Source organism: Macrotis lagotis, chromosome 5 (assembly GCF_037893015.1).
Source record: "Macrotis lagotis isolate mMagLag1 chromosome 5, bilby.v1.9.chrom.fasta, whole genome shotgun sequence".
NCBI lineage: Eukaryota > Metazoa > Chordata > Mammalia > Peramelemorphia > Peramelidae > Macrotis > Macrotis lagotis.
Window position 1 is genome coordinate 213,506,597 of NC_133662.1, and position 144,179 is coordinate 213,650,775.

The following is a 144,179-nucleotide window of genomic DNA, read 5'->3' on the forward strand; positions in this document are numbered from 1 at the left end:
GGATCCAGAATAACATGATGAGGAGAATTTATTTTCTCTTTCTCATTTTAGTTCCATGTTATTAAAACTATATAATCACAACATATTAAATTTTGAGTGTATGGGTGCCTAGGGAAGAGATTTGAGAGTACAATGCTCCTAAGAGATAGAGATAACAAGCCCAAAATCTAAACACTAGATTTCATATTTAATATCTGAGCAATATTTTAATTCCTAGAGTAGCCTGGGACCTAAGAACCAGGAGAAAATGCCTCTTGCCACATGAAACTGCAAAACCTACCCAAAACTGCAAGCCCTCAATCCAGTGTCAATCCAGCCATGTACAGGAGGGGCTTGCCCAGAGGAGCAACTCATGCCACCTGGTGGCTACCTCAGCTATTACACTCTGAGCTATGTCAAGCCCCTTGACTGGATGTTTATGACAACACATGGAAGCCAATAGTCTGCAGGAGCACCAGGGACTCAAACCATTATATTGGAATTTTAATTTACATTCTAGTTAATTCCAAAATCAAACCACAAGGGACAAATCATATTTAGTCAAAATTAACCTTTCTCAAATTCCTTAAATTGCTTACTCAATCCGTGGTTTTTTCTCCCGCCCTTCTTCACTTTAAGAGGTTCAGGTGGGGCAGCTAGGTGGCACAGTGGGTGGGGGGCGGCTAGGTGGCACAGTCCTGTAGTCAGGAGTAGCTGAGTTCAAATCCGGCCTCAGACACTTAATAATTACCTAGATGTGCAGTCTTGGGCACTTAATCCCATTGCCTTGCAAAAACTATTAAAAAAAAAAGAGGTTCAGGAATTGGTGTTGGGGTAAGAGTAGAATCTCCTGTGCTATTTACATTACATTCTCTATCTCTCTGTCACTGAATCTGTCTGTCTGTCTCTCTTTCTGATTCTGTCTCTTGCCTTTTTCCCTCCTTCCTTCTATCTCTATTTCTGTTCTCTCATTTCAGTTCTTTATGTATTTTAAATGCATATATGACATACTTCTACTCAACCAGATTGCATGTATCTTTAGATACTTAAATTGTGTAGATTACACCCAAATAGTGGAGAGTTGCAAGGTCATGAAAAATGTAAGATTTTCATATTTTTATTTAGTGTTAGAAGGTACTGCTATCCTTTCAGTAATGAAGGTCCAGATGTTGGTAGCTCCAAATTCACCTTGGAGGTTCCTTTTCCCAGAACCAGGAGGCACTAAGGAGAAAATTTGAATTTTCTATTGTTCTTCAAGAGGTAGTACTCTCTCTTGACAGGTTCTGACCCCTTTTAGGTAGCAGTGTGCTTCATATTAATTTGTAGTTGTGGTTATTGTGGATGATTTCCAATTAAACTTTCTACCACTCACTGGAGAGCTCCACCAGCTTCCCTTTGCTACCATATTTCAATGAACTCCATTCATGTAGACCTGGCATAATTGGGTTGGATCATTTACAGTGTTCGACTCATTGCTGTAAATTGAAAGGTGAAAATTCAAATGCATCCTTGGGGAAACTGGGGTATTAATTACTTTACTGGTTTCTATGTTCTCCTCAAGAGCAGCCATCTGGATTCAGATGTAAATTCTCCTGCTATGCTTCTAGCCTTTCCTGGCTCACCACTGGCCTTCCCATTCTGTTCTTGCCCAGAGATGTAGTTTCTTTCTCTATTACATTACACCATGGGGGAAAAAAGATTCAAGACTAGAAATAGATTATCTCTCTGTTATTTCCATCTTGTCTTTTTTTAGCCTTCTCTTCTCCCAGTGCATAAGTATTAGATACACTCTGGGTCATTTCTCCTCTAACCTCTTAGTGCTTTTCATATTATAGCTAATACTTTTATAGTACCTACTATTGCCAGATACTTTATAAATATTAATGCATTTGATCCTCACAACAATCCTGGTATAATGGTGCTATTATTATATCAATTGTACAGATGAGGAAACTGAAGCAAATAGAGAGAAAATGACTTGACCAGGGTCACATAATGTGTGTAGTTTGTAGCTAGTGTCTGACACAAAATGATTAAGACACAAAAATAAACATGAATTAATATACTTATGTATGGTACTACCTCTTTCATAAGTGAACATTTTTGTTGCTGAAAGGGGCAAAAAGAGAACATTTGTATAAGAAAAAATATATAAAATTATTTGAAGAGATACATAGTCTATCAGATTGAGAAGAGACTGTTTGAAGACCATTCTGCAGGGGAGGATGAATATAGTGAGAAGCTATATTTGCAGACAGAACAACAACTAAAGTGATAAGGATGGATACAGAACATTTGATCATCAACTCATTTGCATATTATTATTTTCAGAGTCTTAAGGGTTGCAACTAAAAAATTATAGATCAAATTGTTGTCTGGGGTCTATGGGAAGATTACATATGGATTGTTGAGGTCATACCCCATGGAAAATTGGAATTACTGCATTTGACATGATAAGATGGGTCATTGCTTATGGGGAAGTCATTGATTTGCGGCAATAGAAACCAGAGAAGTTATTGGGAAAAGTCAGTAGAAGAAAAGTGGAAGAGCAGAAGAGGGGGATGCTGAAGACAAGACACAAGGGCAGAAGCCATGGGAGATGAGAAAAGTTGTTTATAAAAAAGACAGACTGAAACAATGTGTTAGGAGTTAAGTCAGTTAAGAAAACTAAAACCTAATAGACTCTGTACCTGTTGGAAACTCATTTTATGAGAGATGAAGGAAATCAAAATCGAAGCATCTACTATGTATAAGGCTACATATATTATCTCATTTGATTCTCCAAACAATCCTAAGAGGTAGGGGCTGTGGTTATCGCCATTTTATTTTACTTTATTTTAATTTAATTTTATTTTAGGTTTTTGCAAGACAAATGGGGTTAAGTGGCTTGCCCAAGGCCACACAGCTAGGTAATTATTAAGTGTCTGAGACCGGATTTGAACCCAGGTACTCCTGACTCCAGGGCCTGCACTTTATCCACTATGCCACCTAGCTGCCCCTGTTATCGCCATTTTAGAGGCAGACAGAAGTGAAACAACTTGACTAGGACCATATAGCTTGTAAGCATCAAAGGTCAAATTTGAACTCAGTTCTTCTGACTCCAGGTCTAGGGCTCTATCTACTTTGCCATCTACCTGCCTTTGTTGAAACCAATTACTATGTGGAGAGCTATTGCTTTCTAACCCTAGACCCTAAGAGAAAGGAAAATTTTCAGGAGTACCTCTATGTAATAGTATGCTGGCAAATGTTTAGCAACTACCTCTCTAGGGAAAAAAAAGTACACATGACAAACTTTTAATTTATCATTATCAATTATCATTGCATTATCAATATTTTCTCCTTCACTTTCTTAAGTCTAGATAATAAACAAAATATAACCAAAGTGTTTGCTTGTAGTGTTTGTAGTGTTTACTAATTTCCACAATATAAATGTTCACACTGAAAATTTAATAATAAGCTCTCCAGAACCTAGAGCCAGTAGAAGCTGACTCCAATAGACTCCTGCCTATATTACTCTCTATTGCCCTCTGGATTGAGGAGAAACAGAAGAAGATAGATTCGTTTTGCTAGGAGAAGAGATTTTGTTTTGCTGATTGGATTTAGGAAAACTTTTTTGATATTTGAGGAGCTGGCTGAAATAAAGAACTGAATTGTATTTGCTCTCTACAATTTGAGAAGGATCAACTCTTCAGAAGCCAAGAGCATATTGGAGAAGCCAGGCAGTTCTCCAGATTAAGGGAATGGCTTACTGCTAAAAGAGCATAACTTTTTCTTACTACCTAGCCAAGGGTGGTTGGATGTTAAAAGATTTTTGTCATTGCTTTCCCATTAGCAGAAAAGTAGTTTTGCCTAGCAAGTGGTATGGGCTACAAACTGTTATCTAAAGAGAATGTTTCCCCCTCCCCAATTTTAAACCTAAAACTAAAAAACCCCAGAATACCAAAGTCTGTCAGAGCTGTGAGATGCCCTAGATACATGGGTTTCCTCACTGATGTACCTCCCTGCTACCTTTTGGTAATGATGTATGTACTAGAGGGAGAATGTGGGCCAGGTTTATGGATGGACAAGGATATTTTGAGTATTTCTCCTCTTATTGTCTAATAAATGTTATTATTATTCTTGTTCTTGCCTTCTACTAAGTAAATGCTATGGTTATTTCCATTTTTGCTTTATTGTTAAGTAAATGTTTTATGTTTAAGAGTCAATGAGGGGCAGCTAGGTGGTGCAGTGGATAAAGCACTGGCCCTGGAGTCAGGAGTACCTGGGTTCAAATCTGGTCTCAGACACTTAATAATGACCTAGCTGTGTGGCCTTGGGCAAGCCACTTAACCCCATTTGCCTTGCAAAAACCTAAAAAAAAAAAAGAGTCAATGATAGGGGGGACAAGCTAGGTGGTGTAGTGGACAGAGCCCTGGCCCTTGAGTCAGGAGGGTCTGAGTTCAAATATGACCTTAGACATTTAATAATTGCCTAGCTGTGTGACCTTGGGCAAGTCTCTCAACCCCATTGCCTTTAAAAATAAAATAAATAATTAAAAGGTCTTTTTTTAAAAAAAAGAGTCAATGATTTTGGGGTAGCTAGGTGGCACAGTGGCAAATCCTACCTCAGACACTTAATAATTACCCAGTTGTATGACCTTGGGCAAGTCACTTAATCACCCTTAGCTTGCAAAAGAAAAAAGAGTCAATGATATCACAGTGACTAATTTTGTATAAATACCAATCATACTGGTAGGGATTCAGTTTTAATGGTGAATAAAAAGAGTGTATCCCCACACATACAAGGGTAACACCTAGAACAATGAGGTCAGATAATACTTAAATGGTTATGGTCAGCTCTCCACTTCAGGAAACACCCCATGCCCCTCCCCAAGGGTCAAGTTAGAGTAAAGGAGCTTAGGAGGAAGAAAAGGAGGACAGGTCCAGTGTCAGATGCCATACTTGTGGAGACTCTACTGCCTACTTGAGGGAGCTTGGTGCCATATCCAGATAACACCTAAAACATGAAACAGTGACTCATCACACTTATCTTGAAAATTTGTAGAAACTATTGAAAAGAAAGATGTTTCACTTTCACCATTGACCTTTGTTGTCTGCTGTCTATGTAGCTCACAAGTCTGGATACTCTGGAAAGTCAGGCTTGACCATCCCTAGTCCTTTCAGATGCAGCAACTTCCTGATGGTCATTCCCTATAGCCAGCACCCTATTAAAGGAAATCCCAGCTTCTCAAAATGAAGAGTACTAGCGTTGGAAACCTGGACTCATTGAAATCACAGAGCAGAAGATGCAGTCAGAGTCCCCAGATGTGGCCAGTATTAGAACATATTTTGTTTGCACATTTGTCAAAGGAGTTTTTGTTTTGTTTTATTTTTCTGCAGTGAAGAAGAGGTAAGAAAAAAGAGAAAAATAAGTGTAAAAAAAAAGCCTTGGAGGAATTTGAGGTCCAGGCTCAGATTTGCCAAGGCAAACTCATGTTCTCATTGCCATGTGCATGTTGTTGCTGTGGGGGTCAGGAGAAGGGAAGAGAAATTATATTTACTCCCTCTCCCCTCACACATTTTGCTGAAAATCCTAGGAAGAGCCGGCATTGGCTCTGTCCCAACCAAGAGGCCCCAGCCCTTGAGAGAGGACAGAAGCTGCCTCTTCTCATTGCTTATAGCAAGGATAATTTTTTTTTTCACACGTCTTGTTACAGCCTACAGTCACAGGGAAACAATAGAACCAAACAGTATGTGGTCTACCAGAAGGAATCAAAGTATATCCCCAGCCCCATCATTCCTGTTGCACTCTTTGATGATGATGTTTGTCCAGTCTCACTTTCTCTTCTGGAGCCATCTGGGTCTAATGGGTAGTTATGCAATCAGGATAACTGAAGATGACCCTGATGCAAAGCAGTCAGGGTTAAGTGACTTGTCCAGGGCCACAAGTGAAAGTCTCTGAAATCATATTTGAACTTGACTACAGGGCTGGAGCCTTATCCACTGCACCACGTGGCTGCTTCACACTGTAATTAGATAAATTCTCTTTATATGAGATCAATGTCTCTGACTCTTGGACCCAGGTGCCACTAATTCCATTTGGACTCAGCCTTCGTCTAAGGCCTTGGATCTCAGAGTCCACTGGGATTCTTCGACCTGGTCATGTCCTCATCCCCACAGCAGTTCTCAATCCTTCCACACTGGCTTTATCCAATGAAGGCAAAGGGGCTCAGCCTAATCAGATAGCTTTGCAGTGGAGAAGATGGAACAGAAGCCAGATAGGCCTCTCTGACTCACCCTAGAATCCTGCTGCTCCCTTACACCACTTCTGGGTAGGGATTGAGGTGTCTGATGGGGAGCTGGGACTGTAGAGCCAGCTGCCAGCCAGTAGACACTCTGGGTGTTGGGATGAAGTGAGAAAATTGAAACTGAAATGAGATTGGAGAGCCTGCAGCAGATGGTGCTCCCAGACAAGCCTGCTTCTCTCCGGGCTCCTCACGTTCCTTGTCTCCTTCCCTCCCTCTCTGCTCTCTGGGTCACCTTTCCTCCTTCTTTTTTGTTGTCTTTACTTCTCTCTCTCTCTCTCTCTCTCTCTCCCCACCCCCCTCCTTCCCTTCCTCTCCCTTCCCCTCTTCTTCTCCCTCTTCTTTCCCTCTGTCCCTCTTCCTCTCTCTCTCTCCCCCCTTCCCTTTCCTATCTTCTTCTCTCCCCTTCCCAGTCTCTATCATCTCTTCCTATCTTATCCTCTTCCTTTTCATATTGGCTGAAACTACAGGTCACCAGAGAAGGCTACAAAAATCTGGGTTTTGGTTGTTCCAATCATGGCTGAAGTTTTTACTGAAATAATTATTGTTGCTGTTGTGGAAACATAGCTTCCCTTTATCTCTTCTTCCTTCTTAGGGCATAGAACCCTAAATTTATAGTCTAACGCCTTCATTTGACAGATAAAGAAACTAAGGCCAAGATAAGGTGTCTTCTGCAAGTTTACCCAGGTAGTAAGTGGCAGAACCAAGATTCTCTGTCTCCGAATGCCATGTTATGTTACTGTATGTTTCCCATTTCTGTCTCTCCAGCTCTTTTCTCTTTGGTACCTAGACATGCCAATACAGAGGCAGTCATAGCACACACCCATAGGACCCAAACTCCCTTTAAAGACAGCTTTCAGTAAAAGAGTGCCATGCCCATCCAGACAGTCTGTGCACATGCACCATTCAGGCAGCAACAGTACCTGAGAAAAAAGCAAACTAGAAGCTCCCTTCTTATTGCTGCCGCAGTGGAGTCTGGCTGATGGGCCTCAGTCACGTGTACCCCCACCCCACCCCATCTGCCCAGTCGTCTGCATCCTCTCCTGTTTGGAAAGGCCTCAAAGTATAATTGGAAAAGGGACAAGGAGGAGCAGAGCTCCCAGGATGCCTCCTGTTGAGTCCCCAACCTCCCCTGGCAGCTTCTCCCATCATGAAGTGTTTGTTTTTATATTTTTTTTATTAAAGATTTTGAGTTTTACAATTTTTTTCCCCAATCTTACCCCGCCTCAGAAAGCAATCTGTCAGTCTTTACTTTAGTAGTTTTCATGTTGTACCTTGATCCAAACTGAGTGCATCATGAAGTTTTAAGTGGCTTCTTCCCTGCCCTTTGTAAGCCTCACCATTCTTCTGACTTCCTCCTCCTCCTCCCTAGGTGGCAATCAATCTCCAGCTAACCACCATTCAGGCCTGGTTGTAAACCAGTCATGGTTAATGGCAACTGGGGAAAGGGAGGGCCCATATTGATATTCTGCACAAATCTTAGCTTGGGATTATTTTGTCTTACTTTCTCTACCCCCTTCCCCTCAGTAGCGCTTTCCCAACCCCTCCTTGGCCCTCATTGCCTTTGAGAGGTCACAAGTTACCCTGTACAAGGGGGATTTGGTTATAGACCTCAAGACCCAGGAACAAAGCTGCTTTCAATCAGGGAAGGAGGAATTGAGAACAATTAAGCCGGGGGATCCTTCCCCACAGAGGCCCCAACCTATGCTCCTCCCTTCTCCTTTCTCTTTTCTTCCCTCCTTCCTTCCCACCAAGGGGCCTGACAGCAGGGATACTCTTGCTGCAAAGCTGCCTTGGTCTAGGCCAGAAAAGATTCCCTGGGCTCTGTAACTGGGGGGAGGAGGAGTACATGGAGATGGAATTCTCTGTTGGTCCTCAATCACCAAACTTTACCAAATCCTCCCTTTTGAAAAAAAAATGGAGAAATTGAGGCAGAGCAGGGAAGGTGTGTTCTCTGGTCCCCAAGTGGAGTGGGAGTAAGAGAGATGAGAAAGGATCAGGATAAACAATCCCCAGGACCATCTCTGACAACCTGTTTTCAAGAGATCAGAACAACAGGCAGGAAGGAAATACTTGGTCTTCCTAATTGAAAAGATCATTTTACAGATGAACAAACTAGCCATCTCCTATGCTTGAGATATGCTTCCTACTTCACCTCCTCTTTTTTTTTTTTTAGGTTTTTGCAAGGCAATGGGGTTAAGTGGCTTGCCCAAGGCCACACAACTAGGTAATTATTAAGTGTCTGAGACCGGATTTGAACCCAGGTATTCCTGACTCCAGGGCCGGTGCTTTAGCCACTGTGCCACCTAGCCGCCCCTCACCTCCTCTTGATGTTGAAGTTTGTCTTGTTCTTAAAGTCCATGACATCAGAGAGGTGAGGATAAGACATGCACATGAATTGGAGTTGAGGGAGGGGATGCTTTGCTAAGTTACCAGCCTCACCTTCTCCTCTGGTCCAGCCACCAGATCTGGATCAGTATGACTGGAGCTAGCCCTGGATATGAGGCAGTCAGCGTTAAGTGACATGCCCAAGGTCACACAGCTAGGAAGTAGCTAGTAGGACCGATTTGAACTCGGATACTGTTGACTCTGGGGCTGGTGCTCTATCCACTGAACCACCTCGCTGCTCCCTAGAGGAACCCCTGACCCCCTTCAAGACAGCCCAAGTGAACCTTCCCACAAGTGTCTTCTCCTGATTCCCACTGGTAGTTATGGTATACCTATGTACCTGCTGCTCCTCCCCTCAGCAAATACAAAGAATGAACTAATTAAATAAATCAATTGAATATTAAATTAAATTAAACTAAAATTAAATTACATTAAAATGAATTAAAATAAATTGAGTAAATGAAATAAAGCTCAAGGAGCTTTACCTTCTAATGAGAGAGACAAGTCCAGATAGATAGACAGATGATAGATAGATAGACAGACAAACACATCATCATCATCTCATTTCAACTGTTTTCAGTCCTGTCTGACTCTTTGTGGCCTGATTTGGGGTTTTCTTGCTAGTGATTTGCCATTTTCTTCTCTAGACCATTTTACAGATGAGGAAACTGAGGCAAACAACATTAAATGACTTGCCCAGGATCACACAGTCAGTAGGTATCTGAGAGTGGCTTTGAACTCAGGAAGAAAAGTCTTCCTAACTTCTGGTCCAGTACTTAAGTACCCCGCCACACACACACACACACACTCACATACATACAAAATAAATATTAAAAGAATAGACCAAAGTAGTTAAGTCCAAGGTAGTGAGGGAAGCAGAGCATCAGCATTTGGCAAGATTAAAGGAAAGGTTTCATGTTAAATGCAGTGTCTCTTTAGGATACAAAGGGGTCTATGAGACAGAGGTAAGGATGGAGTGCATGGGGGATGGCCAGGCCAATGTAAAAGCACCCAGATGGGAGATAAAGTATCAAGTGGTTTGCTTACATTTTCACAAGGAGAAAAGTGCTGCTAGTTTTCAGACCCAGATTCCAACTTCAAATCCCAAGTTCCTTTCACTGATCCTCCACAGCTTGTCCAAGTCTGACATAGACTGCATGTTCATCTTCATCAAAGTGAGTTCTTTTCCAACTGTTCCTTTTTCCTTCTTTGGCAAATTTCTGCTGGCCATCTGGGTCCCAGACCTCTCCCCATTTTCCACAGATAGAGGATGGGAATTTTACTTCCTTTTCCCCCCCATCTCCCCACAGGGCTCAGAAACCAAATTTGGATTCATTCCTAATGTTATTAACTCTTGCTGTTATTAACCTCTTTGTCTGATCTTTTTTTTCTGACCTTTTAATGTTAGTCCCCCCCCCCCCCCAGGTCTTGTCCTTGGCCCTCTGGTCTTCTCTGTGGATGTTCAATCTTTCCACCAAAAAATAAACTAAGATAAATAAGCATATAAGGACCCATTATATGCTAGTCAGTGAATTAGATGCTGGGCAAAAGTAAAAAAAAGCCCCTGTCCTCCAGGGGCTTACAATTGAATTATGGGAGAAAACTCTTCTTGGGATATGTTTAGGGTCTTTCTATAGATCTATATTGTAGGAGAATCACTTTAGAAGCTTCCTTGGAAAAAAGAAGAAATCTGAGGCAGTGAAATCAAATACAAAACTGTTGTAAAAATGCAGGGGAAAGGCAATGAAGCCCAGAGCCCCATTGAGTGAATGGAGAGGAGGAGAACAGGTTCAAGTGATCTCATGGTTGTTTACCACCATGGGGAGGAGGGAGGGAAAGGAGGGTGTAGAAAAATGTGGAACTCATAAACTTGCAAATGGATGAATGTTGAAAACTACTTTTTCATGTAATTGGAAAAATTAAATTAAATTTAAAAAGATTAGGAAAAAAAGATGTCCTAGGATAGAAAGCATAAGATTTAGTAAGGTATTTTGGATAAAATGTTATTCACTCCCCCCCTCATCTACCACCATCTCAACAAGTGATATGTAAACTCTATTTCAGACTTCCAGACTTTAATCTTCAGCTTCACTTTGCAATGCAGCTTAGGCGGTGCAGTGGAGAGAGCACTGGCCTTGAAGTCAGGAAGACAGGAGTTTGAATCCAGTCTCAGACATTTGACACTTACTAGCTGTGTGACCTTGGGCAAGTCACTTCACCCTGATTGCCTTGCATCCAGGGCCATCTCCAGTCATCCTGATTCATATCTGATCACTGGACTCAGATGGTTCCAGAGAAGAAAGTAAGACAGGTGACAACACAATACAACCTTATTCAAATCCAATTCATGAGCATGTCCTGGTATCTCCCTGATGTCATGATTGTCTTTGAGGATGAAGGACAAACATCAATCAATCTACACATTCAAACCAGTTGGGAGCAGGGGATTTTCTTAGCAAAGCCACTGGAGTAGTTTACCATTTCCTTTTCCAACTCATTTGACAGATGCAGAAACTGAGGCTAGCAGGGTTAAGTGACTTGCCCAGGATCCTACAGCTAGTGTCTGACCTCAGATTTGAACTCGGGAAGATGAGTCTTCCTGACTGCAGAATTCATACTGATGGCACCATCTAGCTGCCTTAGATATACCACAGACACCACAAACTCAACATGAAAGAGCAGCAGAGAATTATCATGGATAGATGTGGGTTTGAATTACAGCTCTGTATTGACTGTGTCATCTTAAATCACATCCCCTCTCTGGGCCTCAGTTTCTTCCTCTGTAAAATGAGGAGGTTGGATTAGATGACTTCTAAGGTCCTTTCCGGCTCTAAATCCTGTGGTTCTGTGAGCTGAGTTTCTTAATGGGAAAGAAGGGGATAAAAATGTCTGAAAGCCCCAAATCCCAGGGCGGTTTTGAGGAAGGCATCTTTGTAAGCTTCCCATAAATGTGAGAGCTATCCCAGTGACATTTAGCAAGTTCCCATTTTGGTTTTAAAATGCTCTGCACCAAGCTAGGAGGGTTATAAAGGAAACAGAAGGTACTTTACCTCCATCTGGCTGGGGGGATGGGAGACAGAAGCCAGACATGAGCCAGACACATGAAGCTGCCGAAGAACACACTGACTGAGCAGCAGCCTAAATGAGTGCCAGTCGGTGTGGGGTGTGAACTGAAGGCCAGAGGCACACTGGCAAGGGGGAGACTCAAGCCTGCACAGAAAGCGCTGGACTTAGTCCAGCCAAGGTCATGGACAAGTCATGTTCTCTCTGAAATGAAGGAGGGTGTTGGACCAGATCATAGGACCACAGACCTAAGGCTGGAAAGGATCTCAGGAGACTAGTCTGCCAACCCCTTCCTTTTACCCAGAAAGCCAAGCAGATTCAATGACTTAATTCAATGACTGTAAACATCAGAGACAGGATTTGAACCTGAAGCCACTGACCTTTCCACTTTTCTTAAAATCCCTTCTTGTTCTATAATCTATAGAGTCTGGAAAAGTTAAGATCAGGTGAAACTTATATTTAATTTTTTTGAGGCAATGGGGGTAAATGACTTGCCCAGGATCACATTAGCTAAATAATAAGGCTGGATTTGAACTCTAGTCCTCTTGATTCCAGGGTTGGTGTTTTATCTAAGATGTGATTTTAAAAGAGGGTTGCTGGGAGGAACATCTGAAGTTTCCCTTGGGTATTCCCTTATTTCTTGGGACAATGGGATGGATTGACATCTAGGGCTCCCACTGTCTTCCCTTAGTCCTCTCTTATACTATACTCTGAGCTGGAAGGGACCTCAGAAAGCCAGTCTGGACCTTTTATTTTACAAATGAGGAATCTGATAAATGTATTGCCCAAAAGTGTATAGGCAGTGATCATCAGCGACAAGATGTCAGCTCAACTCCTTGGGTTCTAGAGCCAGTGTGCTTTTCATCATTACCACACAGCATCTTCCTCCAGGAGTCATCTAAAAGGTCTCCCTTGATGTTTGTCCTTCATTCTCAAAGAAGACCATGCCATGAGGGAAATGATGCCATGACAAGCACATTAATTAAATTTTAGTGAGGGGTGGGGTGCTAAATCACCAGCCTCACTTTCTCCTCCACAGCTATCTGGATCCAATGACCAGATATGAATCGGAACAACTGGAGATCCCTTGGAGGAGAGGCCATCAGGGTTAAGTGACTTGCCACTTAAGGTCACACAGTTAATGATTATTTGGATTAGAGCTCCCATCCTCCTGACTCTAAGATCAGTGCTCTATCCACTGAGCCACGTAAGCTGTCTTAGAGGTCTCCCTTATCATAATTGCAAAGGAGCTGAAGCCTATCCTCAAGTAAGTTCTATTTCTAGGCCTTCTTCCTCCTTCCCAATGTCCTCCCCTTATCCTCTCCAACCAAACCTTTGATCCCCAAAGGATATCAGTGGACATTTATACTTTGCTGTGAGCTTAAGATGCTTTCTCACTTTCCTGGAGGGCATTTATTTATTTTTATGTTTCTCTAAGGCAATGGAAGACTGTTTTGGGTTAAAAGTATCAGTGAATAAATGGAGTTATATTTAATTCCTTGAATATTATTTAATTCAATAAGCATTTATTAAGCTCTTCCTTGGTCTAGGACTATGACTAGAGGCAAGAAATTATAATAGTAATTTGCACTTATGTGGCATTTCATAGTTATACTTAATACTTTATAGTTGTAATAGATGGGGTGTTCAAGAAGACTGGCACCTCTGGGGTGAGGCCTGATGTGTCCTTTTTAGGCTGCTCATCCATCTTGGATGTCCCGGTTTCATCTGACTCTCACCTATGACTCTAAGAAGCTGGAGCATTTGAAGAGACTACACCTAGGAAAACCATCTCTCTGGATGGGTTAAATCAGATTGAGGCTAACCCACAGACCTCAAACCCATCAGGGAATTAGGGCACTGTTTACCCTAAGCACGAGGAGACTTTCTTCAGGCAAATGAGAACAATTTGCCAATCCATGAAGGTAACTGAAGGTGGAACATTTAAAGCTTGGTCATCCATTGTATGCCTGGCCATAGCCACTTGTCCTGACTTTTGTCCTGCCACTGGACTTCAATGCCTGGAAGAAAGAGTGAAGCTGAAGACAACTCTGTCTCACTTAATACAATTCACCTTTGAGTCAAGACCACCTACTATGTCATTGCTCCTCTTAAAAAAATGAACAACTTTATAGTACAAAATTAGTACTATATACTAAATTATATTTATACATACATAGTATATATACATATATACTATTAGAAAGGAGTACTGCATAGTCAAGAGAACTGGGTCCTATGGCATGACTACCTAGAAGTCATTTATGAGTCTTAGTTTCTTTGCAAAATAAGGTAATTGTACTGCCTCTTAGTGATGTTGCTAAGAAAGCACTTTAGCAAAAGTGAAAGGGCTCTAGAAATGTGAGTTGCTTTTATTTTTTCCAGCAGGGTGAGGCAGGTAGGTAGCACAGCGTGTAGAGCACTGGTTTTGGAGTCAGGATGATCCAAGTTAAATTTGTTCTCAGAGGGGTCGGCTAGGTGGTGCAGTGGAAAAAGCACCGGCCCTGGAGTCAGGAGTACCTGCGTTCAAATCCAGTCTCAGACACTTAATAATTACCTAGCCCTGTGGCCTTGGGCAAGCCACTTAGCCCCATTTGCCTTGCAAAAACCTACAAAAAAACAAACAAAAAAAATTAATCACTTAACCTGTCCTTGCCTCAGTTTTCTCAGTGGTAAAATGGCGATAATAACGCTGAGATGATTGAACAAGATAATATTTCTAAAGTTCCTAGCACATGATAATTGCTATATAAATATTATTCCCTTCTGCATTAAAAACTTCAGTCTAGATCCCAGCTCTGTCAGAGAGGGGAGGGGAAGGGAAGGGAGGGACAGAAGGCTGGAATTGGGAATTGAAAGCTTTAAAAAAATGTTAAAAATTATTTTTAACATGTAATTGGGAAAAAATAAAATATAATTTACAGAAAGAATAATAATTCCCATCTCTGACATTTCAGAGCAGAATGACCCTAAGCAGATTTCTTCACCTCCCTGAGTTTCCTCATCTCTAAAATGAGGGAATTGAAACAGATGATCCCTAAAGACCTCTTCTAGCTCTCAGTGCTTCTATAATTTATTGAATGTGAGGCACTGTTATGATGATTATTTCATCTGATCCTTATGACAGTCCTGGAAAGGAGGTACTGAGAACATTCTTCTCTTCTTTGTACAGAACTGGAGCGTTGGAAAACATAAGAACTTTGTCCAAGGTCATGCTGCCCAGCTCAGGGGTCCAAGAGATTAGAATCCAAGTTTTCTGCCTCAGTCTTTGTATTGTGTCATGTGACTCCTCATTGTAACCTAAACATTTCAAAGTTCTCCATCTTCCTTTTGACAGAACATTGCCTAGCCTATTTGTAGCCAGAAGGAACCTTCAAGGATAAGGGATGCAGCTGAAGAAATTCTAGATTTGACGTCAGAGAAGAGAGAATCAGAAAGGCAGGAAACCAACAGAAGGGAGAGAGGAAGGAAGAAAAGGGAAAGGAAAATGCAGAATACGGGAGGAGAGCAAGCTGGCTAAAGAAAATCAACCTTCTCTGCTGCTTCTTAGAGAGTATGATTCATTGCTCAGAAGCAAGCTGAGGGCCATGGGGAATATAGTTATGGGGAGAGCTCGTCAAATGCCCATTCACAATCTGGTTTAAGACTTTCATGTGGGAAGACTAGCATTGATTCTGAAAGATCCTCTTATTTCCTTTCCTAGCCCCTTTCTTCTCTGTTTCCTTTCATTGCTCTCTCCCTCCTCTCCTCTGACTTTTCCTTTCCTTGTTTCTTCTTTCCTTTCTTTTCCTTTTCTTCACTCCTTTCCCTTTACTGCTCTTTCCCCTCGTTTTTTCTTTTCCCTCTCCTCTCCTCCTCCTCTCTCCTCCTCTGTCTTTGTCTTCCCTTCGCCTTCCCCTCCTTTTCTTTGCTTTTCCTGAGGGAGGAATGATCTGGCAATTTGCAGGAGTAGTAGCTATCAATAATTAGCAGCAGCAGGAACCCCCACCCAGTTGCAGTCCCTGGAGAGCCTCCCTTGAGGTCTCGTTAAAAGAAACTGCCACCACAGTGGAAAAGACAATAGAAACGATAAACTCAGGGAAGACCTTATTCCAGGTGAGAGAGAGATTTCCATCTGAGCCCTGAGGCAGCCAGCCATGAGCATCATCTATCTGTCCCTTCCCTGCCCTGACATCACTATCCCCTAGGAATCATCTTGAAGGAAATGCTCCTATCAGAAAGGAAGGAAACAACCCTAGCAGCTGAACTCTGGATCAGCATCGTGATGAGATCACTTGTCTTTGTGGCTGGAAACTCTTAATATTATTACTCTATGTATAAAGTATGTGTGGTGCTGTCAAAATGGTAAAATTGGTCTTGGATGGGGGCACCTCCTCCAGGGTGAATGATCTGTCAACAAAGGGAAATGGGTGGAGCTGGGGCAGGAGAGAAATTTTCACTGGATCCAGAGGGTATCTTCCTTAGAATCACAGACTTAATAGTTAGAAGGAATAGATCGTAGAATTAGAGATTTAATTAGAAGAGGCCTCAGAGGTAATTTACTACTACCCCTTCCTTTTACAGAAAGGGAAACTGAGGTCTGGCAGGGAAAATGACTTGCCCAATATCATAAATGGTAGTGGGGTAGCCAAACTTCGAACTCAGGACTTCTGAGTCTAAGTTCAGAACTCTTTCATAAACTTTCCATTTTATGTGTCAGGAATCATTCTGGAAACATGAAATTGGTAGAAGGCATGAGAAGCTTTGAAACCATCTCTAACTTCCAAGGGGCCCTGAACAGGGAGAGTCAAGATTTGTCTCTGAGTTTAAAAATCAGTCATTTATAATTACAGCGATAAAGCCTAGGTTGGATTGAGACCATAGAATGTTCCACCATTTTCTTCAAGTTTTCCTCTAGCAATCTGACCGACTGCATTCAGTTCCTTCAATCCCACTTCAGTCACACCATGACTAAAGGAAAAGTAGCCTGTTTTGCCCCAGGTGATGAAATGAGGCTTATTAAAAGGGTTATTAAAATGTTCCCCCCTCCCTGTGGTTCAAAGTCCAATATCTCTACACCTCATGGTCCTTCTCAAGCTTTCATCAACACCCCAACTCAACGTCCCATTCCCACATCTCCCTGCCTTGCCTTTCTTTTCAAACTTTATTGAATCACAAGACTTCAGGGGAATGATTTATTTCCCTACTCCTAAAGCAACTGTGCTCTTAGCTGAGCACAATCTTCTACTCGCCTAGATAAGACTTCCTAGTTACAGCTGTACACATTTTAGACCTTAGATCACTTCTTAGAATAACACCATATCCAATATCTCTAACTTTGAAATAATTCTCTGATCAAAAACTCCAAGTTGTACACTTCTCTCACATTAATAGCCTACTTCTTTGCCTTCATTATGAACTCGAGTCCTCCAATTCATCCTTTATTCCCTCTTTCTACCTTATTCTGGCTTTATTTGTCTTTTTACCCTGATTTAACTCCTAATTTTTTCATTTTTATATCTCATTCACTACTGCCCTAGAAGCTGATTCTTTGATCTTCTTCCATTCCCCAATTGTCAATTCTCATTCATAGGTAAACTTGCAAAATCTAATTCCCCTGCTTTAGCAGCAAGTTTGCTTAGCACTGTTGTGGAAAATCATGATTTTTGTCTACTACAAATTCATAAATTTGGAACTGGAAGGGATTTTAGATGTTTTTGAGTCCAAACTTCAACTGAGGTCCAGAGAAATGAAATGACTTGCCCAGGGTTAAACTCAGTAAATATCTGCAAGAGATTTTGAATTCAATACTTCCTAATAGCTAATCAAATACTCTCATCATTATACCACACTACTTCACAAATCATGTTAGGGGGGCAACTAGGTGGTGCAGTGGATAGAGCACTGGCCCTGGAGTCAGGAGTACCTGAGTTCAAATCTGGCCTCAGACACTTAATAATTACTTAGCTGTGTGGCCTTGGGCAAGCCACTTAACTCCATTGCCTTGCAAAAACTAAAAAACAAACAAAAGTCATGGTAGATAATCTCAGCTGGACCTTTTCTACTGCTCACGATTGACTCCTTCCCTTCAAATTGTTCAAATGTATGCAAACCCTTCCCCCAAATGCCTTTCCTCTGACCTTCTTATCTTATCCAATGATGATCCTATCTTCTTACTCCCATTGGCCACTAAATTTCTTGAAAAAGTTATTTGTACCCAGTGCCCCCCTTCCTCACTATTCATCCTCTCCTTAACTCCTGCCCCATAACTGATTTTCAGTTACCTTCTCAGATGTCACCAATGACCTAGTTCCCATATCTACCAGTCTTTTAAAATTCATCTTTCTTCTTGATGTTTCGGCAGCTCTTGGCACCATTCCCCTTTCCTGTCCCATTGAATTCTTTCTCCTACTTCAGAAAGACTATTGTTTTTTTCCTCCTCCCTAATCATTTCTTCTGCTTTCTTCACTGGTTCCTCATCCTTCCTATTCTTGACTCCCCAAAGAGAATGTTTCCTAAATATCTGTCCTTGTCCCTCTTCTCTCCTCTCTAGATACCCTCCACAACCTACTCACTTGGCCATTTCTTTAAGTCTTTTGACTTCAACAATAGCTTCTGCAAATCCATATGTCCAGGGCTGGCTTCTCCTGAGCTTCAGATCCACATCTTGAATTGTTTGTAGCACATCTGCAACTTCATGCCTCAGTGGCATCTCAAACATATATAGCTATATACATATGTATATATATATATATATATATATATATATACATATGTATATACACACACACACAGATATATACTTACAATGGGTCTCATTATATTTTTCCCCTAAAGCTGATCCTCCTTCTGACTTCAGCATTTTTGTCTATGGCATCACAAGTTATCCTGGCTCCCCTGTTTATTGAGGAGTTTATCTTTGAATCTTTTCTCTCCATCAGCTATCACATTTAGTCAGTTATCAAGCCCTGTCAGTTCTTCCCTTGGGGCATCTCTTCCCTCTCTTCCCTGTTTTCTGCTCTCTACCACTCTCTTAGAATAAGCCTTTGTTAGCACCAAACTGGACTATTCCAATAGCCTTTACTCCTTCCCCTTTCTAATGCATTCTTCATACTACTGCCAGAATAATCTTTTTATTTATAGATCTGGTCATCATTTCTTGGCTCATAATATCTTTAGTGGATCTTTATCACTTACCAAGTAGAGAGTCAGCTCCTTTTCCTGGCATTCAAGGCTCTCCACAATTTGCCTCCCTTCTACACCAGCCAAACAGGACTCCTTTCTTTTCCAGACACTCACTGCACTTTCACAACTTGGTGCATTTGTTCATATTTCCCCCTTTGACAGGAATGCCTTCCTTTCACCTCTTTATCTGTAGGACTCCTATCTATCCTTTAAAGTTTAACCCAAGTGTTCCCTCCTCCTCATCCTTCACTATCACTCCCTACACACACACACACACACACCCTCATAGCTCACATCACATTTTGTTTTGCAACCTCTAATCCATTTATTCATTATTGTAATGTAATAATATATGTACATGTATGTATATATGTACTATATATGTGCACATGTGTGTATCAGTTTCTTCAGTCATTTCTGTCTTTGTCACCACACTTGGGTTTTCTTGGCAGAGATACTGGAGTGCTTTACCATTTCCTTTTCCAGTTCTTTTTCCATTTGAGGAAATTCAGGCAAACAGGGTTAAGTTCCTTCCCCAGGGTCACACAGCTAGTAAGGCTGAATTTGAATGGAGGTCTTCTGACCCACCACTCTATCCGCTGTGCCACCTAGCTGCCTCTTATCCTCCTAGACTGCAGACTCCATGAGGCAGGTAACTTGTCTTTGCTTGGTAGTTCCCCTCAGCCTTTAGAAAAGTGCTTTGCAAGGGGGAAATACTAGATAAAAGTTTGTTCTGTAGAGCTGAGTTTCACCTAAATGAAGGTGAATGAAGAACTCATTTAATGTGTGTCTAGAGGCTTATGCCAAGCAGCTGACCCAGAGAGAGATGGATCAAGACAGAAAATATAACTGATGACAGGGTCAGGCAGGTTTACCTGAAGATGAGAATGTCTTTAAGTTGGACATTTCCAAGCCTCTGAACATTATTTTTTACTTATTTTACTTTTCCCCCTGGATAACCCTGTAAAATCGTCTTATTTGTGAGAACAGTGATTACAATACTCAGAAATATGATTGCAAATCACAGAGAAACTATTTTCTATAGAGAATCAACATTGCAGGGGGCTAGAAGGGCCATGGAAAGATGCTTGATGGGCATAAGTAAGCTATAACCAGGTGCCCACATTAACTTGCTGGGAATAAGTGCCATTAAAAACAATACCATCAGGAAATAAATGATTGGAAGGAGTTGAGCTGATCATGAGACCACAGAGAGGGATGGATGGCCTGAATGTTCCTGCATTCTGCATGCGGCAAAGAAATCCAGTTTGGAAAGAAGATCTTTGATTGAGGGTTTACTGAAGGTCAGCACATCTGGGCTGCTGTTATTTACATCATTGAGATTATACAAGATGTCCCCAAAGCCTTAATGATGTATTATGCTTTTGTTATTGTTCAGGCTTTTGATTGTGTCCACAGGATTTTCTTGGCAAAGATACTTGCTATTTCCTTCTCCAGTGACAAATAGGGAGTAAGTGACTCATTTAAGGTCAAACAGCTAGGAAATTTCTGAAGGAAGTTCAACTCAAGTCTTCCTGATTCTTCTATTCACTGCACCACCCAGTTGCATCTGTTTTATGCTATGTAAGCTTAAGTCTGCACTAAAAGCCTCTTGGGACACCCTAAATACATATGATTCTGCATAGTCAGTGGCAACTAAATGGTAGAATGAACAGAGCATTGGGACCTGGAGTCAGGAAGACCTGAGTTCAAATTCAACCCTAGAAACTTATTAGCTATATGACTCTGGATAACCTTATCTATAAAATGAGAATGATAATAACAACACCTACCTCCCAGGATTATTGTGAGAATCAAATGAAGTAACATTTGTAAAGTGCTTTGCAAACTTTAAAGGATTATATAAATGTAACTATTGTTAAAATATAATCTATTATTAAAATTATTATTACCCATCTCAGTGAGTTCAGAGACCTATTTAAGTATTGAATTATGTAAAACTTAGCAAAGGTGATCCTGTTTCCAATGAATTAAATAAAGAAGGGTGTCATTGAGATCTAATTCCTAGAATCAGGGGGAATATTTAAATTCTTGGGTATAGTAATAAATATAATTAGAAACACTTATTTAAGGTGCTCACTTACCTGAGTGGAGAGAGTTTCCTGATTGAATAGTTCACTTTATCAATGAAAGTGTGAGTCCAGCCCCTCTTTTTAATCCCTTTAAAGTCTGCAAGTTCCTTTACATGAATTATTTTGTTTGAATTTTGCAACAATCCTATGTAGTAAATAGGAATTATTTTCATTATGTACATGGGGAAACTGAGGTTCACAGAGAGTTAATGACTTGTCCATGGTCTCATGGACCATGGTCTCATACTGAGTAAACAACAGAGAAAGAATCTCAATACTGATTTTTGTTATGCTAAGTCCAGAATGCTTGACACTATGCTACCTAAATTGACAAGGAAAGAGGCAGAAGTTCCCTTTAGGAAGGGCCCTGATATGTTAGGCTCTTGATTCAGAAGCTGTTTCTGGCCTCCTAAGCACATTACTTGATAACCCTACCTGCAGTTTCTCCATCTGACCATCTCAATACAGACCTAGGGAAACTGAGGCAGATATCCAGAACATTAGCAACCACAGCCCTGACTCTCTAAATTTCTATTCAATACTCTTTGAAAAGGATTGGGATGATCCAATTTCTTGATTTAGATTTTTCATAATCATTTCCAGAGTTGGGAGGGGTTTATTGGAAGCTGTTTACACTGGCTCATGGTAGCTGATTGTAAATTTTCAGTAGGACCATTGGGAATCAGCAAATGCTACAAATCAAGACTTTATTTATTGTTTTGTTGATTGTCTGGGCTTAAGAAAGAAATGGATAAAAATGTCAATAATACAGAATAAATTTTAAAGTGTGCCATTCATTTTCTGAGAGTCAATTGTTAAACATTTATCAGCCTACCCTTGGCTGACTGTTATTTGATACAGGCTGAATTTTAAGCTTGTTAAAGTCTAAGATTGTTGGGATAGCCTGTCTATAACAAGTCTATGATAGAGATTCTTAACACTTTTTATGTCATGGATCCCTTTGATCATCTGATGAAGCCTCTGGACCCCTTCTCAAAAATGATATTTTCAAATACATAAAATTAATTGAAAGAAATAATTTCAGTCAGATGGGAATACAAAATAAAATTGTAGATTTTTTTTTCCCTGTCCAAGATTGTACAGATCAGGTCTCTTCTTAGGAATTGTGCTATAGATGTGAAACTACTATCAAATAAAGTCTACTATATGCCAAACTTTTACAATGCTTTACAAAGATCATACTTGATCCTCACAAAATCTCTAAGAGTTAGATGCCATTACCACCTCCATTTTATAGTTGAGGAAACAGTTAAACAGAGTTTAAATGACTTAGTCACACCACTAAGTGTATAATACCTGTGAAAAATCCTTCTTGGAGAAACTATAAAGTGTTACAGTAAATGCAAATTGTTCTTTTTAATTGGTTTTGTGGATAAAGAAGGGGACTGGCCTTAATTAGGTTATTTAGAAAAGCAAGTGTTTGCTGAGGTCTTCCCAGTCATTCTGTAGGATGGCTATCTCTCTGGGACCTTTGAAATGTGTATAGATCAAACATACCTAGCAAAGATGTCATGGCCAAGTGGATTTTCTTCCTTGTATTTCTCTTCCACGTGCAATCATTCTAGGCAGCTGTTCCAGACTATTCACTGCTAAATTCAAACATTAAATTGTGCCATACCCACCTCATACAAGAGGTTCCTTTTGTAGCTGGTAATTAAGATCGTGGGTCCAGAAGAACCAGGAGTACTCCTGGTTTAAGATCCAGTCACAGTTGGAACAAGAGAGAATCTTTGGGAAGCCAAGGTCTCTCATGCTGTTGGGATTCAAAAGGTTCTGTGGAACACATGTGCAGCCATAAACTTGTATAAAACTCTCTAATCCTGGAGACCTTAAGGAGTATTTATGTCCTCAAGGTAGAACTGACTTCAACCTGGTTTCCAAAGATGTCAGGATATATGACACACATTCACACACATGTATATGTATATTTTTATACATATATATGTGTGTGTATATGTTTATGTATATTTATATTTCAAAATCTATTCACAACTCTGAGCCTCAGTTTTAATCAAATGGGGATAATAATATTAATAATAATGCTATCTGCTGGATGGTATAGTGGATAGAGAGTAGGGCCTGGAGTCAGTCATCTTCCTAAGTTCAGATATGGCTTCAGACACTTACTAGCTGTGTGACCCTGGGTAAGTCATTTTATCCTGTTTGCCTCAGTTTCCTCATCTGTCAAAAGAGCTGGACAAGGAAATGGCATCTTAGTTTTAAAAAAGCCACAAAGAGTCAGATATGACCAAAACAAATGTTCTTCTCAGAGTTTCTGTGAGGTTCACACAAGATTATGGATATAAAGTGGAGAGAATGAAGGTGAGAGAGAGTCAGAGAAAGAGGGAGAGAGACCAAGAGAGAACAGAAAGCAGAGAACTGACTTTGGAGGCTTAAGTCCTATCTCTAATACTTACTACCTATCTGAGCCCTCTTTTAAATTATTCTAGTGGCTCTCCATTATCTCTAGGATCAAATAACAAATTCTCTGTTTGGTTTTTAAAGTTCTTCCTAATCTGGACCATTTCTACCTTTCCAGCCTCAGTCACCTCAATCTCTTCTTTGTCCTCTATAATTAGGTGACACTGGCCTTCTTGCTGCTCTCCTCCCAGTCTTCCAACTTTGTTTTTCTCTTGACTGTTCTTCACTCTTAGAATTTTCTCCCTTCTCATCATCCTTGTTTCTTGGCATCTCTGACTTTATTTAAACCTCAGCAAACATCCCATCTTCTGCCTTTCTGGTCCCCTTAAGTGCTGGTATGTGTTATCTCCAATCTATCTCATGGGCATATTGTCTTCCAGCATTAGACTATGAGCTCCTAGAGAACAAGGACCAAATTTTTCCCTTCCTTTTTATCCTCCACACATTGAACAGTGCCTTAGAGTAGGCACTTAATAAAATGTTTAATGATTCACTGACTCTCTTCCTGACTCTCTCTGCTTTGGTGATTGGCCTGGAGAGAGTCATCTAAATCTCTGAGCTTCAGTTTCCCCATCTGTAAAAGGGGGAAACAGTCTCTCTCTCTCTCTCTCTCTCTCTCTGTGTGTGTGTGTGTCTTGGGGCGGGGGGGGGGGGGGGGGGAGCAGGAGAGGGAGCCCATGGTTTGGGCTGTTTAGGGTGAAAACGAGACCCTGGTGTGGCCAGGTCTGCTATAAGACGAGTCTGAGAAAAGTCTCAACCCCTAAGTGCTGTCCGGTTCGGGATGCTCCCTGCCCGGTTCGGGATGCTCCCTGCCCGGTTCGGGATGCTCCCCTGCCCGGTTCGGGATGCTCCCTGCCCGGTTCGGGATGCTCCCCTGCCCGGTTCGGGATGCTCCCTGCCCGGTTCGGGATGCTCCCTGCCCGGTTCGGGATGCTCTGGCCCTCGGAAGAGGCCCGGCCGCCCATGCCGGCGTCTCTCGCCCTGGTCCTCACGTCCGCCTCTGCTTCCTCGGGAGGCGGCCGGGGGCTCCTCGGGGAGGGGGGCGGGGGGCCCAGACCCCCGCAGCAGCGGCTCGGAGCTGGCCAGGCCTGGGGGTCCCGGGAGCCCGGCCCCGGCTCGGGGGGAACCTGGCCCGGGCCCGGCCCTCGCCCCGGGCTGCCCAGGCTCGGGCTCCGCGCCCCCCGCTCCGGGCGGCTCCGGTTTCACGGCTCTCATGTGATTTTTCCAGGCTGTATTTTAAGCCTCGTTTGACGTCACTTTCTCGCCTGGTCCCTGGGGGCGTCTGCCTGGTACATTTCCAGGCCAGCGAGGCCAAAGCCGGCCCGCACCTTGGGGTCCCTCCTGCTTCCCGGACCCCCGCCTGTGGGGAGGAGTGCTGGGGAGGGGGAGGGAGGGGACTTGGGGAGCTTGCGGCTGGCCACAAGATGGGATGTGTGTGTTTGTGTAGTGGGGGGGAGGGTGTTTGTGTCTTTGTGTGTGTGTGTGTGTGAGTGTATGAATGTGTAAGTCTATGCGTGTCTTTGTGAGTGTGTGTGAATGTGCGTATGTGTGGGAGTGCTTATATAAGTGTTTCTGTGAGTGTGTATTTGCATGAGTGTGTTTGTATAAGTGTATGTATGTGTGTGAGTATATGTGAATGGAGTGGGAGTGTTTGTGTAAGAGTTTGTGTGTGTGTGAATGTGTGTGTATGAGTGTGTGAGTGTGTGTGTATGTGAGTGTATATGTGTGAGTGTGTGTCTGTGTGAGTATGTGTGAATGTATGAGTGTGAATATGTGTATGTGTGGAAGTGGGAGTGCTTATATAAGTGTTTCTGTGAATGTGTATTTGCATGAGTGTGTTTGTATAAGTGTGAGTATGTATGTGTGTTGTGAGTATATGTGAATGGAGTGGGAGTGTTTGTGTAAGAGTTTGTGTGTATGTGTATATGAATGTGTGAGTGTGTGTTTGTGTATGTGAATGTGAGTATATGTGTGAGTGTGTGTCTGTGTCTGTATGTGTGAATGTATGAGTGTGAATGTGTGTATGTGTGAAAGTGGAAGTACTTATATAAGTGTTTTTGTGAATATGTGTATTTGTGTATGTGAGTGTATTTGTGTGAATGTGAAAATGTGTGAGTGTGAATGTGTATATGTGAGAGTGGGAGTGCTTATATAAGTGTTTGAGTGTGTATTTGTATGTGAGTGCATTTGTGTGTGAGTGTATTTGTGAAAGTGTGAGTGTTTGTGGGAGTATATGTGTATGAGTGTGTGTGTTTGTGAGTGTGAATGTGTGAGTGGTAGTGGGAATTTTTGTGGGACTGGGTTTTGTGAGTGCATTTGTGTGTATAGTGTGAGTGTGTTTGTGTGAGGGTGAGTGTATAAATGTGAGTCTGTCTTTGTGTATGTGAGTGTGTGTGTGTGTGTGTGTGTGTATTTATGGATCACATTGGCAGGAAGCAGGAGAGGAAGAACATAGTTTGGGCTGGGAAACATTTATCTCCATTATGGCTATTCAAAATGTGCTAGACAATGTTGGAAGCAGTGTTGGGTACTTTCTCTGCCAGGTGACTTGATACATTGGGGAAACAGGAGAGAGAAATTGGTGGTGGTGGGGGACTTGAAAGAAAGGGAGGAGAGGAAGATAAGGGAAAGAAGAAGGAAAGGAAGAGAAAGGGGAGAGGAAAAGGGGGGGGAAGAGAAAAGAAATGAAGGGAAGAAAAGAAGACAAAAATAAGGGGAAAGAAGGAAAGAGAAGGGAAGGGAATAGTATAGGAAAAGGGAAGGGGAAGCAATTTGATCCAACAAATATTTATTAATGCTTCTTACAATTTAAATATCTATTAAAGCATCTAGACAGTCCTCTGATTCCTGAATATGTTCAGTGCTCTTCTGACTTCACATCTGTAATACTATGATTCTGTGACCTTCCTGTATTTGCACATGCTTTTCTGGGCCCATCATTTCCTCTATCTCCATCTTTACCTGTTGAATTCCTGCCCATTCTCTAAAACCCATTTCAAATGACCCTTCCTTCATGAAAACTTTTCTGGTCAGTACAAGGGGAAGAGTACTGGTTTCAGAATCAGCCAGTCTGGGTTCAAACCCTCTGTCACTTACTAGCTATAGGATTTGGGAATTTACTCAACTTTTGTGGGACTCAGTTCCTTTATTTGTAAAATAAAGGGGTGGGGCAGGTAGGTGGCTCAGTGGATAGAACACTGACCTTGGAGTCAGGAGAGTTGGAGTTTGAATCCAGCCTCAGACTCTTGACATTTACTGGCTGTGTGACCTTGGGCAAGTCACTTAACCCTGATTGCCTCCCACACCAGTGGTCCTGATTTATATCTGGCCACTGGAGCCAGATGACTCTGGAGGAGAAAGTGAGGCTAGTGATTTAGCACAGCCCCCTCACTCAAATCCAATTCATGTGATGTCATGGTATTCTTCAAGAAAGAAAGACTAAATAACAACCAAAAATAAATAAATGCTTTGAACCAGTGGCCTCTGTGGTCACTTTCAGTTCTGGATTTGTGATCTTGTGGTCTTCTACTGTGATTTCTCCTCACCCCTTTCCAGTAGTGTGCTGATAAATGTTTAACAGCCAGCTCTCATTCACACATATGAATATATCTATATGTGTGTATGTCTATGTATGTACACATATATACAGGACATATTTTTCAAGTTTAATCTGCAATATTAGCATGATGCTAGGCAACAAAACAATAAACCAAGGTTTAATTTGTAGCATTTGCCAGATTTCTGAGGTGTAAATACACCCATTGAAAATTTGACAATCAGCTCTCCAAGTCAGTAGAAGCTCCAGAATACCTCTGCCTCTTTTCCTATCTTGTATCCCATCTCACCTAACACATTGTTGCATTTCTGTCTAAGGCACTTACCCCATAATTTTGTGTATTATGGCTATCTGTGTTGATGCCTTATCCATCTGTAGGTAGACTCCATGAAGGCAGGGAACATATCTTAACAAAATTTTGAATCCTCCTCAGGACTTAGAAGAGTACTCTATCTATATGTTGACAAATATCTCTACCATGAATGAATGAACTCTGTGAATGGCATGACATTGTGTCGAGCCCAGGAAGAGGTGACAAGTTTCAAAGTTATCAACAGTCTCTTCCCCATTGATGCTTACCGTCTAGCTAGAGGAATAAGACAAAAACACGGACAATTATAGCACATAATAGTAAACTTCATTCTAGAAATGAAAAAGTGATATGTAAATTCAAGGGGAAAGGTCATTACTAGTTATGGGGTAGAAGATAGAGAAAGGCTTCTTGGAGTCAGCATTTAAGTGGGAATTTTTAAAGGATGGACAGGAATGCAAAAAAAAAAAGGAAGAATGTTCTACTCACAAGGGACAGTTTGAGTAAAGGTACAAAGGTGAGAAAATACAAGGTGTGTTTAGAAGTGGAGTAGTTCATTTTGGCTAGAGCTTAAGACTACATGACAAAAAAAAAAAATATACCAGTTCTGCTGAAATGTGAGGTACAGCTAGGTGGGGCAGGAAGGTGGCTCACTGGACAGAGTGCCAGACCTGAAATCAGGAAGACTCATCTTCCCTACTTCAAATTCTGGTTCAGGCCATGTGATCCTGGGCAAGTCACTTCACCCTGCTCTTCTCAGATCCTCTCATGTATAATGAGCTGGAGAAGGGCCAGTATCTCTACCAAGAAAACCTCTAAAGGGATCGTGAAGAGTTGGTCATGACTGAAATGACTGAATAGCAAGAATGCTTGATGAGTTGTAGAACGAGCTAAATTGGCCAAGCAATGGTGGCTCAGTGAGATGTATACAGACCTAATGGAAGAGAAGAATCTTAGGGAGTTGATCTGTTTAGTGCTTCAGGACAAGTTGAAAGGGACTTCAGAGACATATCTCAACAGGAATTCTCAGTAACACCTTGAAAAGTGATCATCGGGGCAGCTAGGTGGTGCCTGGACTCAGGAGGACCTGAGTTCAAATTCTGCCTCAGACACTTACTAATTACCTAGGTGAGAGACCTTGGGCAAGTCACTCAACCCCACTGACTTACAAAAAATAACCAAAAAACACCAGCGGGGGGGGGGGGAACAGAAAAGTGATCATCTATCTGTGCTTAAGAATATCCATTGAAAAGGAGCTTGATATCCTATATGCAACCCATAAACTGTGATTATTAGAAAGTTTTTGCTCATCCTCTGCCCTTTGAGGTCAAGCAGGGTAAGTCAGCAGTAGTCTGAAATACTTTGGAGATTTAAGGGGGAAAGTTATATTAAATACCATAGAATCTTAGCACCGGAAGGAACTTTAAAGGAAATAGGGGTCTATAGAATATTGTAAATTTAGGACTGTAAGGGACATGAGTAGTTATCTAGTCCAAGCTTTTCTTTTTACTGAAGAGGTGATGGGGGCTAGAGGCTGATATGGCATCCTTAAGGTGACCAAGATATTAAACAGGCAGAGTCAGTATTCATTTGAACCTTAGCCCAGCACACTTTCTACGATCCTAGGCTGGCTCTACTTCCCATGTAGTTAGTGACAAAGCCAGCACTTTCATCAAGGTCTCTTCCACCCAGTTCAGTGTTTTTTTTTTCCCATTAGCCATGTACAACTAAGGAACAAGGTATGAATATGCAAGTCTTAGATTACATTTATTTCTATTTCTGTAAATTTACATGAATGCATACTCAGCTTTCCCCAGGTATAAATCTTCTCTTTTGTCCTGGACAATCCTAAAGGATAGAAGGTAGACTTACAATTTTAGTGGCACAAAGGAACTTCCAGATGAGAAATCTTCCTGTACTAATTCAGATTAGCACCTATTCCAACGTCTAAAAAGTAGTGTAAAGTAATAACAGTGACATGTGCTGATTTACACAACCTATTTATCTCAGAGATAGGACTTGAACCCAGGTCTCGCTGGCTAAAGATCAGTTCTCCATCCACTGCTCCACACCATCTCTCTCTAATTCCTATTTTTGTGAGCCACAACCCAGACCACTTGCTTCTCAAACAGCTGTTCTTAGGACATTGGCAGCCAGGACAAAAGTGATTAATCTCCCCCTCACTTTGAACCAGCAGGTGTGGAGCTACAACTCTCACTCTTTCTCTTATCCCCTATAAGGGTCACTTGAATCAGAGGATGCCAACAATAGCAAGGTTTTTTTCGCACTTTTAAAATGAAGTGCCCTTTTTATCTTTCTCTTCTCCTAGTCAACAAACATTTATCTTCTTTCTCACCCACCTCTGCCCACATGGTTCAACAAAAGAAAATCTTCAAAACAAAAATGCATAGTCAGGAAAAGCCAATTCCCACATTGTCCATGCCCCAAAGCATATGTCCCATTCTGCATCTTGAATCTATTCCTTGTCTATCAGGAGTCAGGTAATGTACGTCATCATCAGTCCTCCAGAGTCAATAGTTAGTCACTGCTTTCCCAGAGTTTCTAAGTCTTTCAAAGTAATTTTTCTTTGCAATGTTATTGTATGTTATCCTCCCCATTCTGGCCAGATTCTTTCAAGGTTATCTAGCTCAACTACCTCATCTCTATTTTTTTTTTTTTTTTAGTTAACAAACATTTATTTTCTCTTCACACTTCCTCCCTCTTCCCATTCACTCCCTCATTTTACAGAAGAGGAAACAGGTCTGAGAAAGAAAGGGGTGTGCTGGTTCATGGAAGAGCTGAGACAAGAAGCAAGGTCTTCTCATTCCCCTTATGTTATGTTTTTCCTTGCCTAACATGCAATGAACACTTTTAGAAATGGCATCTTCATGGATAGAGAGGTGGGTAGGAATGTAAATCCTTTTCCTAGAGACTTAGTGGAACATTATAAATAGTCACTGAAAAATATTTGGAAATTTCTTAGCAGTAGTAGTAAGAATTTAATAAAAATTTGTTTTTTTCCTTCATTCCTTATTTAATAATGCCAGAAATAAGGATTTACAGTAAAACTGTGATCTCAGCTTACTTTTAGAGTTTGGGGGGAGGGGGTCTTGACCAGTTCAAGAAGTTCAACTGTTATCTGTGGCAAAATCACTTGAAACAGGAAATGTCCTTTTTGGTTTTTTCAATGTTCCCCTTCCCATCCATCTTACTTCAGAGTGCAGAACAGTGGTGGGGGAGAGGGAGATGGACTGAAAGAGAGTAGGAGGAAGAAAAATGCCCTTTACACAATTTTAAGCTTACTTTGCTGCCTCAAGAAAACTGATCTTGGGGCTCATTTGAGCTGGGCTATGCTAGACAAGACCCTCTCTAAGGCCTGGCTTTCTTATCTATAAAACTGGCAGGAGAGGCAAGAGGATGAGCTCTAAAGAGATGAGATGGATCTCTGCATGGAGCCTGTCAGATGAGTCTGGTTATTTTATAGTCACCCAATGCATAGACCCTGGAGTGTAAAAGCTTCCAAGTGGGGCCCAAGGGAAAGCCCTGGTTGGTTTTAGAGCACCTTGAGGGAACCATCATCTCCACTGAGTTCAGAATACAAAAGTCTCTCAGCCTCAGTAATTGACTTGTATGGCATCCAGTGCCTCCTGGCTTATAATTCACCCCACAGTGATGCATCATCTTTAACAAAAAAGATTCATCACCCAGGCAAAGGCAGCCGCGTGCTTGTCTGGAGTAGAAAAATGGAATAATTCCTCATCCCTGCCAGCAAGTTTGCCTCCCTTCCCTGGGCTCTGAAGCAAATTTCCTTGTGTTCTCCAGCTCTTTGTCTCAGGCCTAGGCTTGAAGCCAACTTTCAGAGTATTGGGAATTGTTGGTCTTTGGAGACCATAATGGTCCATGGGGTCCAGATTGTGGGGCTAGTCTTGGAACAGGCATCTAGAGACCAGGGCATCTAATGCTTTCTCTGATCCTAAACAGAGTAGTGACCTTGGGTGTCCCCTCATATTTCTATCCTTTCCTTTGTAAAATGATTGACTTGCCCTATCTGCCTCACAGGAGGTGACAATGATCAGTGAATAAATCCCCCCAAATAAACATTTATGGCCACTCATTACCATTGTGACCTTGGACAAACCATTTCCCCATTTTTTCAGCTTCTTCCTCTGTAAAATGTATTGTGTCAATAGTTCTTAAGGTCCCCTCCAGTTCTAAATCAATGAATCAGTTAAAGGCTCTCTACATAGGATGCAATGGGCAGCCAGTCGGTGCAGTGAATTGACCATCAAAACTGGATTCAGGAAGACTCATCTTCCTGAGTTCAAATCTGACCTCAGATACTTTTAACTGTGTGACCTTGGGCAAGTCTCTTATTCTGTTTGCCTCAGTTTCCTCAGCTGTCAAATGAGTGGAGAAGGAAATGACAAAATACTCCAATATCTTTGCCAAGAAAACCCCCAAATGGGGTTCCAAAGAGTTGAACATGACTAAACAATAGGATCACAGATCGAAAAATAGAAGGGAGCTTGGAGGGCATCTAGTCTAACTTAATTTACGGAAGACAAAATTGTGATGCAGAAAGGTTGCTGTTACTTGCCCAAGGTCACTTAGGTGGCAAATGGCAGATTGAAGAGTTGAAGATCTAAAAAGATTCTCATATTTCATTCTAGGCCAGTTTCAAGTGTTTGATTAAATTCCACAAATATTTATTAAATGCTTATTGTGTGGAAGATAGGGCAGTTGATCAAGAAATGAAGCTAAAGGGGCAGCTTGGTGGCGCAGTGGATGAAGCACGGACCCTGGAGTCAGGAGTACCTGGGTTCAAATCCGGTCTCAGACACTTAATAATTTGTCTCAGACACTTAATAATTACCTGGCTGTGTGGCCTTGGGCAAGCCACTTAACCCCATTTGCCTTGCAAAAACCTTAAAAAAAAAAGAAAAGAAAAAAAAGAAATGAATCTAAAGTAAAAAGATACTGGTTCAATTCTGGCCCAACACTAGCTAACTAGCTATGTGACTTTGGATAAGTCATTTTGCCATGCCTCAGGTAGCTCTCAGGATTTGTCTACAAAGTGATAAATCTGTCTTTTTTTTTTTGTGGAAGAAAGGATTTTCACACCAGAGTTCCCTAGCTGATGAAATTATGGATACTTATATATGTGAGAGATACAGAAGTAGTATAGAGACACTATTGAAATTCTTCTTTATAATGAGTTGAAACCCACTCTTTGTTTCCCTTCCTGACTATTTGCTCTAGTTCTAAGCTGGCTAGAGAATTAGACCTGGAGTCAGGGAGATCTGAGTTCGAGTCACACTTCCGTTCCTTGCTAGCTTTGGGTTTCTGGACAAGTTACTTAACTTTTCCAGCCTCAGTTTCTTCATTTGCTAATTGGGGCTGATAGGACCCAGTTTCTTGTTGCTGTTGTTGTTTTTGACTCATTTCAGTAATATTCAATTCTTGGCGATCCCATTAGAGGTTTCCTTGGCAAAAATACTGGCATGGTTTGCCATTTCCTTCTCCAGTTCAGTTTATAGATGAGAAAACTGAGGCAACTCCATCTTACAGATCAACTGAGATATTGTATGTAAAGAACTTTCCAAACCTTAATATACTCTTCTACATAGTAAAGGCTAGTTATCATTTTAGTTTCCCCCCCCTGAAATCATATAGGGTTGATCCATCCCATTTGGGAGGATCCTCAGAAGTCATCTAGTCCTACCCATATCTGAGTAAAAATCCTCTCTGCTTAAATAATTTCAACAAGAGGGAAGTCATTATTTCCTAAGGCTGGCCATTCCACTTAAGGGCAGTTTTATAAATGGCTTGTGAATACTTAATCCAGAATGATGGAATTCGTTTTTTTTTAATTAAAACATCTTAATAAAAGGCACACCTCTCTCAAAGAGAGAGAAGGGTGAGGAATCCCAGAAGTGTTAGGTCTTTTATACAGTTTGAAAGGCTTTGATCCTGCCCCTTCATGTATTTACATTGACTGAGGTCACAATCTAATCAATACATTGGTTCCCATACATTTCCCTGACTGTTCATGATACCAATGAACAAGAAAAACTACCTACTTGAACATGAGCAAAGGAGAAGTTGAAAGATCTAGAAATTTAGAACTAGGTGGGACAGACCTGGCCTAATCTCAGTTTTTGATCAGATTGAGTCTAAATCTTTTTGTTTTAGCTCTCATACCTGCCCATAGGCACAAATACAGGTAGACCCTAGTCTTTGTAATGTAAATTAACAATTCTTCCTTCACTTTCTGGTGGAACCCAAACACCCCCATACTCCTCACAGGCTGTGAGAACAGTTAGGATTTTTTTTTCTCACTTCAAACCTAAATCTTCCTCTTTGAAATGCTCACCCATTTATACTACATCTCTAGCTTCCTTGTCACAGCTCTCCAACTTGAGTAAATTAGGTCCTTCTTCTTTTCCCTTCTCTAAGACTCCTCCACTTGTCTACTTCAGGCTAAACATATCCAGTTCCTTTGTCCTCATGTATCAGAGTCTCCAAACCCTTCAATATCTTGGTTGTTTTGACTGCCATCTGTAAAATGAGGTGGTTGCATCACATGACTTCTAAGGTCCCTTACAGCTGTAAATCTATGGTCATTCCTCTGGACACATTCCATTTTATCATTACCTATTACAGCAGAAGATGGTTTTTGTTTGCCTTTTTTTTTTAATCCCCCAGTGCTTAGCATAGTAGGTCCTTAATAAATGCTTGTTGACTTATCCATTGTCAGGTTTTCTTTTTTAATGGATTGACTCTTGAAATATTAGAATACTATTATCATGTTCCCCCTCCCATCCCCTGGTTTTCTCCTCTCTGGGCCAAATATTCCTGGTTCCATTTTAGAGGGGTTTTTTTGCAAGGCAAATGGGGTTAAGTGGCTTGCCCAAGACCACACAGCTAGGTAATTATTAAATGTCTGAGACCGGACGCCTGACTCCAGGGCTGGTGCTTTATCCACTGCACCACCTAGCCACCCCGATTCCATTTTAAAGATAAAAAATTTAGAGCTGGTCAGGACCTTGGAGGTCATCTACTCTAATGCTTTAATTTTAGAGGTAAGAAAACTGAGGCCCAGAAAGAGGTAAAATGATCTATTTAAAGTCACATAAGGTAATAAGAGGCAAAGATGGAATTCAAAAACTGGCTCCACAGTCACCATTTTTTCCCCTAGTGTCATGCTACTTTCCAGCAGTGAGATAGTTCTCCTCCCCACTTTCCTGTTCTGGGGATTCTGTTACAAAGCATAGAGATGTCCCCCTTCTGCCATCTTTGATTAAAATCCCATAAGAAACCCAGCCTGGGTCTGACCTTCTACCTCCCTGAGCTCATCATCCCCACCTTCCTCAAAGGGAAGCACAGGAATGGGGAACACATTGGCTCAAGGTCAGAGGAAACATGGAATTCTGGAGACTAACAGGTCCCAGCTTTGTCAATTTGCCATAATCACAGGGTGAAGGATAATGAAGAAAGAATCAAACCACCTGGACTGGGAGTCAGGAAGACTAAGTTCTGGTCTGGACCTGAGTATTTGGGTCCTGGGTCCTGGGTCCTGATCCTAATAAACTGGATGACCTCACCTCACCCCTGATCCCCCTCCCAGCTGTAACAGTCCTTGATCCAAAGGCAACTCTCCTGTACTGCCTCTAGAATAAATATGTTGTTTCTTTAACAATCATAGAAGATCGATAAGGCTGTTAGCACATCTTTGCCTTAAGCCCAATTTTGCAACGAATGGAAACTTTTAGCCTGATTATTTTTTAAAAATTAATTTCTTTTCTCTCTTTCCTCCCCCTAGCCCATCTCTTCCCTCCCCAGGACAGCTCAGAGTCATCATGAATGAAGAGGGGAGGATCACATGGCCTCGTCACCATGACGACAGATCCTAGCAGAAGATGCAGGCATCAAAGTCACATGAGAGCCATGGAAAATTGGCTGAGATATTTATAGAATGGTAGGCTGCCGGAGTCTTTATGGAAATAGGTCTATATTTGTGGTACCAAAGCCTCCATTCTGTCTCCTTCCCTCAACCCCCACCCCAGGCACTGTCTAGTAGGGTGTGGCAAGGCACTCCATCTGAAATTCATCTTCCCAATTCCCCTGTTTGTAGGCAGAAAAAAAAAACCAAATCCTTTTTTATTCTCATCATCTTCCCTGGGGTCCTCCAGTGCACCCCCATCATCACTGCTGCAACTCTTACATAGATGGATACCCTCTCTGCTCTTGCAAACGGGAATCCAGTAAATGCCTTGCCAATAGTCAAGGGGGTGGAGTGGGAGCAAGACTTGTTTGTGATGAGAATGCTGGCAATTTGAGAGGGGTTTTCTTACACATGTCTCTAATGAAAACAAGCAGTCTGGCTTAGCTTCCAAGGGACCCCAGACTGTTCAAATTAACAAACAGTTATTAAGAGCTTTCTATTGAAAGCTGAGTAGTGGTCCAGGAGGAATTTGAGGAGTTGAAGATGAAATAAAATAGGTTTTGCCTTCAAGGGGCTTATAAATCAAAATGATGCCAAATCTTTGGAATCAAAGATTCCAATCCTACTTCTTATGCTTACAGCCTTGTGACCTTGAACAAGTCACTTAACTTCCCTGAGGCTCAGGTTGCCCATCTCTAACACGAGAAGGTTGGATAACATCCAGCATCTGACATCCCTTTCAGTCTTAGGTCTATGTTATTCTATGATTACCCCTTTTAATACTATAAATTCTTTTAGGGACCTTCAGATAATTAGTTGTTACTGTTTTTTTTCATCTTTGTATCTTTTCTTTGTAGCACCTGGCATATTGTCTTTTTTTTAAGGTTTTTTTTTTTTTTGCAAGGCAATGGGGTTAAGGGACTTACCCAAGGCCACACAGCTAGGTAACTAAGTGTCTGAGGTTGGATTTGAACTCAGGTCCTCCTGACTCCAGGGCCAGTGCTCTATCCACAGCACCACCTAGCCACCCCTCTAGCATATTGTCTTACCCTGAACAATAGCTAACATTTATATACTACTTTATGGTTTGTTAATCGCTTTACAAATTTTTTCTCACAACAATCTTAGGACGCAGGTGATATTATCTCCATTTTACAAATGAGAAATTGAGGCCAGCATTAGTAAAGGAACTTGCCTTGGATCACAAAGCTAATAAATGTCTGAGATTGGATTTGAATTGAGGTCTTCTTGCTTCCAGGTCTAGCCACTGAGCCACTTAGATGGCTCATGCATGTTTGTTGAATTTGTTGAGACAGTTGGCAAAGTCAGGTCTTGACCAAATTGGAAAGTTTCAAGAATGCAGATCTGAATTTGGTATCTTAGATTTCCTTAGGCTATCCGGCTGTCCTCCCTCTCTCTCTCTTAACACAATATAAAATGAAGAATATCAACCTCAGAGAATCTAACTAGGTGGTGCATTGGATAGAAAACTGGACCTGGAATCAGGAAGATGTGAGTTCAAAATCGACCATATGTTTATTAGCTGTGTGACCCTGTGCAAGCCACTTCACCTCAGATTGTCTCAGTTTTCTCCTATATATAATAATACGAACCTCCCAGGTTCATAAGGATCAAATGATTTAATGATTGTAAAGCTTTTAACAAAGCTCCTGGAACAACATAAGGACTGTATAAATGTTGGCTATTTATTAGTATTATATAGGGCAGCTAGGTGGTGTAGTGGGTGGAGTATCAGCCCTGAAGTCAGAAGGTTCTGATTTCAAATTCAATCTCACACAGTTGACATTTACTAGTTCTGTGACATTGGGCAAGTCACTTAATTCCGATAGCCTCACATTCAGGGCCATCTCCAATCATCCTGCTTCATATCTGGCCAGTGATCCAGATGACTCTGGAGGAGGAAGTGAGGTTGGTGACCTAGCACAGCACCCTCTCACTCAAATCCAACTCATTTGCTTGTCTTGGCATCACCACCATCAATAATGAAGGGCAAACAACAATAGCAATTATTATGACAATATGCTTATAGGGAGACCTCTCTTTACACAATAGACATTCTAGAAAAGTTGTTTGTATGTGAGGTGTTTGGTTAGGATTCTTAAGATTTATAGCTGGAAGGGACCTCAGTAAGGATCACCTAGCCTAATCCCTGTATTTTAAAGATGTGGAAACAAAGAGCTAGAGACTTGCCAAAATGCACATAGATGGTGGCAAAACTAGGATTTTGCATGCATGATGAAATCTGTCTAGTTAAAAGACTTTTTTGTAAAATAAAAAAAAATCTCTTCTTATAGTGTTGAATCATTATTTTCACTGGTATTTTTAATAAATCTGGGCTGGTACTTCATAAAATCATAGGATTTAGAGTTAGAAGACATCTTCAAAATTATCTTAAAATCTAATACCTTCATTTCACAGGTAAGGAAATCATGATCTGGACAGATTAGATTTGCTTCAGTTGAGATATATCTATACTGCATAGCAATATAGTAACAACTGGCATTTACATAGTATTTTAAGACTCACAAAATGCTTTAGCTCACCTTAGCTCAGATAATTCCCCAAAAACAGTCCTAGGAAGTTATGTACTATATTATGCATGTGTAAGAGGATATGATTCCTGATTGGCTGAGAGACCTCTGACTCGAGTCACTGCATAAGGTAGACATACTTGAAAAAGGGAGTTTAGGGGGCAGTTAGGTGGCTCAGTGGATAGAGCACCGGTCCTGGAGTCAGGAATACCTGAGTTCAAATCTGGCCTCAGACACTTAATAATTACCTAGCTGTGTGGCCTTGGGCAAGCCACTTAACCCCATTGAAAAGAAAAAAAGAAAAAAAAAGAAAAAGGGAGTTTAAGGAAGACATTGAGTAAGGCAAGCATCAATCTTTTAATGGGACCTTGGTGATCACCTCAAAACTATGCACATGGAAGGGAAGTCAGTTTCCTTCATTGTCCTTGATTCTTAGCACCTGAAAACCTAAAGCCTGCTAAGAACAGGTTTCATCCATTGTCTTAGGTTGGACTAAGATTTTTTATTTGCTCCCAGATCATTTACACTTGCGTATTCTACCATAATCTATCCTAAACTGTATAACTACTCTGATTTCTGTTTACTTTTTTTTTTTTTTTTTTTAGGTTTTTTGCAAGGCAAATGGGGTTAAGTGGCTTGCCCAAGGCCACACAGCTAGGTAATTATTGAGTGTCCAAAGTGGGATTTGAACCCAGGTACTCCTGACTCCAAAGCCGGTGCTTTATCCACTGTGCCACCTAGCCGCCCCTTACTTCTTATTTTAATAAAGAGATTTACTGTGGTTGCCTTTGATGTGACCAGGTTTTGTTAAAAGGAGGTAAATTAAATAATATGCTGTTAAGAGCAAACAGATATTGATTAAAGGAATTAGAGATCTTATGGCAAGAGAAGGGTTTGGGCTAGGAGACACAAAGAGTATGGTTATTAATGTTGTTCTTTAGCCATTTGGAATTTTCTTGGTGGAGATACTAGAATGATTTGCCTTTTACTTCTGGGGCTCATTTTATGCAGATGAGGAGACTCAAGCAAACAAGGGTTAAGTGACTCGCCCAGGGTCACCCATCTAGGAAGTATCTGAGGACAGATTTGAATTCAGGAAGAGGAGTCTTCCTGACTTCAGGATTGCCACTCTATCTTCTGCCTTTAAGAATATAATTGCTGGGGCAGCCAGGTGGTGCAGTGAATACAGCACCGGCCTTGGAGTCAGGAGTACCTGGGTTCAAATCCCACCTCGGACACTCAATAATTACCTAGCTGTGAGGCCTTGGGCAAGCCACTTAACCCCTTTGCCTTGCAAAAACCTAAAAAAAAAAAAGAATATAATTGCTCCCTTTAAATGTTAGAAGACCATCGGGACAAAGTTTTAGTTCAGAGGGAAGAACCAGAACAAATAAAAAAGTTATAGGAAGAAAGATTTCAACTTCAAATAATGTAAAACTAACAATTAGAGCTGTCAAAAGATGGAATTAATGAACTTTCTCAGTAAGCACAGAGCTCATCATCACTGAAAGCATTCCTAGAATTTAGTCATTCAATTCACTTTACAAATGATCAAACTGAAGCCCAGAGAGATTTGTCCAACACTACCCAGACACACATGGCAGGTAGATGATTACTAGGATGGCATAGAGGGGATTTCTGTTGAGATATAGTTTGGACTGAATGACCTCTCTGTGTTTGTGTCTTTGTGACCTGTCTTGCAGCATGACACATTTTCTGCCTACACAGTTCTCTCTCCACTCTTTCTTTAGTCATCTGGCAAGTCTGACCTCAGGTTTCCAATGGAGATGAAGAACACTGAAGTTGAATGACATGCCCTGAGTCACCCAGAGAGGCAGGATCAAGATTATAATTTTGTGTTCTTTACTTCTTCAGTAACTTCTGCCCCCTCCTCTGTCTTCTCCCCACCTCCTTTTTGTTGATTCCCTTAGCCTGGGTAAATCTACTTCTCATTCTACCTTGCCAACCAGTGGATTTTGGTTCAGGATTACAATCTAGTGTTGTTGAGTTGTTTTCATTTCTGTCTGATTCTTCATGACCTCATTTTGGAGTTTGCTTGACAGAGATACTGAGGCAATTTGCTATTTCCTTCCCCAGCTCATTTCATTGATGAGAAAACCGAGGCAAACAGGATTAAGTGACACACCTGGGGTCATACAGCTAGCAACTGTCTAAGGTCAGATTTGAAGTCTAGTAAAATGTGATAAGTGTTTTGTGATCAAACAAAGAGGGATAAAAAATTAGACCTTCAGAAGAATTTCTATGAAAAACATATTTCTTAAAATATTTACTAGAGACCAACATAATGTCAAAGGAAGGAGGGATAACTTGTACTTGGGTACCAAAGAAATCAGCTCCCTAAGTACATGATGGAAGAAGCATGAATTGATGTCAGTTGCACTGAAAGAGGTCTTAGGGCTTTAGGAGACCTTAAACTCATTAGGAGTCAGTGGCGTATGCAAAGAAGATAATTATTTCACTGCATTAAGAGAGATGTCCTTTCTCGGAATAGGTAGGGGATAGTCCCATTGCACTGTGCCCTCATTATTTAGAGTATTGTATTCAGTTCCAGGTATCCTGGTTTAAGAAAGACACAAACTCAAATGTAGATTTAACAATAAAATCTAAATATTGAGTGGATCAAAGAACAAATCAAATAAACAATTAACAATTGTGTGAAAGAAAATGATAATGATGAAGCAAGTACCAAAATTTCCAAGATGTAGCAAAAGCAGTCCTCAGGGGAAATATCATATCTCTATGAACATACTTATAACAAAACAGAAAAATGGAAAATTAATGACCAGTATATATCTATATTCTAAAAATTAGAAAACCAACAAATGAACAGACCTAAAATAAGCACAAAAGAGGAAATATTAAAAATCAGGGGGAATAAATAAGAAACAAATCCATAGAAATTATAAATAAAACTAAAAATTGATTCTTTGGAAAAACTAATAAAATTTATAAATCTTTAGCTAATCTGATTAAAAAGAAAAGAGCAGGGGTGGCTAGGTGGTGTAGTGGATAAAGCACTAGCCCTGGAGTCAGGAGTACCTGGGTTCAAATCCGGTCTCAGACACTTAATAATTACCTAGCTTTGAGGCCTTGGACAAGCCACTTAACCCCGTTTGCCTTGCAAAAACCTTTAAAAAAAAAAAAAAGAGCATGAAATAAAATCAAAATAGCAAAAGAGTAAGGTTAAATTACAAGAGAACCAGAAGAAATTTTTAGAAGAAATTTTTAAAAATCAGAATTTAATATATTCTAACAAAACTGAGAACACAAAAGAAATAGAAGAATTCTTTAAAAATGATCTTTAAGACTATAGAAGGCTAAATAGAGATTTTAACCCAATTTCAGAAATCGAAATAGAACTGGTTGTAAAAAAAAAAAGAAAAACTACCAAAAGAAAAAAGGATTCACAACAGAATTCTATAAAAATTAAAAAAAAACAATTAATGCTTATATTTCACAAAGTATTCTCAAAAATTGAGGGGAAAAGCACCTTATTAGAACCCTTTAGTGAGATAAACATAGTCCTAATAACCTAAATCAGGGAAAGATAAAACGGAGAAGGCAAACTATAGGTCAATATCATTAATATATATCGACTCACAATTTTTCAATACAATTCTGTCAGACTTCCCATCATGCATTATGTCCAAATGAGATTTATACAGGGATATTCAAGGATGGTTTAGCATTAGAAAAACAATCCCCATAATCATATTAAAAATAAATAAAACCCAAAAGAAACATATGTAAGTTTAGATTATACTCTCCAGTTGTTCACTTGGACTATTTGTGCCCAACCTGCAGCCTGCGGTAGAGTATTCCAAGCTTGTATTGGTCTGATCAGTCAGACACACTGAAATTTGTCTCAAACATAGTGATGTGATTTTGGTCTTCTTTGATAATGAAGGACAAGAACCATTAAAAAAAATCTAAACATACAAAGCCACAAGATCATCTCAATAGATGCTGAAAAAATCTTTGACCAAGTGCAACTTGACTTTGATTCCTGGAAATCCATAATAATAATAATAATAATAATAAGATACATCTTTCTTATATCCCTCAACTAGAATAAGAGCTTTACCTTTTTTTTTTGTTGGTTTTGTTGTTAGTCCTTCCTTTTGGAAGAGGACCAGTGACATCGAAGGTAATTTCTCGACTTGTTCATGTATTGGGTTTAATTGAGGCAGAGTTACACAAATTCGTCAACCTCATGCTCTTTTCCTGAGTTATCAAAGTCCAGTGTAAGACAAAAGTCACACACACACACACAAAGTGCTTGACACATAGAAAGCACCATTTAATAAATGCCTTTTCATTGCCTCTTTCCCCTTTCATTCTATCTTCTTTTTCCTCCCTCCTCTCTCTGAGGGAACACCAGAATGTTTTGTGAATAAAATTTTTTAAACTCAAAGACTGTATGAGAATATTCAAGTTTTAAGTTCATCTGTGTGCTTTCTGTTTTGTTATCAATGGAAATCATCTTCTCATTAGCCCTCATAAAAATTATGAGATAGTGAGATATTTCTACCTCCCCCATCTTCAATACTCTAAGATTTATGAGGTGGCAGATTTTCTGTGGAGGGAATCTTTGATCAGAATTACTGGGAAAAAACAGGTTTTTTTTAAAGACCTTGAGTTTGGAAAACCCTGGAACATAGCTTTTGCCTTGGGCATCCTCCCTTGCATCATCATTATATTGTGATAATGTGTTTGCAGGTATTGGCATCAATCTTGTGTTGTTTCTGAACCTTACCATATAGAATTTACCAGTTTGGAGATCAGATGATGGTGAAAGTGTAACATCAGATTTGTTGTTTGTTCTTCAAAGAAGATCATGACATTAGGAGGGTAATGTCTTCAGATTTAATATAGTGTTGATTGTCTGAATTGCTACAGTTGAGCTTGCTGCTTCAGTTTCTGGTCAAGAGAACAAAGATATTGGTGGGATTGAGCATTCCTACCTTGAGCAACCCAACACCAGAAGAACTACAGTCCCTGAAAAATCAAAGGGATTTCCATCAATTGGAGAATGGCTGAACAAGTTGTTGCACATGATAGTAATGGAATACTATTGTATTATAAGAAATGACAAGCAGGATGATTTCCAAAAAACATGGAAAGATTTACATGAACTGATAACAGAGTGAAGTGAGAAGAACCAGGAGAACATTTATGGTAACAGCAATATTGTACAATGATCAACTGTGAATGACAGCTATTCTCAACAATAAAATAATCCAAGGCAATTCAAAAGACTCAAGATAAAAAATGCTCCCGGGTAAGAACAGATGAAATCTGGATGCAGATTGAAACATACTATTTTTCACTTTATTTTTGGTGAGGTTTTTTGGTCTGTGTTCTTTTACAAAAGGATCAATATGATTGCACATGTTAATCTATATCAAATTATTTACTATCTCAATAAGGGGAAAGGGGGAGAAGGCAAAAGAGCATTTGAAACCCCAAATTTTTTAAAATCAATGCTAAAAATTGTTTTTACATGTAATTGGGGAAAAATGTTCACAAATATAAAAAAAATCCTACATTCCAGGGTACTGAAGTCATTTCCCTTTATTCTCAAGGTGATTACATTCTGCCAGGAGGGTACCATGTGTACAGAGTAAAGTGTATAGAATGTAATTTGAAGATCAAGAGGGCATTCATAACTTGGGGGAATCAGGGAAGGCTGAAAGAAATAAAAATTTTGAGATGTTGCATTGAGAAGGAAGTGCACTCCTAGAATGAGGAGAGGTTTGGACAAATATCAGCAGGCAGCAGATGGAATATTGAATTCTGGAAACAACTAATGGTCCAGTTTGGCTAGTACATAGAATTTGGGAAAGGAAGTAATGAGAAAAAAGACTGGAAAGAATAAAAAACATTCACAGATCATTCTACACATTAATTGGCAGTATCTGAGAAGTGGGAAACCAAGCAGACAGGTCTGAGCCCTATAACTATCAATCTACTTCTCATCTTCATTGCTGACCATCCAGATATGTCTGAATGAAACTCGGGAATGAGAAAAGCCTTATACAATATGGATATTAGTCAGGAAGGTTGTGTTCCACTGGATCCTTTTCCTTTTCCTGCTATAAGTGGTCATTTCCCCTGAAACCCAGAGATTCCAATTTCAAGTTTATCCTGTCTCTTCTGAGAACAAAGAATTTGCCTAGTTACACTGTGATCAATAGGCAGCTAGATGGTAAAGTGAATAGCTTGGAGTCAGTAAGATTTGATTTTTGAAACCAACTTCAGACACTTAGTACCAGGGTGCCCTGGGAAAGTCACTCTAACACTGTCTGCCTTGATTTCTTCATTTGTAAAAATGGACATAGTAATAGCATCTAGTCCTTAGGGTTTTCTTGAGGATAAAAAGATTCTGTAAAGTGCTGCACTTTATAAAGGTTTATAGAAATGCTGACTATAATTATTATAAGAGGATGCAATGAAGATATATACTGGTACATAATATGGCCACTTGAGTCTCCTCTGACTTGGAATTTGTCACATAACATCCACCCAGCTCTTCTCAGCTCTGTCATTTTAGCAGACTACCCTAATTCAGGGTCCCTGAAATATTGAATCTTACACTAATTATACTCAGGATAAAGAGAACTGGAGATCTTTATAAAAATACCAGGGAAGGATAAGTAGACCCTGGGAAAAAATTCTGGGGTTCTCAGTGGTTATACCTATGGATATGCTGACCAATCACCTTATCTATTTCTATATATCTTCCCTTAATCTTCCTCCCTCAATGCTCCCCTAACTTTACTGAGGGAAGGGCCTGATCTGACTAGATTATCTCATAGATTTATGTGCTTATTTTGGTTCCTAATCTGACAAAAATCATAGCATGATTAGAGTTTACTTCTAAGTCTAATCCAAATCTTTTATGCAACTGCCAAATTAATCTTTCTTATGCAGGAATCTGGTTCTGAAAATCCCCAGTTCCAACATATTCAGTGACTCCCTTTTTTATTTTTAATAAAGTTCAACTCTTTTGGCTGATATTTATTCTATCGTACCTTTTTAGTCTAATTTCATTTTTTTCTCTGTGTAATTTATGCTTCAGTAAAATTGAACTTGAAGTATTCTGATGGTTCAGTGGATAGAACACTGAGCTTCAAGTCAAGCAGTTCAAATCCTACCCCAGACACTTACCGGTTGTGTGTCCCTGCACAAGAAACTTTGCTTTGCTTTATCTTCATTTCTTTACCTATAAAATAAAAGAGTCAACTAGATGACCTTGAAGGTCCCTTTTAGCTTCAATGACCATTCTGTTCCTATCCTGGTTCTCAGTTTGATGTCAGTAGAATGTAAACTCCAAGAGAGAAAGACCTATTTCCTCTTTTGTCTTCGAAGTGCCTTATACTCGTTTATTCATTCATTAGAACATATTAAGTGACTGTTACATGTCAGACATTATGTTGGACATTGGTAATACTAATCAAAAATAAAACCATGCATGTTCTTGTATAGTAAATATTCAATAAATGTTTGTTGGATTTTTAGATTTTCTTGCTGTTTTCTCTGTCTGGGATTTCCCCCTTTCCCTAGTTTGCAGAATTCCTATCAATATCTTAAAGCTCAAGCGCTGCCCATTAATGGAACTTTCACATATCCCTCCTAATGGTAGCAACCTTCCTCCTCAGACCTCAATGGACACATGGTTTTTATCCTTCTTGAATAGTTTAAATAATAGTTCGTATTATACTTCCTTTGTACCTTATTTTCCTAGACTATAAACTCCATGAAGACCCAAACCTTTGCCTTATGTAGAGAAGTACTCTGCATACATCAGATGAAGTTTAATAAATGTGGCTTGCATATGAGGCCATTTATTCCTTGCTTTATAATTCTGTTTCACCAGCTATGAAATTGGGAAATTTAAAAAATTTATATGTTTTCCTGCACCAGATTGGTAATCTGACTCAAGTATTTGCTTCAAAGAACATCCTACTACCCTTACAGGCTGCTCATCATGAAAGTAAAACTCTTTCAGAGCTGGGATTGTATTTTCTTTCTGTTTGTTTTAGTATCCTTAGGCTTAATACAGTGCCTGCCATACAGTATGTCTAATCAGTGTTTCTTCCTTCTTCTTTTCTTTCCTTCCTTCCTTCCTTCCTTCCTTCCTTCCTTCCTTCCTTCCTTCCTTCCTTCCTTCCTTCCTTCCTTCCTTTTCTCTTCCCTCTTTCTCTCCTTCCATTCCTCCTTTCCTTCTTTCTTTTATTCCTCCTTCCCTCTCTTTTTCTTTCCCTTCTCCTTCCTTCCCTCCCTCCCTTTCTTCCTCTCTGCCTTCCTTCCTCTCTTTCTCCCTCCCTCCTTTCCTTCCTTCCTTCCTTCCTTCCTTCCTTCCTTCCTTCCTTCCTTCCTTCCTTCCTTCCTTCCTTCCTTCCTTCCTTCTTTTTCTTCCTTGGAGATACAAATATAGCAGATAAATTTAGACTTGATTTGTTTCAGTTTCCCCAGGCAGAAATCCATGCCCCAATTTTCTCAACAATTCTTCGCTTCTGCAAACAATTGGAACAAGTATTCTAGGTATCACTTGCGAAAGGAGATAAAAGCAGTTTCTGAGTTAGCACATACTAATGATGGTTTTGCCCGTCACTGATTAGACACAAAGATCCAGAGGAAAAGTAGAAAGCAGGGGAAAAGAGACTGGTCAAATATCCCACTTCTTCCAGGCATGAAACACTCAAGACCTGAGAAAAAATGGCAGAGGTATGCAAAACCAATGCAGAAAGAGTGGTTCAATCACCAACAAATATTTTTGGAATAGTGTACTAGGTGAGTTGCTAAGTGCTGAGGGAGATGCAAAGAAATATAAGATAATGGTCATCCCATAATAATTGACATTTAATGTTTGCAAAACTATTAATATGTAACCCCCAATTATGGGCTTACTTCTTCCCCTCAAACTGGAATGGGTTCCCCATGGGTGGCTGGTCCAAGAATTCAATCTTCAGGGAGGTTTCCTCAATGTATATAGAGTAATAAACTCAATAATAAATTCAGCTTTTTACCAAAGATATTTACTCAAATAGCCCATCAAAAAGAGTAATTACAAAGCATCTCCTCTCTCCCACTCCTTCAAATACCAGAGTCTAGAGGGGCAGACTTTTCTTGGACCTTTCAAGTTTAATAAGGGGTGTGGCATTGTCAATAGAATTGTTCTGTTGCTCAACTGAGCTGGTTCATTTCAGGATGCTATGGATTGGGGGGTAGAAATGGGATGCTGGTCAGGTTGAATGAAGCAGTCTGCTCAGCCAGGCTCTTGCTCTGCTGAAGCGGACCAGGCCACAGTCAGTGGCTGCTCTGACAGGGTAGGGACTCTCCAGTTTAGGCCTAGTAGGTTGCTCAATCACTGAGATCTTCCCAGTGGAAGGCATCTTTGACAGAATGGCTAAGAACTGCATTCTCCTCAGCTGGAGTATTAAAAAAACAAACAAACCTAGCTTCCAGAACGGTGGAAACCTCTTTTTCTCTTTTGGATTGCTTCAAAGGCTCATTCAGCTCTGAGGTTATTTGTCATCCACACAAAGGGAGTTGAGAAGATATAACTTTCCTTATACCAGTGATCCTAGCTACTTCAAAAATGCTTTCCTTTAGTAAGACAGTCCACCTTGCCCTAGGGTGTTTATTCTCAATTCAGTCAATTAAGCTTCCCTTATTTCTTTAAGGATTTTATGCAGATGAGTGACCCAGGATAAAAGTATGAATGAAGTCTGTGCCCTGGAGACACATTCATTGTCTTTCTCCTGTGGAGAAAGGCTATTTTGCTTTCTGCTTTATATTTCAATGTCTCTGTCCCTAAAGACTTCAGGCTTTGGTTAGACTCTCTAGGCCCTACCCTTTTAAGCCTCACTCCAGACCTGTGAGGGAGGTGACCCATTATCACCTCTATTTTAGAGATGAGGAAAACTGAGGTTCAGGGAGGTTGTGATTTTAGTCTTTGTCACCCACTTAGTAAGTGAAAGAGGCTGGATTTGCTAAGTCCTGAACTGTAGGAACCCAACTTCACCATCATCATAAGGCTAGACTTTAGTTGGAAAGAGAAGAAATGGATTCATGACAAGTTTCCCTCCTGAGAGTCAAAGGAATGCTTGTAGTTGTTCAGTCGTATCTGTTAGGATGCTGGCATCATTTCTGTAGGTGAAGAGAGTGAAGGAGAGAAGGGGGAGGTGAAAATGTACAAAGCACTTTAAGGGGATGGTGAATACTCCAGTCTGGCTAGAGTGGAAGGAATTTGTACAAATCTGCGAAGTCCAGGGCCAAGAAATAAGAGGCTGCCTCTCCTGATCCATGAGATGCAGCATTTGAACCGTGTCCCGCTCTCTCTGGAGGCCCAGGGAGCCTCAGATGTGGAGATAACCTTGTTGGCACCCGCTGGCTATGTTTACCCAGGCGGCGCTTGGCCATTGCTATCGGAGACAGCCCTCCGAGGGGTGTTGCAGAGAAAGGAAGCCCAGATCTCGGCCTCACCCCCACAGACGGCTCCGGCTCTCCCCTCCTCTCCTCCCACTCCTCAGCCCGCGGTCCCCATCCCAGCGCGGTCTGCCAGACGCGTGCCTCTCCCATTGACGCGTGCCCGCCAGTGAGTCAAGCCTGCGTCACAGCCCAGGGTGGCCTTCCGGCTGGCAGGGACATGCCACAGCGTCTCTGTCCCCGGTGCTGATCGGGGCGTCCGGCCGTGCCAGGGCGCAGGGCAGGGCCGAGCCGAGCCGCCAGACCGGGCATCCTCACGTCGGCGCTGGCCCGCAGCGGGCGACCCCCGGCCCCGCCGCCGCTTCTTCTGCCACCATTTTCAGGCTTTTTGGCGGCAGGACCACCCCAAGCCCCTGGGGCAGCGGCTCGGGCTAGCTCCGCTGGGCAGGATTGGCTCTCCCGAACCCTCCAGCCAAGTGAGGGGGGCGGAGAGGGGCGGGGGTGCTCGTGGCGTGCGCCGGCGCGCGCAGCTCCGCCTGGAAACGCAGCCCCGGGCTCTGACCAGTCTCCCCCGCGCCTCGCTGCACCCCGACTGTGGGGCGCCTGGACCCCGGGGTGAGAGAGCGGGGGCTCGGAGCTGGGGACCCAGGATCCAGCTAGGCTCTCAGCTGGCCCGGCTGCGCGGGCTGCTGGCCACCAGGGCGGAGGCTCCACCGCGTCCACAGGACAGGTGAGTTGATGGCCGCGGCACGGTGCTGCTCTTCCCTCCCCTGGCCTCCGAGCTGGAGCGGGCATTTCACTGGGCTCCGGATCCTTTGCAAGGGTCTCTCATGGCAACTTTCCCTCTGGGTCCTTGCACGGTCCCATTCATTGGGTTTTCCCCAGCCCATAACTCCACCTTCTCCCCCAGGAAAATCCAGGATGCATTCTCCCCCCTCCCCCCAATCCAGTCCTTTCTCCTTAACCTGCCCAGTCGGGTCTGGGAATGGAGATGCCGGAAGCCCTCTCCCCGATTTGGGGGCCAACCTCCGCGGACCGTGGTGACTCTCCAGTTGCTCCCACTTCTGTTGCCTGGTTACTGACCTGACCGCTCTCTAAAGGGGCAGAGCAAAGAAGCACTCTCTGGGGCGGGGTGGCAGGGTGGGGGGGAAGGTGTCGAGGACCCCTGAGTACCCAAGGAGCTGGAGATGGCAGCTAAAATTGCCCAGGCCCAAGGGCAGGACAGTAGGACCCAGGAGCCTACTGAGATCCGGGGGCCTCCTCAGCACAAAGAGGTTGCTTCTGAGGTTGCAACCTCCCTGGGATGGGAGGGACACTGACCACCCTGAAACACGAAGGCTGCCGGCCCCAAACCATAGGTACTCCAGATTCAGCCTCTCGGCCTCAGATGCATTTGACCTTGAATATCACATTGGCAAGGGGAGCTGAAAGCTCGCCACTATGATGAATATTTAATGCTTAGCCCTAGAGTTTAGCCCTTCATGAATTCAGAGCAGGGATCTACTCTCCTAGGGAATTTCTATTTAAGAAAGAGTTGTGATTGATGGGGTGAGGAGATAGTGGGGTGAGTGACTTTTATGCTATTTTAAAATGTAACTGCAATTGGATTCTTCCCGTAACTCCAAGAGTGCCTCAGAGGTTTGACTGATCTGGAAACCAAACCTGCTGTTTCTTTGTAGAAGGTTAAACTTATCGAGTCCAAGCTGCTTTATCTTGCATTGAACATCCTGAAATCCCAGTGGCAAGGACCTTCTTTGACTGTTTCACTGTCAGATGTTGTGTTGTGACGTGCTATGGTGTTTGTTTTTTTTTTTTAATTTGTTCCACATTTGCTCATGTGGTCCTGTCTCTTCTTTGATGGTTCTATCACCTAGGGCCTTTGTTTAGAGAACTATTACCAAAACTATTCAAATGTGGCATTCAGCCCTTGGGTTTGAAGTAGGTAAAGACAGTGGAAAGAAAGGAAAGTGGCAGGATCTGGGAGGGTACTGAAAAAGAGAATTTATTTTCAGACTTTCTATGTTGATAAGAACTTCCAATGCTTAAAAGATGTGTTCAGGTCACAGAAAAGACTTAAGAATGTGTAAATAGGTTCTTTCTTATCAGATACGAGAGTGAAGCAGTTTTGTTGTTCCTTAGACTAATTGGATTCTGTATGAATGAAAAAAAAAAGCTTTCAGGCTGTATGTTTGATTGACCTTAACAACTTCCCTTTCTGACTCTGACTCCTTGACTGGTTTGCATCTTTAATGGCCAAGTGCGTGGTTACATTTCACCAGATTCCTGAGGCTCAGCATAGAGGGTGACTCAGTGTAAGCCAAATGGTGCCCACCAGTTCTGATTAGAATGAGTTTGTTTCCCCTGAGTCACACTCAGGCACCTGATCAGCTTTTCTGTGTGTGCTGAATGTAACTATTTAGCAGAGATAACTTGTGAGGGGGGAAATGTGATCACTAAAGCCTAGAACTTCCAAATGAGACTTTGGGACTTGATGCAGGATACTTCCTTAGAGAATATTGGGAAGTCAAATTACCAGATCACCAAGCAGTTTCTAGAGACTAGAGTCACTGTCCAGAGTGTAGCTACTGAACAAATGTCTAGCTTGACCTTTGCGTGTGGTGTGTGGGGGGAGTTGGGTGTAATATGGGTTATAGCCTCAAAGAAATCATCTTATCTGGAGCTTTGCTAGCCATGCTATCTAAAGAATGCAATCCTAATGCTGTTTCAAGAGAGGCAGAAGTGAAAATTTGAGATTTCCTCTGGTTTGGAGAAAGGTCAAAAACTGCCCCAATGTGACCTATTTCTCCACCTTCAAGATAGATGCAGGTAACAGGGAAGGGTTGTGATGAGAAATGTTCTTTATGTATTGGGGACTGGAGAGGTATACAATGAAATCCACCTGGGAAGGTCTGGGTTCCCTCTAAAAAGCATTAGGGTAAGAGACCCAGCTTTGACCATGATCTCCTTGTTCAAATTTTTGGCCTAGTCCCTATGTCTCCCCTGCACCCCCCAACCTTCCCCTAGGATTCATTCAGTGTTCCCAAACACTTTGGCTGGAATTTCTTTCATCCTTTTCTTTACTATTCCATAATGAAACTAGGAGATCGGGTTAAAGGAGAGAGGGGGGTGTCTAAAATGTCAGGGTGGGAGGGTTCTAGGGAGGAAATTTCGAATATTGGCTTAATTTTTGTAATCATAATGTTGTTCTGGAAGGACCCAGGGTCTCCTCATTCTCTCCACACATTAACAATGTCTGGACTTGTTTATTAATTAATCTGCATGTCCTTAGGGTCAGGAATCATGCCTATTATCAGGAAAAGTCAATGTATGCCAAATTAAAGATACTGTGATGGGAAGGATGGGAGGTTATTTTTCCCTGGGGAAAACCTCTCCTCTTAATCCTTTAAGTTTGACCCTTGGAGAGGAATCCCCATCTTGGAAGACAGTAAGGAGGCATCAAGAAGAAGATTCACAGAAAACTGAACTCTCTTTTCCACCTTGTTCTCTCCCCTTTGTTTCCTATAGTCCTTCCTATCCAGTTTTGCCGCAGTAGGAAATTTCATCTCTAATCCTCTTTAATGTCACTGAGATAAGCAACAGAAAAATCTAAGGGGAGAAAGGATTTGGACTTCTCATAATCCTCTCTGGTTATCATTCACTTCCAGACCAGTTTGCAGGTGTTCTCAAATAATCAGATGTCCTGCAAACATCACAGGAAAATGATGGGATGGAGGAAGGACCTATCAGATAAGGCACCCTAAGTTCTTTCAAAACCACTCTTTCTTTTCTTTGGCATCCAAATTGGTTTAGGTCAATCTTGGCAAGATAGACTTTGGAAAGCAACTATTGAAATCTCTTTATTGAGTGAAACTTCCCTGAAGTTAGTCATTTAGTAGCTTGATGGGCTGGGCAGCTAGTTGGCCAAGTGGATAGAACACTGACCCTGGAGTCAGGAGGAGAGGAGTTTGAATCCAGTCTGGGACACTTGACACTTACTAGCTGTGTGACCTTGGACAAGTCACTTACCCCTGATTACCTCTCACCCAGGGCCATCTCCAGACATCCTAATCCTTATCTGACCACTGGACTCAAATGACTCTGGAGGAGAAAGTGAGACTGATGACTTTTCACAGTACCCCCTCACTCCAGTTCAGGTGTTTATCATGGCATCACACCTCTGATGTCTTCTTTGAGAATGAAGGACAAACATCATCACAATAACTTGATAGTTTCTGGGTGACTTGAAATTTGAATTCTTTTTGGAGAGGGAAAGGGAACTGAAACTTTGAGAACTTGGGTTAGTTTCCTAGACCAGCTTAGGTGAGCTCTTTGGGCCAGAGATTCTGGGGATTTTATGAGTGACTACTTTTTAAAAAGTGAATGATCCAATGAAAAGAAAAGTGGGAAATGAATATTTTAAAATTAATCAAGATATCAAGCAGGATTTAGGTGCTGGAAGTGGATAAGGATCTCCCTTCTTTACACAGAGAATAGACAAAACAAAAATACACAGCAATCTAGAACCAAGGGGATATTATTTTTGGATTCACATGTCTATGGGTTCAGACAAGACAAGTCAAAAAGCAATTTTCAAACATTGTGTGTTAAATCCTATGCTAAGAGCTTGATTAAATCCTGATGTTTGATACAGGATCTACCTTTGGTTGTTTTTTTTTCACCACTTCCCCTGTCCTTACCATTTTTGTTCTCTTAAACTTTGAATGAGTCAATAACAACCAAGAGCAGTAATGGAAGAATCAGAGGAGATTTGAGATTGATATGTAGTACAAGTGTTAGAACTTCTGTCATACTGTCTGTGTAAAATTGAGCAAGGCTTTCCACTAACTGAAGTTTCAGTTTCTTCATCTGTACAATGTGGGGGAATTTGGACTAGATAACCTTTAAGATATTGTTCAGCTCAATTCTATGATCTTATGGACCTGGATATTGTCCCTGAGAACTTCTGAGTCTGCATTATCAGGGCACAGCTTGCTCCTGGTGAGGGCCCCTAGTGTGTCAGATTTCTTTGTTGAAGGGGATATGTGCCAAGAATTTGCAGCAGTTTGTGCTAACGATTCAGAACCTAAAGTGCAACTGATGATACCCAAAAGGTGTTTATAAACTGGTGTTAATGTGTGTCACTGGGGGGGAAATAGCTTCCTCCATGTAATGCCCACTCAGAGGATGCCTAAAGAGAAGACACCCTTGCTCCTCCTTCCTCAACTCTATTCATTCTTAGGACTGAGTGATATGACATTCCCAGGAAGCTGGAAGTCTATATCTCTGAGAAACCACAAAGACCAGCAGCAATATAGGTCTTTGTTGTTATGGCCATGTTGTCGTCTCTGACCAACCTGAGAAAAATGAGGGTATTTTCCTATAAGTGATGTTGGATAATTACAAGAGTCATCATTGTTACCATCCCCCCATTAGGGTACAATTGGTCTCCCTCCCCAATTTCTGTCCAAATGAGGATACTGAAAACTTCCCAGAAATCTTTGCTTCACTTTGGAGTGGCCATTTTGTGGAGATGTACTCATTTTAGCACATCCTATCTTCTCATCAAATTTTTTTAGAAACATTTCAAAACAGAGGAAACTTAAGTCATTAAAAATGAATATTAAGTATTCATTAAATTCAGAAAAAAATCACTTTTGCAAGGACATACATGAGAAGAACGTGTATGTGAGCATATATTTGCATAATGCAGATAATATCTGTTCTTAGTTGCATGGGATTTGTCTAGGAAGACTTCTTGCAGTAGGTCAGTTTTTAAATAGAATGAGCAGATCCCCTAATAACTACTGAACCCTGGGGTCCCAAAGTGTTTATTCTGTAGGCTTTTTGTGTAGATTGAAGGCCAAAGTAGGGCCACTTAAAGGGAGAAATTGATACTCCAGCTCTCAAGGTCCCAGATGATTCTTATCAGATGTAGTTGTCACCACTAGGATGTCACTTGATCTTATAAAGTCCAATGCTGGAACTCATTTGAAAATAACAAGTCGCCTCTCCTACCACTTCATCATTTCTAATTACTGGTTTAATTGAGTTTCTGCTAAGTTCTGCGTTTCACTAATTTATAGCCTGGTGTGCTGCTTAAAAATAAATTTCTTATTGCTAGCATTTTCCCCTTTATTGTAATATTCCTTAAATCTTAAATTAAAAAAACCCAGACTTGCTGTACAAGGGATTAAGTGCTATAATATTAAAACTGTTTATCAAGGGAGTTGAAATCAATGTTTGCTGTTGTACTTCTAGGAGATGCTATTATATATATATATATATATATATATATATATATATATATATATATATCTCAAAGAAAGTGTTATCTTTTTTCTTTTTCTTCCTTTTGCTTCTTCCTTCTCCTTCCTTCTTGTTCTAATTCTTGCTATCCTCCTCCCCCTCCTTTTCTTCCTCCCCTTCTTTCTCCCCTTCCCCTCGTCCTCTTCCCCTTTTCCCCTCCCCCTCCTCCTCCTCCTCTTCCTTGTGATACTGCTGAAGGTGAATGGTGGTGTTATGGAGTCCTTTCTCTTTCTCTACTTGATGCTGTTTGAAGTCCTGAAACCATGCCTAGGATGTTCCATCAGCTATTGGAGTCCTGCCTTTTGAGTGGCTGGAAGTGGTTATCTTCTGACCGTTTTCAGGAAAATGGCAGGATCCAATGAGAGAACAATGACATGGGAATAAAAATATATGATTTCACCTATAACTTGGTGGATAATATTTGTCCTGTAAATTGTTCTCTCATCAATGTATTTCACTGCCTTCCCCCATCAAAAAGCCTTGATGAAAAATGATACATACAATCCTTTCTGTTCATCTGGAAAAAGACATCAAGCAAGGAATGTGATTAAGGATAGCTGATAAATATTCCTTCAAGTGTTCTTCACTGGTCCTTTGTATAACTCAGGTAATTGGACACCCATTGTTCTCTCTGCCATCTACTCGGAGTTGAGAGAAAACATTCATCTTAAGAAAATTCAAGTCAAAGGGTTTGGGGCAGATGCTAGGAGGGCCCATCTGTCGGGTATTATAATAATTGGACTTTGTGTTTTTCTTTTGCATTTGATTTTTTAAAAAATGTCCTTATTCCACATTGGAAGAATTATGTTGGTCTCCTGCCTGGAAACAGACACATGCTTCAAAGCAGTTTAATAGAAAAAAGTCATTATGGAAACTTAAAGGAAACCTAAGTTTGTCTAATATCTATACTTTCAAAACACCAAAGCTCTATATTCCCCAATATGAGGGATGATGAGGGTCAGGTTGAATATGCATGTGCTGATATCACCTATTCTTTTATCTCTTACCTTCACCCCCATCTATGGGCTCAGGTCCTTAAGTGCTACCCTGCTTTGGGGACCTGAATAAAGTGAAAGAATAGAGATGCTTTCTATAGGTGGGCTTTCCTTTCTTCTTGGACACTTCAGTTCACCCATGATCTCATTAATGTAGATACACCTGCTACCCCTCACCACTGGTGTAACCTGCAGCCTACCTTCATCTCTCCTTCCTGTGTCATTCTTCTCTATATCTTTCTGTAAAACTTCCAAAGAAGATCCATTCTGTTTGCCAAAGGTCTTCCTCTGGCTATTTTAAAATTCTCTGTAGTTACTAAGCTGTCCTTCTATTATCCTACACTCTCATGCATGACTTGACATGGCATGACAAGTCTTCTATCATATGGGATTGATAATGTCTTTTATGCCTTGATAGTTTCGATATGCTTCAGTCTGATGATTTCCTTCATGTTTCTTTCCTTTGTCATTGGAAGAATGTCAGTGTCAAAATAAATGGGTGTTTGTGGGAGCAATCTACTTGGGATCTCCTTAATTGTATCAAATGTATTTATGCTCAAACAAAAGAGGTAATATATGAGAGAAAATACTTCTTTTACAAGTGCAATCAGGGGGCACATATTTTTCTCACACAAAAGAGAAGAGATGAGTTGATTAGGTCAAGCACTTCTTTGTTTCTATTCTCATTCATTTTTTTCCAAGTCTATCTGCTCTCCCTTTCCTTGAATACTCTTTCTTTTCTGAGTTTTCTTCTTTTGTTGCTTTCCTCAGTCTCCTTTACTAGATCATCACATATATCATTCACCATCTATGGTTGTATCACTAATGCTCAGTCAGGGGCCTCTTTTCTTCTCTTTCTCTTCTTTCTTGTGGAGATTTCCTCAGTTTCCATTGGTTTCAGGCAGATGACTCCCAGATCTAGAAATTCAATTTTAGTCACTTGAGCTCCTGTCCTGCATCATCATTTGCTATTAAACATCTTGACCTGAATGTCTCATAAGCATTTTAACTCAACGTGTCCAAAACAGAACTCAATTTTCCACTTTTCCCAACTCATCCTCTTTTTAACTTCCTTATTTCTGTCAAAGGCACCACCAACTTTTAAAACTCTCAGATGTGCAACCTTGACATCATCTTCAATTCCTCACTCTTTCTTAGCCTACAAATCTAATCAGGTACCAAGTCTTGTCAGTTTTACTTCTCCATCCCTCATATCTATCCACTATCTTGGTTTATTGTCTTTCCCCTTGAAATCTTGTAATACACTTGTAATTGGTCTCCCTCCTTCTCTTCTTTCTAACCCATCCTTGACATGTTGCCAAAGTGATTTTCCCCAAAGCATGGGTCTCATAATGTCATTCTCATGTTCAATAAATATCAGTGACCACATGTTTCTCTAGGCACATTTCTCTAGGAGAAAGTACTAACCCTTCTGACTGGCATATAAAGGTCTTTACAATATAGTCTTATTATGACTTTCAAATTTCATTTTCTACCATGTTCCTTCACCCATTCAATGGTCTAGTCAAATTAGCCTTCTTGCTTTTCCTCATCTAAGCACACCCACTTCACATCTTTGTGTATATATATATTATATATGTAATAGATGATATATATGAAATAGATGATGCTTGAATCAACCTTTAAAGGAAATGAGAGATTTTAGAAGGAAGAGCTAAGTGCCCCCATGTAGTTCTCTAATATGCTGAATTGCAGATGAGCTGTGAATTTACAAGGGTGGAGAAATTTCCCTACACCATACTAGATTTATTATGCAATGATTTGCTCATTCATTCATCACTTTTCAATATGTAAATAGTAAGTAGTGATGAAGATACAAATGTAAATAAGGCATAAGTCATACCATCATGGAGTTTACAACCATGTGTGTATGTATGTAAATAAAAAAGTACACAAACAATTACAACACAATAAAACTTGCTAAGTGCATATGAGAAATATGAAACGAGCTGAAGAGGAAGAGATAATTTCTGATGAAGAAATCAGAGAAAGCTTTATGAAAAAGGTAGTAAGCAACAGTGATCGAATTGGGCTTCCTGGCTCCTAGAGAACAATTTTGCTAAGTGTGCAAAGGTGGTTAGGATCACAAAATGCTTTCAGAAGGAAGAATAGGATGCATGGTTGGGAGGTGAAGAATCAGGTACTGCAAAATCTATAGAGATAAAGAAGCAGTAGTTTCATCCATCCATTTGTATATTCAATATACATCTACACATACATACATGTAAATGTGTGTGTGTGTGTGTGTGTGTGTGTGTGTGTGTGTATGTTGGTAGCTAGGTGGCACAGTGGATAAAGTGTCAAACCTGGAGTCAGGAAGACCTGAGTTAAAATTTGACTTCTGACATTAACTAGCCATGTGACCCTGGACAAATCACTTAACCCTATTTACCTCAATTTCTTTACCTGTAAAATGAGCTGGAAAAGGAAATGGCAAATCATTCCAGTATCTTTGCCAAGTAAATACCAAAATGGGGTCGTGAAGAATAGAAAATGAGCAACAACTCTGAGTGTGTGTGTGTGTGTGTGTGTAAGAGAGAGAGAGAGAGAGAGAGAGAGAGAGAGAGAGAGAGAGAGAGCAAGGAAGACACAAAGAAAGGAAGAATTTGCTATGTTCAAAAGGGTTATGCTTCTGTACTATTTTAGAATCTAAAGTAGAATGAATGCCTAAGGTAGAGCAGGGGATAGTTAAAAATGAATTTGATCTGGGACATAGAGTTAAATAATATAGAGAAAACCTTCATCTTGGGGAGACCATGTTTAACTTTTTTTTCCAGAAGTCCATATAAATTTTATTTATTTATTTATTCTTATTTTTATACAAATGATTTTTTTTATACATTACTAAGATATTCTTGTTTAAGAGTAAACATGGAGCAGCTAGGTGGTGTAATGGATAGAGCACCAGCCCTAGAGTCAGGAGGACCTGAGTTCAAACTTGAGTTCAGACACTTAATAATTAACTAGCTGTGTGGCCTTGGGCAAGTCACTTAACCCCATTGCCTTGCAAAAACTAAACAAACAAACAAACAAAAAAAACCCTATTGAAGAGTAAACATAATGCTCCCTCCCCCCCAAAAAATATAGACCAGCATGAGCAATAAAGTAAAGGAAAGAAAAAAATTAAAATGAAAATTATTAATGATAAATAATAATAATAATAATAATAATAATAATAATAATAATAATAATAATAGGTGCAGACAGGCGGCGCAGTAGATGGAGCACTGGCCCTGGAGCCAGGAGCACCAGAGCCCAAATCCGGCCCCAGAACCCCAACAATCACCCAGCTGTGTGACCCTGGGCAAGCCATCCCAACCCCATTGCCCTGAAAAAACCAAAAAAACAAAGACCTAAAATAAAATAAAATAATAATGATCATAATAATGATAATGATGATGATGATGATGATGATGATGATGATGATGATGATGATGAATAATAATAATAATAATAATAATAATAATAATGATAATGGAGGCCAGGTGGTGCAGTGGACACAGCACCGGCCCTAGAGCCAGGAGCAGCCGGGTCCAAATCCGGCCTCAGACACCCAACAATCACCCAACTGTGCGGCCCCAGGCAAGCCACCCAGTCCCATTTGCCCTGCAAACCCCCTCCCCCAAATTAATAATAATAATAATAACAATAATAATATGTGCTTCAGTCTGTGTTCCAACACCTCCAGCTCTGTCATGGGTGGATCACATTCTTTGTGATAAGTCCATCACAAAAGCTACTTCCATATTTTTCCACCATTGCCATTGCTAATTGCAACTCCCTCCATTCATACTTCCCCACTACAATAAACTATATTTTCTCTCTACTTTCACTCTGTCCCTCTTCTTAAATGTGTTGTAGGGTAGCTGAGTGGTGCAGCATATAGTTAACTTTTAAAGGGCTTTCCTATCCATAAAATTCTCTGACACTTTCAACACAATGAAACCATTATTATCATATGAGGATCCATTTATATTGAGGAAAAATTTGATCTGTGAGGCATGAGAACTTCCTAAAGGCTTCTATAGAATCTAACTGTTCTTGTGTGTTTAAGTCCTCAATAGAGAGTTTTGCAGCCCTACCTCTTTGTTGCAAGGAGTATTGTGGGGAGGGAAAGTTATGATTCAAATTCCATGACAAGATTCAGGTCACTCTCCAAAAGTGGGAGTAGAAGGAACCAGGAATATATGTGAGTGACAAATGTCGCTAAGTCATCTAGAGATCTGTAAGAAGGAAAATATAATATGCCGGTGTTGGTCAGCAGTTTTGAGAAAACCAATGAAAATTGGAACTAGTTGAGTATAGTAATAATAGCTTTTTTGTTGTTCACTTGTTTCAGTCATGTTCAACTTTCATGACTCCCTTTATGATCCAACTCTTCAAGAAACCATTTGGGGTTTCCAGTAAATCATTGGAGTGATTTATCATTTATTTCTCCAGCTCATTTTACAGATGAGGAAACTGAGCCAGAGTTAAGTAACTTATTCAGAGTCATACAACTAATAACTATCTGAAGTCAGATTTGAACTCAGGGAGAGGAGTCTTCCTGAAGTCTATCCCAGTAGTGTCTGTATATTACACAGACTAACCTGCATGTATGATTATAGATATCAAACACAAATGTATATTGTGGATATACATATGTATTTATGCATATTTTACATGTGTGTAAATATTTGGGCACTTGATTATGACTGCATAGAACTATTATTTGATTCTCATAACAGTCCTATGGAAGGGGGAAAGGTATATAAATAAGTATTGGTGCTATACTTATTTTACAAATGAGACTACTGAGGCCCAGAGAGGTTGTGACTTGTTCAAGGTCAACCAATTATTAATTGAACCAAGGCTCAAGTCTCTTTTTCACTCATAAGGACATTGAAAACCCTGAGTTCATATCCCATATACTTCTTGTATAATATCAGGCAAATTTATTAATCTCTCTGGGCTTCATTTTCTCAATTGTAAAATGAGGGGATTGTATTGGATGATCTCAAAGCAACTTTCCAGCTCAAAAGCTATAATCTTATGACTTCAAGTTGAATGTTCTTTCCACAGCAAAATACTGTTCCCACCATGTTAGGTGATCCTGTGGATAGAGCATCAGCCTTGAAAGTTAGAAGGACCTGAGTTCAAATCTAGTCAGATACTTGATATTTACTAGTTGTGTGGTCTTGGGCAAGTCACTTAACCCTGATTGCCTTGCATCCAGGGCCACCTCCAGTCATCCTGATTCATATCTGGCCACTGGACTCCAGAGGGGAAAGTGAGGCTGGTGGCTTAGCACAGCATCCCCTCACTCAAATCCAATTCATGTGCTTGTCAAGGTATTACCTTCCTGATGTCATAGTCTTCTTCAAAAACAAGAGACAACTACCATCACATACTTTGGATTTATTAAAATTGGTTTGACTAATAGATCTTAAAATGGCAGTAAGATAGAGAAAAAGATCACTAGATTTAGCTTTGGGGACCTGCCTTTGAATGGTGGGTCTGCTGCTTACTTCAATATGGCAAATCATTGGATTTCTCTGGCCTCAGTTTCCTAAAACAAGAGGGATGTGTACCATATGATCTCTAATGTCCCTTCTAGTTCTAAATACATTTTCTTTTGTTATTTTTTGCAAGGTAATGGGATTAAGTGACTTGCCCAAGGTCACACAGCTAGTTAGGATAAAGTGACTAGGGCTACATTTGAACTCAGATCCTGACTCCAGGACCAGTACTCTATCCACTGCCACCTAGGTGTCCCTCTAAATCTATTTTCCCCTGTGAATCCTGTCTATAGATTGATCTAATTTAATTTCCTTTTACGTAATAGTTATTCTGGGATTGTTAGAAGGGCAGGTTTAAATTCCAACTCCATCAAAGGTATACTAAAACCAGCTCTACCTGACCTTGTGTGAGCCATTTGTATCTTGGAAATAAACAGACTACAAATCAGAGCTTGGTTTATTGTTTTATTGATTTCCAGACTTAAGAAAGTGATAGGGTGGCTAGGTGGCGCAGTGGATAAAGCACCGGCCTTGGAGTCAGGAGTACTTGGGTTCAAATCCAGTCTCAGACACTTAATAATTACCTAGCTGTGTGGCCTTGGACAAGCCACTTAACCCTGTTTGCCTTGCAAAAAGAAAAGAAAGAAAGTGATAGAAAATGTTAATAATGCCAATTAAACTTCAAAATTAATTTTAGATTAAATTAATCAAATCTAAAAATGTTTCATGCATGCATTTTCCCCACAGTTGTTAAATATTTACCAGGATCCTCCTGCCAATGTCACATTGAAAAGTTGTCAATTCACCTCCACAGTAAAGGTTCCAAGGTCTACACCTTTTCACTCTCCCCTGACAAATGTTCTTGAAATAATCTTCACTATTTGAAACTGTGTGATGGGCATTCTTTTGCTTATAGCCCCAATTCACAGGGAATTTTAAAAGCTTCCAGTTAACTAACATGATCACAATGGAAAGACTACTAGAATTTGGAGTCGGATAACCTGAATTGCAGCTATTACCTGTGTGACCTTGGACAAATCATATTCTTTCTGAACCTCATTTACACAGCTGTAAAACACTGGGGTTGCCCAGATGTTCTCCAAAGTCCCTTCCAGCTCTAATGCTGTGATGTCTCCTTGAAGGTCATAGTTTATAGAATTTAGACCTGGAAGATCATCTTGTGTAATCCCTCTGATTTTCAGAAAAGAAAACTGAGGATCATTGTCATACAAAGATTAAGTAGCTGAGGGTCAAACCCAGGGCTTCTGACTCCTGAATCCAGTCCTATTTCTATTTATGAATTTGAATCCTTTTTGTACCTATGTAATTTTCAATTGCTTCTAAAATCACTGAAACCCTCAGTAGAGGTCATTCACACTTGGTCTTTGTCAATGGCTTCAAGGACATAATGGAAAACAGAAGCAGTTCTGAATGATCAGAGTTGACTCAGAGAGAGTGACATTATTAGCTGTTATGGTCTTAGAGCAAGGGGAAGGAAGACATCACGGGATCTGTCTAGCTTCATTAAAGATGGTGGCTGTCGACACTTTCAGTTGATCTGCTTAATTAAAAAAAAATAGCAAGCATTCCTTCAACTCTCTGAATGCAGTGCAGTCCAGGCTGACAGGCTCACCAGCTTCCTAGTGAGTGCTTTGAGCTTTCCGGATATGATTCAGCTCCTGGGACCCACCTCCCTCCACCTCCCTGGGTTTACACAGTCAAGCAGAAGGTTCCTAAACAGAGCTGGAAAAAAAGGGCTTTGAGATCATCCATTCTCTGCTGTTTGAGTCAACCCTCTACGTAAAATGGCAAAGAAATGTGGCAAAGAGATTAGCCCTCTCTCCACCAAGAGATATTTTTACCTATTTGTGTTGCTATATTTTTCCTCTTTGAGAAAACTCACTCATCTCTTCTGTGAAATGTGCTATTTTGGGCTGTATCTTTGTTGCTAAGTGACAGATTTGGGCTTGCACAGTGTATGAGACAGTCCCTGAAGAGAGCCGAAAGTAATTGAGATATTCCTTTAAGTTAGCATCACAGAATCGAATCACCTGATGCATCCTTCCTGAAGGTGACTTTACAACCCAATGGAGCCACTCCAGGAGAATTCCTGTTATCAGAGATTCTCAATGAGAATGACATGATAGTAAAATGGAATGAGCCCTGAGATAAGAACTGGGAGAGCTGGTTATGATCTCATCTCAGCTGTTGATTAGATGTAAGACCTTGGGCAAGTCTTTTCATCTCTGTGCCTCAGTTTAAGGAATTATACAGGTTTTCTGTACTTCCATAGATACAGTTGGATAACTATTTTTTAAAACAAATTTTCTTTTATTTATTTGTGGCAATGGGGTTGAGTGATTTGCCCAAGGTCACACAGCTAGGCAATTATTAAGTGTCTGAGGACAGATTTGAACTCAGGTCCTCCTGACTCCAGGGCTATTGCTCTATCCACTGCACCACCTAGCTGCCCCCAGTTGGATAACTTTTGAGAGTGAAACTATACTGGCTGGAAATACACAGCTTTTGTGAGATTGAGGGGGTCAGTGGGCAGCCCCTCATACAGTCACCAGAACTTTGAGGTTCCCTTGTGGATAGAAGATCACAACCATGAGATTAGAAGATTCTGAAATGAGACCCTCTCTGCCTCCGGTAGAATGTATATAAGCTTCTTGATACCGTCTCAGTTCTGTCTTTGAATCCTCTAAACTTAGCACATTGCTGCTCGGTCATTTCAGTCATGTCTCTTATCCTATGAATGGAAATGTTAGTGAGCTAGTGACCTGGTGTTTAACCAGAGGCTCACAAAGCATCCCATATGAACGATAATGATGTGTAAGGCAGGAAACAATACCATTTCAGTCATGACTCTCCAGGATTCCATTTGGGGACTTCTTGTCAAAGACACTGAAGTGGTTTGCCATTTCCTTTTCTAGTTCATTTTATAGATGAAGAAACTGAGGCCATCAGGCCTAAGTGATTTCCCCAGAATGACACATCTAGTTAAGTGTCTGAGGCTGGATTTGAACTTAAGTCTTCTTGACTCTCTACCAAGTGTTCTCTCCATGATGCTACTACCTATCTGCCCCTTATACTTAGTACATGTTACATGCTTAATATATGTTTGAATTGAATTGAATGTAATAGAGTGATTTAAGTGGGGGAAAAAACCTTAGAAGTCACCTTATGGATTTGTAGGATGATAGGGACCTTAAAATTTATGTAGTTTATCCCCTTCTTATTTTATAGATGAGTTAATTGTCACAGGGAAACTAAGTGACCTGCCCAAAGTCACTCCGATAGTAAGGGACAGAACCAGGATTCTGTGACTAATGAACGTTTATTTCCATAGGAGGAACATAAGGTTCAGAAATATTAATGACTTCCTCAAGGTCACATAGCAAGTAAGGCCAGAGTCAGAAAGAGAATTGCAGGACTCTGAATTCCACGTTCTGTGGTTGTTTTTATTTTTATTTTTGATACAATCAGGGTTAAGCAACTTGTCCAGGGCCACACAGTTGGTAAGTATCTGAGGCTGGATTTGAACTCAGGATCTTCTGATTCCAGATGCTTTATCCACTGCAATACCTAACTTCCCCTTATGTTTTTTTAAACTTACTATGGTATCTCTTGGGAAGTCAGGGAAAGAGGGAGAGGGTTGTTTTGCCTCAAATCTTACTTACAAACAGTATTGTTTCCTGCCTTATATGTCATTGTCTCTCATATGGGATGCTTTGTGAACCTCTGGCTAAACACCAGATCACTAACTCATTATCATTCCCACTCATAGGATTGTAGATTTAGAGATGGTAGAGACTTCAGAGGCCAGTTGAAATCACCTTATTTTACAGACAGGGAGAGAGACTTAATCCCAGGGAGGCTAAATAATTTGCCAAATATCACTCAGAAGGTAAGTATCAGAATTAGAATCTGAATCGAAGACATCTGAAATCAGAGTCATGACTTTTTTTTTTTACCACTTACAAGCTGTTACCTCCTTGGTCTATTGTCTTCATTCTGAAAATGGAAGTGTAGATTCTCTTGGCTGGCATTAGGATTCTCAACTTTAGAAAAAAGAGGAAATCCAAGTTGGCAGTGCCTCTCTTTGTGACTGATTGTTGGCCCAGGGTGCCAACTGGACAAATCACCCTGAGTCTGAAAGTAAAAATGTGGGAGAGAGTCCAACTGAGGCAGAACAGGTGCAAAAACAAGGGGTTAGAGATTTGTGATGGCAAAACCACACATGGGCACCACACTGTAAGCAGAGAAACTTCAAAGCCTTCTTCCATGGTATTTGTACCAGATAGAAGTCTCTTTAAACCCTTCTGATCCAAGGGCTCTAGGCTCTAAAGCCTTTTTCACCCTTTCTTGTGATCTTGGAAATGAATGCAGTCTTTGGAGAAGAAGAAAATTATGACCAATGAAAATGGGCATTTATGGAATATGGGTATTCCAACTGACTACCCAGCCAAAACTTAATTTCCTTCCTAGAAAGTGAACTGAGAGGTAGCCCCACAAGGAACAGGTGGATATTTATGTGGCTAAGTGTAAATGGGAGTTTTCTAATAAAGCTTAGTTCAATTCAAATCAGTAAGGATTATTATTATTATTATTATTATTATTATGTAATAATATACCTATTTGAAAATTTTAAAACATTTTATGTAAGACAAGACAATGAAGAACATTTCAGGGAAAGATGGAGATCTTTTAAACACATTTTTGCATATTATGAATCCCTGAAGATGGTATATGGTGATCCTTGTAGTAAAAGGTGACTATTAAGTCTGGACCAGTGGGCATCTGGGAGGATGAGAAGAATGGGCAAATAGTAGTAGTAGTAGATTTGGAGTTGATTCTGAATTCAAATTCAATTTTTACTACTTGTTAATCTGTGACCTTAGGCAAGTCATTTAATATTTTGGGGACTCAATTTTCTCACCAATAAGATGAAAAGGTTGAACCAAATTTCTTCCAATGTCCCTTCCAGCTGTAAAATTATGTTTTTTTTTTAAAGAGCTGTGAGGGTCTTTTTATGAACTATAGTTTCATCAAGAAAATCAGAAGTTGATCCATGGTTAAGGGATTATAGAACTGGCTGGTCAGAAGAATCTTAAGAATAACAACAAATTGAGATAAGAAGGGAAAAAAAAAGAATTAGTGGAGAATGGAGCTGTGGGGAAAAGAACCTATATGCTATCTTTGGAGATGGGAAGCTTATTTTGGGGAAACTAAAGAGGCTTAAGTAGTACCCATAACCTAGAGAAAGGCCAACCTGAAATTTACATTGGATGAGTGTTGGGAGTGGAATAAGTGATAGGTAGAGAGATGGAGGAGATGTAGGATGAATTGGGGGCTGCCAGAATTACTGTTTGAGTCAAAGATCAAAGGAGATAGACTTGGACCTAGAGAGGATTAGAAAGAGATTTTTAGGGAATCAACAAAGCTTCAGTCTAACAAAAGGATCCATGACCCTAAGAACTGGAGCCTTAAAGAGATCCTCCCAGGTAGAAGGAGAAAATGGAAAAAGTACTTATAAAGGATTTAATTAGTAATTATTTTAGCTCCACAATTAAGGACAATGAATAATGTGAAATTCAACTTTTCTCTTCCCTGATCTACCTATGGCGAACTTCTCAATATATAACTCTTATAATGCTTCTCCAAGGTTCTAGAGTGTCCCTGTTACCTATAAAATAAAATAGAAATTCTTTATCTTTCTTTCTCTCTTTCTTTCTCTCTTTCTTTCTTTCTTTCTTTCTTTCCTTCTTTCTTTCTTTCTTCCTTCCTTCCTTCCTTCCTTCCTTTCTTTCTTTGCTTCTTTCTTTCTTTTTTCTTTCTTTCTCTCTTTCTCTCTTTTTCTCTTTCTCTCTCTCTCTTCCTTCCTTCCTTCCTTCCTTCCTTCCTTCCTTCCTTCCTTCCTTCCTTCCTTCCTTCCTTTCTTCTTTCTTTCTCTCTTTCTCTCTTTCTCTCTTTCTTTCTTTCTTTCTTTCTTTCTTTCTTTCTTTCTTTCTTTCTTTCTCACTTCCTTCCTCCCTTCTTCCCTCCCTCCTACCTTCCTTCCTTCCTTCCTTCCTTCCTTCCTTCCTTCCTTCCTATATGACCACTGAGGTCAGCTCAGGTAAGAGCCTACTGTGCATCAGACACTGTGCTAAATATTTTACAACCCTGGGAGGTAATTACTATTATGCTCCCCAATTTGCAATTGAGGAAACTGAGGCAAACAGAAGTTAAGCAACTTGCCCAAGGTCACCTAGCAGGTAAGGTTCTGGTCTTAAAAGACCAGGGCTCTATCCTCTATATCCCTTAACTACTTCAAATACTTACTATAGTAAGAAGACAGATCTAATTTCTTCTTAGAAATTCCCTCACACCATAACCAAATTTAGCTAGGGTATCATACCCTGGGAGAGAAAAGGAAGCACAGAAGAAGAGAAAAAGAGGAAGAGAAATGGTCAGAGAGGGAAATATGTCTTGTCTTTACCCTTGGAGGTGGTAGCCAAAGGTGAGTCAGAGACCAGGGATAGAACCCCAGCTGATGAAGTCTTCTGATTGGGGACTGTCCTTGGACTGGTGCACTGTTAAGTAGAATGATGGAAGCAGAGAACCAACGTCCTGAGAATTGATGTTCTGTATTAGGAGAACTTGGAAGAGGAAAGACAATTATAGATAGACTAGAAGTATAGGCATAGTAGAAAAAGCATCAGACTCAGCTGTTAATGACCTTGATTTCATTCTAGAATCATGGTTTTTGAGCTGACCTCAATGATCATGTGGGCCATCCCTCAGATTTAACAGATCAGGAAACTGAGGGCCACGTGACTCCAGAAGTGTGAAAGGAAAGACTCCAGATTAGTAAAAAGGAAGAAATAATTGCATATTAAATGTTTTCCATGTGCCAAGAACTTTACAAATATTATCTTATTTGAGCTTTACAACAATGTTGGGAGAAAGATACTATCATTCTTTCAATTTTACAGATGAGGAAACTGAGGCAGATGGAGGTTAACTGACTTAGCCACAGTCACATCACCAGTATTTGAACTCAAGTCTGATACTCTCTCCTATTGCCTCTGACTTCTTGTCTCCTCATTGTACCAAGTTGCTTCTAAGTCATTCCATATCCACGAACCTCAGTTTCCTCACCTTTAAATGCAATGCCTACCTAACAGAGTTGTTGAGAGGATCAAATCAATCACTTATCAAACTTCATTAAACATTTACTGTGTTCCAAGCACTATGCTAATTGATGGCACCATAGACATAAAAATGAAATAGATCTTTCCCTCAGAGACATAGTATCTGTAAATCCCTTTGCAGTCATAAAGACTTCAAGGCTCTTATGACTGCCTCTTTGGGGTGGGCATTCACTCCACCAATTCAGATTGCGACCTTTATTCTTGGGGAGCTGGCCTTTTGGTGTAACTGTGTCCAGAGGAAAATAAGTTAACTGGCAGTGGATTATCTGGCAAAGAACCTTTCCACTTTTAATTGGCCTGGTCCTTGGACACCTAACACACACATTGCTGTGGGGCTGGGGTCCGAGGTCCTTCCAGCTTTGTGGGACCCAGCAGAGCTCTCCCTTTCCTTCCCTCACCTCTGAAATTCAAGGTCATATTCCTGCTGCAGTGAGGCATTTCAATGGAAGTTTACGACCTTGTAATGCTCTTTAAATATGTAACTCTATCTGGAAGCTATATCACTGTAGGTTGTTATTCTTGGTGGTGGTGGTGGTAGCAAAGGGGCAAGGGAAGGCTCTTTTTATTCGTTCTGATTTTGACTTTAAAGATTCTGTGATGGGAGGGCCGGGGGGGGGGGGGTCATCTTTACAATGAGAGATGACCTTGATCATATTCAAGGTACAGGTGAAAGGCAGAAGCTTGCAGCTGCACCTGCACCATCTCAGCTCACCTGACTATACCTTTCCATGCTGGGTCCCCCCATCATTGGTACTGAATGTTGAAGGGCCCATGAGAGGACTGACAACTATCCTGCCACCTGGTGCTGCTTGGCTTATGCTCTAGCCTTAATTGGGAATATTCTGACCTGTCAGCTCCATAAAGGGTAAGATTTAATGAGATTCCTTCACATCTCAGTGACCAGACCAGGCCTATTAAAAGAAAAAAAAAACGAACCAAAGACCTCTAGCTCTAGTCAGTCAGCATCACCGCATTCAGACTTACTGGAATCCTGTTTGAGTTTTTCCAGTTGCAGCATAATGAATAGTAAATCATGTCTAATGTGCTTCAAGTTGTTCTGCCTGAATCACCCTGCAGATGAGGGATCTTGGAAAGCAATCCTGAAACCCTGGATGTCCTGGCGATTGCTATCTCCAGAGGGCATCCTGATCGTTCTAGTTCTGAAAGAAAGGTAGAGGCTTGAGCCTTGATGCGAGGTTGGGACTTGTTTCTCTTTCCTGATGAGTCTTTTTCAAGTCCGCACATGGGGGTCTCAAACATCTCCATCTTCATCAGCTGTTGTTCCTCCATGGGCAAAAGCTGTGCCATATTCCTTCCCCAATCACTGGGCAGTTGCTTCTGGATCTTCTGATTAGGAACTCATTTTGCTCATCAGAGAAAAATAGGGAGACTGTGAGGAGTGGGATATCCCAAAGGCAGCCTCCTTCCCTGATCAAGGTATGACTTTGAGTTGCCTTGATGAGAGGCTTGGGGTTTAAGGTAGAAAAAACCTGGACAGAGGCAAAGGAGAAAGGGATGCATAAAAGGGAAGAGGTACAAGATGAAAATGAAGAAATAAATGGGGAAGGGGAGAAGCAACAAACCTTATATGATAACTGCACTTTGTTGTTCAATAGTTTTTCAGTCATGTACAATTCTTTGTGACCCTACTGAGATTTTCTTGGCAAAGATATTGGAGTAGTTTGCTCTCCCCAGGACTGTAGAATAAAAACCGTGAGAACAGGTGGGGAATAGGATGATTCCAACATTATTTTTCCTTAATAAGATATAAATTCTCACCTGTTTCAGTCCATTGGCTATAATCACAGAAGGGGAGGCAGATAATAGAGGTAATAAGGTTTTAATGAAGTATAAAGATCTGTATATACAGATATTTGTTTATTCCTTTATGAAGCATCAAGAAGTTTTCCAGATAGAAATGAAAGGATAGCTTGACATTAACTGAATGAAGATTGGTCACCACTGGTGACCTTTGGAAAGTTAAGTGAACCAACCTTAGGGTCAAATAGGATGATAAAAACAAGGAAGGAGCTTTGTGGACTGAAACCTCAGAATTTCTACCAGAAAACAATAGCGTGTTGTTTTTACCTTTCTCCAATGATGATGGTGCTAATCACCCAACAGAAAACACTGCTTCTAGTATTGAGTGTGTGTCATTTTTATGTGTGTGTGTGTGTGTGTGTGTGTGTGTGTGTGTGTGTGTCTGTGTGTCTGTGTGTCTGTGTGTGTGTGAGACAGACAGAGAGAGACAAATAGATACAAGGGCAGAGAGCAACTGCAAGGAGCAAGTTCCCTGGCAGCAGAGAAGAAGAAGGATTACTAAGAATTCAAAAAGACAAAACTAGATCTGGCAGTCAAGAGTCAAGCCGCAGAAAAGGACAACTACAAGGAACCCATATAAGAAGCCTACCTTTATGGAACAGTGGTTAGAATGCTGGACCTGGAGTGAGGAAGACCTGAGTTCAAATCTTACCTCAAACCTTAGGAAAGTCACTTAACCTCTGCTTTCGTTTCCTCATCCATCAAATGGGAATAATAATAATAATAATAATAATAATAATAATAATAATAATAATAATAATACCTACCTCCTGGGGTTGTTGTGAGGATCAAATGAGGTAATAATTGTATGATCATTATTAGCCAGTAGAAATGTCACACTCAGGAGGAACAGCCTGAAGTCACCATAAGAAAAGAGAGAACATCAAGGCTCTGTCCTATTAGAGATTTGAATTGTCTTGGCCACAAATGTTTTCCCTAAAGGTGTATCTTGCTATTAGCCTATCCTAAGTTTGTACCCATTTTTCCACTGATGCTGTATATTTGTGAGTGTGCCCCAGGTTTATGGGGAGGCAGTCTGCAACGATTATTCTCACTATGCCATCTGTGCAGACACAGAGATTGTGTCTACTGTATAACTATTCAATCTAAGTATACTGTTTGGGGTTAGTGAGCTTTAATTTCAGTGGTTTTGAACCCTAGGAGCGGTCATCTTTCAGGCACTCAACCCAAAGGTACAAGCTCCCGGGGGGAGGGGGAGGGCATTGGCTCTAAAAGAGATTATGTAGCTGAATTATTACATCTCTGGAAATATGTTAATTTTCTGTATTTCTTTCTCTTAAAAATTTGCCTCTATCCTTACCTTAATGAGGAGACAGTTTGAAATGCAACAGAAGGCTGGGAGACTTCAAAGGTTTAGTTTCCCAAAAAAGAAAATAAAGGGTGAAAGACAAATGAGAGAGCAAGGGAGGGGGTGATTTTGCATCACTCATCAGTGTCCTGTAGACGTTATCTTCTGTAAATCCGTCACTGAAGGATGAAGTACCAGTTTCTTGGCCATTGCAGTCCTCTGATAATGTCAGCAGTGAGACATTGCCCTGGGATTTGTTGGCACAGAGCAGAGGCTGCCAAGCGGCTTCTGCTGCCTGGATCTTGCCTCTGCAATGGGTCAGCCTTCTCTTGAGACCAGGCAGCTGTCCAGGAGCAGTGAAGCTGCCATCCCAGCATCTTGAACAGAGGGCATGTCAAAGAACATCTATCCTTCCCTGGCTTGTCAATACTCTTTTCCTTTTGCATTACTTCGATTTTGTAGGTGTTGAGCATTTTTTTAACCTGTGTGCCGATTGGATTTTCAGAGAGAATATGAACTTTCTGAGAGCAAAAGTAGTTTTTTTTGTTGTTACAGCACTGTCCCACTCTCCTGCACACATAGTACATGAGGGAAGCACTGTATTTATTTTCTGTGCCTATACTATTTTCTCCCCAGGAGAATGCAATTTTCCTGAAGACGGGGACCGATTTTTGTCTCTATCCAGAATACCCAGCTCAATGCCTCATATCCAATAAATGTTTATTAGAAGCTTATGAAAGGATGAATGAATGAATCATGGAAATATTATATAATTATAATAATAATTGATGAAAAATGAATAATTGATAATCCTTTAATCTGGGCTCAGTCTTGTCTATCTTAGTGGAGAAAACCACTGTGATCTCATCAAGTAGATCTCTAATCAACTATGATTAATATTTTAGAAGAGAACAATAGCATGAATAATCCCAACTCATTTCTAAAATTTGAGTCTGGTTTGCATCACAGACTTTTCCTCCAGTAGATTCACTTTCCTGGTTCTGCTTTGTTCAGAGAGGCCATTAGCATAAGCCAAGCATACCCTAGATGATGAAGAGGACAGGTAGGGTAGCAGTACTTCTCTGCTGGGTAGTTAACCTCAGTTAGTCTGGGATTCAACCTTAGCCATGGACTATCTACCAAGTAAATATCGTGGTTGTATGAGGGAGGCACAATGGTAGAGAGCATTGACCCTGGAGTCAGGAGGTCCTCAATTCAAATTTGGCTTCAAATACTTGAAACTTTCTAGCTTTGTGACCCTGGGTAAGTCCCTTAGCCCTGATTGCCTTGTATCCTGATCCATCTCCAGTCATTCATATCTGGTTACTGGACCCAGATGGCTCTGGAGGAGAAAGTGAGGTTGGTAAATTAGCACAGCACCTCCTCACTCAAGTGCAATTCATGAGCATGTCCATAACATCACCTCCCTAATGGCATAGTCTTCTTCAAGAATGAAGGACAAAAAACAACCACATGGTATAAATCTTTTAGTTTCTCAGACTCTCCTTCAATGTCTATTCTATTCTAACTCATTTGCATCTGTCATTCCTTTGTTTTATAGGTTCCCTGGATGAGAAAAAGCTGAAGGCAGCACTCATCCCACCTTCTCTGTAAGCTTGGGGGTGGGACCCTTGGGGCCCTTGGGGTCACCAATGCCGAAGAACAGCAAAGTGACACAGCGGGAGCACAGCAATGAGCATGTCACCGAGTCTGTGGCCGATCTGCTGGCCCATGAGGAGCCAGTGGACTACAAGCACAGTGTCCTGAATATGGCTGGAGAGACCCAGGACAAACAGAAGGATGTGGAGGAGGACCTAGAGGCTGAGGATCGACCTGCCTGGAACAGTAAACTACAGTACATTCTGGCACAGATTGGCTTCTCTGTGGGCCTGGGCAATGTCTGGAGGTTTCCATACTTATGCCAGAAAAATGGTGGAGGTAAGAGGCAGCCTTGGGGATAAAGGAGAATGACCTTTAAATCCTTGCTGTTGTACAAAGGGCAAAACACTGCTCAAACTTGACATGTTTAATCTGGACATTAGCACCTTCTCCTTTAAACCTCTCCTCCTCCATATTTTCCTAGAGAGCACCCTTATCCTTCTACTCACTCAGATGACTTCAAAGTCATCCTTGGCTTTTCCCTTTTCCCCAGTTATTCAGTTATCAAGTCTCGACTTCCCTTGTATATCTAGTGTTTTTACTTCACTCACATGATCATCAACTCAGTCTGGTCTCAATTATCTTTTAAAACCTCCTTTTGGGGCAGCTAGGGGGCATAGTGGATAGAGCACCAACCCTGGAGTCAGAAGGACCTGAATTCAAATTTTGCCTCAGACACATAGTAATTGCCTAACTGGGTGACTGGTAAATCACTTAACCCCATTGCCTTGCAACAAACAAATAAACAAATAAATACACAAACAAACCCAAACCTCCCTTTAAGCTTCCTTATTGGTCTCCTTATGCTCAGATTCTCCCTGTTCATTTCACCTTCCATATTGCTGCCTAAATCATCTTTCTAAAGTCTAGGTATGACCTTTGTCACTACTCTGTCCTCAAATATCTAGTTATCTTTCCCTCTGCTTCCAATGCCTGTAGGAGAAAATAAAAACTCTATAACTTGACCTTTAAATCCTCTACAATTTGGTTCCCATCTATCTTTTCCACTATATTTCATATTAATTACCTATATTCAATCTGTTTCCCGACCTTGCCCCTATCTCCCACCTGTGTGCAGATGAACAGACTGTCTCTCATGTCTGAAGTATTCCTTCTTCATCTATATCTACCAGGATCTTTGTCATCAAGGCCCAAGTCCATCTTCCCCATAGAACCTTGTTTGATTTCTTCTTCTACCCTATTGGTCCATGTTCTTTCCCTGCTCAATTGACCTTGAATCATACTTAGCTATACACATATTGCCTCCCTCCCTCTACTAGGGTGTAAGATCCCCAAGGGCAGAAATGGCTTCATGTTAATTTTTTTATGCTTTTTTTCTTGGTGTGATGTCTCGTACATGTGTATGTTTAGTCGTTTTCGATTGTGTCCAACTCTGTGACCCCCCCCCTTTTTTTTAGCAAGAATATGCAAACTGGTTTGCCATTTTCTTCCCTAGCTTATTTTACAGATGAGGAAACTAAGGTGAAGTGACTTGTCCAAGGTCATACAGCTAGAAGTATCTCAAATTGAACTTGAATTTAGGTCTTCCGGCACTGTAACCACTAGACACCTAGTTCCCTCCTCTTGCACATTAAATACTGCTGATTGATTGAAATGAACTGCTTTAGACAAGGGTATTCTGGTTAAACTGACTCTCCGAGGGAAAACATATGGAGGCCACACTTTTTTAAGTCTAGAAAATCAGCCAAACAACAAATTAAGCCCCAATTTTCAGAGTTTGCAGATTTCCAAAGTGAAAATGCTCCCACTTAATATCGGGGGGTGGGTGGACTAATGGTAGTATTAAAAAGCAATGTGAAGAGCAGCTAATACTGAACAGTCCTTACTATGTGCCAAACATTGGGTTAGGTATAATTATTACTTTATTTAATGCTCACAGCCCTGCTTTTATTATTCTAATCTTACAAATGAGGAAACTGAGGTAAGCCGACTTGCTTAGGGTCACAATGATATCTTTCTGACTTAAAGCATATTGAGGAAGCATTTTGGTAGGAGTGTTGATACTCTGTGGTTTGAGGACATCATTATTCCAGTAAACCTTTGGTTAGCCAGAACCCATGGGATTTTTTCTGCCCCCCCATTTCAGATGATGATGATGAGGAGGAGGAGGATATTTGTCCTTCATTCTCTCTTTGCTTTTTTAGTTTTTTGCAAGGCAATAGGGTTAAGTGGCTTGCCCAAGGTCACACAGCTAGATAGTTATTAAGTGTCTGAGGCTAGATTTGAACTCCACTGTGCCACCTAGCCACCCCTGTCTTTCATTCTCAAAGAAGACCATGGGCACAGCTAGGTGGCGCAGTGTCTAGAGCACCGGCCCTGGGGTCAAGAGGACCTGAGTTCAAATATGACCTCATACACTTAATAATTACCTAGCTGTGTGACCTTAACCCCATTGCATAGCAAAAAACCCAAAAACAACAAGAAAGAAGACCACAACATCAGGGAAGCTGATGCCATGAGAAGCACACTAATTGGATCTGAGTGAGGGGGAGCTGTGCTAAGTTACCAACCTCATTTTTTCCTCAAGAGTCATCTAGGTCCAGTGGCCAGATATGAATCAAGATGACTGGAGATGGCTCTGGATGCAAAGTAATCAGGGTTAAGTGACTTGCCCAAAGTCACACAGCTAGTTAGATGTACTCTACTCCTGTCCTTCTGACTCCAAAGCTAGTGTTCTATCCACTGCACCACCTAGCTGGTCTTCTATGAGGAAGAGATAAATAGCGAAAGAACAAGTTGAAATCAAGGTTTTATTTCAAGAACAGCCAGGTATGTTCTAGACTTAGACCATAGTAATCACCCACAGAGGCATGACACTCAAAGGTTTACAAGATCTGAGGTTAATAGCACAAATATACTTTTACCTATTTTATAGGTAACACCATTGAGGTTCAGAAAGAGTTAAGTGACTTGTCCACAGTCACTCTTCATTATCAGAGTTGAGGCTTGAATTAAGGTCTTCTTATTTCAAGTCTACTACTTTTTCTACAAACCTACAATGCCTCTCTATTTTCCTAGAAAGTCTTTATCTTCTGCATTTATTTCTATGGTCCTATGGTTTCACTGAACAAATATTTATTGACTCTTGTTTTTAGTTTTTTGCAATTCAATGGGGTCAAGTGACTTGGCCAAGGCCAACAGCTAGGTAATTATTAAGTGTCTGAGGCTGGATTTGAACTCAGGTCCTCTTGACTCCAGGGCCGGTGCTCTGTCCACTGTACCACCTAGCCGCCCCTATTTATTGACTCTTAGCAAATATGAACCATCAAACAAGCTGTTATGAGGAAGGGGTGGGATTAAGAACAAGATAGGACATCATGAGGGGGCAGCTGGAGTCAGGAGGATCTGAGTTCAAATTTGGCCTCAGACACATACTATTTACCTGTGTGACCTTATGCAAGTCATAACCTCATTGCCTTGCAAAAAACCATTAAACAATATCATGAGATCATAGAAGAGTGATTGATCACTTCCAGAAATTGTTTTTTTTTTTAATTTTTGGGAGGGCCTTGGGGTGGAGATGAAATCAGGGAAGACTTCATGAGGTAAATGTCTTTGTAATCAGACTTTGAAGGAACATCATCATAGATGTTCAAAATTATGACCTCAAGGTATATTGAAAGGTTTAAATCATCAAAGAAAGATCTTACTGTATTTATTAAGGAATATGTACAAATGTGTTTTCTTTAAGAAAAAATAGAGATTTGGGTTTTTTTTCTAAGTTAATGAAAATCCACTTTATACTCCCTCTCCTCCCTTAAAAAACAAATGGACTTTCAAAAGATTTTCAACAAGGGTTGTAATTAAAGGATCATGTGATTAACCAGAATATTCCCAAACACTTTTCTGATCTCTTAAAAGCCACTACTCTCCCCACCTCACAACACACACACACATTCACTCACACAAGTCCTTTTGTTAGAGGAAATGTTGAATGCAACCTTTCATTTGAGAAATCAAGGAACAGAGAGGCTATAACCCCCTTTCTTCAGTTAATATTTCATTGCCTATCCTCCAGTTCCACCACCCTTCCACTTCACACACATCATCAATGTCCAGTCCTCTTTAGAATAGGGATCATATATCTATCTATATCTATCTATATCTATCTATCTATCTCTATCTCTATCTCTATCTCTATCTCTATCTCTACATCTACATCTACATCTACATCTACATCTACATCTACATCTACATCTACATCTATATCTGTATATGTATATGTATATGTATATGTATATGTATATGTATATGTATATCTAATCTATATCTATATCTATATCTATATCTATATCTATATCTATATCTATATATCTGTATCATCTATCTCTATCTCTATCTACATCTACATCTATCTATATCCTCTATCTCTATATCTATCTCTATCTCTATATCTATATATGTATTTTTTTTTTGTACAAGTATGATCTCTTTGGGATATAGACCTAATGGTGATATTGCTTAATCAAAGGCAGCCAGATGGCATAGTGGATAGAGCACTGGCTTTAGAGTCAGGAGGATGGGAGTTTGAATGTGATCCCAGACACTTAACTCTTCCTAACTGTATGACCTTGGACAGTAACTTAACCCTGATTCCCTCACATCCAAGGCCATCTCCAGTCATCCTAATTCATTTCTGATCATTGGACCCAGTTGACTCTGGAGGAGAAAGTGAGGCTGGTGACATAGCATAGCACTCCTTCACTCAAATCCAAATCATGTACTTGTCATGGCATCACCTCCCTGGTGTCGTGGTCTTTTTTAAAAATGAAGGACAAGGGCGGCTAGGTGGCATAGTGGATAAAGCGCCGGCCTTGGAGTCAGGAGTACCTGGGTTCAAATCTGGTCTCAGACACTTAATAATTACCTAGCTGTATGGCCTTGGGCAAGCCACTTAACCCCATTTGCCTTGCCAAAAACCTAAAAAAAATGAAGGACAAACATTATATGTAAGTTTTAAAGTCTTTTGGGCACATAGTTCCAAATTGTCCTCCAGAATGTTTGAATTATTTCACAACTCCACCAACAATACATTAGTGTCTCAGTTCTCCCATGGAAGGAATTATTATTAATACTTTTTTTTTTTCAGATGATACTTAAAAACCTTAAATGTCTTTCTTGGGGTAGTATAGCTTGTAAAGGGAGACCATTGTTGTTGATCAGTCATTTCAATATAGTTGTAACCCTATTTGGTACTTTGTTTTTGCAAAGGTATTCCCATTTCTTCTTCAGCTCATTTTACACATTAGTAAACTGAGATAAATAGGGGTAAGTGACTTGCCTGGGATCACACAGCTAGTGTTTGAGGCCAGATTTGAACTCATTAAGATGTGCCTTCTTGAGTCCAAGCCCAATGGCACCACTTATCTATCCTAAAGTGAGGACCAGAATGACTAAATAATTTGCCAAGAGTCACATAGGGATTCAATCTCAGGTCTTCCTGTACAACAGTTTGTCTACCTTTTAATAATTATTGAGGTTTGGGGGAGGGGTTAGTATTTAATGAAAGAAGCATCAATGATGAAAACTCTATGAACTAGTTTTCTTTAGGAAGACTTCTCTAATAAAATTTATACGAATGAATGAATGAATATATGTATTAATGTATATGTATGTATGTGTATGTAAAGCGCTGGGTTATAAATAGAAAAGCAAAAAATGTCATCTCTCTCAAGGAACTCATATTGTGCCTGGAGAGCGTAAACACTCATTTGCTCTATGCCCTCTTCATATACATACATACATATATATATATATATATATATATATATATATATATATATATATACACACACACATTCATTCACTCAACAAATGCGTGTTCATTGCACACTGTGTTAATGAATCATTGCAGGTTTGCTCCTTTGTATCTGTTCTTTAAGACCTTCAAGAGCAGAAAGTGTTTACCTTTCATTGGTATTACCTTCCCCACCCCGAACCCAAGAAAGTGCCCATAGGCTGACTGTCTGGTGAGAGGGGTAGTGGGCTTGTCTCTATCTAATGTAGGGTCAGAGAGGCCCTAGATCATATGGTGCCCAAAGCTGTGGTGATTGAATCCTGGCAGCTTGTGTTGGACGGTTGTTTGACAAGCAGAGTTGACAGCTAATGCATTTGACCAGTCGAAGGGTGAGGGTGTATTTACTGCGACAGAGGCCGATGTTGGCACATCTCTCTACTGAGGGTACTCGTCCGTGTCCAAACATAGTTTTAATTCTCCTGCTAAACGCCCTGTCACTTAGAATAGGGAATATGTCTGAAATGATGCCCTGGGCGATGAGATTAATTCATCAGCTGGAATCTTTGGCAGGATCTGGTTCATCCTTTGCGGTCATCCTGGTTATGCTTCCTGCGCTGCTAATTTCTCTGCAGATTCCCCAATTAGTTGTAGATTAATAGTGTTTCTATTCAGGGCCTTCACTCTCGGGAAAGATTCCAGTGACTGCTTTCCTGGAGCTGTCCATTGTGCTGTATCAGCACTTACTGCCCACACAGAAAAGGTAGTGGGATGAGTAGCTAGCAGGGTGCCCGCTCATTTATCAGCGTAGGTGATGGAGTGAATCTTCTGGGTATGCTCTGCCGTGTGGGTTAGTTAGCCTGGGAGAACATCAATTTGTGCTCAAATAATACTTTGCAGTGTTCAAAGCATTCTATTTCAAGTTGATATTTTTATAGTGCTTGCAAAATTCTTTCTACTCCAACCTTGTCAAACTTGTAGTATGGCTATTATTGCAGATGAGGAAACTGAAGCTTGTAAAAGCATTGGTGTCTTCTCCAAGATCTTGTGAATAGTGAGTGGCAGAACTGGGACAGAAAACCAAATCTCCCAATTTCTGAATCTAGAGAGCTCTGGCAAATATTAGTCTCAAAATCTCAGAGAGATTGAGTTCAAATCTGGCCTCAGACATTCACTAGCTGTGTGAACCTGGGAAGGTTATTTAATCTGTCTGTGTCCAATTCTTTCATTTGTAAAATGGTGATAATAGAAGCACCCATCTCCCAGGCTTGTTGTGAGGATTAAATGAGATACTACATGGAAGACATCTTGAAAATCTTCAATAAATGCCAACGATTATTGTTGCTATTTCTATATCAGTTTATTTCCTATTCAATGCTGACCATGCACTATGTTTGGATTGGTATGTGAAAAAAAAAAAGCATTTTTTTCTGAGACTGACTTGCCTTGTTGAAATGTTGGGATGCACATGAATTTAGTACTGCAGCCTTCCAGATTAGGAATTTCCTTGTAGGAAGAAGTAGGTACAGGACGAAGAAGTAGGTATAGCATAAACAAAGAGTGTGCATATGGGATGTAATGGTCCTGGATCCACTGACTGCCAAGTTTCCACAGTCCATAACATGGGCATGCCCCCAAGGAATAGAGAAGATGGCGTCAAGATCTCGTAAGATAAAGTCCTCACTGCTCAGCCATTTGATACACTCTACCTGAGACTAAAAGGAGTGGTCAGTATAGTATGGCTCAGTACATTTTCAACCTAAATACAGACACAGCAAAATCTACTGAAGGAAATAGACTCCTCAGACCTTCACTGCTTTGCTGAAATGAGGTTTCACTTGACTCTCTGCTGTCCAGATGATCATGCATCCAGTTCTACATCAAGGTATAATTAAGAGCTAGATTGGGGGATACCCCAGCCCAGAAATCTAGCCGGCCTTTTTCATTTATAAACAGCCTCCATAAAGCCTTAGACTATGACTGAGCCTGACAACATCCCTGGAGGGCTTTTGGATGCAACTGTTGACTTACTAATCCTATAATTCTATCACTTTATCTCTTTGGCTAAGATAGCACTATGATAGTAATGATGAGTGAAATAAAGACTCAATGAGATCTGGGAAAATCAGGGAACTACTTAAATCTCTGAGAGTAGGGTGGCCTGTTGTTTATCTTTTTAGTCAAACATACTTTCTATCTTACTTTACCTTTGAGTCACTAATCTGAACTCCCTGATGTTTCTTCTCTCTCCATGTAGGTGCCTACCTTGTGCCCTACCTGGTGCTGCTGATCATCATTGGGATCCCACTCTTCTTCTTAGAACTGGCTGTGGGCCAAAGAATACGCCGGGGCAGCATTGGAGTGTGGCACTATGTGTGTCCCCGGCTGGGTGGCATTGGCTTCTCCAGTTGCATTGTGAGTTGGGGGAGGAAGGTAAAGGGCGAAGAAGGAGGGAAGAGAATGATGAGAATAAGTGGGTAGAGAGGAAGAAGTGATCAAGACTATTCCCTGAAACCAGAAGGAAAAAGAGCAGTTCCTGAAGTCCAGAGATGAGGTCACAGAGGTTCCATCAAAGTTCCCATGTTAGAAGGACTGGTAACTGAATAAATGATTGTGTCTAGTTGACTTATATCCCTAGTGTCATTTAGCTAGATCTTTCTGTCCCATTCTGAAAAATTGACTTTTATTTTCCAGGAATTCGCCTTACCTGGCTCATCATTTCATTATCTCCCTTGTGTAAAAAAAGAATCTGCTGTTTTTACTTGGAGAGGTAGGCAAAAATAGAGAGGTTTTATTAGTCATTCAACCCCCAAGGTTCTTCAGTCATCTGCACATGAGCTGAGAACTGAAGGCATCCTTTCTGGTGATCACAGCTTAGTGGGTGTCTCAGAATAGTTCTTTGAAACAGAGACAAGGATTCTCATCAAAAGGGACAATGAGGTGTTAAACTCACAAGAATAATGGTGTCTATCAATTAAGAATTAACCTACAAGCATTTATTAATTACTTATTACTTATAGGTACTGTGCTAAGGACTAAGGATATGAAGAGAAAGCAAAAACAATCCCTAACCCTAACAAACTTACATTCTGGGGAGACACTGACATAAATAGATTTATACAAGATGTGAACAGAGGAGATGCAGGGGAACCTTAATGGGGAAGGTGCTAACTGAGGGAAGAGCTGGGAAAGAACTCACACAGAAGAACATGAACAGTCTTAAAGGAAGTGGGAGAAATCAGGAGGGGGAATTGAGGAAGCAGAAGATTCCAGCCACTGGGGGCACTTAGTAGATGGAATCTAGATTATATAGTAGGCAAAGGGAAAGAAAGTGCAAGAAGACTTTAAAGGTAGGAAGGGGTTAAGTAGATTATAGAGGGCCTTAAATGCCCAACACATTTGATCATGGAAATGCTAGGGAACCACTGGAGTTTATTGGACATCAGGATGATGCAGTCAGACCTGCACTTTAGAAAAGTGAGGGATGGAAAAGATAAACATATCACAAAGCAATTGCAATAACACAAATGAGAGGTGATGTGGATATGTATAAAGATAGTGACTGTGTGAGTAAGAATAAGGGGTCACAAATGAAAGGTTGTATAAAGGTAAAACTATAAGATTTGACAACAGATTAGACATAGAATGAGAGCAGGAGTGTGGAGTCAAAGATAGTGCAGAGGTTTAAAGCTTGGGTAATGGAGGATAGGGGCAGCAAGGTGGTGGAGTAGATAGAGCATCTGATTTAGAGTCAGGAAGACCTGAGTTCAAATCTTTCCTTGGACCCTTAATAGTTGTTTGACTTTGAGTAAGTTACTTAATTTGTCTCAGTTTCCTCATCTTTAAAATAAATTAGAAAAGGAAATGGCAACTTACTTCAGTATCTCTGCCAAGAAAACCCCCAAAGGGCCACAGAGTCAGACATGACTAAACAACAACAAACAGGGAGGAGAGTGGTGCCCTTGAAGGTAGTGGGAAACTTGAGAAGAGAAGGGTTTGGGGGTAAAGACAATGAGTTTTATTGGACATGATGAGTTTGAAGTTCCTATGGGACTTCCAGTTCAAGATATCCAATAGTCAGTTAGTGATTAAAGATTAGAGTTGAGAAAAATTAAGGCTAGATATATAGATCTCAATAGAGATGCTAGTTAAACTCATGGGAGAGGAACAAGGTGACCAATTGAGATAATGTAGAGGGAAGAGAGCAGGACAGAGTTTTAGGAGATAATCACAGTTAGTATGTGTGACCTGGGCAAAGACCCAGAAAGGTTATTGAGAAGGAGTGGTCAGACAGGTGGGGAGAAAAAGAGGAGATGGTAATTTCAGGAAAATCTAGAGAAGAGAGGATATCCAAAAGGAGAGAATGGTCCACAGTGTCAGATGCTGCAGGGAGGTGGAAAAAGGTGAAGGCTGAAAAACCTTCAGACTTGACAGTTATGAAATCACTGGCAACTCTGGAGAGAGCAATCTCAGCTGAGTGGTGAGGCTAGAAGTCAGATTTCATTAGATCAAGAAGCAACAGAGAGGAGAGGAAGTGAAGGTTTTGAATAAAAAAAGGTTTTTTCTAGAGGTATAACTGAGAAAGGAAAGGAAGATATAGGATTATATCTTGAGGGTACGGAAGGGGAAAGGGAACAAAGATTTATTAAATGACTACTATGTATTAATCTGGATTAAGAGCTTTACAAATATTATTTACTTTGATACAATATATGTAGGTGCTATTTTACAATTGAGAAAACTGATACAAAAAGATTCAGTAACTTGCCCAGAGTCACACAGTAAGTAAATGTTTGAGACCAGATTTGAATTCAGGTCTTTTTGACTCCAGGCCCAGAATTCTATCCACTGAACAAAAGCTATCCTCTTGAAAGTACAGCAGGTTCTTGGGAAAGTTTTTTAAGGATGGGGGTAAGGAGGACAAGAACATATTTTTAGGCAGGAGGAAAAAAATCAGTAAATTTTAACTAATGATTAGAGAAAAAAGGGACAATTATGGGAGCAAATCTGCTGGAGACGGGTAAGAGGTGGAATCAAGAGAATAGGTGAAGGACTGGACTTGACAAAGATCAGAGAAAGGAAGAGAAAATGGGGGTTGATGTCAAAGGTATTTTGAGGTGTTAGAGAAGGAGAAAAGGAACTCATTGCATATGGTCTTAATTTTCTCAATAAAATATGAGGTGAGGTATTCAACTGAGAGGACAGGTAGAGGGGGAGGAGGTGTGAAAGATGAGAAAAGAGAATATTTGAACCAGTTTCTAGGGGGAGTGAGTCAGTGAATCAATTAAGGAAGAGTAAAAGAATTACCTTGCTGAGGTAAAAATTCAGTGGAGATGAGATAAAATAAACTCTTTGTAGACAAATCTTATGACTCCAGATTCCTTGCTATTTGAATAAGACTTGCTATTTGGGGGCGGCTAGGTGGCGCAGTGAATAGAGCACTGGCCTTTGAGTCAGGAGTACCTGGGTTCAAATTCGACCTCAGACGCTTAATAATTACCTAGCCGAGTGGCCTTGGGCAAGCCACTTAACCCCATTGCTTTGAAAAAATCTAAAAAAAAAATAAATGGGGAGGAAAAAAATACAAAGTGGGAAATGAATTAAAAAAAAAGACTTGCTATTTGAATAAGACCCCTTTCTGGGGTCTCAGCTTTTCCGTGAAGGAGGGATAATATTGCTGTCACTGAAAGATCCACCAGGGTTGTCAGAGGTGATATTGAAAAGGTCAGTCCCAGAAAGAGAGGCAGTTCCAGTCTTTACAAGGTATCTGTCTTTTTCCAGGTCTGCCTCTTTGTTGGGTTATATTACAATGTGATCATCGGTTGGAGTATATTTTATTTCTTCAAATCCTTCCAATATCCATTGCCCTGGAGTGAGTGTCCTGTCATTAGAAATGGAACTACCGCAGGTGAGTCCCTGGGAACCTAAACTGAGAGACAAGGAGATAAAAGTCACAGCATCATTGCTACACTGACCCTGGGCTGGCATGCACAAAACAGATTTCACCTAGAATTGATCTTTTTGTCTGGGAAAAGGGACCTTTCCTAACTAAAGAAATTTTCAAACAAGAGCTCTTTGTAAACTAAGGGAACAGGGTGGAGATTTGAAATAATTAAGTCTTAACTCACCTGTACTATTAGATCAAAATGCCCCCTTCAGCAAGTCACCTAACTTCTCAGTCTCAGTTGTTCTATCTATAAAATGGAGAAGAAATCAGCAAAACACTTAAGATGAAAAGAAAGGGAAAAGGGTAATGTTATCTAATAAGAATTACTTTTATAATAGTTTATTGCCTTTGGTTCATATGTCACCTTAATATCTCTGATCCCATTTAGTCCTCATGCCACTCCCATGAACAATTGATCAGGATTACTATTTCCATTTTAGGGATAGGGATAGGGTCAGGATCTTTGATTTCTGTGCTATTTCCAGGTAAAGAAACTCCATCAATGGTTGGCACTTCTGTACACCATATGTAGTTTTAGATGGTTGACCCGAGTTTAACATTGAGTAGTTAAATAACTTGTTCATAATCCTGCAGTCAGTATATGTCAGAGGTCTGTCTGGCTTTGAGGCTAGCTCTTGAACTCAGACATCATGCTAAATTCCCATTTTTCAATAGAGAAAAAATCCAACTCAGAAGGGAAAGGTAATTTAATAGCTGATTACTAACATCTAGTTGGTACCTATGATATTTCAGACACTGTGCTCAGAAGCATTTTGTAGTTTTTATCTCTTTTGATCCTCATAAAAACTCTATAATGTATGAGACTATTATTCTCATTTTACAGATGAGAAAAATGATACACAGGTTAAATGACTGACCCAAGGTCATTTGGCTAGTGTGTGTCTGAAGCCAAATGTAAACCCAGATCTTCCTAACCCCAGTTCTCCACTTAGCTACCCATTTCCTCTTCTCCTACTTTAACTTACAGTCATTAAAACATCATAGATTTAGAGCCTTTGGGGGTCACCTCATTCAATTCTTTATTTTGCTGATAAGGAAACTGAGGATCAAAAAGTTTAATTGATTTGCCCATGGACACACTTGTAACAGAGATGTACTTTAAATCTAGATTTGCTGACTTTGAATCTGTTGTTCAATCATTTCAATAGTGTTTGACTCTTTGAGAATCCATTTGAGATCTTCTTGACAAACATATCAGAGTAGTTTGCCATTCCCTTCTTCATCTCATTTGACAGATAAGGAAACTGAGGCAAACAGAGTTAAGTGACTTGCCCAGGGTCACAGAGCTAGTGTCTGAGGCCAGATTCAAATTCAGGAAGATGAGTTGTCTTGACACCAGGCCCGGCACTGATTATAGTGCCATCTAACTGCCCTCAGACTCCAAATCTAATGTTTTAAAACTTCATCCTCCTGCCTCTAGTGGAAGAACTGAAGTGAGAAACCAAGCCTTCTAACTTGAGCTCCACTCCAAAGGAGACTCCCTCATGCATTTAATGTCAGTGAGGTGATATGAGGCAAGAATTTTAGGGAATCTAGGAGTACCCGGCATATCACTTAACTATGAAACTTGGCTTACTTAGAATGAGCTCATTTCTATCTCATTTTCTATCTTCTCCTTAATGGGTTGGGAGGAAACTCTTTGTCATACCCCATAGAGAGCTATTGGGTGGGTGGGTCAATGCAGTGTCCTAGCCAGTGTTCCTAAGCTTGAGGTCCCATAACTTTATCATTGATTTCAGTGGTAGAGGAAGAGTGTGATAAGAGTTCAGCTACCACCTACTTCTGGTACCGAGAGGCTTTAGACATCTCCAACTCCATCTCAGAGAGTGGGGGGCTCAATTGGAAGATGACCCTGTGTCTCCTTGTGGCTTGGAGCATTGTGGGTATGGCTGTGGTCAAGGGAATTCAATCTTCAGGAAAGGTAAGTGACAGAGGGCTGCAAAGGTGGGAAGGGACCGGGACATCAAGCAAGAATTGATAAGACCTGGGTTCTCCATTCTAGTTCACTGTATGCTTTTATCTAAGCTTTTGGGGAGCCTCAGTTTACCCATCTGTGAAGTGGGGATAATAATATTACTCTGCGTCACAGGATTTTTGTGAAGCAAAGACATACACATTCAAGTGACAGAATCATGAGCTAGTATTAGTTTTAATGAGGCCATAATTCCATGACCCAAAGTGGTTGCTTCCTGGGGTCACCAAAACTTGGATGAGCAAACTTCTGTTCCTTGTAAATGGTTGGTGATGGCTCCTTGTTGAACCAATGGTCAAAAGACAATTGGGCTTGATGGGGTAGGGATGGAGAGAGAGAGAGAGAGAGAGAGAGAGAGAGAGAGAGAGAGAGAGAGAGATCTGCTCTGAGGCTACTCTGTTCCAAGAGTGTCTTTCTAAGGAACTAAGCCAGGGGTTAGCTGATAGGCAAACTTGCTGAGAAAATTCCCAGTCCTGGCCTCTAGGCAGCTGAGACCTAGGAGCTCAGAAGAACTACCCACAAATAATCCCAGAATTTGAAGAGTCCAAAGAGACCTCTACAGGAATTTCCTCTACAGCATTCCCTACAAATGGTTGCCCTGTTTTCATGTAATGACCTCCCTGTAGGGGAGAACCTCCTTGCCTCCCAAGGCAACTCATTCTACTTTGTTTTTATAAGTCCTTTTCCTTACATCGTAGTGAAATCTGCCCTCTGAAACTTTCACCCACTATTCCTAGTTCTGGCCTGTGGGGTCAAACAGGAAAAATCTATTTTCTCCCTCTTCCATAGGACAGTCTTATCCTAAAACAATCATTAAGGCAGAATAAAAGTAGAGAAGGGGTGTTAAAGACTTTATTGAGTTTAGGCATCTTACTAAGCAAAAATAATTAACTCTGATCTAAGGTTAGATTCTTTGCCTTCAAACTCCCAAATAAAACTTTCAGAAAGGTGTCCCCTGCCCTGCTTTGCTAATTACAGAATCAACCCATCTTGCTTAATGAAGCTTTAACTGAGGTGGGACTTGTAAATGCATGCTAATGAAACCTTGGAGGACTCTCGCTTTCGGTGAAACACAAGTTGATTTGAATGTACTTAACATGTTTTCCTTGGAGCATGATTCCTCTTTAAACAGAGCTAAACTCTCTACTCGTTGAATAGAACCACTAACATTTATACAGCGCTTTATGGTACATAAGCATTTTAATTGCAATCTTATTCAAAGCTCACAACAGCTTTGTGGGGGTAGACTATTTCATTATGGATGAGGAAACTGAAGCTGATAGGTTGAATTTCTAGGGTCACACATGTTGTGTCTGTGGGAGGATTTGAACACAAGTCTTCCTGGATACCAAGTCCAGAACTCTACCACCTACAACACTTAGCTGCCTCATCACAGATTCTCAGTATGTCAAACATTATATTCTAGACATAGCAATATACCTGGGCACTATGCCAAGGTGCTCTGATACCCCAGGAAGGTACCCGTTATTATAGACCTCAGAGGGGTTTCCTGTTTTTATGAAGCTGTCTGGTTCTCTCCTCTCTTCTAGCCTGGGGAACAGGTAGAAGGATTACAGGATCATAAGATTTCAAGCTGTAAGGGATGAAGGGCATCTGCCAGCAGGTACATAGCCCTGACCCTAGGCCATCTCCTTGTCTTCTCTCCAGGTGATGTATTTCAGCTCCCTTTTCCCCTATGTGGTGCTGGCCTGCTTCCTGGTCCGGGGGCTGCTACTCCGGGGCGCTGTGGATGGGATTCTGCACATGTTTACTCCCAAGGTAAAGCCAGAATGCTCCTCTGGCAGGCCCACACCTGGGGGTATGTTTCACTGAGCACACCTGTGACAGGAGAAACCTATCAGCTCCCTCACAATGAGGAAGCTCAAAAGAAAATCCCAACCAGGAATCAGCAGAATGGTCTAACAACTGTGACTGTAGTAAGACTAATAACTAATAACTGGTAACTATTTAATAACTGGCACCCCCATCCCCAAACCTAATTAAGACATGATTTTCAGTTTAATCTGCAAAATAGCATTTTCTCCATCACTTTCTTCGGTCTAGACAGTCAACAAAGCAAAAACTACAGCCTTGATTTGTAGCAGTTGCTGATTCCCAATGCTCAAATTGAAAATTTAACTCCAACATACCCTTTTAATAACTCCCACATATAAAGGAGGCATTTTTCACATCTCTTATCTCATTCAATCCTCCAACTACCCTGTGAGATAGGCAGGGAAAAGAATAACTATTACCAGTTTAACAAATGAAGAAACTGAGATTTAGATTAAGTGATTTGCTTCACTTCACTTCACTCATAGCTAATGAAGGGCAGAATCAAGACTGGCACCTCCCTCTACTTACCCCCTCCCCCCCATTAGGTGCCCTCCCTTTTGTTGCCCCACAGTTGACACCATTTAGAAAACTACGAATAAAAGGTCACAATTTTGGAAAAATTACAAAAGCTTGAAACTGGGAGGGACCTCCAAGGGACCTCATCCAGTCCGGCCTGTATCTAACCTGGAATCTCTTCTGAGGAGTGCTCATCTCTTTTTAATTGGAAGACCTCCAGTAACTAGGAAAAATAAAACTAACAGCAACAATAACTAATATATCTCAGATGCTAAATGCTTCATAACTATTATCTTATTTGATCCTCACAACTAATAATATATGTATATATATTATATAGCAATATATAGCATATATGATAATACGAAAAGTCTTTTGTTTTGGCAAGACAGTGGGGTTAAGTAACCTGCCCAAGGTCACACAGCTAAGTATTAAGTATCTGAGACTGGATTTGAAATTGGGTCCTCCTGACTCCAGGGCCAGTATTCTATCCACTGTGCCACCTAGCTGACCTTATATGGTTTTATATATATAGTAATAATACTATTATCTCCACTTTACAAATGGGGAAACTGAGCAAGAGTCTCATAGCTAGAAAGTATCTAAAACTGGATTTGAACTCAGGTCTCCTGAACTCCAGTCCCAGTACCCATCCCACTACATCACCTAGCCACCTATGTAATTTGCTTGTTCAAACTCTTTTCCCCAAGACAGCATTCTTATTCTGGTGGCAGTTTGCTAGCCATGAATCCTCTCTCCTTTTCCATATTGTTATGGGTTCTAGCATCAATGACACAGTGGATATGATGGTTGAATAGTTTTATTAATAAGGTAACAATGTAGTTGCCAGATTGTGAGGACGAGATAGGGTGAAAGGCTATACTGTTAGATGAATGAGAAGGATTGGGGTAATTGTTTGTTGGGAAAGTGGCACCCCCTCAATGGGAAGGGTTTGATGGATGCCTGATTTTCTGGGTCCTCAATCTGCTGTTCCCATCCACAGGTCTCCATGAGGAGTTGGGGGACTGTGTAGGCTAATGGATTGGGGTGGAAGATGGGCAGAGTCAGGGTTCTTTGTCATTGCATCAGCCTCTTGATGAAGCTGAGATAGGGAGGTTGTATATGTGGGCTTGGGGATGGGTGGGAAGGGTGAAACAGAAACAAAGCAATTAACTGTCATCTCTGTCTTCTTCCTCCTCTATTCTCTTTCCCCCTTCCTTTCCCCCACTCCTTCTCTTCCCCCCACCCAACAGCTAGACAAGATGCTCGACCCCCAGGTGTGGCGGGAGGCAGCTACCCAGGTTTTCTTTGCTTTGGGGTTGGGCTTTGGGGGCGTCATCGCCTTTTCCAGCTACAACAAACAGGATAACAACTGCCATTTTGATGCCGCCCTTGTGTCCTTCATCAACTTCTTCACCTCGGTGCTGGCCACCCTGGTCGTTTTTGCTGTGCTGGGCTTCAAGGCCAACATCATGAATGAGAAGTGTGTAGTCGAGTAGGTGACACTATTTCTTTCAAGCTTCTTTCATAGCTTCCTCCCTGGGAGAGTCACCCCTAACTTCAGGCCATGTAAAGGAGAATAGAAGAACTCTGTTTCCCCTAACCTCAGATCACTAGAAAGAAAGTCCAAGACCTTTCTGTATTTAATTCCTTTTGGGTAAAAATATATGGGGTAGAGTGTAAGGAAACTGTCCCATGGGGAATACTGCCCCTGAGTAACTCTCATTCCTCCCCGATCCTCTCCACTGTCAGGAATGCTGAGAAGATTATTGGATACCTAAACACCAACGTCTTGAGTCATGACCTCATTCCACCCCATGTCAACTTCTCTCACCTGACTGCCCATGACTACAGTGAGATGTACAAGGTCATCATGACTGTCAAGGAGGATCGATTCCAGGAGCTGGGCCTGGACCCCTGTCTTCTGGAAGATGAACTCAATAAGGTTTGGAGACAGAGCTCTCTCTTTGCAGGGACCAGAATCAGGGATAATCATTTAGGATATAGGGAAAAGGTTAGACAGGATCCTTGCCTTTATAGAGTTCTGTGACTAATAGATGGGTCTAGACAGATATGTCATCATTAATTCATTCAGCAAAAATAAAATAAAGCCCCTACTCTGTGTTAGATGAGGAGTAGTATAGCATACCTGATAGTGGGTTGACCTTGAAGTTAGGAAGACCTGGGTTCAAATGCTGCCTCTCATCTATACTGGCTGTGTGACTGTGTACAAGTCACTTAACCTCTCAATGCCCAAGATGGCTGTTTAGGATCTCATACTGGAGATATATTGCTAATCTGTCTCTCACCTTGATGGGAACCATTTCCACTAGCACCAATGAGATCCCAGGTTCAAATTTCCAAAAATGAATGTGCTAGTACTTGGGAGAGTGAAAAGGCTAGATTCCTGCTTTTACTATCTTGTTAGGTAGAAAGTAGAAAAAGTGACCACACATGAAACATTAAATAGATATATCAGAGAAGCATAAAAAGAGGGCTGAAAGACCCTACACATGAAAGGCAAAGGAATAAGCATTTATTGAGTGCCTACTATATGCTAGGCACTGTGCTAAGTGCTTTACAAATGTCTTCTCAATTGATCCTTACAACGTCCCTGGGAGATAGGTGCCATTATGATTCCCATTTACAGTTGAAGAAACTGGGACAGACAGCAGTTCAGTGCCTTGTCCAGGGTCACATAGGCAGGATTTGTGTCTGAGGCAGGATTTGAATTCATGTCTTTCTGACTCCAAGATGAGAATTCTATCCAGCTTGCCACCTGTCTGTATATTAATACAGACAACAAAAGTTAGAGGTTCTGGGAAGGTTGAACTTACTGAGGACTAGAGGGCTCTAGGGAGGAGGGAGAGCTTGAAATAGCCCTCAAGAATGAATAGGCTGAGAGGAGAGAAGGGGAAAGCATTCTGAAAAGGAAGAATGGGAACAGAGGTAAGAATGGGAATGAGGTTTTCAGGGGATGGATCAGTTTGGAATAAAGAAAGTGTTTCTTTTGGAGAGTATTGGGAAATGAGATTCTCAATATGGGTTTTATATTGGAAAAGGCATCAAATTCAAGGCTATTTGAAGTTTGCTCCTTGAGTCACTATTAGCCAGCCATTGAAATGGTGATTGAAAGAAACATTGCTTTGTGTCCCATGTTTGGGAAAGGAAAAGACCAGATCTGCAATTTTAGATTAAAAAAATTCAGTGACCTAAGTGCAGAATGATGGAGCTCTGGCTTGATAATGGTTCCATTTGAAAAGGATTTGGAGGTTTAACTAATATAAGCTCAGTGTGAATCAGCTGTGTGTCCTGGGATATTACAGTTCCCCTGGAGTCTGTGATAATGAGATCACACCTGGAATGTTGACTCCCATTTGAGAGCTATAATTTCAGAGCAGGGGCAGGCAATGTCCAGCAGTATAAGGTTTGTGAAATCATTTGGTCTGGTACTGCCAAGGCAACCATAGGCAGGACTCGAAATTCAATAAGTCTAAGAGCAATATAACAAGCTAATTTTGAAGTTGAGAATTTTGTATGGCCCACAAATGATGTTATAAATATCCAAATGGCCCTTGACAGAAAAAAGGTTCTCCACTGGTTTTAGGGCATCAGTAGAATGTAAGCTCTCTGAAGGCAGAGGGCACTTTAGAAATGCTCATATAGGTGCATAGAGAACCAACCCTAGAGTCAGGAGGGATCTGAGTTCAAATCCAACCTCAGACACTTAATTACCTAGCTGTATGACCTTGGGCAAGTCACTTAAACCCATTGCTTTGCAAAAAATAAAAACAAAATGCTCATATGATTCAATTGAATTGCATTGATAAGGTGGAACCCATTCCAAGGAGTATGACCAGGATATTGATGAGTTCTGGAAATCATATTTGAATCAGGAGGGAGGAGAAAGACAGACAGTGACAGAGAAGGAAAAACACAGAGCTAGGGAGAGAGAAATACACTCACAGAATATGAATGTATTTGTTAAGCATTCATTGTATACTGAGCACTGTGCTAAATATGGAGAATCTATAGCAAGCAAGGCATCATCTGCCTTGGAACTTGCATTCTAATAGGGGAAGACTGCACAGAAAGGGGAATTGGAAGGGGCATAGACAGGACCAGAGAATGGTTATCTTCATTTTTTGAAGGATTGTCATGGGCAGAGAAAGCAGACTTTCTGTCTGTATTTCAGAAGTGGACCCAATGGGTCCAGGGAAGAAGATTTCAGCATAATGCAAAAAAACAACAAAAAAAACCCAAAACTCTGTATCTGTTGGAGCTGTTCAGCCATAGCTAAATAGCTTAGTCAATGAAAATGCTCAAGCAGAGGACTGCCTTTCATGGATGCAGAAGGGGTTCATGAACTAGGAGAGAGGTTGGCTTGCCGAGATCAGAGCTCTTTTTTCAGTCAAGAGTCTATGATTCTGGGATTCCATTTGTGTGTAGAGAATACCTACAATGGCCCGGCTGAGGGCTCAGCAGCTGGTGGCCATTAGGGGTGGCCTTGGTTGTACACTTTGTCCTGTTACATGCATACTGAATCTTGTATCTTCATCTCTTACCTGTCCCCTTGGACAGTCTGTGCAGGGGACAGGCCTAGCTTTCATTGCCTTCACCGAGGCCATGACCCACTTCCCAGCCTCTCCCTTCTGGTCTGTATTGTTCTTCCTTATGCTGATCAACCTGGGACTGGGCAGCATGATCGGAACCATGGCTGGGATCACCACACCCATCATTGATACCTTCAAGGTGCCAAAGGAAATGTTCACAGGTAAAGTTTTCCCCAGTTCTTTTTTTCAACCCTGTTCTTCCTCCCCAGGGTACCACTCCATTCTCCATCCTCTGGCCCCTTGCAGGAGGACAAGTGATGAGCAGTTTCACTGCCAACACTGCCCAAGCTCTTGACTTCAGGAATAGCTGAGGCTTTGCTCAGTTCATTTGTAGACAAATCAGTCCCTCGGGACCTGAAACCTCCCAGCTGGTGTGAGTTGGTACCCTCAGGGAAACTGCTGGGGAGCCAGTCAATAGGCATTTATTAAACCCTTCCTCTGAGCTTTACACTGTGCTAAGTAATGGGGGAGACAAAGAAAAGGGAAAAAGTAGTCTGGTTTCAAAGAGCTTAGAGTTAAATGGGGTTGATAAAATGCAAAATAACTATTTACAAACAAGATAAATTGGAATTAATAACAGATCATAGATTCTGTTAAGAGGGATTAAGAAAGGTTTCTTGTAGAAGGTAGGATTTTAGTAGAAATTTAAAAGAAACCAGGGAAATCAATTGGAAATGAGAAGGGAGAACATTCCAGGCATGGGACACAGCCGATGAAAATCCCAAGAGATGGAGTGTCCTTCAGAAAGAATAGCAAGGAGAACAGGGCCACTGAATCCCAGAGGGGGAGGGTGTAAGGTGTAAGAAGTCTAGAGAGGAAGAAAGTTATGAAGGAATTTGAATACTAACTAGAGGGATTTCTATCTGAATATGGAGGGAATAGGAAGCCACCTACATTTTTTGAGTAGAGGAGTGACTAGGTCAGTTAGGAAAGTCACTGCAAGTTTTAGCAGAGAACAAATTGGAGTGGAAGAGGTAAGGCAGCCTTGCAATAGTTTAGGTATGGGGCGATGTAGGTTTGTCCCAGAATGGTGATAGAGTCAGAGGAAAGAAGGGAGTACATATGAGAAATATTTGGAAGACAGCACTGGGCAACAGATTGACTATGGAATGTGAGAGAGTGAAGAGTTGAATGTGACACCTATCTTGTGAATCTGGGTGATGCTTGCTAGCTGGGTTCTCTCATTTCCCTCCCCACCAGAATTTCAATCTTTTGGTTGGCAAAACTGGTATGAGAATCTGTGCCAACACCTATTATCACTTTTCAGAGCTTGTTTCTATGGGCAATGACCCAAAACAAGATTTCCTCCCTTCCTCATCTATTCTATAGACTAGAGAAATGGATAGTATAAGGCTGGGCAGAGAGCCTCAACGCTCCTGCTACATTCTACCGTGAGTGGCTGGCTCCCTCTGCAGGCAGAGCTGGAGAGTGAGTACATGGGCTGGGAGTCAGACCTCCTGAGTTCGCTTCCCAATTCCAACAAGAACGTCCGTGCTACCCAAGAATGTCTCCCATCTACGCTTCAATACTCTCGGAAGTTTGTTTTCAGGACTTTTACAGCCTAATGTTGCTACCCATATTCTTGCTTGTTACCTGATAGAGTAAAACTGGCCATAGATCTGGCATGTCCAGGGGCTTCCTTCTCTTTTCCCAGACCTCAGAATCATCGCCTTCCTTGGAAGCCATATAGAGGGCATATAGCTTTAGAACTGAGGGTTTCTGCCTCCTGGTCTTGGGCTCTAACCCAGGTTATATGTTTCCAAGATCATAATTAGTGCTACTAAATGGCATCAAGGGTGCTTGTCAATGGGATGCCATAGGAGTTATGAGTGCTCCTTGGACCATGATGGTGCTGACTCTTACCTGAGAAAAGGTGATGGGGAGAAGCATGTGGGCTGCCTCCTTCTCCATGTGAGCCTCCACAGTCTTAGGGGCTATGCCATCTCTGTTCTCTTTGCAGTTGGGTGCTGCATCTTTGCATTTCTTGTGGGACTCCTGTTTGTCCAGCGGTCTGGGAACTACTTTGTCACCATGTTTGATGATTATTCAGCCACTCTACCCCTCACTGTCATTGTCATCCTAGAGAACATTGCTGTATCCTGGATTTACGGGACCAAGAAGTAAGACTCTGACTTGGGGTGGGAGGGTAGGGATGTTGGGGATGGACAGAGAATTCCTTCCAAGGGTGGAATCCTGGGTGAGGGGAGATTTCTCCTTAGGGACTCTGGGACCCTGCATTGGGAATTACTGGGGAGAAATGGACAGCCTTTCACTCTTAGAGTCAATTGTTGCTGGGATGGTAACTCATTGATCCCTTCCTGCTGGTGCCACTCAGGTCCGACTAAATAACTTAAAAGGTAGGCATTGCTATAAATGCAGGCCAAGTGCAGTGTAGCACGTTGGTCTGCCTATCTGATACCTCAAGCCCTCCCTAACTAGGTGACCAGGTCACTTCCTTTTCTGATCATAAAATCTCATAAGATCATAAATTTAGAACTGGAAGAGATCTTAGAGTCCAACTCATTCATTTTACAGATAAGGAAATTTAGACCCAGGGAGGCAAAAGTAATTTGCCCAAGGTCCGATTGGTACCTAGTAGTGGAACCAAGATTTGAACCCAATTGTCCAACCCTGTCTCTCTATTACATCTTGCTTCCTTGCTCTTGGATGATGGCGCAAGTCTTCATTGGTAATAGTGCAGCCCATTTACATCCACCTTATCTCTCTCTATTGCTGATTGGATCACCTATGATTTTGATTCTTCAGAGGCTGCAATGTTCTATGATTTACAGCTCTATGGGATCATCAAAAGAATAGAATAGGGTAAGGACAGAGTGAGAAGGCTCCCTCTGCTGATGAAGGTCAGTACCTTCTTTTCAACCTCCAGTCATAGAGTAGCCTAAGGCACTGAGAAGTATCTTGCCAAGGATCACACAGCCAAGGGGAAAGACTTTAGCCTAGGTCTTCCTTACCCCAAAGCCAGCTCTCTAGCCACTCTACCACACTAGTGATGGAAGAATATACATGTTTTAAAAGACCGATTATTATTTCAGGAAGCAGCTTGGGATCAAAGTAAGTACTTTGCTATTTCCCATATCCTATAGCCTTCTTTCGTCCTCCCACTCAAGTCCTGACCCAGGTCATTGGTCCTCTGTAGTCTCTGTTCAAGAGACTGATAAAATGAAATATCCAGCATTTTGCCTCTCAATAGTCCAATCAGATGATAATCAAGATATTACTGAGGTGGTGGCTGAGGAAATATTGAGCAAAGAATGAGCACAAGAGGCATTTTGTAAGCCATAACTGATCAGACATGACAGGTGAAAGATGAAAGAATAAATGATAATATTTACATTTTGAACATAGGATATTGAGTAATTGGAGTATCACTGATGGAAATAAGGAAATTATAAATGAGTAGATTTCAGAGAAAAAATAAGAAGCTTGATTTTGGACATGTTGAATTTGACATACTTGAGACTCCAGTTAGAGATGTTGTTAAAGTAACTAGATAGGAGTCTGGAGCTTGGAAGAGAAGTCAGGGCTGAGGATTTATAGATTTCTGCATTGAGGTATATAATAGGGGTAAAAGCAGTATTATATTTAGAGACAGAAGAACCAGGTTTATATATTGACCCTAGTACGGATAGACTTTGCTAACTATGAGCAAGTCATGTGTATTCTGAATTTCAGTTGTCTAATCGAAAAATGGAAAAATATTTGTATAACCTACCTTGCAGGGTCATTGTGAGAGAAATCTTGTCATTCTTAAAGCTTCACAGAAAACTTCTTGTTATTACATGGAGGCAATAGTTGAAACGATGGAAACCCACAAGATTGGCAAGTATAGAGAATCTTGTCCACTTTCCTCACATCCCGTGTTAGGAAAGACTCTCTTATGTAGGATCTAAGTTGTTCTCTTGGCAATTTCCATCTTTTGGGGTCAAGCAGAACAGAATGTAATCCTTCCTCCATATGATAACTCCATAGAGAAAAGAGCACTGGGTTTGGAGTGAAGAGAAACCTGGGATCGAATCCTGCCTCTGACTTTTACTAGATATGTGAAAATGGATAAGTTATTTCATTTCTCTGATCCAGTTTTCCTCATCTATAATAATAGCTCCTATTTCACAAGGTTGTAAGAATGAAATACAAGTGCCCTTTGCAAATCTTTAAATCTATTTAAATCTCAGCTGTTATTATCATTACTTGAAGACAGTTGTCACATCCTCCAACCACCCAAGTCTTTTCTCCTCCAATTCTCATATAATACATTCTAGTACTCCCACCATACTTGAACCCTCCTCTGGGCTCCACTCTGTTAATGTCCTTCCATATTTTAGAATACCTTCCTAAAAATGATGCTCAAAACTAAACATTTAAAGACAGGCTTCAGTTTATTCATTTATAAAATGGAAAAATACTTCGTTAAGTTGTCAAATATTCATTAAGTACCTACTGGCTACTAGACAAAGTGCTGGGGTGTGCTACTTAGAGGAAATAAGGAAAGCACTTTGTGAATCTTAGGGCATTCTAGAAGTTTGAGATCAATTCAGTGCACATTAGGTGCTGTGGGACTCTCTCCTCCCTTGTTCTGGACCCTATATAATATTTTATATTTAAGGTATATAAAATGCCTAAGAACCTACCTTGACTGTGTGGTTCCATTCTACTCCAGGCAGACTCTCTTGTCAAATCTTGTTATTTCTTGCTATAATATCTTTCAAATAAGTCCCCTCCTCTCCTCAGATATTGCCATTACCTTGATGTCAGGCCCCAAAACCTCACCTCTAAACTATTGCAAAAGTCTAATGGCTGTTCTGCCTGCCTTAAGTCCCTCTCCACTGCAATACCTCCTTCAGTCAGCAGCTGTATTGATCTTCTAAAGCACAGGTTGAACAATGCCACTTCTCTCCATTAATTAACTCCAGTGGCTCCCTACTGCCTCCAAGATCAAATATAAAACCCTCCAGCTTTTAAAGTCCTTTACAACCTGGTCCCTTCCTGCCTTTCCATTCTTGTTATACTTTCCTTATTCCTCCTGAACAATCTTCTGCAATCCAAGGATGCTGGCCTCCTTGCTATTCCTCCCTCAAAACACTTCATCTCTGGACTGAGTATTTTCACTCATTGTTCCTGATACATAGAATACTCTCCCTCCTCATCTTCATCTCCCAGCTTCCTAAAGTCTCTCCCACTTTCTATAAAAAACAAAAAGTTCCTCCAGTTCTCAGTTTTAAGTGCATTCCCTCTGAGAATACCCTTCACTCAGCCTCTTTATTTTGTTTGTTCAAAGTCATTTGCATGTCATCTCCCCTATTAGATTGTGAACTTTTGGGGAGCAGGCACAGTCTTTTGCCTGTCTTTACATCCCCAGCGATTGTGATATTAAAGTGACTTGCCCGGAAGGATTTTTAACCTATGATTCAGGGCTCTCTCTATTACAAAATGTTGCCTTCCCTGTACATCTGTTAACACAGTCTTATTGCTGGCTCATGTTGAACTTGTAGCTCTCTAAAACTCATCCAGACACCTCGTAAATATTTGCCTGACTCTAATTGAACCTGGGAGGCTCTGAGGAAGCTGTACTTTTCACACTTCTACAGCAGAGGGCATCTGAGACTGTACAAACTTGATCTTAGTTTTCAAACTAGAAAAGATTTTAGAGGCCATCTGGTGCAGTCCCCTCACCTTATAGATATTTGCATGTTTGCCTGCTGTTTGCATGTTATTTCCCCCATTAGACCGAGAACTATTGGAGAGGGGTTATATTTTGCCTATCTTTGTAGGACTTGATAACCTAATCTGACATATAGGAAGTGCTTAATATTTATTTATTCATTCATTCATTCATTTATTCATTCATTTATTTATTCATTCATTTATTTACTTACTTATTTATTCATTCATTCATTCATTTATTTATTTATATTTATTTATTTATTTATTTATTAAGACTAAGTGAGGTTAAGTGAGGATACTTCAATCATAAGCATCCCAGAACTCAGAGCCCCTTACTGAAAAGCTGTCTCCAAATCCAGTTGGACTAAATCTTGAACTGGTTGGCCCATAGCCATTTTAAACAACTCAACATATTCAAAACTAGGCTCAAACCTCTCCCAAGGCCTCCCCTCGCTTCCTAATTTCCTGTGGCAGGTCCCACCAGCCTCCTTGTTACCCCAGTTTACAACCAGGGATCATCTTTGACTCTTCATTCTCTCTGGTCTCCAACATCTAATCTCTTTCTTGCTAAGTCTTCTTGTTTCTAGTTTTCCTTTCTTCTTTCTATGATTGAATCCACTTCTTATGACTGAAAGGGTAATCACCCAATGGGGGAAAGAAGTTTAGGCAGATATCAGTAGATGCAGTCTTGTGATAATGACATCATTACTGTGCATGGTACAGAGCATATACTAATTAGATGGGAAGGAGAGGGGGGACCCTGATGGGTTTCAGTTTGGCTGAGAATTAAGAAGGGTGTTCTCAGACTTTTTTGTGGGATTGACTCCAAAGCCCATGAATGCAGAGTCAATTTTAGGCAGTAAATATCTTAGAAGTCATTTACACTCACTTTCTCATTTCACCAACAAAGATACTTACCAGGATGTCTAGAGGAAGTTCTGGAATTCAATTCCAGATTTCAAAACCAAATCTAGATTTTTTTTTTTGGTGAGAGAGATTTGATAAAGACTGTAATTTCATCATACATTCAGGGAGGAAACTCCCTCCACTGATGCAGATAGCCACCTGCTCTGTAACTAGTTGTTGAGTAGACTGGGGGAGGGAGCCATGAGACATTAAATGACTTGTCCAAGGTCACACAGCTTGTATAAATCAAATGGAGGACTTGAAATCAGTTTGTCATGATTCTAAGGTCAGCTCTGTATCAAGGATGCCTCACAGGCCTCCTAGGATTGCTCAAATCAAAACTTTCTTTTGAAGTCATAATGGGACACCAAGAGTTCCACAAGTCAGTCAGATTAAGCTGATGAGCATTTGTTAAGAACTTACAATGATTCAGACATTGTGCTAAGCTCTACGGATACAAAGAAAGGGAAAATCCAGTCCCTGTTACCAAGGAACTCTGTCTAATGAAGGAGAGAACATATACAAAATAATTTGAGTAGCCTCATAGGGAAGGTACAAGGACTGAGAGGACTATAAAAAGTTTCCTGTAGAATATAGGGTTTTGGCTGGAACTTAGAGGAAACAAGAGAATTAATGAGGCAAAGATGGGGAAGGAGAGAATTTCAGGCAAGAGGGACTGTCAAGTGAAAAATTATAGAGTTGGAAGATGAAGTGTTCAAGGAACAGTAAGGAAATCAATGGCCCTGGATCACAGAGTACATAGAGGGAAGAAAGGTATAAGAAAAGTGGAAATGTAGGAAGGGGCTGGATTTTATTTTATTTTTATTTTTATTTTATTTTATTTTCTAAAGAAAGATTTTATTTATTTTGAGTTTTACAATTTTCCCCCCAATCCTGCTTCCCTACCCCCATCCTCCATAGAAGTCATTCTGTTAGTGTTTACATTAGTTCCACATTAAGGGGATGGTTTTTAAATGCCCATCAGAAGATTTTATATTTGATCTTTTTTTTTTTTTAGGTTTTTGTCAAGGCAAATGGGGTTAAATGGCTTGCCCAAGGCCACACAGCTAGGTAATTATTAAGTGTCTGAGACCAGATTTGAACCCAGGTACTCCTGACTCCAAGGCCAGTGATTTATCCACTATGCCACCTAGCCGCCCCTATATTTGATCTTAGTAGTAACAGGGGAGTAGTAGTTGGTTAGCTGATTGATTTGGCAGCTGAATGGAGGACAGACAAGCATGGGGACAGGCTGAAGGCACTGAGACCAATCAAACCAAGCAGTTGAGTTGATGAAGACCTGCAGGGTGGTAACAGGAATGTGGGTGGTAGTAGGATCAGGAGAGAATGGGGTATATAAAAAGTAGCATCATAAAAATGTAGATCAACAGGAATTGGCAAGAAATTGGATGTTGGAGATTAGAAAGAATGAAGAGTTGAAGATAATCCCTGGTTGTAAACTGGGGTAACTGGGAGGGAAGTTAGAAAGAGAGGGAACTTGTCTGAGTTTAGTTTGGGCCATGTTGACTTTAAGATGGTTATGTTCAACCAATTCAAAATCCAGCCTGATTTGTAGTCATTTGGAGATGTGAGACAAGATTAATCCATAAAAGAAAATTGTTTAGAATATCGATTCACTCTTGATACTAAAAAATACCAGTCCAGGGTAGAGCCAGACAGAAATCCTTATTGACAGTTGGCTTCTGGGATAAACTATTAATCAAACTAGCCAAGTACTGACTGACTGATGACCTTTGTTGATTCCTGTCTAGTGATCTCTTTCTATTTTATCACTTGCCTTCCTTGAGCACCCACTAGACTATAAGCTCCCTAACAGTGAGGACCTTATCTTACTTATCTTCATCTTCACCTCAGAGCAGAACATAATGCCTTTTGTGGTTTTTTTGTAAAGTTATGATTTTGGTTCAGACCTATAGTTTCATCATTGTGGGGAATCTCTTCACCAATCCCTTCACCAGTGCAGCAGCTGTGTAACAGTCCATGTCTTTAAGGACTTAGAGAACTGCTTGGAGGTGGGAGGGGAGAGGGCAGAAAGGGAGATCAAGAGGATAAGTAATTTGCTTTTAGTATGTGTCAAAGGTAGAACTTGGGTCTTCCTGACTCCAGTGCTGATTATCTACTACATCACAATGCTTCTTGCCTTGCCCATGAGAAATGATTAATAAATGTGGAAAGGGAAAAAAAAGAAGGGACAAAGGAAAAGAAGCTAGATTGCCAATCTTGAACTTATCTTCAGTTCTGTACTCTCTCACTCCTCAAATCCAGGTAATGTCCAAGTCTTGTCATTTCTTCCTCCACAACATTTCTTTCACCATTTCACTCAACTTAGCTTTTTATTTATTTTTATTTATTTATTTTTTTAAGGTTTTTTTTTTTTTTTTGCAAGGCAAATGGGGTTAAGTGGCTTGCCTAAGGCCACACAGCTAGGTAATTATTAAGTGTCTGAGACCGTATTTGAACCCAGGTACTCCTAACTCCAAGGCCGGTGCTTTATCCACTGCGCCACCTAGCTGCCCTTCAACTTAGCTTTTTAACTGCCCCTTACATACCCTGTAGTCCAGCTAAACTGATTGTCTTGATCTTCAAATTCAACACTTTGTCTTTTGTCTACTCGTCTTTGTACAAACTTAGCCCCCATAACTTGGAAGACTCTCCCTCCTTGCATCTGCCTCATAGAATCCCTGTCTGTCTTCAAAGCTCACAAAGGACCCACAAAGGCCTTTCAAGATCCTCTAGCACCCACCAAGATTACTTTGTATTGCTTTGCATATATCTTGGAGATACTTACAAATGCACATTGTTTTCCCCTTGGTTAGAAAGTAAGCTTTTTGAGGGCAAGAAATGTTTCACTTTTGTCTTTATAACTCCATCACAACATAATACAATACAATATATATTTAGTATGACAGGCCCTGTATTAAGGGCTAAGGAATACAATAAGAAAAGGAAAGACAGATCCTGCCCTCAAGGAGCTTATAGTCCAATGGAGGAACACAGCATACTAAAGGAAGCTAAAAGGAGGGGAAGGGATGAAGCTCTCAATATTGGAGTACAGGGGCATAATGAGGGTAGGAGAGAATTCAAAGAGTGCATCTGTGGGAAATAAAGAGTTCATTGGGCTTTTGAGCCCTCTTTATTTATTTGGAGGATTTGGGAGAAGTATTTTACTCCATCCTCTAGCCCTCCAATCAGGGAGGCAGAGGCTACTGGGGGTACTGCGGAGGTGTGAGACTAAAACTGAAGCAATCTATGGGATGGGGAGTTATCTGATGATGATCTTTTCCTGGGTGGTCATGATGACAGTAGAATAGAATCCAAACAGTATAACAGAAGTGGTGACTGGGTTTCATCCTTTCCTTCCTTATATGGAACCTTTATATGTATCACCTAGCACAATGGCTAGTACTTAATAAATTCTTGATGATTCCTTGTTGAAGGATAGAACACTTACTGTATGTATTCTTACATATTATATATTGTGTGTTAGAGGCAGCTAGGTGGCTCAGTGGGCTGGGTTTCATTATCTTCATCTATAACATGAATTGGAGAAGGAAAAGGCAAAACTATTTCAGTAACTTTACCAAGAAATCCTCAAATGAGATCACAAAGAGTGGGACATGACAAACAACTGAACAACAACAAACGACAAACGTTGACTTATGGATGGAGCACTGGGCCAGGAGTCAGGAGGTTTTAAGTTCAAGTTTGGTTTCAGATACTTACTAGCTGGGTGACTCTGGGCAAGTAATTTAAAGGCTGTCTAACTCAGTTTTCTTTTTCTCTTTCTTTTTTTGGCAAGGCATTTATCTAGCTGCTCCTTATTCAGTTTTCTTTTTGATAAAATGGGGTAGTTATGAAGATAACATGATGTAACACATAAAATATTTTACGCACCTAAAATTGTTATTATTGTGTACAGAGCTCTGAGCTAGGAATATGAATGGAGATCCGAGAAATACTCTGGAAGACTTTTCAGTGTTCCTGAAAATCAGGGTATTCTCCCTCCTTATCCTAGCCCTTTCACCTCTAGATTGAAGACCTTAATCATACACATCTTATGGATCCCATTACAAAATATCACGTCTCCTTCCCTAATCCATCTGATTGTCAATATAGGGCAGTTAGGTGGTGCAATGGATAGAGCACCAGCCCTAGAATCAGGAGGACCTGACTTCAAATTTAACCTTAGACACTTGCCATTTACTAGTTGTGTGACCTTGGATAAGTCACTTAACCCTGATTGCCCCACATCCAGGGCCATCTCCAGTCATCCTGATTCGTTTCTGACCACTGGAATCAGATGACTCTGGAGAAGAAAGTGAGGCTGGTAACGTAGCATCAGCCCTCCCTCACTCAAGTCCAAGTCACTTGCTTGTCATGATGTCCATGATATCTTGGTCTTTCTTAAGAATGAAGGACAAGGAGCAGGTAGGTGGCACAGTGGATAGAGCACCAGCCCTGAAATCAGGAGGACCTGAGTTCAAATCTGACCTCAGACACTTAATAATTACCTAGCTGTATGATCTTGGGCAAGTCACTTAACCCCATGGTCTTACAAAAGAAAATAAAGGACAAACAGCAATCAGTTGTCAATGATTGTAGCTCTTGGTTTGCTTCACTTACATATTTATTATCTCCCATTCTTAATTGGGGTGTTTTATATTGTTATCTTATACTCTGTTCAATTGTAAGTTCCCTAAGGCAGGAACCATGTCTGAACCTGATTCAGTCTTCAAGAATATAGTGCTCTGCACCTGATGGGAGTTCAATGGGTGAATATTGCACTGAATTAAATTTTTATATGTAAATATAAATTGTGCCATATGTATTATGAAGAAGACTAGACTGGACTTCAGCACACTTGAGTTCAAATCCTGAGTCTGTCTTTTGCTGCCTGTGGGAATCTTTGGGCAAGCCATTTCACTTCTTTGGACCTCAGTTTCCTTATCTGTTAAATGAGAACAATGGATGAGATGATTTCTGAAGTCCCTTCCTGCACTGACATGAATATTATGATCCTGTGAATATGTGGTTTTTATGGTTGACTAGGGTAGGAGAGAGCAAAAGAGAGAGTTGCTTTCTGACTACTAAGCACAAGGAAGAGCTAAACAAGAAAGCTTATTGCCAATGATGAGTTTTGAGCTAGGCAAAGGTGAGGGACTGGAGGTGCTCTCCCTGAGTAATGCAATGAAAAACACCCTCTCATACTCTTTGTGGACTCTGGGCTGGTGGAGGGACTACCCATCTCATCTCTTCCTGTCCTCTGTTTCCTTCCCTTGCCAGATTCATGCAGGAGCTGACAGAGATGCTAGGCTTCCGGCCCTACCAATTCTACTTCTACATGTGGAAGTATGTGTCACCCCTCTGCATGGCCATTCTCACCACTGCCAGCATCATCCAACTTGGCGTTACCCCACCAGGCTATAGTGCCTGGATCAAGGAGGAGGTGAGAAGAAAACTGGTCATCTTTCCCCATGACTCTCTCTCCCCTGAGGCTCCCTGTTCTAAGAGCCAGGTTCTCATCAGACCCTTTGGATCCTTCTTGAGTTAGAATCATTTCTCAAACCTGTTTATTTGTTCTCAGTAGGGAGTTAATGCTCTACTTGGACCTAGGGAAACTGAGGCCTAGAGAGGCCAGATTAGTTAATCATGTGACTAAGCAAGCTTATCAGTGGAGTTGAAGCTAGACACCAGGTCGATTCTACCTTATGGCCTTTTGTCATTTATTGGGCATGATATTTAAGAAAACTGATTCTGGGGTCAGAGAACTTATGTTCAAATGATGACTTTGCCTAGTTGCTCTGGTTTTTTGAATTTTTCAGCTTTTATTAATAAAAAAAAAGGCAATACTTCATTCAGGTGGTTAACTTAAAAATTCTTTTTGTCATCCACTTACCTTTCCTTTCAGTTATATTTTTTCAGAAAAAGGAGGGGAGGGGCGGTTAGGTGATGCAGTGGATAAAGCACTGGCCTTGGAGTCAGGAGTACCTGGGTTCAAATCCAGTCTCAGACACTTAATAATTACCTAGCTGTGTGGCCTTGGGCAAGCTACTTAACCCCATTTTGCCTTGCAAAAACCTTAAAAAAAAGAAAAAGGAGGGGAAACTAATTTTTTGGAAGAGTTACAATCAAAGCAAGTATCTCTTCATTTCAGGGCAAATGAAGAGGGGGGGCAGGAAAAGGGAAAGGGAGCAAAATGAGATAAATTTATTGCTCAATTTCAGAATAATAATTGAGTAACTCTTTGCTATTTCATATGTATCTAGGAATGTAATAGAGACATGTCCTGCTCCTCTCACAAGAGGCAGAATTCTAACATTTGGTACAATATTACAGGAATATTTCTGTTTCCCTTGAGACCATTTCTATTATCAAAGGAAAAAATATTTTGATTTCATATCTTTCAGCAGCAGCTTTGGAATATCACTGCTCTGAATGATATTCCCAAAGGATGACAGAGCATTATTTTTTGCTGAATATTCTGCTGTTAAATATAGAAACAATGGCTTTACATTCCATTCAAATATATTCTCTATATCAGTAGTTACATCAAATGGAATGAATCCCAGATCACTTCATTTTCTAGGTCCAATGAAGTTTTCTACTTTTTTTTTATATTTTCCATGGGCCTCCGTTTCCTTATCTGTAAAATGATGGGATTGGATTCAGTGGCCTTTAAGATATGTTCTAAGTCTAGAACTATGATTCTATGCCCTTGAGTATGATTTTTCTTTTCAATACTGTGGCATGAAAGAGCATCAGGAAAGAATGATAGCCTTGTCCCCTTGGACATGAATTGTTAAGGAGGGTCAGAGAGAGAGACCATTCCTACAGTGGAGAGAGAGAGAGAGAGAGAGAGAGAATCAGGCAAGGGTGACCATCTGGCTTTGACTTAGTATGCCCTCCCCTTACTTCCTTTCTCAGGCTGCAGAACGGTACCTCTATTTCCCCAACTGGGCCATGGCAATCCTGATCACTCTCATTGTCCTGGCCATTCTGCCCATCCCTGTGGTCTTCATCCTCCGCCAGTTCCACCTACTATCTGATGGCTCCAATACCCTGTCTGTGTCTTACAAGAAAGGCCGGATGATGAAGGACATCTCCAACTTGGAAGAAAATGATGAAACCCGCTTCATCTTGAGCAAGATGCCTAGTGAGACTCCCTCCCCGATGCCCACCCATCGCTCCTACCTTGGCCCAGGAAGCACATCCCCCCTGGAGATGAGCAGTGCCCCCAATGGACGCTATGGGAGTGGATACCTGCTGGCCAGCACCCCTGAATCTGAGCTGTGACCACTGTCACTCTACTTCCCTCCCTCTATTCCTCACTTGCCTCTCTGGTCTACCCTCCTACTGCCCATATTCCTGACCGGTGGTGGTATCATCTCCAGTTCTACTGGCTCTTGGATTCTCAGAACCACCACCTTGCCTCTTAGAAGCATTCCTGGGACCTTGCTCAGTGTAAGGAACAAAGAATTGGGAACATGTTCCCTTCCCCACTCTCCCCATGTTTGCCTGTCTCTCTAACTCCAACTGGCCCCCTTCATACCGCTAGCCAAATTACACACCCTAGGAGGTGCCATCACAATAGTTTAGGTGCTGTGGTGGCTGTGTCAGAGTTGACTCAGGAATCTGGATTCCCAGCCCAGCAGCTCTTCCAGGTGACTCCTGAGGCATCCCTTTCACCTCTCTTCCAGTTTTCTGTCGCCTCTGGTTGTCTCTTTTGGTGTTTTCTTGCTCTTTACCTGGACAGAGCTCGATGAGACAGTGACTCCAATAAGACTGAAGGTTCCTCTCTTGGGATCAGCAGGTTACCTTGTTGATGATCTGGGAGAAAAATACCTCCCCCAAGTAGAGGTGGGCTTAAAGTCTGTCTTCAGGTTTGATACTGGGCAGCCACTGGGAGGCCTCCAAAGATTTCTGTTCTATGAGAGAGACCAGGGAAATTGCCTCTGGAGCCTTAGATAGTTGGTGCAGGACTCCCATTATACTTGATACTGGCAGGGATAGGGGAAGTGGGGGAGAAGAGAGAAGGCGTGCTATTATAGGATGCTGCTTTTCCTGTGTGTGTGTGTGTGTGTGTGTGTGTGTGTGTGTGTGTGTGTGTGTGTGTGGACACATCTGTTCTGCTGCCTGTCTCCTCACATCTATGAGAATAGCCCTGGCTGAGGTCAGGTCATTGTCTCCATTTGGGATTGCTTTGCTTGGTCTTCATGATATATTGCTGTTGGCTCTATGGCCTCTGACCCTCTCCAGTTTTGGGAGCAAGGACAGTTGGGAGTGAGGTGAGGTGGGGGCAGAGGGTTGCTCCTAAAATTGTTTTCAGAAACACACAATTTCCCCCTGTCCTCCCCCTCCATCCCTCCTCCACCCCCCATCATTCCAGGCAGGGAACAGCCCTTCTCTCCACTGGCAGCTACTCCCTCCGGAGCAGGAGGGCCCTGGAATCTGGGAGATTCCCTGTACTCCTAGTAGTGAAGGGAGCTCTGGCCCAGGACCTGCCCATGGTTGGTTAATTAGGCACAAGGTGGAGAAGTCCTAAGGTCTGGGGTAAAGAGTTCCAATTTCACTGCCTCCTCAGCCCTGATGGCCACTCCTACCCTGCACAATTCCTTTTGGACTGTCTGCACAATCCCAGTGACAATTCCCTCCATCTGGTCACTCCCCTGTCACCTTGCCTCCTCTCCCTCTTTCACAGAACCTCTCCTCTCTACCTTCCTACTTTAGAACCACTCCCAAGCTTCCTAGGTCCCATCACACTGGGAACTTAAAACAACCCCTGCCTACTTTTGGGGAGAGTGGACCCTGTCCTGATGAGTTACTGAATGAGTGAGTTCCTTTAGACCTGGGAAGGTTAAGTGGCTTGGGAAAACAGAACGTGAACCCAGGTCCTCTGACAACTCATCTGGGTTGTTTTTTTTTGGCAACATCATGTCTGGTGTTCTCATCCAGACTTGTCTGATTGAGGACTAGCTCCCCCAAGAAGAGTCAGACTTCTGAGCACAAACATGGAATCATGGGACCTGAGTTCAAATGCTGATTCTCATCTGTAAAATAAACAGGTTAGACTAGATGGTCCTTTCCTGTTTGCAATTCTGCAATGGTGGTGGGGAGAAGGGGCCCTGTGAATTGAGCAAAAGAAGAAAACAACCTAAGTGCTTCAGAATTGAATTGGGAACAACTAAGTATCAGATGAATGAATGAATTGCCTCCAATTTTCCCTAAGAAATTTGTCCTCTGCCATTAGAAACTTCCTCCAGGATTTGTGGACAGTGCTTGGTCCAGGTCCCTAGTGGAAGAACCTTCCCTGGATGTGGCCAAGTTTTCACTCAGGATTGGGAGGGGACAGACTGAGACTGGGGTCCCCTCCTCCTCTCTCCCTCTAATGCGCCTTGGCCATCACCATCCTTCTTCTTATCTTTCATTTTGCCCCTCCTCTCTCTTTTCCTGACTGTTGCTTCCTCCTTGCTCCCACCCATCCACCTCCTCCTTGTAGAGCCTCCAATGTGAGAGGACCTTATTTCCACAGTATGGTGAGCCTATGAATGAATCTGTCCCAATTGGTGATGCACTCACCTCTCAGAGTTTAATTACTCCTCCCTCTTCCCATCCCCATCCCTTCTTTGCCCTGAGCTTGTTCTTCAGTGAAATTAGGTAGGGAAAGGGAAAAAACTCAAGAGAGACAATACATTATATATATATAATATATAAATATATACTATATATTCTATTTCTATTGTATATATGAGCTGTACATGTCCGTGTAAATGCTGTTTAACAAGAAGCCCAAAGCAGTGATTAGTGGACTATTTTCATCCTCAGTGCTGTACAGATATATTTTCATTGTATATTTGATATTTATAATTTTTTTTAGTGTTTGGCTGGGTCAGACCCCAGCTTGACTGCCTGCAGGGGCAGGGCATGGGCTGGGTGGGTGGGGGGGAATTGCTCTTTTGTTTTATGTGGGGTTCAGTATTGCAATGTATCCATTTGCTGTAGGTTGGGGCCCCAGTTTCAGCTATGTTATTACTGCGTGTTAGCCATATGGCTCCTTTGCTAGGTGAGTAAGATGTCCATGCAGGCTTGAGTTAAGATTTGTGATTCCTTGTGTCTACTGCTTTTCTGGGCCTCTTACCTGCTCTTGCCTGCTGCTGTCCCACACTAGACCTTGGATTGATACATTGAAAATGAGGTAAAAAGACCCCCACTGGTAGGTTACCCTTTGCCTATTTATTAGTTTTTTGCCTTGGGACAACAGAGGCTTTAATCTACAGAATGAATTTTACCCCAGAGTGATATCTATTTGTTTGTCTGTCTTTCTGTAAGTAAGCAAGAATGATGGAGCTCCATGAATACCATGTTTAGAAGTGGTTTGCATTCATAGATGAGCCGGAACAGGGCTGAGTGGAGCAAGCCATCGTCATTCTGGCCACTCTTCAGAGACAGAAAAGGGGTGGTGAAACCCTGAACCATCTCTTCCCACCACAACCTTAGGTGCTCCTGTCAAGTTCATAGTCCCTTTTACCAGAGAATAAACTACTCAATGTCACTGGCTCCAGTGGGGGGGGGGGGTTCTTTCATTATCCCCTGCCTCTGTGCTTTTGGATGCTGACAATGACGTAAACTTAGCCTGGTAGATCGGCAAGAGTATGTAGGCTATAAGTTAGGGGAATCTCTACTGTTCTTTATGATTCTTCAGTGTTCCAGGTTGGGGTGCCCCCATACATACTGGGGACAAGACTGGGTGGGGGGGGAGAGATAGAGGTAGTCTTGCTGTCTTTAATCAGAACTCCAACTTTTCTCCTTGATGGAGCAAGAGTTTGGTTGATATGGATGAAAGACTGACCTCTGGAGTCCTAGGAGACAGGTTCATGAGAATGGGGCAGGGGAGCCTTTGGCTTCTCCTCAACTTCCCTATCTACTTCTTGACTTGTTAAAAAGCATTTACTAAGGGGTCAGAATTCATATATAAGAAGCTTGAGGTAACCAGAGGGTCCCAAACAAAACCCTCCCCTGATCTCCATTATTCCCATTTTCCCAATTCTCCAGAAGGACCCTCCTTTGATATGGACAGACCAGGGCTCACCTAGCCCCTGCCTGAGAGCTGTGGGCTATCACATCACTGGGGAGAAAGACTGGGCAGAAGCTGAGCAACTCCTTGGTTCCCCTCCTGTTCCTATCACCAGCTTCTTGCTCAGGGCGATTTTTCCTCCACCCCTCTGGTAAAGGCAGCATGCCAAGGACCAAGCTAGGTTCCCCTAGGTATATGTGAATATGGAAGAGACCCAGTGCTACCTTGAATGAAAACAGCTGAGCACTGGACAGGGTGAAACTTCTCTTCCCTGACCATCTCCCCCAGGAGCTAGATGGGCCCAAGCAGGTGTGAGCAGGCTCCTGGTCCAAACAGCTTTTGCATTTTGGCAATAAATTCTCCACAGTGTTGGGACAATCCCTCAGAAGTGAGTCTGATGTTGGCTATGTAGTCTGTGGCTTGTAAATTGTTAGAAGCTGCTGATGGTCCTGGTCCCCAAAGCTTGCCTACAGTATTACTGACTGGTCCCTGTGAGCTCCACATTCCAGCTCTCCTCCCCAACCCTGATTGCTGTCCAAAGTTTGAGGGGCACCTGCTATTGCCCCTCAGAAATGCCTAATACTTGTCCACCCCATCCCGGGAGGAGGTGACCAGATTTAACACCCCCTCCGACAGTACTTCCTTACCGCTCTCCCACTGGCTCAACGATGGTTCTAAAGTCCTTTCTAAGCTCAAGACCATTGAGTTTGGCCCAGAATTCTTTGCACAGTCTGGAGGCAGCTCAAGTGGTTTCCTGGAGAGAAGCTAGCAAATCCCCCCAGGAGATGAGCCCAAGTTCTTTCCCCCAGACCCCAGGGTTCCAGGGGTCAGATTTGTCTCCCAACTAGAGTGGAAACAAAGGTCTGTGATTGGGAGAAAGGTTCTCAAGGACAGATGGAGGCCACTGTCTCCTCACCCAGGTTCCATTGTACAGATAGTTAGATACAAGCACACAACTCATAGCCACTTTGTTTTCTAGTAAAAGTTTAAATCTAATTCAGCACATACCATCCCCCCTCTCCTTTTCCCCTCCCCATGATGTAGCCAGTCAGAGTTCTAATTAAAAACTGCCCTATTCCAGAAGGAGGGAATACACCAGTCCCTCTGAACCCCCTGCCACCCCCACCATGGGGCACAATAAAGTATCTGTTCTTACCAAGCTCTCATTGACTTTGTTTTTTTGCTTGGAGAGGGAAAGGGAGGGGCAAGGATGGGAGGTGGTGTTGTTGGAGAGGAGGGTGAAGGTTCTAGGGAAAAGGTGGGGAGGGACTGAGAAGAAGAGTAGAGAAGACAATAATTTGGATAGGCAGCATGAAGGTACTGGCTTTAAGGTAAAGGATCTTAAAAGTTTAGGAGGGTTTCTGGGGGAATCTGCCCCCAGGGCAGGACCAGAGCCAAGCCATGCAGAACAGAGCACTAGAAGCCAGGAAGACAACAAGATTTTATTACCTGTTCACTGCATATTAACACTAAGCTCGGAAATAAAGCAAACCAAAGACAGTCCCTGCCCTCAAGGAGATCACATTTTTATGTGGGAAGATGATACACAGAAGTGAGTTGCTGCGAGGGGTGGAGAATGGGACTTAGATGGCTTAGTGGATAGAGCACCAGCCCTGTTGTCAGGAGGACCTGTGTTCAAATTTGACCTCATTCACTTGATACTACTGTGTAACCTTGGGCAAGTCTCTTAACCCTATTGCCCCACAAAAATAAAAAACAATATATAAATAAGAAGGGAGTTAGTGTCAGCTGGAAATTACACAGTGAGAAGGCCCCAAGGACTGAGGGGAAATTTCAGAGTGAGCTTCACAGCTGAAACTCAGGGGGAAAAAAAGGAGATAAAGGAAGGATGATTGTCATACTGGGCTCCAGTGCCAAAATTGAGGCTGAAGGAGAAAGTCATCAGTGGGAGAAGGGGGAAGACATGAATTCGGATTATGTCTCAGACACCACTCATGAGGCATTCTTCTGTTAGAATCATCTGAAAGGGAAGCGGCTGTTTTATCTGCTTTCACAAAAGCAGTATTGTGGAGCATGTCCTGTAAGAGAACTGAAAAGGTGACTGGTCTTGTGATCAAGAGCAATTAAGAAGTAATCAATGAACTACTCTGAGAAAGGCTCTCCAGTGCCCTCCGAGGGCTTTCTGGAAAAAGCATAAGTTCATAGATTTAGATAAAAAGGACAGCTAGGTAATACAGAAGATACAGTGTTGAGTTTGTAGTCTAGAAGACATGAGTTCAAATTTTACCTCAGACATTTACTAGCTATGTAACCCTGGGCAACCTCTATTTGACTCAGACTCCTCATCTGTAAAATGGATCTAATAATAACTACCTGGTCGGTTAAACGTGTTCAATCTTTCCGCTTGGCCTGTGGGAGGCAGTGTGACACAATCAATAAGAGAGTTTGACTCGGGTTCAGAGGATCTGAGTTTGAATTCTGATTGCCATTTATTATCTGTAAGGCACTCAAGTGGAATAATGATAACAATAATGATATTTGTCCTTCCTTCTCGAAGACCAAGATATCAGGGAGGTGATGCCATGACAAGCGCATGACTTGGATTTGAGTGAGGGGGTATTGCGTCAAGTCACCAGCCTCACATTCTCCTCCAGAGCCATCTGGGTTCAGCGCCAGATACGAGTCAGAACAACTGGAGATGGCCCTGGATACAAGACAATCAGAGTTAAGTAACCTGCCCAAGGTCACACAGCTAGTCAGTGGCAGTTCTGAAGTCAGATTTGCACTCCTTCTGAATCCAAGGCTCTCTCCACTGTACCACCTAGCTGCCCAGGTGGAATAGTGGGCCTAGGAGCAGGAAGACCTGTGATCACGGCTCTTCACTACTCTAAAACTTCAAGGAAAGTACCCATTTGCATTGGTAGAGGGAGTTTTCTAACCTGAAAGTTTCCTACAGCAGTGAAATCATGGGTCTAGTTCTTATCCTTCTAAACCTGAACATGAATCTATTTTACAATCATAAAACTCCTGTTTCTCTATTTTATCCATAAGAATACCATAATAATTAATTAGGTGGATAGAACACTAGGCTTGGAATCAGGAAGATTCATCATCATGAGTTCAAATCCAGTCTTAAGTCACTTATTAGTTGTATGACCCTGGGCAAGTCATTTGACCCTGCTTGGTTCAGTTTCCTCATCTGTAAAAGAGCCAGAGAAGGAAATGGCAAATCACTTCTGTTTTTCTGCTAAGAAAACCCCAAATGGGCTCAGGAAGAGTCAGACACAACAGAAAAACACCTGAACAGCAAGAAATGCATAGGGCCAATATAAAGTTTTAAGCTACCACTATAGAAAGGCACTTTCTCTGTTTTTTTGTTTGATCTTATAACAACTCTAATGAACAAGCAAACAAAATAAATAAATAAAGGTGTTATTATTTTCATTTTGCAGATGAAAAACTGAGGCTGACAAAGGTTAAGTAACTTGCTCAGGGTTACAGTGTCTGAGGCTGGATTTGAATCCAGGCCCAATGCTTTAGGCACTGCATCACCAAGCTTCTAGAGAAATTCTTTGCTGAATCCCCCGCAGACTCTGTAGCAATAGCCTGCTTGTGAGGATAGTAGTGAGGAAGTGATACATAATACTGGAGAAGTGCCACCTCTCCAAGGACTGCTAACCCTGTGGGAAATCATCAAGTTGCTGAGCTATCAAGCGCCTCATATATCCCAATCACTGAGAGCAAAGAGAGCCAGAGAGAAGGGATTTTGCCTCTTGCCTTCTTCCCCACCCATTCAGAGGTGACAGCATGAAGCCTCAAAGGTAGCACTTGAGGAAGAAGCAAGAATTACATGTAGCCATGGCAACCAGGCAGGTTGGGTACCGGAAGGGCAAGAGCTAGGGAAAACTCAAGGTTATTGGGTTTGTGGTGTTTCTTGACTTCAATCCTGGGCAACACAATTTGGAAAGATCATCCATGAGTGGGAAAACATTCAGATGAGGGAAACTAGCTGAAGGACATTGAGTCCATGACAAGGGAAGATTGATGGAAGGAATTAGGACATTTAACCTGTGGAAAAGAAGACTGGAGTGAGGATCATCATCAATATCTTTAAGTATTGGACAGGCAGCAAGAGGCAATATTTAGCCCTTAATATGTGACAGAAAGACAATCCTTCACCTCAAAGAGCTTACATTCTAATGGAGGAAGAAAATATATAAAAGGGAATTGGAAAAAGGGAAGGGGGGGAAGTACCTAAATGGGGATAAATTCCACAAGAGCATGGTGACAAAGTCTAGAGAATAAGAAGAACAACCGAGGAGGAAAATGAAGCATGGTCAACCTGGGCCTATCCCCCAAAATGGAGGCCCACAAAGGAAATCAAGAGTGGGAGAAGGGAAGAAACTTGGTGGTGAGTTGTTCTAGGGTGAGAAGGCAACTGAATCATGGTGGCAAAGAACAGGGGAGTCTGGACTGAAACATAGTAGGCATGGACCCCCAAGTAGAGGACCTGGAAGGAACTCGCTGATGGAAGAATAGTACCAGCATGGTGGCAGGATGCTCCAAAGTGATCATACTTACTCTTTTTGACCACAGAAGGGCCAATAGATGAAAATTGTGAAGGGATAATTTTGAGATTAATGTGGAGAAAAGCTTCCTCATAATGAGATTGGTTGGGAAATTGAATGAACTACCTCAAATAATAATGAGTTCACTCTCCCTGGAGGTCTTCCAATGGAGATCAAATGACAATTTATTGAGTTTGGTATAGAGATAGTTGGTAGTGCAGTGGATAGAGCACTGGACCTGAATTCAAGAAGGCCTGAATTTCAATCTGATCTTAGACTCTTACTAACTCTGTGACCCTAAGCAAGTCACTTAACCTCAGTTTCCTCATCTGCAAAATGGGGATAATAATAATAACTTCAAGATTATTGTGATAATCAAATGAGATAATATTTATAAAGTGCTTTGCAAACTTTAATATACTATTTTGTTTTTTGGTTGTTTCAGTTGTGTCCAATTCTCTGTGACTCCCTTTGGGGGTTTTCTTTTTTTTATAGGCATTTTCCTTTTTAAATTTTTATTAAATTTTACAATTCCCTCCCCCCAATCTCACTTCCCTCCCCTCACCCCCAACAGAAGGCAGTCTGATAGTCTTTACATTGTTTCCATGTTATACACTGATCAAAATTGAATGTGTTGAGAGAACAATCATATCCCAAAGGAAAAAATAAAATATAAGCGATAGCAAAATTACGTAATAAGACAACTTTTTTTTTTTAAATTCATGGTAATAGTCTTTGATCTTTGTTTAAACTCCACAATTCTTTCTTTGGTTACAAATGGTTTTCTCTATTGCAGATAGCCCAGAATTGTCCCTGATTGTTGTACTGATGAAATGAGCAAGTCCATTAAGATTGGTCATCAACCCCATGTTGCTGTTAGGGTGTACAATGTCTTTCTGGTTCTGCTCTTCTCACTCAGCATCAGTTCATATAAATCCTTCCAGGCTTCTCTGAATTCCCATCCCTTCTGGTTTCTAATAGAACAATAGTGTTCCATGATATACACATGTCACAATTTGTTCAACCATTCCCCAATTGATGGACATTCACACAATTTCCAATTCTTTGCCACCACAAACAGGGCTGCTATGAATATTTTTGTACAAGTGATGTTTTTACCCTTTTTCATGATCTCTTCGGAGTACAGACCCAGTAGTGGTATTGCTGGATCAAAGGGGATGCACATTTTTTATTGTCCTTTGGGCATAATTCCAAATTACTCTTCAGAAAGACTGGATGAGTTCACAGCTCCACCAACAATGTAATAGTGTCCCAGATTTCCCACATCCCCTCCAACATTGATTATTGTCCTTCTGGTCATATTGGCCAGTCTGAGAGGTGTTAGGTGGTACCTCAGAGAAGCTTTAATTTGCATTTCTCTGATAAATAGTGATTTAGAGCAATTTTTCCTATGATTAAGGATCGCTTTGATTTCCTCATCTGTAAGTTGCCTCTACGTATCCTTTGTTAGCTTGGCCTGTTGAGCAGTTGATGTTTGCCCAGTTATTTAAACCTGATTTTATTTGTGTGAGAAGTGTTTTGTAATAGTTTTCAAAAAGTTTTTGAGTCTGCCTTGGCAGATAGACTCCCAGGTATTTTATATTGTCTGAGGTTACTTTGAATGGGATTTCTCTTTCTAGCTCTTTCTGCTGTATCTTGCTAGTAATATATGGAAATGTTGAGGATTTTTGAGAGTTTATTTTATATCCTGCAACTTTGCTAAAGTGGCTAATTATTTCTAGTATTTTTTTAGATGACTTTTTGGGATCATCTAGGTATGCCATTATGTCAGAGAGAGAGAGTTTTGTCTCTTCCTTCCCAGTTCTAATTCCTTCAATTTCTTTTTCTTCTCTTATTGCTGAAGCTAGCATTTCTAACACAATATTGAATTAGTAGTAGTGATAATGGGCATCCTTGTTTCACCCCTGATCTTCCTGGGAATGCCTCTAGCTTATCTCCATTGCATCTAATGCTTTTTTTTTTTTTTTTTGCTTTTTTAAAGTTTTTGCAAGGCAAATGGGATTAAGTGGCTTGCCCAAGGCCACACAGCTAGGTAATTATTAAGTGTCTGAGACCGGATTTGAACCCAGGTACTCTTGACTCCAAGGTTGGTGCTTTATTCACTACACCACCTAGCCGCCCCCATCTAATGCTTGTTGATGGTTTCAGATAGATTCTGCTTATCATTCTAAAGAACAATCTATTTATTGCTACACTCTCTAGTGATTTTAAAAGGAATGGGTGCTGTATTTTGTCAAAGGTTTTTTTCAGCATCTATTGAGATAGTCATATGATTTAATTTGTTATTGATATAATTAATTATACTAACAGTTTTCCTAATATTGAACCAACCCTGCATTACTGGGATAAATCCTGCTTGGTCATAGTATATTATTGTAGTGACAACTTTCTTTGGGGTTTTCTTAGCAAAGATTCCTTCTCCACTTCATTTGATAGATGAGGAAACTAAGACAAACAGGGTTAAATGACTTGCCTAGCATCACACAGCAAGTAGGTGTCTGTGGAAGTAAGATTTAAATTTAGAGAGAGAAATATTTTAGACTTCAGGTCTGGAATTCTATCTTCTGTGCTATCTTGATACCCAAAGGGTTACATAAATGATATCTATTTTTGCTATTGTATTATGAATATTTTTGTCTCATTTGAATTAGATAAGAGCGTCTGAGGCCCCTTTCAATGGCAAAGTTCAACAAAACTATGCTTGGGCAGGCTCTGGTTCAGCTTTATCTCTGACAGGCAGAAGGTATTCTAGACATGACCACCAGAGGGAAGAAAAGTCTACTGAATCTTCCAGTCCTTTTCTGCTGTTTCATCTAAGCATCAGCCTTCATCATTTCCCTAGCCTTCTCTACACCCATTTCCCTCTCATTCCCATGAAGTGAAGGGGGAACCTGTGATACTAAAAGGTCACAAAGTCACAGAGACGTAGAAATTGCGGTATCTCACCAGTAGATTGCAGATCTGATCCCTCCTCCACATCCTCTTACACTTCCACTCCAGTGATTGCATATTGAAGGTGTTTTTGTCCTTTGTTCTTGAAGAATTCCATGCCATCAGGGAGGCAATGCCACGACAAGCAAATTAAAAATGAGTGGCGGGGCAGGGGGGGGGGGAAGAGACTGTTGCTAAGTCACAGCCTCACTTTCTCCTCCAGAGCCATCTGGGTCCAATGGTCAGATAATCAATTAGAATGATTGGATACAAGGATACAAGACAGAGTTAAGTAACCTACCCAAGGTCACACAGGTAGAAAAGGGTCAAATGTTGAAAGACAGATTTGAATTCAGGTCCTCCTGATTCCAGGACTGATACTCCATCCACTGCACCACCTCTCTGCTTATCATCTCTAGGCTTAAAGATTAATTCTTCTGTTTGGGTTTTTAAGCCCTTCTCAAAGTCGGTCCATCTTCCTTTTCCAGGCTTCTAAGACTTGACTCCCCTCCACTAGCTCCCCAAGACAGAAGCATTGATTTGCTTGCTGTTCCTCCCACATGAATCTCGATCTCCTTTTCTCTGTGCCTTTTGATGACCCCCAGGTCTGGATGGGGGTCATCTTAGCCTTCTGGCTTTCTGGAAAACTCACCTTCAACAAGAAGGCTTTCCCAGTAATCCCCTCACCTACCTAAGATCTTCCTTCTGAGGTAACCTCTCAATGACACTGTATGCTTCCCATTCAATTGTAAGGTCCTTGAGGACAGGGACTATTTTTTGCCTCTTTTATATCCTCAGAGCTTAACACAATGACTTAGCACATAATAGGTACTAAAAATAAATATTTTTGATTGATTTATTGATTGATGACTTCTCATTCATACTGTATTATTTTTATGTTCTGTTATTTGCATGTCGTATTCTCCGTCAGAATACAGGTCCCAAAGAATTGGAAATTGAGAATGCCCATCAATTGAGGAATAGTTGAACAAGTTATGGTATATGAATGCTATGGCGTACTATTGTTCTATAAGAAACAATGAATGGTGGGACTTTAGAGAGGAATGAAAAGAATTACAAAAATTGATGCTGTGTGAGGGAAGCAGAACCAAGAGAACATTGTACACATTAGCAACCCTATCAATTGATCAACTATGATGAATGCAGCTCCTCTCAGAAGTTCAGAGATCTAGGACAATCCTGTTATAGTCAATGTCTTCCACATCGAGAAGAAGAACCGCCCCACCCCCCAGAATCTGAATGGATACTATGCTCATTTAAAAAAAATTTCTAGCTTGTTTTTCCAATTCGTTGGTTTTCTTTCTTTTTCCTTTGACTAATATGTGGGCATTTTGAAATTGGATGTATATATACAAATTTTATCAGATTGTTCACCTGGTTAGAAGTGGAAGGTGGTAGAAAAAATGTGTAACAAGAATATGCAGGTTGTATAACTTATGAATATGAATGTTGAAAGGCTTTCATGACATGAAATTAGAAAAATAAAATATCCAAAAAAGGAGATCCATTTTGGGTTTTGAATAATTTTAAACATTGGTTAAAGGTTAGAAATGTTTTACTTGTACACTGTTCTAGAATGATCATCTAAATTTGAAAAGAATATGAACCCCTCAAAGGAAGGGACTATTTTTTGTTGTTCTTTGCATCCCCAACATTTAGTAAAGTGCTTGGCAGACAATAAGCATCTAATTAATAAATGTTTGTTAGATGACTGGAGTGTGACTAAACCTCTTATGAATCTGAACAGCATATATTTCCTTAGAAATATATGAACACTTGTCTTTACAAGTGTTACTAACGCCTTTACTTGAATCACTTCCAAAAAGCCTTAGAAATGTCTTTTAGATTCCTATAAAGAAACTGAGGGCAGGGGAGGTTTGATTCAAGGTTACCTGGGTTCTAAGCAGCAGACCTGAGATCTGAATCCACGTGCTCTGATTCCAAATTCAGTATGTGGGGGGCTACACAAAGCACCCTCAAGCTAAAATGCAAACATGCTCCAAGGGAGGATTAGCAGCCAGTGGTATACTTGTAAAAATGTTTAACATCTGACTCCCCGAAAAAGAAATTTAAGTCATGTTACATTTTTTTTTAAGTCTTTGCTAGGCAATGGGGTTAAGTGGCTTGCCCAAGGCCACACAGGTAGGTAATTATTAAGTGTCTGAGGCTGGATTTGAACTCAGGTACTCCTGACTCCAGGGCCAATGCTCTATCTACTGCACCACCTAGCCACCCCAGTCATGTTACATTTTAAAGTGTCATCTGCATTATTAACATTAACTCTATCACTTACTTTTTAAAATCTAGGCAAGAAACAAAACAATAAATGAAACCCTAATGTTTAAGGTTTGCTGATTTCTAAGGCATTGGAAATGCTCATGTTGAAAATATACCAATTTAACAATTTAAATTTAACAATGTTAAAATTTAACAATCAGTGAGTAGAAGAGCCTCCCGTATGCCCTTGTATACTCCCTTCAAAGAGGAGAAGAACAAAGGAGAAGGGAGTTCTCAACCTTCCCTGAAGCTTCTTCTCTTGTTGAGATAATCATGGAAATTATGTTTCTCTTAAATCAGAGGATATAGGTTCAAATCTTACCTCTGCTTCTTACTCCCTAGGTAAATCTTGGGTTAATCAACTTATTATTCAGTAAAATTGAGGTGGTGGACTCCAAGGTCCCTTTTAACTTTGGAATTGATTATTGTCCTTTCTGGTCATATTGGCCAGTCTGAGAGGTGTGAGGTGGTACCTCAGAGAAACTTTAATTTGCATTTCTCTAATAAGTAGTGGTTTAGAGAAATTTTTCCTATGACTATGGATCGCTTTGATTTCCTCATCTGTAAGTTGCCTCTGCATATACTTTGTTAGCTCGGCCTATCCATGAGTAGTTGATGTTTGCCCAGTCATTTAAATCTGATTTTATCTCACCTTGGGGTGAGATCTGAGGCTATCTCTAGAGTTTGACTGGGTAGAAGGTGAGGTCTGGAACCTGCTTCAGTCTGGACCTCCCCACCCACCCCCTGGACTCCTACTCAACCCTGGAATGAATTCAGCCTTGTGGAGTTCCACAGAGCAGTACTTCCCTGAGCCCTAGTTTCTCCTTCTCCAAAAACAAGCCAGCCTCACCCCGCAACAGTTGCCCTCAGGTATGTTAGCACATTTAACCATCACCAGAGTCAGATATCCCTATTCCCTTTCTCTCTTAGTCAACTCCCAACTACTGGGACTCAAACCAGGGATCTGAATTCCCTTGGTAGGGAATAAAGAATTGTGGAGAATCTAGGTGGTGCAGTGGAGAGATTGCTGGGCTTGGAATCAGGAAAATTCCTCTTCCTCAGTTCAAATCCAGCCTTAAATATCTACTATATGTGTGACTCTGGAAAAGTCACTTAGGGCTGTTTGCCACAATTTCCTCATCTGTCAAATGAACTGGAGAAAGAGATGGCAAACCACTTTGGTATTTTTGTCTAAAAAAAAAATCCAAACAACTGAATAGCAGCAGGAAAAGATTGAGTGGTAGGCTCCAGATTCAACCCCTCCTCCTGTCCTGGATTCTAATTAATTTAATTTAGCAATTATATATTCAGTCAACTGTGTGCTCTGACCAGAGGTGAGCACCGTGGAGGATACAAAAAAATACAATACATTCCTCTGTCCTTTTTTGTCTGGCTTTCTTTTATGTGTACTTTTCAATCCCTTACCCTGGTGAAGTATTTCTGAGATTATATATTTATTCTGTTTTTCTTTATAAAGAGTAGTTAATGACACTGAAGGCCTGAAGTATGTGAGGCTAGAAATGGACGGGGAAAGTGAAATGCAGATACTTGAAAAGTAAGGCAAGAAGGAAAGAAACCTATAATTAGGGTTTGGATGCCATAGATCTCTCAAGCCAAGAAAACACAGAAAGTGATACAGTTGAGGATAAAAAAGAAGATCTGGCCAGGAGCTTGGGTGTCAACAGTTGGAGGCCAAGTTAAAACGGGTCCTTGGAACCGAAGACTGAGTCTTAACTGACCCACTCTGGTTCTGTAAATCAATGAAGATAGTGAGGTTCAAAGATTAACAGCCACAGCTAGCATTTGAATGCACCTTCCAACTCACCTAATGCGTCATTGAGGTAAGGCAGCCTGGGTTCAAGGGATTCTTGGGGACTGATCCAAAACCTCAGGGGTTTCTAGGCTTACCCTTAGACGCATATTTGGAAACTTGAAGCCCACAGAGATTAAGTCATTTGCCCAGGCTGACTGAAGTCATAAATGACAGAGCTGACATTCAAAACCAAGTCTTCTGACTCTAAATTCGTCACTCTTGCTACTGTATTACATAGTGCCTTCCCCTTCTGTCTTTTCTTGGAACTTCCCCCTTTGAACCCTCTCCTCAATCCTATCCCTTTTCTTAGGATTACAGTATCATAGCTCTAAAACTGGGTTCCATATCCCTAAGAGAAAATAAGATAGGTTCTCCTTCTTCATCTTTGTATCCACAAGGCCTAGCATAATTCTTTACACATATTAGGTACTTAAGAAAGGTTTATTGAATTGTCATTCCCTGGCTCAAAACTATTCAGTGCCTCCCTTTTTTTTTGCCTCTAGCATAAAATACAAAGTCAGAGTGATATTTAAAACCCTGGATATCTAATTTCTAAGGTATCTTTTGAGACTCCCACTTTATGGTTCTAGCCAAACTAGGCTACTAGCTATTCTCAGAATGTGACATTCCATCTTCTGGGCCCATGCCTCTTCCAAGGCTGTCCCCCATGCCTGGAATGCTTTTTCTCTTGATCTCTGCCTCTCAGATTCCTTAGTTATTTTTAAGGTTCAACTCAGGTGCCCCTGCTTATTGGAAATCTTACTTGACATGTTTCTATCCATCCTACCAAGTTGTTACTACTTTCTTCTTCCAGTACTTAATTTTGTGGGTACATGCTGTAGCTCAATAGTACAGGTAAAGATTAAAAACTGAATAATCAATTGGTCATTCAAAATATAGAAAGAATGAAAGAATTCCTTTCCTCAAGAATCTTACTTTCTAATGAAAAAGACACTGTATTTATAAAAATATAAACAATATTAATATAAAGTAATTAAATGCAATTATATACAACAAAGGTTTTCCTCCATGTGTAGTACAGGGGTATCATTATGTGATTTAAAGCGAGACAGAAGAGACAATTCTAGCCCTTTATCCTTTCACTAAGGTAGATTTTAATTCCTGCCAGGAAGGGAAGCAAAAAGTTGGACTTTTCTCAAAGAGAGGGGGTAACAGACTAGGATTTCATCTTGGTTGGTTGATTGGTTGTAGTCCCTTGTTTTCCAGAATCAAAATGACATCATTATATTGGGGCCAAGTTAGAGTGTGTCTGACTGTGACTGATCAGATCAATTCAAGCTCAGAAGGCTCAGAAAGATTATATCTATCTGTTCTTTGGAACACAGAATAGTTAGTCAGATAATTGGGGTCCAGAGATATTGGTGGGTTTTTTCATATTTTTTTAAATGTTTAATGTTTAGGACTTAAATACCAACCATTGTTCCTGACAACATCTAACTTGAGATTCCACATTCCATGTTATCTAGATTCTGAATGGGCATCTTCTGCCCTCAAATTCTCTGCCTAAGAAGCATCACAAGAATTTTGAGATTCTCAAACCTGGCATTTTTCTCTACAATACTGAAATCCTCAGGGTCTCCCACACAAATCAATGGAGGAAAAAACCCAACTAGTTGAGTCTGCCTTATTACTGCCAAATTTCTGCTTTCAGTCTGAGTATATGGCCAGAAACAACTTTCTTAGACTCTGAAACCCCTAAATTGTATACTGTACAGAATGAGAGGTGATGAATGAAGTCTTTCTATAAAGGATTGGACTGTTCTGCGTAGTCCCAGAAGAAAGAATTGAAATCAGTGCGTGAAAGTTATAGGTGAATATATTTTGATTGAATAGAAGGAAATAGTTTATAATAATAGCAACCCAAAAAGGAAATGAGGTACCTTTTAAGAACATAAGTTTCTGGTCATTGAACCTTTATATGCCAAGGTTCTAGGACCATTTGCTGAGGATTGTTTAAATATGATACAAACTTCAGTTAAAAATTGGATTAGATAGATTCTGAAGTATTTTCCCACCAAGGGAATGTTGCAAATCATTTAACAACGAGATTTCTCAGGGGAAATTAATATAATTCTATAAACATATATAATTATATATATATCCTAAATATAGAAACACATATGTATAAAATATACCTACATTTATCCATATCATATTATACAAATGGAATGCATGGGGTTTTCAGGAAGGACTATCATCTCTGGTGTGAGGATTTGTCAAGCATTTTTTCAGGATTGCTCATCCACCTTTGGTGTCCTTTCAACCAACTTTACTTTTGGTTGTAAGATGTGGCATGCGCAGTGGCCATACTTCAGTAAAACTGTCTCAGCTGATGGGCCAAAGTAAGTTGAGGATAACCCATAGACCTCAAAGCCATCAGTGAGTTAGAGAGGTGTCTACCTCAAGCATGCAAAGACTTCCCTCAGCAGACTGGATGAATGAGAACAGCTTGTTTCAACAGCCATGAAGGTAGCTGAAGTAGACACCATGGAATACTTAGAACTTGATCAGACATGGAAGATGCCAAGATCATCCACTGCATGCTGAGTCCTTTCCAGTTAGCCTGACTTTTGTCTTTCCAATGGTCTTTGAGACTCTAGAAGAGAGAGTATGCAACTCTGTCTCACTTCAATCTAATTCATATGAGAGTCAAGACATCACTCCATGATGTAACTGATCCTCTTTGAAATGGAGAAACGACATTATATAAATATACATGATGTATGCACACATAAATATATATATATGTGTGTGTGTGTGTGTGTGTGTATATACATGTATACAGACACATTATATATCTTTGTAGTTCTTGTTTCAGTTGTGTTTGACTCTTTCTGATCCAATTTAGGGTTTCCTTGGAAATATTTTACCATTTTCTTCTGTAGCTCTTTTTACAGATAGGAAACTGAGACAAAGTTAAGTGATTAAACAGGGTCACAAAGATGCTGTCTGAGGCAGGATGTAAACTCAGGAAGATGAGCTCTCTTACAGATTCCAAGCACCACCCAAGCTGTCCTCACTCTAGTATATATAAATATTTATGTACTTATATAGCTATATATATTATATATGTTTATACATTATATATAATTATATTAATTTCCCCTGAGAACTCCCAACTACTGGGACTCACTCTAACTGTCCTCACTCTAGTGTATATATATGTATAATTATATACATATATCTAGAAATTTATATAATTATATATGTTTATATATTATATATAATTATATTAATTTCCCCTGAGAAATCTGGTATATATATGTATATATATATATATATATATATATATATATTATAGCCACAACACTTTTAAAATTAATCTGCATTATTAGCATTTTCTCTATCACCTTTTTAAGTCTAGACAGCCAACAAAACAATAAATCAAACCATGATTTGTAGCCTTTGCTGATCTCCAAAGTATAAATGCTCACATTGAAAATTTAACAATTATCTTTTGGGAACCTGTCCAAGCTGATTCCAGCACAACCCTGTTTCCCAGAAAGGCAATGGGGTACAGAGGAAGGACTATAAGATTAAGAATGAGATGCCCTGGATTTCTAGTTTCAGTCTTGCCTCGCATTTTGGGATAACCTTGAGAGAATCTCATAAACTCTTTAAACCTCAGGTTTTTTTTTAAAATATGTTATAAATCAAGAGTTTTCATTACTTGCCCACACAGCTAGTAAGGGTCTGAGGGAAGATTTGAACTCAAGCTTCCTGGATCCAGGTCCAGAGCCTTACCCACTGAGTCATCTAGCTGCTACATGGTACAAGGGATAGAGCACTAACCTTGGAGTCAGGAAGACCTGAGTTCAAATGTGACTTCAGACACTTGATACTAGCTGTGTGACCTCAGGCAAGTCACTTAACCCTGACTGCCTGGCATCCAGGGCCATCTCCAGTCATTCTGATCCAGATCTGTTCACTAGACACAGATGGCTCCAGAGAAGAAAGTGAGGCTGGTGACTTTGTACAACCCTCCCTCACTCAAATCCAATTTATGTGCATGTCATGGCATCATCTCTCTGATGCCATGGTTTTCTTTGAGAACAAAGGAGAAACATCATCATCATGATCAAAAATCAAGATGATAATCCTTGCCATGCCTCTGATCATAAGATACAATAATGAGTGCATGTGAAAATATTTTGAAAACTATAAATGGAGGAAGATGTTTTTTAAATCATTATTATTCATAAGTCATACAGATGGAAAAAAAAAGCAGGAAAGTGGCTCACCCAAAGTCACAGTGCTGCCAAGAATTAGAATGAAGCACTGAATCCATGGCCACAGATTTCACATAATTGCTTAGTGTCCTTCCATCTTTGAAATTCTAAATTGCCTTTTGGACCTTTCCTTTGTTGGAGACTTTTGGCTAGTGTTTTCTAAACCTTGAACTTACAGAAAGAAAGGGGTGGTTGGGTGAGGAGGGGATCTCTCTCTCTCTTCCCTCCACTCTCAGCAGAATAGTGGCTACAAGCATATACCTAGGTGAGCTTCAGTTCTTGGTGGTTTGTTAACATTAATTTTTTCTTCTTTTCTGCCTTTTTAAGTTAAGGCCAGCAATTAGTGATCCCACAAAGGGGACTTTTCTAGTATTAATTATAATCCTTATAGCTCAAGAATTCCCGAATACTGGGGAAGGGTGTCTGTCAGCTGATCAAAGGGAAGAGAGCTTCTCAAATGAGGTGACCATCACCAGATCATCCAGGAACTGACCAACTAAGGAAAACCCAAACCATGCCCTGACCAGTCAGGAGATCTAAATCTCATGGAGTGTGACCTCATGAGTGCCAGTCTGAAGTGAAAATGAACTGTTTCCAGTATGCCCACAAAGGGTCTTTGCCTTTCAGGGAGAATACCATGCATATAAAAGCAGGTTTTGTGAAGTGTATTTTTTCAGGGTTACATTTGAGTTCTTTTGCTTCTTGAGTTCAATTACTCTAGAAGAAATAAACTACTTCCTCATTCTTGATATTCATATTGAGTAAAAGAGATTCCTTCACTCATATTTTAGGGAGAAACAAGACATAAGTCATACCCAGTCTTTGTTTTCGATAGTTCCTTGATGAGGATATTCTTCCTTAGAGAGCACATCTCTTCTTTTGAGGGCCCCCTCTATGTGTATAAATCCATTGGCCCAGTGATACCATTACTAAAAATACACTCTGAAGAGGTTAAAAAAGGTACATACAAAAATATTTATAGCAATGTTTTTTTGTGCACTTAGAAACAAATTGGGTATCTATTGATTGAGGAATGATTGAACCAATTCTACTATTCAGTGGAAAGAAATTTTATTCTGCCATATAAGAAACACCACATATAAGGAGTTCAATAAATTTAAGTTATTGATCATTTTGTCAAATCTCTTCATTCTACAGATGAGGAAACTGAGGTCCGTGAAGAGTAAGTGATTTCCCCCAAGTTAAGATTTGAACCCAAGTCCTCTGAGTTGACTGTTTTATGGACTGATGCAAACAAAGCAAGGTAAAAAGAATCTGGACAACTTGCACCACGACCACAGTGGTCTAAAGAAAATCAACATTGAAAGACTTTAGAACTCTGATCAATGCTGAACTAATCCTGACTTAAGAACACTGAAGGTAAAGCTTAATGTTGCCTCTGAACTGAAAGGTGGTAGACTAGAGGAACAGATGATGACATACATATTCAGACACAGTCACCATATTGAGCTGTTTGTCTTGATTATACTTATTTGTTACCAGGAAATAGTCAGAGGGAAGTTACAGTGATTGGAGGGAGGGGGACAAAAAGAAGGAAAGCAAAGAACACCATCATTTAGTCATTTAAAAAAATTCTATTGAATTAGAAGAAAAGAAGAAACTGGGGAGGGGGAATTATAACAAGTTTCTTTGATAAAAGTTTAATTTCTCAAACATATAGGGAACTGGGCCAAATTTATTAAAAAAAACTATTCCCCAACTGATAAAGTCAAAGAATCAATACCATGCTGCACCAGAACTCTAACAAACTCGTGATGAAAAATGATATCCATTTCCAGAGAATTATTGGACTCTGAATGCAGATTGAAGAATATTTTTTCAATTTTTTATTTTTCTTTATTTTTTTGGAATTTAGTTAATGCAGAAATATATTTTGCACAGCTTCATATGCATAAGGAGTTTAATTTTTCTTACTTTATCAACAAAAGGTAGGAAGAAGGACGGAAGGAGGAAGAAAATGTATAACTGAAAATAAAGAATTTTTTTAAAAAAGAAAAGAAAATTTTCTTTTGTAAGAATGGAGGTCCACCCCCACCCCAATTAATATCAGAAGGCTGGCATCTCTATGAAATGAATAAATCAAAAGTCAGCCAGGTCTGAATAAGGCCTTAATTAATTTGAAAGGATCTTAGAGACTTTAGGTCATTGAAAGCAGGTATCTCAACAAAGAAAACATCTTGTGACTAGGAAAACAGCAGCTATGCCCCATGGGACTCTGTATAAAAATGGCAAGCTGGTTTGGAAACCAATTAGTTGTTTGGCAGTTAAATTCAGTGGTGAAGGACTCCTGAGAGGGAATCCCTTTTCAGAAAATAAGGGTTTCTTCCTACTTCTCTCTGTCTACTTCCCTCCTTCAAACTGAAGGAGGAAGCAACCCCTAAAAGGGTGAGATTGTCTTCCATGGATTCTAGAAAGGTACTGATATTAGAGTTCAGTATAGAACTAATTTATTGTTTAGTCATGACTCTTCGTGACCCCATTTGGAATTTTCTTGTCAAAGATACTGTCATGGTGTGCCAGTTCCTTCCTCAGCTCATTTGACAGATGAGGAAACTGAGACAAATAAGGTAAAGTGACTTGCCCAGGGTCACACACTAGTAAGCATCTTAGAGAAGATTTGAATTCATGAAGATGAGTCTTTATGATTACAATCCCAATGCTCTATACACTGTGCCACCTCATTGAGGACTCTTAAAAAAGTAGAGAAGTCCCAGTGTTGGGACTTTTGGAGGAACCTTTGCTACCCCTTTTTCCAACATGAATGCCTCATTATCTATGAGCCTTAAATTTGAGGCCATTCTCCTTAAGGACCTTGTGTTTGCAGAGGAAGAATGATCCCCTGGTTTGAAAGGAATATTTTGCATCAACTATTTCACCTCAGAAAATAAACTTTTCTAAAAGTTAATTAAGACTATTGACTAATAATCCATGACAAACATACTATTGTGCTCTTTAAAGTGACAGGACTAGAAACACCAGCCATTCAAGGTTACCCCTAGAACAAGGGTTCTGCCCTCTGAGGCCTTAATACATTAGTAAAGAGCATGCCTTGAAAGAATGACCCTGGGAGGGCCAGGGTTGATACACTGTGATTCTGAGATGTCTGACTTTTTGAGGTTGTGTTTCTCATCCTAGTGCTCAATACTTCTTTCCTTACCCCCATAATTGAAAGCCCTGCATATTAGAATTAGTGCTGAATTTGGAATTGAAGGTTTTGGGCCCAAATTCTTATTCTATAATTTACTTACCTCTAGGATCTTAGTTTTTTAGTTTAATGAAATCTCCCTGTGCTTCAGTTTCCTTTCCTGTAAAAATAAGAGTGTTGCTCTAAATAAATTCTAAATTCTTTACAACTCCAAATCTATGATCAATTTTCCACCATTGAGCTAAGGCAGACTAAGAAGAAAAAAAAAACACCTTTCTATAATTTTGTTTTAGGTTTTTTTTTTTTTTGCAAGGCAAACAGGGTTAAGTGGCTTGCCCAAGACCACACAGCTAGGTAATTATTAAGTGTCTGAGACTGGATTTGAACCCAGGTAGTCCTGACTCCAGGGCCAGTGCTTTATCCACTACACCACCTAGCCGCCCCTTATAATTTTAAAACCTACCAGGGCTGCCTTTCCCTAACTGTATAATAAAATCATACCCTCATTTTGAATAACCCATTTCCCCAAAGAAATACCTTCAAAGATCAATGTCTTGCCCCAATCCCACCTAGGAAACTTGCCAGAGTTCATCAGAGACTGAGGATCCCTTACAGGAGGCTAGGAGGAGCTAATTAAATGATCAGATAAAGTCTTGGTCTGAGTCTGTGTGTGGGAAAAGGGTCTATTACCTTCAGCCTGACTGAAGAAGTCTAATAAAGTAATTAAATTAACCAGGCAGAGAGAAGGGATTCAGATAGTGGACTCTGGGAAAAGATGGATCCAGAGAGCAATTTTGGAAGATGCTGGCTGGGGTTCTCTGGTTCTGTTCTTGGCTTTAAGGGATAGTCTTGAGGTAAAGAGGGAGGAAGTCCTGGGGGGGGGGGTCTGGGTAGGCAGGATGAGTCCCAGTTTCTTTGAGTCTTCTGGAGACATGCACAAGCTAGAGACAGACAAAGAAAGAAGAGATGTGAGTTGGTCACATTTATGCAGGATTGACAAGCTACTGGCAGCAGGATCTCCCCAGTCCCCACACTAAACCTTCTAACCTAAAAGGGGGAGGAAGACAAGAGAAATTGCTTTTAGATGAATAAAGAAAGCTTGAGTACCATGCAAGATGGAACTAGTTTGAAAGGTAAGCCAGTAAAATGTTGCCTTTATGTTTAAGCTTGAGGAATCTAGATAGTTTCCCTGTCTCAAAATGTCTCTCCAACAAATGCCAGAAATCACACTATTAGAGATTTCTTCATTTAGAAATAAGCATTCTTCTCTCTCTTCTTAGAATTCCAATACTCCTGGGATGGGTAATATTTATGTTTCTAATAGAAGGAAGAAAAACATTATTAAGTCCTATTATGTGCCAGGTGCTTTATAAACATTATTCTATTAGATCTTCACAATCACCCTGGGAAGTAGGTCCCATTTTGCTTTCCATTTTATAGCTGATGAGACAAAGGCAGATAAAGGTTCAGTTACTTGTCCAAAGTCATACAGTTAGTGTCTAAGGTTGGACTTGAATTCAGGACTTACTGATTTTGGATATATCACCTCCTTTATAATGGTACTGGTCTAGAATTGGTTCTCAACACTTACTAGTCCATAGTACTGGATTATTTTAAGAGTAAAATGGGAATTGTAAAAATTTTCCAGATTTGACTTTGCTTTCAAAGTCCTAGGGTTTCTCTTCTTCTCATCTCTCTGTCTTCCAACCATATTCCTCATTTCACCTCTTTTCTCAAACCCAGGTGAAGCCCTGTAGAGAGATGAAAGAGAAGAAAGAAGGGGAAAATAATATAACATAGAAGTACAGGTCCTTGGGAGTGTATTTGGTTAATGAAGATGGTTGAGGTCAAAGAATTGATAGACGTCTCAAACTTACTCTCTAGTTCAAAAGAGAAGGGCAGTTCTGGCCTCTAGAGACTAGTCCAAGTCTTGAATGAGCACAGCCAAGCAAACTTGTCTAATACTAATACCCTCAGTTTTTCAGTTCTAAACAGAACTACCTGTTTATTTAACATTTCTCTCTGAACTATATGGATCAGGTTGAGGAACCTTAATGCAAGGAAATGACTTTTATTCCTTACCTCCTTCCATGCCTCTTCCCTCCTCCAAAGTGGTAGAAAGGCATTTCCCAATTTTTTTAGTTCATCTGAGATCTCATTTTCCCTCATTTTTACTCATCATCCATGTCTGCCATTCATGCCTGTGGGACTCTTGTCTATGTCAATATTCATGGAGAGAGGAATGCAAGTATTATGCTCAATTATCCTTAATGATAAGAATAATTTGTTATTAAAAAAATCTGTAACTCTTTCCCCAGTTTTCTGCTGTTTAGTCTCCCTTCCATTTTCATGATAAATGCCATCAAAGGTGACTCTGCCTATTTGAGTCTCTTGCCAAGTTTTCTTTAAACTGGTTTCCCCCCCTCTACTGCTTCTCTCTGATATATGAGGCCATACTGCTTATAACCATCCATCATCCTTCTCCATAAGACTTTACAAACAAGTTTACATTCATTTATATTCTAAACCAGTGTTGCCTTTGGCCTTCATTTCTTCCGGCTCAGCAAGTGAGTCAAGTGTTTGCTGATGAAAGCACTTTTTAGGTACTTTTGATCTCCTTTTTTATGACAGATTGATTCATATTGGTTAAACTTCTGCATGAAGTTATTATAATCAGTGTTGATGTCATTTATGCCATCAATTACTCATTTTTCATGAACAATAACTTGTTCAAATAGCTCAGGACTGAGTTTTTCAATTGCACATTATGCATTTTTCCTTCATTATTCTTTCTTTTAACTTTTTATTAATTCTGATCTTTAAGAAGACAGTGGTCTGACTGTACTCAGACAACTGATTCAGAGATGACACCCACATCAGTAAGAATCATTTCCTGTCTTGTTAAAATCTAATTAATTTCATTTTTGGCGATGCTATTTGGTGCTTGACATGTTCATTGGCTATTGTATCTTTTCCTGAAGAAAGCTTTGATGATGTAAAGGTAATACATGATATATTTTATCTAAAAATAATAGTTAACACATACAGTGCCATATAGTGCTTTTAGGTTTATAAAACATTTATAAACATTATCTCATTTGATCTTCATAATAACTATGGGAGAAAGGAATAATCATCTTCATTTTAATCTCATTAAAAGAGATATTTGTGAAATGCTTAGCACCATGTCTAATACAGAGTAAATGCCTAATAAATGCTTATTTTCTTTACATAGGAGGAAACTGAAGCAGACATTAAATGACCAAGGCTCATGTAACTAGTAAGCATTTGTGGTTGCACTTGAACTCAGGTATTCTTGAATCTGGCCTTATATTTCATTCATTGAATTATCCAGTTGCTTCTTTCCATGTCTGCCTACCCCCTTCGTGTGTCTGTCATTTCTCTCTATGTCTGATTGTATCCAAATCTATTTCCATCCCTTCAATGACCCTCCTACAGGGCTGCTTAATAACTATATCAATAATTATAAAAGGGAGATGATGATGATGAGGATGAGGATGATGATGATGATGATGATGATGATGATGATGATAATACTTATCAGAGTTATTGTGAGAATCAAATGAGATAATTTTTGAAGAAGTTTCCTGGAACATAGTAGTCATTTAGCAAGTGTTTGTTGCCTTCCTCATATTTCCCCGCATCGTTTTTGTCTGTTGTGCATGTGTCCATCTATCCTTTCCATATCTGTGTATCCCCTCCATGTCTGATTGGCTCACATTTATAATAATATACTTTTTTAATTCATTTAACCCTTTTCCCACAACTCAATGTGGTAGGTAGTGCAAGAATTGTAATCTATTCCATTTTACAACTAAGATCACTAAATATCAGTGATGATGGTGATTTGTTCAAGATACTTAACCATTTTATGAACTTTAAAGGTAACAACATACTTTACATATATTGTCTATTCTGATTCTCAGAACAGCCTATCAAGGCATGGAAAAAATTTGCTCATCCTTGTTTTACATATGAAAAAACAGAAACCAAAGAAGGAAATTCTCATGATCACATAGCTAATAAACATCAGAAGTGAGAGCTGAACTAGAAAGATATGAGTTTGAAAAATGAAGCAGACAGAGGTTAAATGACTTGCCCAGGGTTGCACAGTCAGTGATTGTCTGAGGCAGGACTCAAACTCACATCTTTCTGACTGTACAACTCTCTATAGATTCTACCTACTTTGAGATTTACAAATTTAGAGACAATTCCACTTCAAATGCTTCTAGGGACTATTTGTGTCTGACCTCTATTGGTTTAATCAGCCACATATCTTTTTTTTAATGTTTAAAATAAATTTATTTATTTTTCAATTTTACAATTTTTTCCCCCAATTCTCACTTCCCTCCCCAGAAGGCATTCTGTTAGTTTTTACATTGTTTCATACTATACATTGATCTAAATTGAATGTGTTGAGAGAAAAATCATATCCTTAAGAGAAAAAAATACAATGTAAGAGATGGCAAGATTACATAATAACATAATGGGTTTTTTTTTAAAAAGGTAATAGTCTTTGGTCTTCGTTCAAATGCTACAATTTGTTCTCTGGATACAAATGGTATTCTCCATCACAGATACCCCAAAATTGTCCTTGATTGTTGCACTTAAGTCCATTAAGGTTGATCATCAAAATCATGTTGCTGTTAGGGTGTACAATGTTCTTCTGGTTCTGCTCATCTTGCTCAGCATCAATTCATGCCAATCCCTCCAGGCTTCTCTGAATTCCCATCCCTCCTGGTTTCTAATAGAACAATAGTGTTCCATAACATACATATACCACAATTTGTCTAGCCATTCCCCAATTGATGGACATTCACTCAATTTCCAATTCTTTGCTACCACAAATAGAGCTTCTATGAATATTTTTGTACAAGTGATGTTTTTACCCTTTTTCATGATCTCTTCAGGGTATAGACCCAGTAGAGTGGTATTGCTGGATCAAAGGGTATGCACATTTTTATTGTCCTTTGGGAGTAATTTCAAATTACCCTCCAGAAAGGTTGGATGAGTTCACAGCTCCACCAACAATGCATTAGTATCCCAGATTTCCCACATCCCTTCCAACAATGACCATTATCCTTTCTGGTCATATTGGCCAGTCTGAGAGGGGTGAGGTGGTACCTCAGAGATGCTTTAATTTGCATTTCCCTAATAAGTAATAATTTAATGCAATTTTCCATAGAATACAGATCGTTTTGATTTCCTCATCTGTAAATTGTCTGCATATCCTTTGACCATTTTTCAATTGAGGAATGACTTGTTTTTATAAATTTGACTCAGTTCTCTATATATTTTAGAAATGAGTTGTAAAAATTGTTTCCCAATTTACTATATTTCTTTTGATCTTGGTTACAGTGGTTTTGTCTGTGCAAAAACTTTTTAATTTAATGTAATAGAAATTATCTAGCTTGTTTTTAATGATGTCCCCCATCTCTTCCTTGGTCATAAAAATGTTTCCCTTTCCATAGATCTGATAGGTAAACTATTCCTTGATCTCCTAGTTTGCTTATAATATTATCTTTTATGTCTAAATCCTGTATCCATTTTGATTTTATCTTGGTATAAAGTGTGAGGTGTTGGACCCATTTTATCTTGACTCTGACATAGTGATATCATTTTGGTCTTCTTTGAGCATGAGCACAACAACCATACATTCCATCACTGAGTTGCTTTCTGCACCAGAAATCTTAAGGTTGCAACTGGAGAGCAGATATAAAAGGCCAGGGGTGTACCAGTTAGTAGGTTGACAATTTTCAAAAATGGCAGCAGGGTAGTTGTTAAGATTTGGTGGTTCTACAGTTCAGTGTAAGATTTCTAGATAATGACAGCCAGCTCATTCCAGGGCTATGAACAATCACAATTTTCCCACCTAGGTGTCCTAAGTAGGATCTGAATGGCCTGGGGTTACTTCAGGGAGGAATAAAGGAAATCAATGGGAAGGATACCCCTACTCAAATTTGAGGGGGGAACCAGGTTGGGCAGTCATTGAGGTAAAGAATAATGGCTGAGCAATATATATTTTATGCAGAGATTATACCTGATGATGATGATTCATGTGTATGTCTGTTTATATGTCTATATATGTATGTATGTATAAATGATACTCTTTCCCCCATCACTCTGCTAGAAGGGAAGAGGTATATATTTCATTATCAATTCTTTGTGACAGTGTTTTTTTCTGTAACCCAGAGTTCATCTTCCTTTCAGTGATCTTTTAATTTACATTATGATAGTCATTTGGCATATTGTTTTCTTGGTTTTGCTCAGTTCATCCTAGATCATTTCATATAAATTTTCCAATGTTTCTCTGAATTCCTCAGATTCATTCATTTTTACTATGCAAAAATATTTCATTATATTCATTTATCTTTGGGGATTTTCTAGTCATTGCCTTAAATTATCTTCTTTTCCAATTGCATTTCCAAAATTATTTTTAACATTCAGTTTTTATAAGAAAAAATTCAATTTCTGAATTTTCTCCCTCCCTTCTATTCCGCCCCCAACCCATTATGAAGGTAAGAATACTATCAATTATATGTGTGAAATCATGAAAACATATTTATGGTTAGTCATGTTGCCAAAAAAATACCCAAACAAGAAAAATAAAGTGAAAACATATGCTTCAATCTTCATTTTGATTACATCAGTTCATTCTCTGGAAGTAGGAAACATTTCTCATAATATGTCTTTTTTTTTTTTTAGGTTTTTTTGCAAGGCAAACAGGGTTAAGTGGCTTGCCCAAGGCCACACACATAGGTAATTAGTAAGTGTCTGAGACCAGATTTGAACCCAGGTACTCCTGACTCCAGGGCCGGTGCTTTATCCACTGCGCCACCTAGCCGCCCCTCATCATATGTCTTTTAGAACTGTCTTGGATCATTATATTATTGATCAGAATAGTTAGGTCATTCACAGTGGACCATTGTACAATATTGATATTTCTATGTACAATATTCTCTTGGATGTATTCACTTCACTTTGTGTCTTCCCAGCTTTTTCTGAAACCATTCTGACAATCATTTCTTATATATCACTAATATTCCAAAGCAATCATATATCACAACTTTGGCCAGTCATCCCCCAATTGAAGGACATTCTCTCAGTTTCCAATTATTTGCCACCACAAAAAGAGCTGCTATAAATATTTTTGTAAATATAGATCCTTTCTCTTTTCCTTTGAATTCTTTGGGATATAAACCTAGTAATGGTATTGCTGGTTAAAGGATATGCACAGTTTTATAGCCCTTTGAGCATAGCTCCAAATTGTCCTATCAAAAAATCATATCATTTTACAACTCCATCAACAGTGTGTTAGTGTTCCAATTTTTCTACATTCTCTCTAACATATGTAATTTTCTTTTTCTGTCATATTAGCCAGTATGATAGATATGAGATCATACCTCAAAGTTATTGTACTTTGCATTTCTTTAATCAAATGTGATTTAGAGCATTTTTTCATATGTCTATGGATATCTTTGATTTTTTTTTCTTCTGAAAACTGTCAGTTTATATCCTTTGACCATTTATGAATTGGGGAATGATTCATTCTTATAAATTTGACTCAGTTTTCTATATATTTGAGAAATTAAGACTTTATCAGAGAAACTTGCTATAAAAATATTTCCCCAATTCCTGTTTTCCTTCTATATCATGGCTGCATTGATTTTATTTGAGCAAATCCTTTTATAACTTAATATAATTCATTTTATATTCCATGATCCTCTCTATCTCTTGCTTGGTTATAAATTCTTCACTTATCCATAGATTTGACAAGTAAAATTTGTCAAATTCTCCTATTTGCTTATGATATTCCCCTTTATATCTAAATCATGTACCCATTTTGACCATATCTTGATATACAGCCTGAGTTTTTGGACCATACTTAGTTTCTGCCAAACTGCTTTCCAATTTTCTCAGAAAATTTTGTCAAATAGTGAGTTCTTGGGGCGGCTAGGTGGCGCAGTGGATAAAGCACAGGCCCTGGAGTCAGGAGTACCTGGGTTCAAATCTGGTCTCAGACACTTACTAATTACCTATGTGTGTGGCTTTGGGCAAGCCACTTAACCCTGTTTGCCTTGCAAAAAAAAAAACACCTAAATTTTTTTTTAAAATAAAAAAATAAAAAAAATAGTGAGTTCTTGTCTCCAAAGTTTAAATATTTGGGATTAACAAATTACTGTCATCATTTTCTACTGTGTTTTATGTACCTAATCTATTCCTCTGGTCTATCATTCTCTTTTTTTTTTTTTAGATTTTTGCAAGGCAAATTGGGTTAAGTGGCTTGCCCAAGGCCACACAGCTAGGTAATTATTAAGTGTGTGAGACCAGATTTGAACCCAGGTACTCCTGACTCCAAGGACGGTGCTTTATCCACTATACCACCTAGCCACCCCCTACCATTCTATTTCTTAGGAGGTACTAAATTGTTTTGATGATTACTAATTTATAATACAGTTTGTGATCTGATGCTGCTTGGTCACCTTCATATTTTTTTTCATGAGTTCTTTTGATATTCTTGATCATTTTTGGTTTTCCAAATAAAATGTATTATTTTTTCAAGTTCTCTAAAATAATTTTTGTTATTTCAATGATCTTTTAATACATATATAGTACATGGAATGTATAGCAAGTTGGACAAAGTCATCCTGCCTCATTGACAGTGTTTCTGCAAGAATACCTTCCACTTCTTTTAGCTTTGGAGAATGAAATTCATCTGGGTCTGATAACTTGAATCTGAAGGCAGTTAGGTACTTTCATTATCCCTTTCCTTCTCTTTGGTTTCAACCTCATGGTAGCCATTTTTGTTCTGCCTTTCTCGTAAAAAATGTTCTTTTAAGCCAACAAAAAGGTGAAGACTAAATAAAAAGTTGAGTAATTCTGTCTTCTTTCTGTCATTCATTATCATCCAGTCCAAGCATTCCCATAAATCTTCCTCAATCCTCCTCTTTTTTCCTCAAATAGAGCTTAAAATAACATTTTTGTCATCTTTAGAACTCATTATCAGCCTCAATTCTATCTAGATTTTAGCCTTCCTGACATTTTTCTTATAAGACTATGCCACATTTTTGTATTCTTCCTTCATTACCAACCCTCACTTCCATTTTTCCATCCAGGTCTTTTAAGAATCATCTATATTGGTTCCTTTAAGCAACTCTTTCCTTCTCCATTGAAATGATTTATTACTGTGTCTTCAGAATTTGGACTTGGAAAACTTCTCAAGGCTCCATGCCCTTTCTTTCTGCAATCTTAGCTAATATGTCAATGCATATATAGAGAAATGATACTCTTTTTTGAGAGACGGTGTCTTTCTTGAGAAGATAGCATTCTTTTTGGACTTGGGAAGAGTTATATTCACATTTTGTCTTTCAAACTTATGTGCTGCATGATGCTGGGAAAGTCATTTTAATTTTTTTGAACCTCAGTTTTCTCAAGTGTCAAATGGAATAATAGAATTTACTTCAAAGATTTTTTTCACAAGCTCATAATAGAAAATATGTAAAGTACCATGGAAACTTTAAAACACAAATGTTAGCTATTTTTATTATTGGCATCAACTATTAGAACCATAACCATAATTGTCCTAACTATTGGAGGGAAAATCATACATGCATTGGATTGCTCAATCCTTTTATATTTCTCTTCCAGCTCCCTTACTTAGTAACCAGGTCATGGACAAATCACTGAATGTCTCTGAATTTTAGTTTTCTTTTCTATAGAATAGGGGGTGACAATACTTATGCCCACTCCAGTGTTTTTGTGAGGAAAGTACTTGATAAACCTTAACACATGTTATGCTTTGATACTTGATACAAGATCTGTGATTCTCTTGGTACAGAAATCCCTTGCACTAACCTTGGACCTCTGTTTTTCCTGATTTGACCAACAGATCCAGCTGAAAACCTCTTCACTTCCAGACTCCCTTTTGGGAATGGAATCTTTTGAGCTTAGAGTTTAGTTTGAGCTTAGAGATCAGTTTTTAAGCTGAGAGCTTAAGATCTCAAGGAAGTGATCCCTACAACAAAGTATAAATCCTGCTAAGCTTGACCAAGCTGGAAAGGCAACCCAGAGATATAGTAATCATCAGTTCACACAAGACTGGCTCAACTCATCATTGGAATTCATGAAGGGTCTGTGATTTTGTCATTGTGAAAACTCCCAGTGTGGAAATTTCTTTCACCAAAACAGTAGAACCCACCTATAACTTCATAAATAAGTACTGAGGAGATGCTTGTGTCATACAGAGGCTTTGATTTGTCCAGGTTTGAAAAGAAAGTAAGTATCACAAGAAGGCAAGCATTGTATCCACTTGACTATTCACCTCTTATTTATAAAAAGCATATTATTGGAGACAGTAGGTGGCACAATGGATAGCACATCCCCACAGACCCTGAAGTTAGGAGGACTGGAGTTTGAATCCAGCCTCAGACACTTGACATTTACTAACTTTATGACCTTGGGCAAGTCATTTAGTCCCATTGCCTCACAAAACACATACACAAAAAAAACCACATTATCATTAATGTGCAAGCAGTAATTATTATTGGCAGCTTGATGGGAGTATAAAAGCACCTTGCTTTAGAATTTTTGGAGACCCTGGAGTCAGGAGTACCTGAGTTAAAATCTGGCCTCAGACACTTAATAATTACCTAGCTGTGTGGCTTTGGGCAAGCCACTTAACCCCACTGCCTTGCAAAAAAACCCCTAAAAATAAAAAAAAATAGAATTCTTGGATCCCTTTTCTGTCACTACTTTTCCTGTGTGACCTTGGGTAAGTCATTTATTTTTTCCAGACTTCACATTTATCTTCAGTAAAATAAGGAAGTCAACCCGATCGATCTCTAACATCATCCCTTCCAGTTCTAAATCTATCATTTTATTATTCTCTTTTTGTTCATGTTTCTTTTATTCATAAGAAAGAATTTGGGATTGAGCTACTTAAACAAGGTAATGGGAGGTTTTGTTTCATTTTCCCCCTAAGTCTCTAGCCAAGGTCTTTAACCTTTACCAGGTTGAACAGAATCAGTTGCTAAACAGGCCTGGAGAGTGAATGAAAAACATTAGAGAATTCCCTTCCAAGTCTGGCAAGGGTTGATGGTAACATATATTGTTATTTGTCCTTCATTCAGGAAGAGGACCATTACATCAGGGATGTGATGCCCTGATAACAACCTGTGGTAATAACAAGAGGAAAAATGGAAGGAAGTGAAGAAAGTACTATAGAGATTATCTCTGGAAAAGATTTCTAGGCTTTCATGGCAGAGTTCCCAAGGAAATCTAATCACAGCTTTCCCGACTTTTCCCCCTGCCCTGAATTCAAATTCAGAAAGTGTAGGTTAGCAGATAATCTCAGGGTATATACATAAAGATCTTGTCTTTATAGATTGCTATAATCATTCAAAGTGCTTTTATGTCCATTATCTTAATCTCATTGGATTGTGCCCATAACCTTCTGATGCAGGCAGGTCAGATATTTATGAGAGTTATAGCAGCCAATAAATTAATGAATGAATTTATGAATCTATGAATTTAAAATATTAAAGAAATTTATTTGATAAAACAGGGGAAAGATCAACAATTTTTGAAATAATTCATTTTAAATTATATTATGAATGCAGCAAAATGATGTTTAATTTTATTTTATGACTGGTAATGATTATTAATATGATATCAAAGTTCAAAACCAAACTAAATTCCAAATATTGACAACATAATGTCCTATCTTTGAATTTTTCAGAATTTCAGAATTGGAGAGGATCTCAGTGTCTTTCCAGTTGGTCCCCCACCTCCCAAACAAAGAGCCCCGAGTACAATATATCTACTAAGTGATCATTCAGTCTCTTATCAAAGGGCATTGAGAAAGGGAACTCTTGTCTCTCTAAGCAGCCCATTACACTACTGTGTAGCTCTAATTAGGAAAAGATATTTTGTCTCTGCCAACTATTGGAGTTAGTTTCTGACTTGCATCTATTCATTATAAAAGAAGAGACCCAAGGAACATATTTTGTAGAAAGGAGAATGTATGTCCAGAAATATTGAGATATGCAAACTTTGCCACTTCATTCTTGGTCTTGCCTAAAAGGAAGACATTCAACACAGAGATGGATGTGTGATTTTTGACAAGTTTGATAGTAGTCATCAGTCATCTACCAGTTGAAAAAAAAATCATCAAGCCATCAAGCATTTTTAAATACTTATAATGTGCCAGAGACTATAATAAGGTTGGGGATACAAAGAAAGGCAAATAGAATGTCTGCTCTCAATGGGCTTCTAAGTGAATGAAGGAAGAAATATGCAATCAATTATGCACAAACAAGATACAAGCAGGATAAACTGGGGATGATCTCAGAGGGAAGGCACTAGCATCAGTAGAAATTGGGAAAGGCTTCTTGTAGAAGATGAGATATTTGACAAAAGCCAGGAAGGAGAGATTTTTCTTCCAAAGGCTTCAAAAAACTTTATAAAGTAGATCTCTTTATCACCCCATGCAAATTCTAGAAGGAGGTTTCCCTGTTTGGTACTTCCAATGGCCTATGCTTTCTTCCTTGGACTCCCTCTCTGTCTTCTTGTTTTCTCCATTTAAGGCACTCCCTTATCCCATTTATGTATTCTATCAAACCCAAGGGACTCTGTATAAAACTTGGGCTCCCTGTCCCAGTTTCACCTCACTGTCCTGAAATACTCTGTGGCCTTCCTTCTGTTCCTTCACATCTCCTTTTCTTCTAGCACAAACTCTTTCCTTCTCTCCTTTCTTAATCCTTCCCTAACCTTTCTCTCTATCTAGACAACGGCCCCTGATCCTTCTCATTATCAAATATTTTCCTTCCTCCTCATCTCGGTGGAGATATCTAAAATATATTCGAAAAGATTTGTACCTTAGCTTTGGGTAGAGGTTGAGGGTGGAGATATAGAATGGAAATGATCTGCATAGAGGTACGAATTGAAATCATCTAACTAGATAACGTCTCACCATGGTAAAAACAGCAGAAATAACAACACACTAAGAAGATCAACAGCAGATAAAGAATCCAACCTAAAATAGAGAAAATTTGAGTTTAAATTTACTCTCAGTTACTAGCTATGAGGCCCTAGGAAAATCACTTAACTTCTCTCTGTCTCAGTTTCTTCATTTGCAAAATGAAGATAACCATAGCACCTGCCTCCTAGAGTTGTTGTAAGAAGAGAATGAGATAATATTTGTTAAGCACTTTGCAAACCTTAAAGTGATATAAATGTTAGTTGTTCTATTATTATTAATGAGGAATTTAGCTTGGTCTTGGAGAAAGGTATTAGAGTAATGAGGCTTAGGTTTCCTTCACTCTATTTCTTTTACCTGTATCACATTAGTCCATCTATACCTTCTGACAACCCACTTCATTTCTTTAGGATTCAGAATTTTCATATATAAAATGTAACCTTAAATTCTGTCTCTGTACTAAATTATGTATTAAATTCTGTAAAGTACTAAAATTCTGTTTCTGAAGTCAACTTTACAATGGAGTGTTATACTAGTATTCTTCACCAGAGGTCACTCTCAGCACATCCTTCTTCCCACCTTCCTTTCATTCTCCTTCACCCCTCTCTTATTGGCCCCCTTTGCCTTCTCCTCATCTCCAGGCATCTCTCTGCAGAGCTCATGCTATTCTATTCCCATACTTCTCTATAAGGATCTATCCAATGGAAATGAGCTAGACTTACAACAAGAAGACTTTGACTAGACTGGGGAGTGAGGGGGTAAGGGGAGTGATGGTATCGGTTCTAGAACTAATAGT

The 144,179-nt window shown here is 40.3% G+C and overlaps 1 protein-coding gene across 1 annotated transcript; it reads left to right on the forward strand.

Moving 5' to 3' along the window:
* The first annotated feature begins 72,946 nt into the window (after positions 1-72,946).
* Positions 72,947-109,981, forward strand: SLC6A17 (solute carrier family 6 member 17). The gene is made up of 11 exons (XM_074190316.1): positions 72,947-73,317; positions 81,051-81,208; positions 84,575-84,701; positions 86,501-86,682; positions 88,402-88,512; positions 90,339-90,580; positions 90,838-91,030; positions 93,667-93,859; positions 95,659-95,818; positions 105,591-105,753; positions 107,232-109,981. Exons 1-11 carry the CDS (start codon positions 73,032-73,034, stop codon positions 107,598-107,600), a joined length of 2,184 nt encoding a protein of 727 aa, XP_074046417.1. The 5' UTR covers positions 72,947-73,031; the 3' UTR covers positions 107,601-109,981.
* Positions 109,982-144,179: the final 34,198 nt, after the last annotated feature.

Bases quoted from the DNA above. Each gene is read 5' to 3' on its own strand.
- SLC6A17 (XM_074190316.1), top strand. From the start codon at position 73,032: ATGCCGAAGAACAGCAAAGTGACACAGCGGGAGCACAGCAATGAGCAT. The intron at 73,318-81,050 runs GTAAGAGGCAGC...CTCTCCATGTAG, and splicing joins ATGCCAGAAAAATGGTGGAG to GTGCCTACCTTGTGCCCTAC. The intron at 86,683-88,401 runs GTAAGTGACAGA...TCTTCTCTCCAG, and splicing joins GAATTCAATCTTCAGGAAAG to GTGATGTATTTCAGCTCCCT.